At 31.1% G+C, this 144,179-nt stretch overlaps 2 protein-coding genes across 3 annotated transcripts; one reads left to right on the top strand and one right to left on the bottom strand.

Moving 5' to 3' along the window:
* Positions 1–10,014: 10,014 nt before the first annotated feature.
* LOC132922560 (homeobox protein DLX-2-like) lies at positions 10,015–17,607 on the bottom strand. Its single transcript, XM_060986134.1, has 4 exons — positions 17,420–17,607; positions 15,363–15,749; positions 13,475–13,798; positions 10,015–11,892 (listed from the first exon to the last, which is right to left on the bottom strand). Exons 1-4 carry the CDS (start codon positions 17,469–17,471, stop codon positions 11,417–11,419), a joined length of 1,239 nt encoding a protein of 412 aa, XP_060842117.1. The 5' UTR covers positions 17,472–17,607; the 3' UTR covers positions 10,015–11,416.
* Positions 17,608–74,994: 57,387 nt separating this feature from the next.
* LOC132921691 (homeotic protein proboscipedia-like) lies at positions 74,995–137,067 on the top strand. Of its 2 annotated transcripts, XM_060984852.1 has the most exons (4): positions 74,995–76,196; positions 114,218–114,253; positions 131,785–131,927; positions 133,568–137,067. In XM_060984852.1, exons 1-4 carry the CDS (start codon positions 75,623–75,625, stop codon positions 135,548–135,550), a joined length of 2,736 nt encoding a protein of 911 aa, XP_060840835.1. In that variant the 5' UTR covers positions 74,995–75,622; the 3' UTR covers positions 135,551–137,067. The 2 variants fall into 2 exon arrangements, with proteins under 2 accessions (XP_060840835.1, XP_060840836.1); XM_060984853.1 differs by lacking the exon at positions 114,218–114,253 and having other exon boundaries at positions 74,996–76,196.
* Positions 137,068–144,179: the final 7,112 nt, after the last annotated feature.

The raw sequence follows: 144,179 nt of genomic DNA, 5'->3' as shown, positions 1-144,179 counted from the left end.
TTATAATATTACATCTAATATTTTTGGTAAATAAAATAATATGTTCTTTATCCTGTATGTATCTATAAAAGTATTTAAATCTGCAAGCTTGTTCAAACATATAAAAAATTCCTTTACGAAATTATACGATGAATTATGTGATGGTCTAATACATTTAGAATTTATAAATACTAAATAGGTATAACATAAATGGTATAATAGAAACTGTTGATGAAAAATAATATTTCTGAAATATTCTGCTTTATTAAGAAGTTATAAGTCTCTGTATATTATTATTTAACATATAAAATGTAATAGTACATTCTTATCAAATAATGTGTATTCATACCTAAAGCTTATTTCAAATACAATTAATTTATACTATAGTTATATGTTATAATGATATATTATTATTTATTTGTAATAATTATAATTAAAAACATATTGGATATTTTGTACACTCGTTTTGTACTTAAAACACAATACAATATACATTTTTGTATATATAAAGTATTCTTTTCGCCGTATTTTACACACACAAATATACGTATTATAAACACATTATTTTGTATTATATTACACTGTAATATTATATAGGTAACCGATAAATATAAATATACAGAAAATAATAAAACCTGTTTATACGCACCAATGAATTATTCACCATGTGATATAGATACACTATGCATTGTCATTTGTCATAAACTCATAACGTAGCTTATATTATGTGTATACATTTAATAACGTAACAATGGTGCTTTTTATTTTTTATTAAGACGTTAAAGAAGTAAAGACTGTCTCGTGCACAATGGTCGCAAAATAGATTGTCTAACAAGGAGCTTATTATTATTGTTTAACCACCACCGATTGCCTTTCGAGAGGGATTTTTTATGCTCTTGTGTATATTGACTTGGTTTTATGATGTTCCTGATGTATATATTTTATACGCATAAAATTGCAGTTGCACGAATATCGCAGTCGAATAGATTTACGTGTTTTTCAAAACGATTACGCTTGCTCATATCCATGATAAAAATACACTATTAAATGAATTAATATGAATATGTGTGTGTGTGTGTGTGTGTGTGAGTGTAAATAGCGATTAGTTAATTTTTGGTTTATTTAATTTTATAATGATACATGTATTGTTTATGGTAATTTTGTTTCCGATTCATCAAAAGTACAAAGAATATTGCATATTATACTGTGTATAGTTTATGTAATAATTATCCATAATATTTTACTGTCTAGTAGGTACTATACATATATACAGGGGTGTTCCCATAGGGTATACTACATATACGCCGTATACTCTCAAGATTTTTTTTCAATATTATGGGTAACTGCGTATACCCATAAATCCATAATACATGCGTATTTGATGATATAGTATACTCTCAAAAAAATTCATGGGAACACCACTGCATATATAGTATTGGGAAAAATAATTGTATGGTTAACCAATGATTACAGTTTATAAAGATTACATTTGTAATAAAAATTGATACATTTAAATGAATACACTCATTGAATTTGCGAGTTCTAAAGAATTAAGATGGTCTATTAATGATGTTAAAATAAATAAAATTTGTGAATGAAATTAATCATGCTTAACAATATACATTTTTAATGTAATCATTGACCGCGGTTAGTTTTGTTTAGCTTAATTTTTATTTATTAAAAAAAATATTTTAAATTATTATTATAATATAACGTTGATACATATATTAAAAAATTAGATTTGCAAATTAAATTTAGTAATGTATACGTATACTATATTTATTGAAATATATATTTATATTTATATAGGTATTTTAAATTATAGATACAATCCATAAAAACTTTAATCATCAGACAATTAAACATCCAGATATTTTACCTAACGCTAATTATTGTATAATTTAATGCAGGGAATATACTTGAGGAAAATGTGGTTTTTCAAAAATACGTCTTTTATGAACAATTTGGGTCGATGATTAGAAAAAAATAACAGTTTCCGCGTGAGTATTCGGATATAATTATCGGTCGTTTGTGTGTCAATTAGTAAATATTCTCTTAAATTGCGCAGATAGTCCAATAGGTTCGAAGTACCACGTACGGATATGTATATAATAATTAATATTACCTACCTCTTAATTAATAATTATAGGTCTTAGTAAATCATTATATTATTTCTTCGTACACACGCGTAGTTACACAATATCATAATTCATAATATTCGATATAACAGGTATTGTATTTGATTTTACAAAAGCGTATGGTATTTAATATTATATTATAATATTATACTACACATTATTACATTACAATCATTGTTGTTTAGTTTTGAATATTTGTGAAGAATCTATAATCATCGTTATTTTTAATATTTGTTTAGTTTTACTAATTTCGCTATCCTATTTTTAGTAGAGATTATAACCTAGTACTATTACTAAGTACTAAGTAGTTATAGTTATGAAGTAGCTATAATAAATAAAATATAAATGTATACACAGTTAATTAACACATCGTAAGCAAATAGCGACATAAAAGACTATAATATTATAATAATAGTTATGATTTATTAGCATGTGTAAATAGTAAATTCTTGTATATATATTTATACTATATGAGACAGTATGTGCGAATTTTTAACAAATTTAGTTTTTAGTTATTTTGTAGAGATATTTTGCAGAACAATTGGAATATTTTTGATGTTGAATAGGACATTTTTAAAATTTGTTTTATTTGTTTTTAATTTGATCGTCGTATATAAATATTTAGGTAAAAATTAAATGTACGAGTAGTATAAAGAAAAAGAATAATTTTTTTGAAACGTAAAGCTATATACATTTAAAATTATGCAGCCATTATGAAAGGTTTATACATATACATGGTCACATGGACCATCAATGCTTTATTAAGTCTACCGGGCCACGGGGTAGACATTATGATGGACATCTTTCAAATGTTAAATAATAATTATTGGATCTTGTAGGTAGTGTCGTCATTGGTATCACGACTCACGAGTCTCTTAATGCAGTTGAAATTATACTACAGAATAGATTAAACTAGAATGGGAACTAATAAAGAAATACACGGTTCTTACCGCAAAGATATGGTTGACCAGATTGATTTAGTGTATGTGTATAGGCACAATAGGTATTAGTTTTATGTTATTGTAAAGTGTAAACAACTCAATGCAAATCGGATAAATTAATAGTATTTAAGACGGCGATCGCCATCGCAGGACTGCGTCTGTAATCACATTATATAATATTATATTATGTACATGCGATTGAGATAAGTACAAACACGCGCAAGAGGCTTAAGTCCTTAATGTTCTAACTACATACACACACAGAGAGAGAGAGAGAGAGAGAGAGAGGGATAATCATGCACTAATAGCTACTACGAGCGTGCCACGCAGGGCGCGTAATCCGCAAGCTCGAGGTGGGCTTTCACGTCAAACGGAACCCAATCTACGCCTCAACCTCTTCAGTATTTGGTCCTCGAGGGGGTTATATAACATTATGTGATATTATTTAATATATATATCATATATTATATATTATTGGTTAACTCTTATTATAACGATTGCACGTGTACGATATGTATGTATACGCGCTGCAGAGCTCAACCAGAAACGCAAACAGGAAATGGATGGGAGACTGCGGAACTGATCAACCGACTGGGCAGATAAGTATTGCCAACGAGAATACTAGTGACTGCTGCGTCTTGAACGATTATTATACATATATACTCTCTACATTCACCCATATATTATCTTATATAGCGTATGCAATATACTTGCAAACAACAATGAACAATCCTTAGGGGTCTTAGGAAATCGCCGGTATAATAAAAACTCGTTAGTCATATTATAATAGATGGCGATATGTGGAACATATAAAAAAACACTGAGATGAATGTTGAGGTATCTTATAATATCCTAACCTAACCCGTGATACTACAGCAAATATGATTTCATTTTATCACACAACAACCCACCTAGGAACCTTATATCCCATAATCTATCTAAGATCTACGCCTAGCCCAAAAAGGTCGGCCAAGCATTTTATCAACTGTGCATGGAATGATTACGTGACTCATGAGTCATGAGAATTTTAAAATATGATCTTTGTACATAAGTTATAAGTATACTAACAAATTTCAAAAACCAAAAGTTTAATAAATATATTATTAAAGTATAACAGTATCAAGAATGTAGTATGTATTATAATAACTAGTATCATAATATTATGATTCGTTAAGGACAATATATAATATATATATATAAGCAGAATGTATTGTATTCGTGTAATATAATGGACAATGATGATATAGCATGTACTCGTATATAGTATAATGGACAATGGTATTTTAAACATCAATAATATAATATAATATATATAGGTACAACGTTTTTGGTACCTATTAAACGTGCAGGTCGGAACCCGCGGGACTACTAAAAGAGGTCCTGCGAGGGCGGATATTCAATAATTCTATAAGTTTATACGCACCACACCTGTAAACCACCAACAAAAGCGGTGAGCGGATACTGCTACTATACGTCCATCATTTCCTTTTTGGTGAAATAGTCGTCGTGAATTTACAATACCGGATGAGTAACGCTATATCGGCGTTGTAGAATTTGAGAATAATGTATCTTTAATACGACATTATTAATAAAAAAAATACTATGTTAAATGCAGAGTATTTCGTTGGCCGCTAAAGAGGGTGACTTAATTTTTTTACCGTGAACCTGGCAGTATCTTTTCCAGAACATCTATATACCATTTTAGTTTACCTACTTATTTTATTAACTCCGTATGATTAATAATATATAAGATAGTTTTTTTTATATACCTATAAGACACTTCTTCAGGTCAAAGGGTTTAATTTTTAAAATTAATTACTTATTCGAATTAAGTATACAACAGTGGTGGATCCAGAGGGGGGCGATCGAGGCGATCGCCCCCCCCCCTCGTTCTCTCAGAAAAAAATAGTTTTAAGTCCCTGATTTTAGTTTTTGACGTAATTATATTTCAAGGGTAACAAAATCATAGTGATATATTTTTTTATTACTATTACTATAAAAAATATTTTTTTTGTTCTGTATGAGACTTTTGAAAGTAACATATGTATGTACCTATAAATAAATACTTTATCAAAATTAATGTGTGCTCTTTAAAAATTCCCCCCCCTGTTATCTTGGTCTGGATCAGCCCAAAGTTACTATACAGTACAAACAACAAGATGAAATTGTATTTACTATGCTAGTCGCTAGACTCACTAGAGAGTAATTATCAAAATAATCAACTATTATTTTTCTATCGGGTGAATAAATAAGTTAGTTTCATTCGTCTTTGGACAAAAATAAAATGTTAATAATTAAATGTAAATTAGTTCAATAATATATTAAATTTATAATGTTAATATTAAAGAAAAAATATAAAACATTTTTGACAAGAATTTTGTATTTTTATGTTACATTATGGATATATTATATTGATATATGCTATGTAGTACTTAGTATAGTGGTATTGTACTAACTATATATATACCTGTAGATATGGTTAACTACATTTAATTTTTAATAAATAAATATATATTTAATCCAAAGATTATTAAAATATAATTTTAATGTAATTAGTGTTAATGTGTAATTAAGTATCACTGATAATTGAGTATTGACCAATAGGTACATTCAATTACATTAAGCTCGTATTATATCTATAGTTATAATGCATTATGTATATTATATAGCTTAATTAATCTTAATGTTTTCGTTGGATTTATGATATTAATTTTCAAATAAATATTTTTAGGTATAAATATATAATTAAATAGGTATCAAAGATTAATTTCAAATATTATTTAAAAATGAATATATTAAAGCACTAATTTGTAGGTACATTATTATAAAAAAAACGTGTTAACTACGTTATAATATCAATAAATATTTAAATTTAAAACATTTAAACAACCCCCCCTCCCCAAAAAAAAAATTAAAAAAAAAATTAAATTGGTAGTGAACTATAACTGTAGAATCGAATAGAATGTGAATATTATCATTAACAAAATTTGGATTTTAATTTCATTTGAAAAAAAATGAATATTGCGATAGTACATAAAAAGGATAATTGGAAATATATTATTCATATATCTAGGATTATCTTTTATGAATAATACATTGTTCACAAAATCATATAGGTATTGGTTTTAAGAGATTATCTTCAAATTTAAAAATATTGTTAATTTAATAATATACAATACATAATATTTGTTATATTATTTATTGTTATGTTAAATTTATAGTACGAGTATAAGCAACTTTTTGTACACTCAATATTGCTCTTTTGTGCGTTGATATACATTATTATTATTATCGTCTCGACTCTCGGCGGTAGATTTTATCATGTTTATTATTTATTTAAGATATTCAAAATGATGTACGCAAAAGCAAGCGTTTGATGTTGATTCTGAAACAGCAGACTCTACCATAACCCATCCTAACAGCATTCAATGGTAACTATACAATGACGCCTAACAATAAACCTAACCGTCGGTATTTGGTATTGTATATTATACATTTATATATGATATATCTAATATAGGAGTTGGTTAAAATATGGGCGCATTACTTGTCCATTTTACATTTCTATATATTATACACGTACATATAAAGGATTTTTAATAGGGGTACCTATAAGGTCAATTTCAATGACCTTATCAGAATATCATACATCACATATAAAAAACTGACTAGCGTTAAATTGTTTTCATATAATATATTAAAAACTTTTTGTTTGATTTAAAGTAAGTATCTATAGTACCTATATTATATACATATAATATATATATATATTAATTAATTAATTAAATATTTGTCTATTTATGGCCTTTTTATGAGTAGATATTGTTTTTACAATAAAACAGATTTTTCAAGGAATAGCTGAACCATAGCTTATAACTGCATCACAGCCATCGAATTTAATTTTTAAGTAGTTCAATTATGCTGAGAAATATTGTAATACATTAATACATATTATGGACATAAAAGTTTGTTAAAGCTGTAAAACCAAAAATGTATTGAAAGCCTTTATATTATACATTAATAATATGTAGTTAATCCACTTATTTTCCTTCTATTTATAAGTTACTTAAATTACTATAGTTACACGTCCATATACGCCTTTCACATTGCTTGTGAGTGCAGTGACTACGACGATCAGTGAGTCGTAATGGATCATGGTGATAGGGTAATGGAACAAGCCCCCCTTTAGATCTAACACTATACACAAACATGAATCCCGATTTAAAAATAAAAATATTTTATCTATGATAAATTAATCATATAATATTGGTATTTAAATAAATTATAAAAAGGTAAGTAAAATGTATGTAATTTTTGGTGATAACGATGATACACAGAAAAATGAATCAATAGTACATAATATTTATTATTTATTGACCAATTATGCCTGATTGAGAATATATTAGTTATTGTAAAATATAATGTAACTATTAAGCAGCATGGCGTTTTGATTTTATAATTTAATAAATTACTTTGATCCCAGACACTAATAAATAAAGTAGGCAAGTATAATATATTTAATATTAGGTATATATAAAAATAAGATAAATTTAAAATTAAGGTAAACAACTTTTATCTATTAATTTATTTTTATTTTTATTATAGGTATATACATATTATATATTAAGTATTAACCAATCTCTAAATGATAATATAACAATAAGCTCAAGTGTACAAGAAGAATATTAATTGTATAATGATTACTCGTACATTCAAATTAATGACCTCACAAATCTTCGTTTAAGATTCCTCTATACCAGTGCGTGATAATTCTTAACCTTAAAAAGGTTATTAATAACTATCACAGTTTTAAGACAACTTACTACTTAGGAATGAGGGGTGCTATGTGCTATGTCAAGCTTAAGCAATGCGCTATGAATAAATACGCGTTTCAGACAAAATCCTAAATACGACACAATAAGAAGTGCAGAATCATGTTGTTTGATTCTTTTAAACGTCCTGTCTGAAAATTTGTTTTCAAAAAATACTGTTTTTTAATGATTTAAAATTATGCAAACAAATCATTTTAAAAAACGTTAATATTTTTTGAGATAATTAATGTTTAGGTACTATTAAAATAATCAGTTTGTTAATTATAAAACTATTGATGATTTATTGTGTACGGATTATTACCTTATACTGGTACATAATATCCTCGGAAAACAGGTAACGTGTTTCGTCGGACCGGAGTTGATGTTGATTCGCCCAAGACTCGTTTTGCCAGTATGTCTGTTGCACACAATTGAACAGTTAGACTACAGATTAGTGAACGGCAACGGGAAAATAATGGTTCGATCAAGAATCGGAGGGAATCGTACGGGTCGGCGGATCGTAGAGAAAACGGTAGTCGATGGTAACTATTTTCTAAAGACTGTCCGATGGAAAATAATAAAATATCTCAAGTACCCGATTAAATAATATATGAACCATGGTTTACTCGTTGAAGTTTACAACGTCCATGTGGTACGCCGCAGACAGCAACTGTGGTATAAGTGGTATAACTCTGCGGGAACTACAGTGGTAAAATATGTTCGGCCGTCCGTGTATTGAACTAACAAAAATAACTCATAATTCATATCGTGATGACAGTAAAAACGCTTAATATTTCGTATTTTGTTTACGCGTTTTGTTATTTTGATTCACATATTGAATTCATATTTTAGTTTGTTGATAACCTATCTTATTAATACATTTATACTTTTAGATTTTTATTTTAATTTAAGTTTACTCAGCTGCAGTATAGAATTGAGAAAATATTACTCATTTGTAGCCTTGTAGGTAAGTAATTCATGAATCATGACTCAACGTGCACTATGACTGTATCTTTCGTATTATACATCAATAGAAAATTTAAAGATAAACCGTGTTTACATTATATTTATAATCAAACGCGTTTGACACAATTAATATTACATAACGATCAACAACTATAACTACGACGAAAGATTATATTTTTTTTCCGAAATATTAAAAACGTCGAAGAGTCGTGGAGATATGCACTGCAGGCGTACCTACATTTATGAAATTTTCAAAAATTGGCAGGAATATTTTAATTTTATTCAGCTTAACGAAGTCCAAAAAAATAGAAGTATTTTCATTAAATATTTATCAACGCGTAATACGAACTCGTATTTATAAACTCAGTTCTTACTAGTTTGATAGGTCATGACGTCTTTAAATATATTACGCCTATCTGTAACAGGACAGTCGCTGACACACGCGATCTGTAATATATTTATCATTATATATGTCATATATATATCGTTAAAGCCATGGCGGGATGACGGACGAAGGACAATTTTTCATGCCATTGCGTTCGTATTCAAATCTAGAATATAAGTTTTAAAAAAAAACACGTCTCCGTCCACTGCCAAATAAAATAGAAAATAAAACGTTCTCTCTGATACCGAGTTTTATTTTTTTGTTTCGTTTACTAAATTCGCTTTTCCAAATACAAAACATTTAAATTTAATTTGAAAAGTATAATGTACCTATCAACAATAACTGATTATCAAAATGTATTAAACATTCATTTTTTTGGTTTAGGTTTTAATTGTATTTATCATCCTTCTCACACATGATTTAACTAAATACCAAGCGAATTAAAAATATATATTTCTTTGGATAAAACTGTAGTTTGTATTTTCATAATCATATATATATGTCAAAGTCAAGACTAAAATGTACAGTAAATAAAATATGTTTAAAACCTAAATATTTTATAACATAGTTTAAAAATACGATTTTAATATTATGAAACGGTGATAATATTTGTAATACGTACAAAATTGTACATCAGTTTAAAACAATTATTCTAGGTTATAGATCAACTTTAAATATAATACCATTCAATACAAGTATGAAATACAAAAATAATATACATATTTTACTAAATATCTAAGCCTTAGACTCTTAGGACATAATAAAACAATAACAAATAAGATAAACTACTCATGTAAACCTGTAAGCTTTTATTGTTGTTGAAATATATACATTTACAAAATTAATTATTATAGATATATTTTTATAATAATAGTCTTAAATATATGTAGGAAAGAACGAATGACACACTACGAGTATATGTTTTCTATTAATCCTTCTTAGTTCTTTATAGAAATTGCCAATCAGCATTACAAAAATATGAATAAGATAAATAAAGAATACAAAAAGTTTATTATCTAATAAATATATAAAAACATTAAAATATTTTAAACATAATTATCCCTTTTATAAACTGTTGATGAGTGTATAATATATATACACAACATTGTAATGATGATCTACACAGTAAAAAAAGTATAAAAAGTACGATTGTTGTAAATAAAAAAAAATAAAAGTTCAATATATAATATTGTTAGTATGATTAAAAAATGCCAAATTTGTATGAATAAAAAACGCATCGGAAACAATTGCTTAGACGAAACGTTTTTAACCCGTTAATTTTCGATGTAATAACTAAAATTATCAAAATTGCATAACTCGTGTGTGGTCGTTGTAACAGTAATAAATAATAATAATAATTATAATAATAAAAAAAAACAAGTTGAACGTATTCCATTGTTTTTGTTTTTTTTACAAAATAATGATAATAATATAATTAATATTATTTATAGTAATAAAACAATATATACCTATATAATAATATGATGATATTTACTTGGTGATTAAAAATATATTTAGTACAAAAATCGGCATAGTTATAGGTTAGTACAGTAAGTTAAACAGTCTGGGCTATAATAAAAATATAAATATAATATAGTTGTGTTATGATATATATATATATAATGATGTTATTGTTATTTTTTTCATTTTTCCTTTACATTTCGAAGATTATAACATGATAGTTCGCGTGCTATATAGTATAATATGTAAGCGTGCTTAGAATAATTTTGTGCTAGTGTAATGATATAATATATAATAATAATATTAGTATAATATAATAGGTAAAGATTATATTGAGTAGTTTTTAGATTTCAACGTAGAGTATATATAGGTATATCGTGTAGTTTATAATTTATGTATAAAGTATAATTGTAACGGGGAAAACAAATATAGTACCTAATAATAATAATGAAAAAATAAAAATAATCAGTTCCAACTATGACGTTTAAAAAACCCACGAGCGTGTCGTCGTCCAGACGGCCAACATCGGGAATTAAGATATTAAAATATAGGAAAACAAAATTGAAATCAAAATAATAAAATGTAAAGCGAAAAAAAAAATAAAAAACCGTTCGTAGGGTGCGACGAGCTTCCGATTCGATCCCGGACTGAGATCGCATCGGAAGCACGAGGCGGGCCCTCTCCCGGCACTCCCTTCCCACTGTCCGCGGTCGTCGCCGTCAAAAGCTTAACGAGTCACTGCAACCCGTCGGCGGTCGAGTCATGAGACGCTATGACCGAGGTCGGATACCAGTGCAGGTGCACTTGCGGCGGCAGCGGCACGGACTGGTGCTGTCCGTTGACGGTTTCCTCGTACGTGGGCGGCATCGTGCAAGAGCCTCCTCCTGCTCCGTTGTACATGTTGGCCGCATACGATGAAAAGTGGTGCAGCGTGCCCGACGGTCCCGGGCGCTGATGTTCGACGAGCTGATGGTGCTGGTGATGGTGCTGTGCGACGCCAGGCGGCGACGGCGTCGAGTACGTGCTCGACGGGCTATACTTCATCGCCATGTTGACGGTCGGCGACGAGCAGCCGTTGTCCGCGGCGTAATGACCGGCGCCGTAACCGCAACCGGCCACGGTTACCGGCACCGCCGCCGGCGGACCGCTGATCGCAGCCAAGGTCACCGGCGTCATGGCCGTCACTCCGCCGCTGGTCGATTCCACTTGGCCTGCGGGGACACGAGAGAATATAATATTATATTGTATTGTCGCAGTTGTATAGGTAACCTATTTGACATGAAGTGCACAGGTCGGGTCTATACGATGAGTACCTATAGTGTCCATTGTGACGTTTGGCGTGTTGGCGACGGAGTGGTGCAAGTTGGCGAGCACAAAAATAATGCATCGAATCGAGTGTGGTGCACGATAATACTACACTGCAGGGTTAAAATTTGTCAAAAGTAATGAATCCCACAACCCAGCACCCGTAAGACGAGATTGAATTTTGAGGGTTTTACGTGATAAAGTACATAATATTGAGTGAAAATTATAACTTAAAATAATAAAATGATAAATTTTAAAATGACGACGAATAACAGTAACGCTGATCATTTAACTATAAAACTACTTACCAAAACGCTTCAATTCCCGTTCATTATTACTATTTATTAAAGAAATTTTATTCATTTTTTTTATTAGCAACAAATTATTATCTTATTGTTTTTTTATCTTTCGTCTATTAATATAACAGGTAATGTTAAAAACAACAGTAACAATAATGTATTAATGATAGGTGAGTTTACGTGTCTGGACACTGTGGTCAAATCTACAAATTAAAATAAATTCAAACTAATTTTTAGATTTTTTTTCTTATCAAGTGGGAGAAACAGAAACGAAACATGAGAAATAATTTTAAACTCGCCAATGGTATCAACATAAATCAAGCAAACTATGATGAGGATTTTTATCTTTTTAAATTTTATATTTAAGATATTATATTTAAAAAAAAATTAATTTCCCCCCTTCCTTCTTGAAGGTTCTTTTTACACAACATTTTCATTTGACGTTGGCTGGCCCAGAAACGAAATTGGTTTAAGTTATTCTCGGAGAAGTCGGTAGGAAAACAAATATTTCGCGAACTGGTATAAAATTATCCACCTCGGTTATAAATTTATAATACGGGAAAACGGCATGTGTAAGACGATAATATTATTATTATATTTTACTATTATGTATAATGTACACCGTTGTTATAATTAGAAGTACACAGTTACCTAACGCGGGCGGATCTTCTCAGAATTCGATCATACATTTAGTTCGCGACCACTTATTTCTATATTGGTGGAAGTGTATGGAGAACACGCCAACAACCCGACCATCTGTTATTATAATTTATTAACTGCAGAAAATATTATCGAACGCGTTTGTTACAACAATAATATATTATAATATACCTAATATAGTTATAAATTTATATGATTCTATATGATAATGATTTGAGAAAATGACACTCAGTCAACCGTGCTATTTTTGGTCACGTGGGAGGAGAAGGCATGCGTTCTCAGTATTCGGTTCTCCTACAAAGTATTAATGGCCTTTTTTCGGAACTACTCGTAGGTTGAACTATTCAATAGAAATAAAATAAATTGATTGAGAAACAACTTAAACATTATCGCTTAGAATATTGTTCATTTTAAAATCGAAAACAGAAAAAAATAACTTCGCTAATGTCACCAGGTTTGTTTTGTCCACCGGAAAACCTACCCACGCGCTCATGCTGTTATATATTATATACAATAACAAAATACTTACTGGAATCCCTTTTGGACTTCTTCTCTTTCATGCGCCTATTTTGAAACCAAATCTTGATTTGCCTCTCCGTAAGCCGTAGGGTCCGAGCCAAATCGATGCGCCTGGCTCTGTTCAAGTACTGGTTGGCCGTGAACGACTCCTCCAAGTGCATCAGTTGCTCGCTCGAGTAAGCGGTCCGCTGGCGCTTCTGCTTCTCCCGTTTGCGCTGCACGTTGACCGCGCCGGTCTGCATCTCATCGCTGCCGAGTAACGCGGGACCGTGTTGCTGTGGCATGTGCTGCTGTGGGTGTAAGAGAGGCAACAGTGGAGCCGAGTTACGAATGTCTGCCGAAAGAGATGACTATTATTAATACAAAATTATTTACAATATTACAAGTATTATACTATTAAAATACCGAAAGTCGAACATTTAAACACTAAACCAGCGGTTCCCAAATTTTTTTGGTTCACGTATTCCCAAAAATAAAAATAATAATTGCGCTTCCTTTGAATACATTTTTATTTTATATTTAAATTAATATCCAAAAGATTACTGAAACAACAATTTTCCTTTAGTGCATAGTAGTATATTATTATTGTATAGTGATTACTACTTCCTAAGGTGTTTCACAGTTTGGGAACCGATATATTAAACGTAATGTGATTATATCATAATCATAATATATTATATTATTATATATTAACGTTTTAGGTACCTTATGGAGTAATAGTTGTATTTGGACGAGTCTATTGTTTTACACGAACATATTAATATATATAATAATATAATAATAATATGTTGATAATTGTCAATATTTATTTTCAATGGAAACAATCTCAATTATAAAATATTAATTGTCACTTGAAAATAATGTGTGGCATGATTATGACTGAAATTTAAAAATCAATCTTTCGAATCAATAAAACGTGGATTGTAAATTTCGAAATGTATCAAATAGCCCACTTATTAGGCAATAACTATCGACGGTCAATCAGGGAAACGAAAACAAATATAAGATGTAATATTTTTATATTGCTTATACTTTTATCATAATTTTTAATGCATTTTTCGAATTCGGGAGGGACCGGTACAGTAGCATAGCAACAATAAATATTTAAGTACAGAGAAACGCTCGTTTTTTGCACTGTTTTACGATAAAATGCAAAAATCAAATAGCATTGCCGAGTAAGTGTAAAATTATTATAGACGGAAAGGAAACGAGAACTGCGGGCCTCGTGTACGTACAATGAATTCGAGCCGCCCAACTTGTTGACAACGATATTGAACAATAATAATAATTAATAGGTGCACCGCTCGTTATTATTTTTAATATATAAATATACGAATCGATTCAATGCCGTTCGCAGGTAGGTATTTATAAACATTTTATTTCGGTCCTGTTGCATTCAATTTACGTGTAGGCAAATGCCGGTCATTGACCGTGAACCGCACATAGGTACGCGTGTAATTTTGGGTTTAAAAAATAAATAAATCACATTTATGATATTATTATAAGAGAATTCAAAAATATTATACAATATGAAATAATAGAAATACAACGATTTCTCGTAAACTGGACGGTAGAGATATTATTACACGGAAACGGAACTAAAACAAAGCCGCCGCCGGTTTGAGCAAGTGGTTGTTGCGGGGGCTCTCGGAAGTACGAAAATATCATTTATATACATTATTTTTGGTGAAATCAGCGGACGACGCGCGGCCGTTATTCAATGGTTTTAAAACGATACGCGCTAACGACGACGGTCCGGCGGCCTTTGAACGATTTATGCGAGTCATTCGTACGGGTAACGATCGAATGGAAAAATCGAATTCCCGAAAAGGCGGCGGTGTGCGCTATAAAATCAAATACTATACACTACGGCACGTGGAAACGACAAAAACACTTACCGTCGTATGGCGGCAGCGGGGCGAACGTTTGCGTGTAGCCGTTGTACGGATCGTACGTGGCGGCGGCGCTGCTGCAGTAATTGTTGTATCCCGCGATCATCATGCTGTCGTATCCGTTTACGGCCGACGATGATAATTGGGTCGCGTGCATGTTGTCCACGCCGTCGAGGCGGTCGTCGCGATCGCGTTGGTGACGGTGGACGTCTACGGCGCCGGGCTGGACGTGCTGCTGCTGTTGGCGGCGGTGCTGATGGCGGTAGTCAGTGACCGGCGGAAAGCTTGACGGCGTACTGCGGCTGCTGCTGGTGCTGCTGTTGCCGCTGTTGTTGTTGCTCGACGACACGATCACCGTGATCGACGATCCGGCGTCGGCGGCGGGCTCCAAGTCTGGATAAGCACAATACACGAAATCCCGTTTAAATTTAGCCCAATACTTATCTTGAAAATTCACGTGTTCACGTTATAATATTATTATTATTATTATTATCATCATTTATCGCCTATCATCATAATTATTATATTGTTATTATTGCCAATAGAAATGTTCGCGAAAGCATGACGACAACGATAGTGATTATTATATTATTATTACTGTTATATTACTTACTTTGATACTATTTATTAATATTTTAATCGCGACTTTGATCGTGCATACCCAGAGAGGGGGAACGGACGATGTTGTCGATTACGCAGGTAATAGGAGGTGGTACGCGAATGACTATACATTTAGGTACCTACCCTGACGGTGGCGTCCCCCCCAACACACACACGCCTTTAAAAGAGAAGTGTATTTAAGGGGGCTAGGGGCCCTTTTTAACTTCGGTTAAAATTTCATGTTTTTTGTATTTCTAATAATAATATTAATACAATCAATTATTCGTTTAATAATTTATATTATTTTATAATTTTATAAATGTACGATAAAGTCATAGGTTTAATTAAGTAAAAGTTAACGAAATTGAAATAAAAATTTAATATTCAAAAGGTTTTTTTTTATTTTTAAAAAATGTAAAACAAAATTCAATGGCACACAATGCATAAATGATAAATGTATGCATATTTCGCTAATTTTTAATGCATTAACTTCCGGCCCTAAATTAATCATTATCCGAAGTTATTTTCAAATCGTTAGAAATTGTCTTTTACTGCTACTCTTAAAGTTATGCGTATTTAGTGATTGTAATTACTTATTGAAATTTCATTAATAAGTTGATAAGTAATATTGTACAATTTCTTTGTGGAATTGGTTTTGCCTGTTTAATTCTGTATTTCTTATCAAATTAATTATGACTTTTGAGAAGAAGAGGAAGAAATAAAAAAATAACTCAGTATAGTGAGACAGTTCTGAAATGTGTATCTGGCCCTGGCCATATTCGTAATATTAACGTGGTTAACCCCTACGAATACGATGTTCGTGGACGGTTTTTATACGCGCGTCGATGTCAAAAAATAGTGATAATAGTGAAAATAGTTAATATTAGAATATTATGGAACAAAAATATAAACAGATATTTCCATTACTGCCCCTCGGTAACTCTTTTTCTATCCACGAGTCTTTATTTTTTAGAATGTTTTTTTTTATTATCTACCAAAGCATATGCATACAAAATTAATAATTATTAATGCTTATAGGGTTTTTATTATACATAAAACGTTCTAGGTTTAATCGCGAAATTAAGTTATCAATAGGTATTTATTGAATTATTATCAACAAAAAAGGTAAAAATACTAAAAATCTACAAGTACAATATTCAATAATTTAAAATAAAATTTATACAAAATCCCTGCCCTCTATGATTTGATGTTCTAAGCGGCCGCCTATTTTATCTGACGTTAAATCCGCCACTTATTAAAATAAATTATAATAAAACAACACTAAGTCTTATTGTTTAATTATCAAGCATGTAGACTATAAGATCAGTTACATTAGCTACACAATACGTCACCCGTCACCCGCGTAATAGAAGCTTAATATTTTGAAAAAAAAAAATTCCAAAATTGTTTACAAATCAATACAATATTAAAATTATATGAACGATAAATTGTGATTTGCTTACCATCGTGTTGAACTCGATCCAAGTCCAACAATGTACCGAAATTCATGTCCATGACAAAAGTGTATTGTTGTTGCTGTTGAAGTCGTTATGGTAAAATTAATCGAAGTAGATTCAGAAATCTAGCTTGGATGACGATGTCTTAGCGTCGGTGGAGTGTCCTGTAGACTGACGAGTGACGATGTCGCGGTGTCTAGTGTCCACGCGCTACTCGAGGATCGCAGCGACGCTGCACCGTGCGGCGTTGGTTGGGGGGGAGGACTATCGCCGTTGACCATTTCTATTGGTCGTACATCGATCGTCAATATTGGTAGTACTACACGTCCGTCCTGTTTCATAAACGTATACCTGTATAGTGTATGTATTCCGTGTGCATATTATTCTCATATATTCATAACTTGATCAAATCTTGTGGTAGTTGTAGTGGACCTTTATCGATACCAACAGACTATTACCATATCCTTTACAACACTTTTAATTATAATAATTACATTTCTTATATTGGATACACTTTGATGTGTAGACATACTGTACGATATTTGACGGTTTGGTTGTCAACATCAGAATTTTTTGTTTAGTAAATTTAATATTCTATAATCGTAAACGTACCTAATATCTATAATTTTAAAACTATAGGTAATCGTCAAACCAAAATTATCAAAAATCATTTATACATAAACGTTTATCTTGACATTCGATATTAAACCTTAATACTGTCTCAAATAAATATGAAATAACGAAAATCAATTTTAACTTTTAACACGTTTTATCGAATCTAAAATATACGTAATAATAAGTAATTTACATTATGTTGAAAGTGTTTAATTATTGAAGTTTAAACCAAGTTAACCGTTTTTTCATCTAAAACTGATTTGCGTCTAACCTTATATATTTAGGTAAATGAACAATTGAAACGAAAAAATAAAATACTGACTCAGGCATTCAAACATTTAAAACGCATAAAAAATATAATATGTAGATTTATTTTTAGATAGGTATCAGGTAGTACTTATATATATGTATGAACGTAGTGGTTGGTAACATAGGACATTTTTAAGGATAGTCGCTTCATTAACGAAAATTAGTGAACACGAGTACTAGGACGTAGTTTATAGTGTGTCGATTGATAGGTAGGTATATACTTACTTATGGCTTGGTAAAATATATAATATTGATTAAGTCATCGTGTAAAAATAATCGATTTTACTAAACGACATTTCAAACGCTATCGTTGCAAGACGTAACGGTCGACACGTTATTCCTGTAGCGAATCTTTCCGCGCTATAGGACGTGCACTCGTGTGGCGACTGTCGTGCACCACCGTTAAAGTTTTCCGTTTTCGTTTCGCACCCCGTCGCCATGTATAAATTTCAGTCTGGCGTCGCGACGATATATTGATATATTTTACTACTTATAATATCGTCATCATTCTGACTTCTTCTGTTGCTATCGAAAACGTCGTATGTATATAAGCGTTGACAATGATGATGACGATAAACCGGCGTTGGCGTCCTCTCTTCGAGTGTATATGTACATTCTACATTAATATGACGACGGTATGTATATGCACGTGGTTGTGTTAGGCATATCGTGTATAGTGGTGTATACCTATATAATAATATATATATTATTATTTTGACACGCGACCGCCGCCGCACAGTATCGGACAACGACGCCTGTTTTTTATTTTATTTTGTTGTTACATTATAATATTAATTTCGTATCGCGTATATTGTGTTTTGTTTTTTTCAGCTTAGCTCTCGTGTTTTCGTTGAAAACATCATTCTTCGAAAACCGTATCAGAGACCAGTCTGGATTGAGTGTGCGTGTCGGTGTGTTGGTGTGAGTGTGTGTGTGTGTGTGTAACACGGTAGTGCGTGTAATTGATAATCTAACATCATTAACCATCGACCTTGCGTAGCGCACGGACTATATAGTATTATACAGGTATATTGTATTATATTATGTAGAGAAGATGGCAGGCGGGCGATGAGTCAAGTGCGACAACGAGCTATCATAATAATTTTATAGCAGGAGTGATGGGTAGAAGGGTGGGTTGGGGGGGAGGGTAAGGAATATGTATAATGTATATGTATGTATTGGAAGGGAGATGAGAGAAAAATTGTACATATACGAAAAGTATCGAAAATACTCAACGATACGATATGGTTTATGTCACCCTGGGAATGGATATCTTTAGCCTAAGCCAAGGTCGACGATGATGGACTTGTAAACATTTTATATTATTTTTCGTTTCCTTCGCTATATTATATCACAAATAATAACAACAAAAATAATATTTGTGAATAGTTTATTATATGTATACATATATAGTATTGAATATTGATCGTACAAAACTCAAACGACTAATTACATTTTTTTTCTGTTCATTTTTAATTTGATTGCGTAAACACAATGCGACGAAAAACGATGTATGACATCGTCATATTAATTAATTAAAATATCCATCATTAAAACCAAAATATACAATTTATTTGATTGATTGCACATTAGTCGAATTGACCGAATCGACCACGAGCAATATTGAGTTGTGGATAAAGTGTACTCACGCTATGTTGCTATATATAGGTATAATATACAACTCATCGTTGTACAATGTACTAAAATGTTTAAAACGTATATTATGTATAGTTGCAGCTACTAATCTAATCGGTATATTATAATAAATCTGTGTTTTGATTTTCAATCGAAAACGTACGAAATACGTTTTTTTTCTTTAGTTTTTAAATACGAAATGATACACGGGGTAATTCGAAAATTGTTTATTATTGTTACTGCAGTGTTTTGAATTATAATAATATGTCTTATCTGACGAATGGTCTATGGATTCAGATAACACAACATTATTTCAAATAGTACATAAACAACACGAAAGCAACATGTAAAATGTTATAACAACAAATTATACACGAAGTAGTTAAAATGTTTGTTCATGATATGTTACTAAATGCTAAGAATTTCTAATAATTTTTTCGTCATAATAATATTGTAGTTCCATAACTTTGGACTTTACACTTTTATTTTTAAGAGAAACCTTCTAAATATGTTCAGAGTATAATCAACAATTACGGTTACACGCGTTTTTATTAATTGCGTGTGACATTTAAAATATCTGCAAGGTAACCATACCGATGTATAAACACATTACATTTTTTACATGATGTTTATCATATATAATTGATAAATGCTGTTCATGGTTCATAATTATTATTATGATTTAATAAAAATTAATAGCTATAGACTGATTAAATTTCGTTCAAATTAAATCCATGGTTTAATAGTATTATACTATTTTTATTTTTTTAAATTTTTTTTTATCAAAACGTTACTTATTATTTGAAGTAGCAGTAGTTGCATATCATTAAACACGACTAATAAAATACAAACGGGAATTAATAATATTATAATATAATAAATATATATATATATAAGTATAATAAAGTGATGGTATTTTACGAGAAAATCTATAGTATAATACGAAGGGGATGAAAATACTGAAGCGAATGAAAAAATGTTGAGGGACGGTGACAGCTCGCATCTCAATCTTTAATCTTTCCATACCTATTCCGATCACTGCAGTGTATATTATAAGTAATGCATTAATATATAAGCTATTGTTAGAGTACGTATAAATATGTACACATATAGAAATAGGCGCGTTATGTATCACAGATCCATATTAATATATTGTTATCTCTTCTATATTTTCATGGCGGTCATGGAGGTCCTTGTTCTACGTTTAACTTATCATGACTTTGTTAGAGGTAATTCCGTTGACCCCTTTGCACAACGTCCTAATGACGCAGTCCTCATGTGTATACGTGGTTATTATTATTATTATAATTATTATATGCGTAGGTATTATCGGTAGTCGTTATATATAATATATATGATGGGTACAAATATGCATATTATACGTCGTGTTATCCAATTATGCTTATTTTACGAAAACGATATTATAATTAGCCGGCCAAGTCGCATGATGCAGTTTAATATTATACGACGATAAACGACGGCACAAGGATATGCTATTTACGAACGAAAAGGCTATAATAAAATATTGTATATTATATTATCTTTGCCGAAATTTCGGCAAATCCGCGTGTTAATACTTATTGCTTATATATGTAGATAGATGTAAGTAGGTGTACACCATTCTGCAACAGTATTCACGTGCATATTTATATGCCAGTCCATATTTTTCATAAAATTCATACTTCACATTTTTTCATGTAGATACAATAATTTGATACAGAGATGTAATGAGGGTAAAGCCTTTCACATATTATTTTACACTACCCCATTTCATTATAATTTTTAATAAAATATCAAAAACAATTTTAGTAGAAAATATTTCTTTTTTTTTTAATCAAATTCCACATTATTATGATTGATAACTACCAATTTATTTTAATTTTATAAACTATGAAATATAAATCTGAAAAAAATAGACATTGAACAAATAGTTTATTTGTATGTATAGAATATTTTATTTAAAATTTAATTGATATATTTGATTCCTCAAAAGTAGTAATTAGTTTTCTCTAATATACTCAATATGACCGTAGGTCGATAAATTCAAAGGCGTTTTTGGAAATTTTTAATGAAAATTTTTGTTATAAATTCTTACTGGTGGTAGAAACTAAAAACTAATACTTAAAAAAAGTTAATAATTAGTTATAAACTTATAAATAATAACATTTTTGATAAATGCTGAATACTAATTTATATTACACATGATGTATAAGATTATTAAAACAGTGTTGCTATTCAAGTCCATTTGACTTCATTTGATTCTCAACAGTTTAAATTCGAAAAGTTTATAAAATTCAGTGTACAGGCGTCACATTGTATAATTTTATAAAAATCCTATATATTTTATCGGCTCGGTGGTTCGATTTGGCCGCACAGAATGGCTCTGCATATACGTATTATATTTTGTAGCCACACATTATGACTATACTGTCTATACTACATATTATTGTATACAATATAAAATGTATATAATATTTCATTCATATCCTCCTCTTACGATATCCTTTCGAAGTCTTGTGTTAATATGTATATATGTATTTTTTTCCTTATATATATTTGCCGGATAGTTGCAAATTTTCATAATTTAGACCCATACACGCGCTGTACAATGCGTTGGCGGAAAATCCCTCGGACACATCACAAAGGGAAAACTACGAGACCGAATGTGTGCGCAAAGCATAAGGATTTGGCCTATACGTAATCGCCGCCGCCGCACAATGGCCTAACCTCTATTGACGACGTGCTATGTATATATACGCCAACAATGACTGCCACTCGCGCACGCACACACACACATAACAATGACGTCGTCATGGGATATACACACACACGCTCTTGCTCAGAATACTACTGTATATATGTGTAAAAGACTGTGCCGACCGAGAGCCTTTTCTATATAACCTAACGCTAAGAGTTGTTTTCCTCGTTTCCATCGACGCCGTAACGGGGCGATTTTCAAAATCTTTACAAGTTCTCAAATTTTGCTTTCTGTTCTTCTCGACTTATTAATGTATATTATTTATTTTATATCATAGAAAATTTTTTTTCGAGGGAAGATCATTCGAGTTTTGGTAGGAGTCAGGAATAACTAATGGTCGGAGGGTAGGAGTTAGTGCTATACTCGTATATTATCTATATTATAACGTGGAACTTCTGCAACAGCAGTGAGATTTGAATCGAGAATAAACGTCTATAATATTATTATATCGACATCTATAGCGTTTTACAACAAGCACACGTACATTTGTGATTTATCGTCTTGCTAAAAAATACACAAATTTGAAAATATCTAGGTACGTAACAACGGAAATACGACCTTGATAGGCGGTGGAAAAAATATTAATCATGAGTGATTGAATATACTTACGTACTAACACAATATTTTAGTCTATGAATCATGGATGCGTATATTATCATTATATCATCGGGATATCATACAAGTACGCGCGGTTCACAGTTCTGTATTTGATAAAATGCATAAAACAACAATAAGTACCAATGTCCTATATAAGTATAGACAAATATGTGGAGTTTAGACGTTACTAGATTATGTAATAACATCCCACGCGTATTATTTATTAGGTACGTACGTGCCATAATATAAAACCATAATGTTATAATATTAATATAATATTCATCTTAGTTCAAAACGAACGCTTTTATATATTAATTAGGACATATCTAATATAATAAACATATTTTTACATTTATAATATTATAATATTATAATAAGTGTATACACTTGGTGCATGGTGGGAGTAAGTGACTACAGGCCAGGTCAGGTCGATGGGTTTTGTTTAACCCCGTAGGTCAACTACTACTACCGGTCAATATTATATTGTAGGGCGAGTCACCATAGTGTTTTCTCGTGCTTATAGCTATAGCCCTTCCTCCACCAATTTATATTACAGACCTTCCTGCAGATTTTATCACACTACTGATATCTAATAGTTATTTAAGAACCCTGTATATCTTTATAATATATAGTCGTACGTCTGTATAGCAGTTCCTAATTTTCAGGATTTTAATCTTAAGTTAATGCATTTTGAATTAATGCTTGCTTTTCTAAGTTAACTTACTATACAAAAATAATGAAAATATTTCGAAAAATTTAACTGACGATAGAGGTTTAAACCATATTAAGTGAATCAGAAACGTAAATCTAAAACGTCGGTTTATAATGTTAATTAATAATATTATGCATCATTCGAATACATGACATTTATACGGAATAACGTTTTGAAATTTTAGGAGCCTTTGCGTTAACTCTGTCTTACAAACACACAACATAGAAATTATATATTTGTACGTTCATATTTTGTGCGGTAATAGATTTATTTTCTTCGCTTAACTTGAATAATGCAAATATTATTTATTCAATATCATTGCACGTCTACAGCCTACACATAATGTTAATCGAGTATTTTAAATGCAAATACTAATAGTATTATACTCATAATAATCAAAAAATTAGTAAAAAAAAGTTATCACGTATAAAAAGTAGTAGAATGCTAATGAAATGAAAAATTCTATAAATTTTAATAATTGATGTATCTACTTTTTTTAACTATTTTATTCTAATTAAAACAACCATAAGAAATTTAAGAATATAAATTAATACTGTGATAGTTATACATATAATATTATGTTAAATATATACATAACGAACGAAATGAATAATTTTTTAACGATTTTAATGTATCTATTCAATACGTATTAATGTGTATAATATAATATATATATATATATATATGCTATTCGTATATAAAGAGTGTAGTTTCAAGTGTATTTTTAATAATAATGTATAGGTCAGTTTTGGGTGTAATCATTTTGTAGTATCTGCGAGGCATCGTGATGGTCCATCAAAATACGTCTCCTGCAGACAAATCGTCGGAAACAATAATAGTGTTTTATCTGAGACACAGATGTAAAACATTTTATATTGGAAACATCGCCAATCGCACCTGCAAAAACAGCAGCCTCTATATATATTATATACGCGGGTGATTGTGAATCCCAGTCATATGCATCGTACGTAAACTCCCACACGGGTCTGTGTAATTGTCAGCGAACTTTGAATACCAAACCGAATATAATATATATATCAGTGTGTTACACTATAATATAATAATACAATTAAAAGGAAACAGGTACGAAAAAACACTATTGATGATTTCATAAAAGGTGTATCCGGACATTACCAAACTTGAGAATAATAATCGAATCCCACACTGTACACATTTGGAGAATAATAAGATCGTCTCGTCGTGTTGTCCTTATTCGCTGCGGGGTAATGTCAAACACAGTTCTTATCACCTATTATAATACATTTACCTACATAACATATATATATATATATATAGATAAATAATTATTTAAATGCAACACATATATATGCGTGGATTTTACAAAATACTACCTGCTATTTTCGAATCCATTATAATCAATAGAGTTTACGTACTGGTATACTACATGCGTTTTTGTTCATTAGTCATACTTATGGATTTGGAAGTCCGATAGGAGTTAAGTTATAAACACTTTTAAGGAAATTTGAACACATTTATATAAGCTACATACTTTTAAATTCATACAAGACACTCACATTCTCGTTCTGCACACTTAAATGTAGGGGTTGCCTATATTTTGCATAACATATTATCTGTTTTGTTGTTGTATCCGACTGTTGAACTTACACATAAAATACAAATTTACAAGTGCATCCACATGTATATATTATATTGGAAAGACTATGAACATTTTGATGTTTTTTTCAGTTATCCACAAAAGATAAGATTTTGATAATATATTATAATGATATGCGTATACCTTAATAATTATTAATACAATATTTTTAGATACTATGTATGGGTATTAATGGTGCAACGTCGTCATATTATTATGTACACCATTGTCATGGGAAACTCGTCGACCAAAAATTGACTAAAAATTTCGGAAAACACGAAATATTTACACGAACAAATAAATTATAAACGTACACATATGCATTTATATTATACGAGTATATACATATATATTATAATACATGAACCTAACCGACAACGGTAGCGAACAATAATTACGTTGGATATCGCGTACATACGCTCGGCGCTCGTTAAGTCCTCGAAGCGATCCTAAATGTACACACTAACTCAAACATTGTATTAGATAATAATATTATAAGCGCACGTAAATACGTAATGTGTAATCATGTACAGTATTATGTATACGCGATTTCCGCGAAATCCCCACCCCGGCCGCCTACCTATCATCGTGCATGTGCGTTTATTATAATATGTATGTACAAATGCGATACGGCCGATACGCTGTAGCCATCATAGTACAACCGACGCACGCACGCGCTATACCCAAACATACTACATATATATATATATTATAATATGACTGTGTCGATTTGCCTTTCGAAAGGTCCGCGTCAACTGCAGCACGGGCACATCATGACGACGACGACGACGATTCAATTAGTGATATCCTATAACCTTTATATATATATATATAACGCACACAATACACCTATAGATGGGTACCTATAGCTGCTGATCGTGCCGTATCCAATAACACAATACTAATATCACACGGCGCTCGGTCTACTGTAGTATACATATTATTATTATAAACATAATGGTTTTCCGCGCGAACACCGTATAATATATCGTATATTATATTATACAAGGCTTATATATATAACGTCGGTAAACAAATCAAATTGTACTACAACAATGTCATACGACAGGCAGTCGTACGTACACTGTATTATAGGCGTACAATAATAACACATTATACTCGCGAATCTAAACTATACTATAAACTCCTCTCCCGGTCTACAACTCGACAAAATATCTTTCGGTGCAATAATGCTCGACAACTCAGGACGTACCTGTATTGCCTACACACCCATATTGTATTATTATTGTGTCGTCGATGTTCCCTTTCCATTCGAATGCATTATTTTCACATCTTTTTTCTCTGGACTGCGTATACCTCAATCGAAATCACTTCATTTCGACTTCTCGGTCCATCATTCCTATTTTTATTATACTCTTACTATACATGAAACTTCGTATGAAAAACCTCTATACTCTCCTCGTTCAAACCGCATAATATAATATTGTCCCTCTGTATTGTGTAATTTGTGTTATGTATTTTTGCGATTTCCCTCTTGTTATTGTTGTAATTATTTTTTTGTCCGTTGCATTTCGTTTATCAGAAAACAAATCGTATTCGTTTATATAAACATTCGCATATGATATAGCTACACGTAACAGGGGTGGGTCCAGGGAGGTTCACGTCTCAGGCTTAAGTTTTTAACGTAATTACTTCATAGTTCATTATTCGTATTTCGCACCCCTCCCCGTTATCTTGACCTAGATCCGCCCCTGACGCGTAGTTTAATGTATAGGTACTAACCCGAGCCGATCTGTAGATCGAAACATATTATTTTTAATTGTGAAATGAATAAGTTGACATCAATTTAAACATTTTATCATTTTTATGTATACTGGCAGATTAGACATGATTCATCGTATGACGTATTTTTATTAGACAAGAGTTGAATCAATAAGTAAATAAAAAATTATCATCAAGAGATTAGTCTTCCATATTATGTTATAACTATAAGAATACTATTTCAAATTTTTTCTACAAATAATAGTACATTATATTATCAATACTTAGTAAAATATTATTTGATTTTCAATCAAACTGAATAGTTTGTCAATTAAAATCATTTAAATTTTGCTCATACTATCTAAAAGAGATTAGAATCGTTTTAAACAGCGACTATTTTTTAAATGAGATTACCAAATATTAGTATCTAGATAAAAATATCAGACAGCAATCTTACTTGCTTTGCTCACTTCACGGCGTAACATAACTAGCGATGGATTACCATGTTACATTATTAAATTTTACAATTATTGTTAGTAGATAGTTATTTCTCACGTAATGGTTCTTGATAAAAAAGTTTTCTGAAAATATGTATTAGTCATTACTCATTATATAATAAACAATGCTAGATAATATTATATTGATTAAAAGGTATTGTACTACTTAAGATGAAACTGATTAGGTAACTAAAATATAATTTTTTAATATTGTAGGGGCCGTCTATAGATAAGGATTTTATATCTACAGATATAATCAATATATTATTATGTTTTGTAATTAATAGCGACCGCCTAAGAAAATATTTATACACACACTTTTAGATAAAATAATGTTTTAAATTAGTCATGCATAAATATTTTTTATTATATTGTTTTAATGATGTTGTTTCACGTACCTAGCTTACTATTATAATATATAATATTGTTTGTAGAATAATGGAAATATTTCAACGACATATTTTTAAAGGCAAACATTTAACATAGAAGTTGTTCAAAAAATTCGATCACAATACACATAATGTCCATGTAATATGATATATGCGAGGTCATATAGCGACCGAGAGTAAAATATACAGTCGTCTATGCGCCTATATAACATGCAGTGATACAAAATCGAAAGCGATTATTTAAAAATGTAATTAAAATTTTACAATAATATTTATAGACTATGACCAAAAAGTAAAAGCTGCTGTACGCTTACCATGATAATATTATTTTTGAAATAAACATAATTATTTTTGAAAATATAAATTTATTTAAAGATGCAGTTTTAATAATACTAATTCTGAATTTATACCTATTATTATTATTTATTATTAGTCTGCTAATAATCACTTTATTTTATGCTAACATTGTTGTCGCCTTGTCGGTTTGTTGAAAAGTAAAATGTTTCTATAAGTATTTAAATCGCTAAGAAATACTCATGCCAGTTTTGAAACCCATTTAAGTAACAACTAACAATTTGTAAGCAAACTATTAAATAAAAACGTTATTAGTATTTTAGAAAGGTCCACCGTTTAAGAATAATTGAAGTAATAGAATGTCAATAATTTTAATATAAAAAAGGTTTTATCTCCACTAATCACTATACCATCAATACAATATACAGGTATACAATTAGATCAGTATTTTTTATCGATTTACATCTCTAATGTTGCCATTAGTTTAATCATCTTTTATTTTGTTTGTGTTGTGTTTCTGAACATCGTATATTTGGTGTATATGCACACAATTTATCAATAATAGTGATAGATTTTTTTTATAAAATATATATGCCTCATTGACCGTATAGTTTAAATAAATATATATATTCTAAGGACCTGCATTATTATAAATATAATGCACCTGCAATTACCGGGTTTTGTCGAAAACCGCACTCAAAATATTATTTCGGTTTTACGACAAATAATTATGTTTGATAACGACGCGGCGCGCGTTTAGCTGTATCGTACATAATAATATGACATTGTGTTATGATATTATATAGGGTGAAAAATTAAAATCACTCGAGGCGATTTGTATGACGAGACGAAAATATTACACGCCGTGTAAGAAATTTAAAACAAATAGATTTCGAGTGTTTTTCAAACATTCTATTATTACGTAATTCTAACACGTTTTTGCGAAACACCGTCCAACGTATATATATTATATTTTATAATACAATATAATACACCTAGTTTATATAGATTATATATATATAGTTGTTACGAACCGTCGGTTTTGTTATTCGAAGGTGAGAAAAATAACTATTTCGACCATAATAACAACCGCAAATACCGTCCCAAAGTGCGTGTGTATAGGTATATAATATATATATATAACGTTTAAACGAAAACATCCACGACTCTTAATGTTTACCACAATACCAATAGCATAAACGATGATTATTATTTTTAGAGATTTAATAAATATGTATTGGTCAAAAATTCAGTTGGCTGCTCCCGGGTGTAATATTACATGGTTTACATGGTATGTATCATAGTCATATTTATATGTAAGTACTAAGTAGTAAGTGCATAATAAACGTAAATCGGTAGTAAAAAAAAAAATCGTACAATTTTATAAAATAAAACCTATACAAAAAATGATGTCCGTGGTCATTGATTTTACTCGATATAGTTGATTCTTATTTATTATTATTTTTATTATTGTGTTTGTTGAAACGTCTATTATGTATAATGTACCTCATCTACGGTATTGAAATATAACTATATACACGAAGAAAGTTTGTGATGGTACAGCCATCAAGTTAACACTAAAGTTATTAATCAATAATCGTATTTTACTCTTATTATAGTATACGTTGGTAATCGGTAGATCATAAATAAGTTGTACATCGTTGTTGAGTTAAGGTCGATGGTTACTTATATATTATGCATGTATAATAATATATAATATATAATTTTATGAAAAAAATATAAATTGATCTTGTCTAGTGTTTTCTCGTGTTATTTCTCACTTGTAAGTTACAATTTGTAAACACTAATTTTTTTATGAAACAGGCCTCACCAATGCAGATTATTTTAACGGAACATCGCAAACCTAAATGATATTACGCAATAAATAAATAAATAAATGACAGTATAGTCAGTAGGTACATAATAGTATCAAATAATAAAAAATATTAATAATTACATCGGAACGTTATTTTTAACGAGCTAGTTAGTTTGTGGCTAAAAAAGTTAAAATTAGCCACTATAATTGTGTTTCTATTATTATTTTCGTAAAAAAAGCATTTGTTTCCGTGTCTTTTAAAATATTGTTTTCACCAAATTTTAAAAAAGATTCGAGTTTCGTTTCTACCAATACTAATTTTTACCTGATCCTAGAAATTATTAAGTTGTATTATCTTACAAATTTTATTACCTACGTCGATTGGTTTTAAGAAATGTTGGTAGTTTGGTATTAACCCATCAGCAGCGTATAATTCGTCCATATTTTTTTATCGTTATCTCACAATATAATATCCAAGGACCAAGTATAAAACACCACGGACAACCTTTATAAAAATAAATAACATACTAATACCTGACCAATATAGTCGGAAGAAATTCATCTATACTATTTTTACTTTTTATATGTTCAAAATGTAAAATGATATATTATAGATGTTTTAATGTTTAAAATTTAATAGCCTAAAAGTTTTTTTTTTAAATCTTTAAAAATAATGCACGTATGACCCAAAAACCACAAAAATACATAAAAATACACTTAAAATTGTTTTATTTTATTTTTATGAATACAGTAGAATTTTTGGATAATAAAAAAAATTCTTTAATTTATATTGGTTTCAAAAAATACTTTAAAAATATGTTATCAATTTTATAATGTTAGAATTGTGGCAATTGATAAACAGCTTGAATAGTACACAAATCAAGAGATTTAAAAAAAGAATATTAAAATGAATTAAAATCTGAGCCTTAGATAGTTATTTAGTTAAGACTTGTCAAGATATTAGTATAATCTCTTACTCGTATATTTATAATAGTCACTAGCCATAACCTAACCCGGCAGGAGTTTGAAATGTAGGTTGGGGGTGTTTTCTAATGTTTCCTAACCTAACGCCTAACCTACTGAACTACTACCTAATTTAATTATGCAAACGGAAACACTGTTATCTAAGTAGAGACATATTTACAATATTTACTTATGTAACTAAGATATTATGATTTATGAAAATTTTTTTTGTAATTGACTACTGAGATAAAATAAAACGAATTGTCGATCAATATATTGTATCGTTAATAACACGAATAATTAAGATATACAGGATACAAAACGAACGTGTGCAATTTGTCTAAATTATAATTCTTATTCCTATTTGACATAATTGTTGACGGACTTAATAAATATTTTGATATTTATTGAAAAATATAAATAGGTATTAAATTAATATAATATTATAATTAATGATGTACGTAATTAGTAAAAATATCTTCAAACCATAGCAGTCAAATCAACTATATGGATAGTCACAACAATGTCCATTGATATTTATTTTAAGTGTAAAAATAATTCAGAATAACTCATAAACTTGTAGTCATTTTAATCCTACAAACATATTAAATGAAATAACCCGAATTCTCAAAATAACAATTTTAATGAGTTATTTCAGTACCTTCAAAAAGTCAAAATATTTTATTTAGATCAACGCTCTATTGTAGTTAATTTAACTGACAAATTCAGTTCACATCGATTATAATGCTCTAGACCATAATATAGTATGGAGTTTAAACAACTATACCATTTCTATGTATGATACTTACTTTACACATTATATTATACAGGTATAAAAGTATCGTTCAGGCGATACAATATAATTAATATATATAATATTATTTTTTATTACATTAAAATTCACTGAGTGGATTACACTTAATTATGATATCAATATAACAATAATACATTACAATATTACATTATATTATATATTATGTATTATTCTCGTGGTACCTACATTATAGCGGCATTGGTTGCGTATTACAATATATACACACATTGAACCCCTACCTACACAAAATATTATGTTCCAAGTTTTCGTTAAGGTAATTTCAATCAAACATAGAATGATTTTGTGGTACACGCTATTCATGATAATGTTAAAATATTTTTAATCGGACAATGTTTATAATAACACACATATACAAATATTTACATAATATAATATAGAGATATGGGCATATGCCAGTTGGCTGGTTGGTTACACCGTTCACTGATAGTACACGCCCATTTCCACAATTTATTACTAACACGTAAAAAACGATTTCCACTAGGTATCTAACTATATATCGGTTAAAAAGTTAAAATTAGGTATGCATTTTAATATATTATTTATTATTCTACACCAGTGCATACGCGTTCTAATCACATATAACAAAACAGTATGTGACCTAATAATAAGCGTTCAGACAATAGTCTTTTGTCTATGATTAATTTTATAACATATAGCTCAATATAAGAATATAAATGATAATATGTATACGTAGTAATTTTAAGTTTTAGAAATATATTTTTATTTTAATAATCTAAAAATCTATAAACACGTAGGTAGTTACAGAACTTTGAAATAGAACTTATAAAAATATCACTATACAAGGTAATCCGTTGAACTCGTTGAAGTGTCTACTATCATCATTTCAAAAGTTTTAGCTTCATCGTTTTTTAAGCCATATACTTTTTTGAAACTTTAAATACTAATTATTCGTTCGTAATTACATTTTTGTGTATCAGAATTCAGAGTACTCCAAATAATGTTTTTTTCCAAGTTAAAAATTAAAAATATATGCCATTCAAAATAATAGAACATTTAAAAAAATGATAACGATAAAAATTGTAAAAAATATTTTTTTTAAATTTTGTTTTGTGATGTTATCAAATTATTTAAAATAATAAGTGTAGGCGTTTAAATGGATCACTCTTAATATTATAGGAATGTATATTAGTTTGTTATTTAACGAAATCATAAACGATATTTTGTTACCGAAAGTTTAATTGTTGATGGTGGCTGAAACGTTTGAAAATAACCATTTTCTGCCAGGCAAAGTTACTATACAAATCAGATTGATACACACAAACGTATCCGCATAATACATTTTAAATCTAATATCAAATATATCAAATACTAGCTGCCTGCACTTGCCAAGTGGGGTTATTCATTTTTCTCACTTCTGCCTTGTTATATACTATACCATAACAGTATAGAGATATCCGATATGCTGAATCCCGTATACGGAGGTTCTTTCCATGTATTATCGTCACGGTATGCGACAAGCAGACGCTAAAAAATAAGACGACGTCGTTTTGGTAACACGAGTTGTTTATTATGTTTATTATAATAATATATTTTTTAATTAAACGGAACTTTTATTGTCGTCGAAACCGGCCCCGTCAACGAGTGTCGCCGTGGGTATAGACAATATATTATATTATACAATACAAGGACGGGAAATGACAGATCACCGTATTCGCCCATCTCCCTTTTGCAGCACAGCTATAGGTACACCGCACAGTCTTGTCACACCGTATCGTTTTCTCTTGTTCACCCCCCTCTGCCCGACTTACGACTACCCGCTAGACTCCTACCATTTGATTTTTTTCCAACAGTCGTCTGCGAAAACAAAATAAAAATAAATTTAAAAAAACAGTATACGTTTTTATCGGCGCTGCCCGCCACCGTCGACGGGTTCGGTGTAACAAGTTCGTCGAACGCGCGGTGACGTCTCGCCGCCCTCCGCGCGTCAGCGACCGAATTCGAGTTCGTATACTTATATAATATATATCCCCGCGAACGCCGCCGTCAACGTCGCTGTCGGATCTCCTCATTTGAATTTCTTCCACTTTCATCGTCCACCCCGCTCTGCGCCATCAAGTTTTGCGGGGGCTTTCGTTTTCCCTTTAGTATAATATGTAAATATTCGCTTCGTGTATTTTTTTTTATATTATTCCTTTTCACTTTTTCCTTTTTGTTTCTTGTGTCGACGCTGCCAGCGCGGGGAGCTTTATTCCAAGCCGGTCTTGGTCGTCCGCGCCTTCTGCCGTCGCCACCACCGCTGTAGAAAATTATAATATTTCATTTTTCATTGTCACTCACCCGTATCTCGGCGGGTTTATCTTGCCGAATGACAATTTGACGCCCGGTGACGAATGGTTGCCCGCCGGAAGATTTTTTCGCAACCGCCCCTCACATCCCCGTGGCCGACGTGGCATTTCGACGTATTCTTCCCACCCGCCGTTCGATACACACGCACACATTAGCACACTGGTTCCGTGAACTTTTTATTGTTAAATCTTTTATTTTTTCACCCACTATATTTCGCGTTACTTCAACCCCTGCCTTGCACCACCGCGTTGGCACACATCACGCACGGACATTCTGCACGTAAACAGGAAATATAATATTTGCATCGCTGTATACTATTATCAATTTAAGCTTACATACTCGGTGACGTGTTGTATTGGAGGAGATTAACACAACCGTTGTATAAGAACTGGAAAACCACTTTTACTAACTTTATAAATTATAATAATATTAAAAAAATATATTATTTTATAATACATGGCGATTTCTTCGTCTTACAAAAGTACCTTCAACATCTTAAATTTCAATTGTATCAATTTTATGTTGTTATAACTTAAATATTGGAGTGAATTGACCAATAATAAAATGCAAAGATAAAAATATTATTTTGGTCATTTTGTAGGTTTTTTTTATATTTTAATTTTGTTACAAGTTTTGAGCATTTAAAAATTGTATTATTTTACATTGTCATAGCTCTCTTTATAAGCTTAAAAATGACCTCGGTTATATTCTAACTTTTAAGGTCAATTCACTTTTACATTTTTTTTTTGAACTATCAATATCTTAAGAAATTTATATTTTTTAATAAACTATAAAAAAACTCTATAGTACTCAACTACACACCCATATTGTATTATAGTATTATACCATGTCCTAATTTTGTTGGTTTGTTTGAATTATTAATATTTATGTATTTGATTGCAATATATCTTGAAGTGAACCGCAGTGTTTAATTGTATTACCCTAAACCGTAGGAAAACATGCGGTGGTTCATCTAGAATATTTAGGTACGTTTATAGTACTTATAACTATTATAATATAAGAATGTAGCTCTAAACTTCTTATTTTAAATATATAATATTATTTAGGCTGGGGCTATACACAGCGTTTGAAACGCGGCGGAATACGCCGTGTATAGACCCGGCCTTAATTTGAAGATTTTTGTACTAAATTAGACGAATTTTAAACGGAAACTACCGGTCATATACTTGTAAAGGATGTATGTAATGGTATAGATCAAATGAGCGAAATGTTTAACGCACCACATCCGTCTATCACGCCCTATTTAGTAAAGAAATTACATATTGTAGATAAATCAGTTTATTATGTGTGGTTAATACTGTCGTCCGGCGCACGGAATTGATGACACGGAACAATATCGTTTAATAACAATGTAAACAGCATAATAATAATATATAAATAGTATATTAAATGTACAGCTGGCGATTAAAATGTATAGGCATATTATAGGTGATTGAAAAAAATAAAATAGAGTGAAAAAAAGATCAATTTAATATAATAATAACATGTACGTAGGTAAATATAATGCGAACAGAGTCGCGGCGGCACTGAACCTTTTATGGGGTTAGGTATCGGCTATTGTATTCGCAAGGAATACATCTATATAATTATAGGTAGTACACTATATATTATAAATATACTTGCAGCCAATATAACGTCGTCCGTCTAAACGATATAGAAATACGTTTAACCCACACACACACGCGTTATTAAATAGATACAATATAAACATATTCAAATATATTATATTATATTATGTCCCGGCGCTAACGACCGCCGTGTGTCGTCGGTATAGTATAAAATATAATAATAATAATAATATAATATTAGCGAACCGAAACGTTGTCGAATGTACTGAAAGCGAATTTGATAATCGATTTGTCGGCGTCGAGCATGTCGTATACTATAGTACCTACATCCGCTATTTATATATATATTATAATATCGTATTATGTATAGCATCGGGAAATAGAATATAATATATATAGGTACCCTATATGACTTATATTCTACCTATTATTTCAAAGGATTCTTAACCTACATTTAGGAACGGCGAGGGAGGTGAATTGAAGTATTTGAAGTTTTGGTAGAAGACTGAAGAAAATGTTGTCCTTATTTTTGTCACAAGAAAGAGTATATTAATTTAATATTCATAAAACTTAATTTTACAAAACAAGCAACTATATGCCGATTATATTAGGGTCTTTTTTTCATTGAACCGATTTCGAAAAATATATGTAGGTACCTATACTTACGTTATGTTATATTCGTTAAAAATAATCATAAAACAATCAACATTTAAAAAATAAGTGATGTGAGTATCGGAATATGCAATAACCCGACAACAGCTATTATAGATAAATTACATTTTATTTGTCAACGTCACAATTATAGATTATTATCCATAAGTTACAACCGTTGTAAAAGTCGAATATTTTATAATATTTTATTATATTGTATTATAATACTCAATTATGTATGATTTAAAGTGTTTATAACGTAAAAAGGTCTCGGAAGGGAGAATTATTTGAATGACTACGAGTTACGACTTCACCCACAATGTGCTGTCGCGCGGAATGACCGTGGACTGGAGCAAAAAGCGCCGCAGGGTTACCGGGGGCTTCGAACGATTCGCACGCGGGTCACACATTCAAGGAACATCACATACATAGAGGTGCGCACATGACGAATAAAAAAACAATTGATAAACTTTTAGCCCCGTAGCAGCAGAAGTCGAGTGTAACTACAGCACGGTATATACCCTCCCGCTATGGTTAGTTCCCGAAACCCTCCCCGCCGCCGCTTCCCAATCGTTTTGGACATTCCGGCCACGTATTCGCACTTGTTCCGCGAGCGGACAGGCCGGGCCGAAGCTAGCACATGTTGTCTGTATACTATATTCGTATATAATATAATAGTATTTGTATGGTATAGGTACTGCAGCACGTTATATATATAGTGTATATAGTTGCCTGCAGTCGCGCGATGGGTAAAAACTCGGGAGGCAAAAAAAAGAAGTAAAAAAGTATAGCATGCGCCGAGGGTTATACCTTGGGATTCTTTTTTTTATTATTTTATTCCCTTGGATTTCTGCGTGCGGACGTAGGTATATGTTTCTGTATATATATATATATATCCAGAGGGGTGCAGGGGCCCAAAACGAGTGCATTAACATTTTTATATCGTTTTCTGACGTTTTCCCGGACGCTAATATTATGCACGTGGTATATATATATAATATACATATATACGTGCACGTATACGGTTAGAAAAAGTTCGGTTTCCTTTTTACCCTATATTTATATGTATAGGTACCATCGTCTCCCCACCCATCCCGCATACGTTGTGTTGTCGCACTACACATATATAATATGTATATACCGTGCGGAGGAGAAAAAAAACAGGTGGCGTTTTGCGAGGACACACATTTTTTTCCCTGTACACTGCACACCACTCCTACCACCGTTCACCTATGTCACGTATATGCGCGCCGTGGCCATAGGGCACGCGAGGACAAACGTGACAGACATTAAGGGCAAACGAAATAGACGCGAGAGCGGTATTAAATTGGGAGCGAACACGTGAAGTCGAAAAAAAAATACGAGAAATGTGTATATGTGTGCGTTTGTGTGTATGTGTGTGTGTATACATTATTGGATATTTTTTATTTTTTTTTTATTGCGTGCGCGTGAAATCCGAAAGGAGAGAGACGGAGAGTGAGTATAAAATCGCTTGTGTTTCTAGCACGTTTTTGAACTCGCGTGCGCAAGTGTTTGCACGTTCAAAAGTTTTTTTATTAAACCAGTACCCTGTATTGACTTATGATCAAATCATATTCTAATTTGTGGACGTGAATGCCGAACATTATTGTATCCATTTCAGTCTGTCATGTTGTATTTGTTTATTTTATTTTTTAATTGCAATTGAAATGTTATTATTATTATAAACGCATATTTTTTTATGTAAAGACAAGTTTTCGGTTAAGAATTTATAAAAAATAATTTGAAGATTTTTATAATATAATACATTATAGAATATTGTAGGTGAAAAAAAATGATTTTATAATAATAGTTAATTTATATTTTATTGAAAATGATTTTTCGTGGAAAATGATGATAACATGTCACAAAGACGTAATAATCTAAATACAGTGAGACCTGACTTAATGGACAAATGGACGTATTTCAATGTATTTCGACCTGTCTATAACGGATTCTTTGTATTACGGACACGGACACTAATATTTTACCCCAGTGATTTCATAACGGATAAAAATCCTAGTTCAAATCCAAATGTAACATAATATGTATGTATTAATATCGAAATAGCGTCAACACGGAGTGGAATATCAGATACGCGAAAACACGAATTACGACCGATTACAATAATGTTAATTGCGAGTATCTATTGAATTCATGAAGTTGAGATAAAATTTAACAGAAATAAATTGCTATCATTTTTTAAGAAATATTAAAATTAAATCTTTAATGTGTATGAAAAATGTATAATTTGATAATATAATAATAATGATCGAGATTATAATAATTTGTACAATATTAATATTATATACGTACAACATTTTTATTTTTTATTAAACTGATATAATATGTTTGTCTCAAAACAACGTCTATGAGTATATACATATTATTATTATCTAGATTCTAGACTCATTCTAAGAATAATACTGTTATTATTATTAATATTTTAATATTTAGTAGTTTATAAAAAATATATGGAAATTACCCCGCTCGATGATGTATTCGAATGAATATTCAATAACAACAAACTCTTCACTTGTTATAAATAGAATACTGATTTTCTTTAATTTAAAAAATTGATATTAGGCATAAGTGCATAATCATAAATTATATTTTATGATTAAGTAGTACATATTAAAATTAGCCACATGACAAAATCATTTTACCGCCATACTGGTATACTTTATTTTAAATTAAAAATAATTTTAACGTATATTTCGCCATATTATACATCATAACACCGATAGTAGTTTAATGTGGAAATACTGGAAATATATGTGTTATAACTTAAAATGTATTATATTCTACCTATAATGATATACCAATACAATACATACAAATATACAATATAAAATATAATATAAATCATAAATTCATAATATATCTGTGTATTATTTTAAACGAAGATGAAATGTTATACTAATTTATAACAGTCGTAATAATAGGTAATAGTCAATAGGTAATATTAAATAAATAATTTGATTATTCCATATTAATATTGTAATAGATACATTGTTTATGTGTATGCAGTCATTTAAATATAATTTGTATAGCATGACGTTTGAATTATCGTGCAATACATCTTGCGTATTATTATAATATGAAATATCATAATAATAATTTTGATAAGAGTAGTTTAGCGGTACGTATGGATGCTTGAGATACTGAGCCACACATACACAAATCACTACACTTATTATGGTATAGTGTGGTAACTACAAATAATAATATGTATTATATTCATAATTGTTTAGTTTCTGTAATTCCAAATGTATATTACATTATTATTATATTCATTTAATAATTTGTTCATTAGAATAAATTTCTATATGTACATTCATCTAATATTAAAATATTTAAATAAAGAACTATCGAAACAAAAAAGTTTTTTTAACCATGCGGCGTGCATTTTTACTTTTAGATAAAGATTTAACTTTCTTATAATGACATTTTTAATCCACATATTGTTATGGGTATGTATATGCCATAAACAATTTGAAATAGGAATTTGAATAAGAATTTATTTTTCAAAATTGTATAATACAATATAACTATTAAAATGTTTTCTACAAATACATCTCTAACATCTTTATTTATTTACTTACATATTACACAGGAACACTAGTGATGGGATATTTTTAAAATGTAAACTGTATAAAAAAGTAAAATATAAGATATATAGGTACATTGTGTGTTTAATAAAAATAAATTTCACGAAATGTAAAGTATATCAAGATGTTAGAATTGATTATTTCGACATACTTACTATACTATACTGTTCGGAAATCGATCTTACATCAAATATGTATAGTATATTAACAGTGCTTTCTCCCACGGTTATATGGTTGCGTTCGAAATACTCGTATCTCCGTTGTATATTAAGCCTTTGCTCCACTCCTTATCTTGTCCGTTATGCTATCGGAAATTCCGTTTTATCAAATGATATTTACTACACGAGGTCGGTTGGCAAATGCTTTCCGTTTCCGCGTTAAACAGATTCCGTTCTATTCAACTTGTACTGCGTATATACAAAACCGGAACGTATGTTTTGGACAGATATGTTCGTATATATTATTATTATATATTATATATAATATACAATATAATATTATAATAATAAATTGTAAAATACACAAACTTTAATTAAAAGTCTTACATGCAATTATATATACATACATAAAATATAAATATATGACAATGTGTTTTTTTTCAATCGTTGGTTATAATAAAACTTCATTTATAATATTATTAAGTTGAGAAATATAGGTATTCAGTAAAATATCGTTTTTTAAAATAAAATAAAACTTTTTGTTTTCAAATTTGACATCGTTTTTAATTTCTTTTCAGATGTCGAAATGAATCATCAAAGTTTCTATTCATTGTGAAACGTCAAGAATTGCAACTTAAACATTTTCCATTAGTACGTCAATCCACTCGAAAAGAGATGACGTCAAGTTGTGCACATTATTGGGGAATTTTAAAAACCATTTCTAAAATATTGGTTTGGTTGATACATACAATTTAAAGAAGAACTGTTAATAATAAATTATACAGTAATATACTACTTAAATTGGTTGCAATTTGTAAATAACATAAATAATACATGGTAAACTGAGATATGTGCAAAAACATTACATACAAATTTATATTCACAGAAATAATATACTATATGGAATAAAATATTACATTTTAATATTTTATAGGTAACAAAATCGTTTATAAAAATGAAAAATTATACAAAAATAAGTAAATGGTATTAAACTACTATGTATGATTTAACTGGAAACGTTTAAAATTTAAAACAATTTACGAGTATATATTATAATACATACTCACGTGTATAATATATATATACATTATATACTCGTAATGCAAATATAGTATTGGCCGTTATTCTAATGGGCTTTCTTAATTAATATACCTTTTGACCCGACCACCGTATAGTTTATGACTCTGGTCACTAGAAAAATAACTATAAGACGATTCAGAGTATGTTATAATGTTGTCTTGTAAAGACATATTATAGTCATAGGAAACGTGATAGGTACTACGTTGGAAATAAATATTATTAAAGCCGATCGTTATTCTATATTAAGAAATAATGCATGATCAACGAATATAATATTTTATTATGTGTTTCTGTATAGAGAAAGATTTTTCTCCGAATAAAAATCGTGAAATATTCGTTGACTGTATAATGTGCATATAAATATTATATTACCACCAACGAATTTAATTCAGCATACTTATATAAATATATACATAATTTGTTTTTTTCGTATTTTCTCCTTCCCCTTACGCGTCTCACTACTCGGATGTTTGACTGTCGAGGAAGATTTTGGAACCGTGCCCATGCCTGGAGGAGCATGGCCCGTTTAAAAACACACAATTCAACGAGGACGTTAATAAGAGAGCGTGTGAGAGACTGAGAAAACAGGAGGAAAGAGTAAGTAAGAGGAGGACCCGGAGAGTGAGGACAATTTTTTTCTCGACTAGCGATCGGACGCGCGTGGCACTGCAGTGTAGCAGTGAGGGGTACGAAAATGTGTGATAAAAACGGGCTAAGAAATGCAGTTGAGATAACGTCTCCATCGTCTGCTGTCAGCTGCTCCGAATTATTCCGATTATGCTAATAATCCACTCCCCAGCGGCAGTTGATCCTTACAATTTACGTAGTTTTATATTTACACTCCTAACCGCGCCCATATTATATCATTTTCGGATTCTCTGCATTATAACCGCATACTATTATTATTAATTATTATAATATTATACTGTAGACATACATTATAGTCATATTATATATATATATATATATGATATTATTAATTGTGTTATAAATAAAATAACTTTTATAATCGAAATAGAAATTACAAATTCGTGTATAAAATTACATATTATATACTTAGTATCAGTTCAACAGTATAATATAAATACACAATGTGAATGCATAAAACGTATAATTAAGACTCAGACAATTCAATGTATGTAGAAAAAAAAATTGGTGTAAGTTCTGAGATAATCTGTAAGAAGAATACAATTAATATAATATTTGTGAAAATATAATTTTACCTTATTTGAATTAAAAAAAAAAAAATTAAATACAAGAAATTCAAAATCTTTGATTGTTCATCTTTTATTTATGAAAGGATCAATCAACATTTTTGATGAAATTAGTACTATGATATAAATATATTTTTTTTTTATAATAATATAAAAATAAATACACCTATCGTTTATTTAAAAAAGGAGCCAATTATAGATTAATTATGAAAGATTAAAAGATGGCTGCATATTATGTTAGGATGAATTATTAATAAAACGTTTTAAGTCGTGAACTTTAATTTTTGTTATTTGTTTGATGAATAAACGGCTATCCATCGTTTACAAAAATGTTTACATGGGGAAATTACGGTTTAAAGTTATTGATATAAAAGTATATGATTAAAAAACTAAAATCACAAGGCAAAAATTATAATGTTATTAAGTTGTAATAAATAATAACAGATACAGTAACTTTTGAGAACATATTATACCTATTATATTATAATCGTAACAAGACCAGATATTTTAGCACAAATACCTACATTTTGCATTAAACACATTATTATTTATTTGATTTAAATACTCGCGGAATTCAATAATTTCTTCATATTATTTTTTTGCCACACTATAATAGTTTAATCATCGTTTACTAAAACGAATTCCAATAGCTAAAAGGTATTTTATATGCTACACATTCCTGTGTTGGTCAGGCGAACATTTAACTAATGACGTCCTCGATCTAATTAGGTGAATGCCTGCCGAAGAAAATTACAACGAAGTCGTTACTATGCCGCGGATTTGACGTATTTTAGGCCTATATAATATTTTGCCATAATAGCGCATACTCGCGATGATAATGATATATTTTAGTGATAATAATATTACGATCCGAAAATTGGCGGCAATTAATCGGACAAAAAATGAAAATGATAATAATAATAATGTTCCACATTACACGTGCAAACAGCATGTGGTCTGTTGCAATTTATATATTATATATATATACATTATACATACGTCGTACACCGTCATTAGAGTCGCGCTGCCCAGCCGTCCTCTCGACTTTGTACTATATATATAGTAATATAATCCCCACAGGACGAGCACATTGCTGTAGCGCAAGAGGATATAGAGTTAGAGAGAAAGAGAGAGAGAGAGAGAGATAGAGATAGAAAGAGTGAGTGAGAACATAGAGAGCTGGAGAGCAGGAGTGTTTGCTAATGGGGCGTTATTATTGCGGTGTAAAACAAGGACCCGCCGCCGCAGGGAGGACGGACGTATCAGTCGGTTGGCAAAAACTCGGATGTAAGCAATAGGGAAGGGGAGAGAAGAAAAACACGGAAAAAATAGGAAAGTCAAAAGGAAAGAAAACGGTGAAGCGCGGTGGGCAATCGAGAAATTATCTTTTAATAAATCGTTCGCCAGTGACTGGGAAAAACGTTATGCCAAGGAACGACGAAAAAAGTTAAAGTAAAAGTAAAAAAAAAAAAAAAAAAAAAAATGAAAAACAACACATATCAACGACGAAGGATTTTTGGGACCTACGTACGTGCGGAGGGCTACTTTGAGAGAGAGAGAGAGAGAGAGAATGGAAACCACAGTGCACGTTGTCGTGTGTAGCGGACGGCATGCGCGGGAGGGTTAAGCCCGCGTAATGTTATTGGGACAAAATGTCTTGGGCGAGAGAAAAATAATAATACAAAAGTGGCCGACACGGGCCGCGGCTAATGTCCTGGAAGGAATACGTATATAGAAGCTCGTGGCGGAATAGGGTGCGGAAAAAAACCGCAAACAGCCGCTGACGGCGGCGGACTGAGAACTGAAAGAGCCAGTAAAAAGTCGCCGGGGCTTTCGTCAAGGGGAAAAAACGGGTATGACAAGATATTAATAGTTATTTCTGGTAACAAAAAAAAAAAATAAAAAATGAAAAGAAAGAACGAGAAAAAATCAAAGGGTCTTTCTGCAGATTTTTCAAGAATATATACTCGTATTATAATGACAATGTTTTTTTCATTACTATATTATTAATATTATAAAAAAAAGCAATTCTATATTATTATATTATAAACATTTTTAAAACACGATTATAGAAACACAAGACACGTTCATTATTGATTATAATACAATAATTTACAATATGTATAATATTGGTGCACGTATACGGTTTTAAATCTTTAAATTTGAGAACTTTTAAATTACAATTTTGAAGATAGGACCAAAACATTTAATATTTTATTTAAAGTTATTTTCATTTTAGTTGTTTACTGAATGAACGATGTCGTTGAATTATATTTCTTAAAAATGCAATTAGAAAATTTAACAATTTGTGTTAATAAGTTGTAACGTTAGCTATAAAATCTGAAATTAAAATATATTATACATGTACATACTTATTAATATATTATGTATTTATGTATTATGCATAGTGTATAGTGTATACATATGGAAGTTAAATATAATTTAATTAAATTTGATTGCAAACGATATAATACCACCTTACCAGTCACCAATGTCTCCTTTCGCTAGTGATGATTACATTAATTATTTTAATTTATACATGAACAATGAACCTAAATTCAATTGCTCAATGCTGTAAAAGAGTATTTAAATTATTATTAGGGTTTTGATAATTTGATCAGTTAAACTAATTTTTGCCAAACGCGGTCATACAAGGTAAACACTGCAAAATGGTACGAACAAGTTTGTAGCATAAATAGCTTAAAATGAATTTAAATATTTTGAAAATGTCATTGTATATAATGTAATAAAATAATAAAATAAATTAAAGTGAAATGTTTCAGGTTTCGACGATTAACCCTATCTAATGCATTTTAGTTTTACTACAACAAAATAACTAAGTTTGTTAATAGGAAAAATTATTATTTTATGTTTGTGTATTGAGTATTGAATTTTGTCAAGATGCATAAAAAAATGTCGATTATGTTTTTTTGTTATTTTTAAATTATTGAAACAATTTCTAAGGAAACTTTTTATTAAACTTTTAAGCCTATTTACAGTGAAACAAAAGTATATAAAAAAATTTGTATGCGCACATTTCTGGGTAAATTCTCATAACTGTAAAATGCATTGGTCATAGAATTGATTTCGCTTTCTCTACACTAGATAATTAATAAAATAAATGTGTACGAGTACGACTAGGTGTGTATACACTGTATACACATAAGTATATCATAACGGTAAAGATTTTGACGATAGCCATTATTAAATTCGACACAACAGAAATTTCAGTTACAGCAACAATATATGACCCAAAAACTTATTGACGACCAAATGATGGGTATAATCGCTTTGTGATATATTTTCAAATCTCATGTGTAGATTTTGAACGGAGCTATTTATTTAATAATATCGGATTTACATTACTGCGGCCCCCTGTCAATTTTTTTGTTTTTAATTTATACCCGCTGTTGTTGGACAGTGAATCTACACTGAATAAATAAATAGCAAGGTAATACCGACTACCAATATCAATGTTAATACATAACAAAATAAAATAGCAATACATCATAAATAAGTGTAAAGTGTCGACACTATGGGTTATTTTTTATATTATAGAGTCTTAAATCAAATCGATATGTTAATATTTGTCTCTTTTAATATTATATTACTATGATTTATGTTTGTCGTACATTTATGGTGTCTCTGTGCCTGTACCTCACGTGATTCTTGTTTATTCAAAACTTGAATAAAAGTATTTGGATTATGACGAAAAACAAAATCAATAATAATAATAATATTTAGAAATTGGAATTTTAATTGATATTTACACTTAGATTAGATTAAAAATAAAACAGCATAGTGAAAGTAGTATTATTTACACACAAAAAACGCGCGTATACATCACACACACACACACACACACACACACACACACACACACACACACACACACACACACACACACACACACACACACACACACACACACACACACACACACACACACACACACACAAACACATTTTAAAGTATAGCATAATTATTCTTAAAGTTGTGTATTACGGATTTGATAAAAAAAATTTGTTTTTAATTTGATTTATATTTTCAATACTTTGTATTTATTATGTTTCACTATTAAGAGCCTACCTACTATAAAATAAAATTAATCACGATTAAGTAATTTTTCTATCGAATTTCAATACAAATACAATGTGGGATGAATTACAATTTGTTTTTTGGATTCGATAGTTCGTTTACAAATAACGTTATTTCAATTATTAATTAAATTTTAATAAAAATGGATTATTTCTGCTTCTTCAATATTGCATACGGCTGAAATTAATTTTATCGTATTTACCTTAAAATTAAATCAATTTTTTAATTCACTTTGCTAGTGCAATTTTATGAAATATGGACCATTGTCCATTGTGTGTATGTATAAAGTCTACATATTGTATATTTCAATATTTGTATGAATATAAGTATGGTTGATAATACTGATAACCGATAAGTAATTATTATGGTCTGCTGATGTTATATAATATTAATTATGCTTGATAGTTATAATGGTAATTATAATATAGGTATATATATATATTTAAATACCTACTTAATATATTAATATAATGACACATTTCTAATCTGTAATTCTCAACTTTTAATTCTTATAATATATAAGTACAAGTACAACTGTTATTACTTTCCTCTTGTACTTAACAGTAAGACCGTAATTAAAACACTACGGAATAAATTTAAAATAGAATAAAAAAATACATACGTATAGTAATAATTCAATCAAGAATTGAATGAACCAACAAGGGGTTAACTAAATATTAGTTTTATTTTCAACAATAGATAACTTCAAAAAGTTTATCGATATGGTAATTTTTCCTTTAACACATATACGAATCACTGTCTTAGATTCATTAAACACATTTTAAATAATTTTTGATTTTTATTAAAATTGAATATTTACGTTTAGATGAACCAAAAACATTATTATATAAGAAATTATTATCAATAACTAAATAATTTAAAAAGATAATAAAACACTTTGGTTTGATACCACATACAAATATAATATATACACACTTGGGTGTGGGACTTTAAGGCGCAATGACAATTGGGTGCAAGACAATTGGGAGCGAATATCAATACTACATTACTACTTATTTAAAATTAATGTAAAATATAAACTAATAAATAATAATAGATGAAATTTATGTATAAATTCTAGATTTTATTGTAGTATCTATATCAGTGGGTTTCATAATTTTATTGAACACGGCACAATGTGTTCTTCAAAACATTTTCACAACACACTGTGACCTATCTTCATTTTTTACATCAAATTAGATTAGGTACAAAATTGTTTAAAATTAGAATTATATTATTAAATTGGAAATGGGCGTTTGATGGGCGTTATAAATTATTATTTATTATAAATACATTTGATAACTTACTAAATGTTTAAAAAAAAAAATATAAAAATAAAAATAGTGTTGTTGGTACAAATTTTTTTGAAAAGGCGATTTTTAAATTTTGATGACCGATAATAATATGGACACGTGTTCATTTAATGTAAGTATGTATTTGTGACTGTGAAGATTTTGAAAACCGCGACATAAATGATTTTTTGAAAGACATTGCTCAAAATGTATTATTATATTTCAATAAAATAAATGTATTAATTATAATGTATAAATGTTTAATTATAATTTTATGATTTTTTCTTATTTCTATTTCTTTTGTAAGACAAAACTGTGCTTACAGTTTTTAATTAATATAACAGCTTTAATGTATCTAATCAAATATTTGTATACATTAAAAAAAAAATTAAATTAAATGAGTAAAATTGTGTACATTTTGCATAATATAGTATATATTATGTATTTTATTTATTCAAAAACGATTTACATTTATATTTTATGTTTATTCGTAATAGCTGCCATTTAATATTTATAGGCTGTAAGTAAAGAATATTATGCATTCGTTTATTGTTCATAATTACTATACTCATAACATTATACCTATATGCACGTATGATTCGCAAAAGATACAGACCAGTAGATACAAGTAATGAGATCAATTGTAGTTTTAAAGTATTCTAAAGGATGATTTAAATTAAATAGTTGGTATTTAGTTCTTAATAATTACTAAATAAATAATTCTTAAGTTTGATTGACAGTTGGCGCCCTGTTTGCAAAATATGAGATATTTAATCGACCCAATTTTCTCACGCCCATTTAAATTGACAGTTGAAGGATCATTTACAAAATATGGTATATTTAATCGATACAATACGCATACATCCATTTTGATAGAACAAAACGAGTATGCCATTCAAGCGTCCAGTACGAAATACACTTTTTGGTATATTAACTACATCAAATAGACTATCATTAGTACTTTGTATTGTGACTAATCGATTAATAAATAATAATATTTTAATAAATAGTTTGGAATTCTCCGAACCAATATAATATGTATATTTAAAAATTAGATCGTCGACCATGGTTATATTGAATGCTGCATTTCCTCAATTTGTACTAATACAACAATATTTGGATTGCATATTTATTAAGGTACGTATTTTTAAAGTATCTAAAAAGTTTAGAATTCTTCAGGAATTTAGAATTAGTAAAAACCATCTAAATTTAAGTTGGATGTTACAAAACGGTTTGAAATTAATTTATAAATCGTTTAGAGTATTGTATAAATAATACAGTTATTAAAAAACTTATCAATATCGATATATCCATGTAATATAAAATTGCAATAGGAAAATATTATAATTTAGTCAATATAGGATTAATATTTTTTTAAATTTTATATTAATGTTTAGAAATAATATAAAAAAATAATGGAAAAAAATCATTACTCATTTCAATAATAATAATAATTAATAGGTAATAATTATATGCAAATAAATTGAAGATTCTAGTATTCTACGAATTTTTAACACTTATAAATTTGGTAATCATTATAGTGACTCTAAAAATAAGAAAAATAATTACTTTTAAAATTGAAGTGAAAAAGGGGGGATATTTCTTTTATTAACTGGATATACAGTAAATTAATAAAATATCAAAATAACAATTTGATAGAGTTTAATTCTACGAAAATGTGGCATCTCATTAAATATAATTCAATCTATATATAAAATATTATTTTTATGGCGTATAAAATATTAAATTTAAATTATCACTCAAAAATATTAAGATCAAAGGCAAAGGTGCTGTCTATAAAGGAATACCACTTATAAAGTTATAAGCATAATAAAAAATGATTTTATCGAAAACTTAAAAAGTAGTCATATAATAATATACACGATATTGATGCATCATAATTAAAAATATTCTATTACTTTACGAAAAAATATTAATACCTACAATACTTATATAATATAATAAATGCGATGTCCAATATTATAATAATATATAGGTAAGATTTTATTATTTCCAGAGATATGGTTATTATAGGTTAAATGTAATTAACCATATGATTTCACAGTCTTTAAAGAAGCCAAAAAAATTTTGGAAATGCATTTTACTACGTATAACTGTATAGGTTATTGTGTTATGTTGCTGAGGGTACAGCGTTTAAACGACTTTTTCACTTTTAATGTTTAAATTAAATATCATCATTAAGCAGTCCATCTATAGTAATTTTATTTTCAAAATAATAAAGGTATTTAGTGACAATTATTTTATTGTATTCATTTTATTGTTTACATTCAACAAACGCTTGAATTATTTGAGTATAATTTTAAATATTATTTAAATATTTAAATATGTTTATACATTTTATGATAAAGATACTGCACAAGTATACATGTAGGTTAGATACGCATGCCACAGCTACTATATTTCTCTTTAGTTTTGTTAGCCCATGTATATCCGATACGTACATAATTTTATAACAAGGGTTAAGGGATCTATAAACAGTGGTTATGTTCTTGAAGTTACTGGGTCATTAATCTTATATAAAAAAAAAAACGTTTTTAAACGGGATGCCAGAAAAAAAAACCAAAAGAGAGGGAAAAAAGCCATCATTCTGTGCACTAAGAAAACCACGGTTGTTATTTTATACAAGTCTGTAGGGCGGCCCCATAATATGTATGCATAATATTCCTTACAATATTTGATACAAATTGTACAGATTCTGATATTTTAATATAGATATAATAGTTACCTGTATTCGTTATGTACTCATATAAAAATAACCAATCAAGAAGTGGGCCTGCAAGTTATTTCAATAAAAAAATATTACGTGTAGCTGTACCGCAACAAATATTCCACCAAAAAACCAAGTTTTACAAATATGATTTTTGTTAATCAACGATTTCGACTGTATATAGTATTATACTACCTATATTACATAAACATGACAATTTAAACATTTTTTTAATAATTATAGAATAATATACGACATTAGTGGTGAAAAAAGATTATTCAATTTTAATAAAAAATATCAAAACAATAGGGTACATAATAATTATTTCTATTTATGAATACGTAAAAATCTTAGGTTTATAGGAAATGGAGACATTTATCACCCCCTTTACATGTGTGTGTGGTGTCTAGACAGCATATATATGTTTTTTACCCTTATTTAACCGACATCAGGGGAGGTTCTGTTTGAACAATACTATATACTCCTCATGCATATATGCTATGCGGTGACGCTTTCTATATAAAGCGTGTTTTCACTAAAAATACTAAATAGGCACCAAAGAAATTGCAAAACGCGGAACAAAACAATAACAATATTTAATTTAGTTTATGTATACTTTTTGTAGATAAAACGAAAATAAAAAGCACAATGTAGGTGATTGACCTATAACGTGTGTTGGTGGGACGCGTATTATAGTATACCTTTATATAATATAATTTTAATTTTAATGACATAATTTAAGAGTTTATGTTTGTGGGTGCACAAAATAAAAGGTGATGAGTTGATTAATACGATATGTGGTTACTGGTTTTTAGCTTCGACTATATAGTTTGTAGACGGTGGTATAAATACAAATATAACGTATACGAAAAATTGGAGAAAAAAATGACGAAGCCGAAAAGAGCTTATCATCCGTCTTGACATAGTTTATTGGGACGCTGTCGGCGTGTGTTTTATCCCTCTTTTTACATTTTTACGCCACTGCCGCCACCACCAACCCTTATTTAAACCCTTTTTCATATACATACATATATATATATATTATGTATGTATATTTTTGTGTTACTTCCCCCTCCACCTCTTATTTTAACACACAACAGTGGCTAAATTAAATATAAAGAGAAATATAGCGTAGACGAGTGACGGTAGGTTCGAGAGAGATGGAACGAGAGAGAGGAAGAAAAAAAAACATTCACCCTCCAGTAGCCGGATAAATATGACAGCCGCCCATCCATCATTCACGCGACCGAGTTACTATACTACTACTGGCTGCCGCCACGATGTGACGTCAGACGTCGTTTTGTATTCGGCACGCAGTACCCTCCACAGACCGCACCGTGACGACACCCCTTCAACACCGACCGATCGCGCGTATATACACGACTAATCAAGACTTGTCGTCATCGTCTACACGCACTCACAACACATACATTGCAGACTGCAGTATTGTGCGTGATACGACGAGTTCGGTGAACTTTATAATACCCATATATAAACATAATATTTTTACACATTTTTCACAATTTTATACATTCTTAAAATATTCTCGTTGGGTTTGTTTGGTAGGCACGACACAGTGCACTTGTCCCTTTGCACTATCCAAGTGCATCGTATCTCGTACTATGCATGCAGCATTTATGATGGTTAAGAGACCCACGTGTTAGAAATAAATATTAGGTGATTGTGTTTATAGCAATATCATATAGTTGTAAAAAATAATAGAACGAAAAATCGTGGACAGTGCATATTGAGTTTACTAAACTATCAATTATTGTCATGTTAAAAATTCACAAGTCACAACATATTTACAATTTAGTAAACACTTTAAACGTCTATTTTATTATATTTTACTTAATAATAAAAACTAATATTTAATTTGACTATAAAATTATAAAACTTAAGTTTAAAAAACTAGTATGAAAAATATATAATAATATAGTATAATACTATAATTTATCAATATATATGTGTTATTCAAATCAAATATTGAATGATACGTTTTAATAATAATGTAAGGTTGCCACTTTTATAAGTTATTTTTTCTATCTCAAAATGTTACCAAACTTATCAGGTTTTTATTATGCATAGCTATATAAGTACGTATATTTTATATAATATAAAACGGTTAAAATTGGTTGAATTGAGACTTGAAAAAAATACTTAATGATATACTATTTATGAGTATTGCACTACAATAAATAATATTTTTGAAAAAAATCTATCAGTTTTGAAAGTAAACGTGTTTACCTTAAATAACCGTTAGATATGCAACTCATTAAGCACTAGCACTGAGTTGAAGCGCTCACATGGATAAATTAAGGCGACGGAAGACGGTCGATGGCAGTTGTCACAATGTTTCAACTTTTTATAATTTCGTTTTATTTTTCATCTTTAAATCGACGAGACTCGTTTGAAGAGAAATAAATTAGCTATTAAAAGCATCGTCGTTGGAGCTTTTCAATTCAGCGGGAACTTTTAATATAGTCCGATAATCATTTTGACGGGTACGAATACGAACGCAGAGGACGGAACGAGTGAGAAAGATAGATATAGGGACTTACAAAGGGCAAGAGAGAGAGTAGAATGAGGAAGAATGAGAGAGAACTACTCCAATCCAGAGTCCGGGTCGTTTTTGATGAAGACGAAAACTTTTGGACCCCGAAAACTCTCCGACAGCGTTTTGGACAACGCGCCAGTCGGCGGCAGCGAATCGTCTTAATTAAATTTCTCGCGCCTTATGTTCCCCAAGTTTGGCCCACTCAAATAACTATATACACACACTACTAAGGTTTCCCTTCTTCCGTTACTTTTTCGACTTACCTCCTACCCCTTATAATCCCCCAACCTCTCAACTGTGGCCATTTACACGCCGTCAAGTCTTTCGCATTTATTACTTATATATACCGTCGTCTCGAATCCAATCACCCCTTCTTCTTCACCCATTCGTTGTCATCGCTCCTTCTGAAAATGCGCACAGTGTTGTCGTCCCTCTTCTACTGTACAAGACATTACGTAATGATTTGAAAGTTTCACAAATGATGTGTAGACGTTGAAAATACGTATATAATATAATAGAACACTTATTGGTATATTTTAAATGATGGTTATTCTTTTCTTCGAAAAGTAGTAAATAGGAATGAATAATTTTAATAAAGCAGTTATGCCTTATTTTATGAAAATCTTGGACATTAAATTGTATGATATGAACAATATTAGAATCTTATAGCAATATTTGTTACAAAAAATTATAACACTTTAAAACGACTTATCTAAAAAAGATATTTGTGCTTATATTATAAACATTATAATGTTCTATAAAAATTAAATTAAATTAATATATTATTAAAATTACAATATTCCAATATTACAGTTTATTTATTATATTACTATGATATTTTTTCATTTTTGAAATTTAACCATGCAAAATTATACAGTTTTTTATAAATGTAAATAAATGTATTGTTTGTCGTTTTCAAGTATACCTACTTTGAAATAATATTTTTAACGATATAAAATAAACATATAGTTAGAAACAAATTATAATTTCTGTGTAGAATTATTTAAATTATAGGTTAATATACACAATACATTATTTACATAGGTACCTATATTAAAAATTTGTGAATATTAAAATTATTGTTAAATTTTCGGTGTACAATAATTCTATTTTGTATAGTTAAAAATATAATTAAAGCCTTACAACATTATCTTTTTGATTAATTTGACATGTTTGAATGTTTATAACTTTATAAGTTATAACAATAAAAAAAATGTGTATTATATATGTTCATAGAGTATTATTTTATGCACATTTATTTTTAATTTGAATTTTTAAATAATTACAAGAAAATAATAGGAGTCACGATAAATAAAATTCTTGAGGTAGCGGTCTACAAAAGTTGATAATTACTTAATGAATACTTTTGTAGATATTGTTTAAGTATTTACAATTGCATGTAATTACAATTTCACTGATCAATCTTGGTAACTAATGAGATGTTTGACTTGATAAGTACCTGTATCTCAACTTAATTGTATGATAAATGTATAAGTATTTACCAGTAGTTAGGTACTATTATCATAAAAACTCTTGAGCCATCAATGCAAGATTAAAACATTATTTGTGAATGCTACTTATATACTTCTCTCCAAAACAAAATAGCAAATAATATATTATTATTGTATATTCGTGTTTATAATAATATTACATTATAATATACACTTTCAAGAAAAGAAAAGAAACTTAAATTCGTTTTCTGATATCACTATATAAGTTTTTCATATCTCTGCGGGGCTTCTATTTTTGTTTTACTTCCGATATAGAAGAAGCATGAAAAAAAGGGGAAAAAAATCTCTGGCATCGTTTCTCAGGGGACCGTTCCATCTTTCCGGACCTGACAGACGGTATCCCCAAAATCCCTGGCCGCTGCTTAAACGGACGATTTGTGCCGACTTCCGACCCTCGCGCACAACTGTTAAATAATGATGTCTACAGTCCGTGTAGTAAGTAAAGTTATACTCCTAAAAATATGCGATTCATAAGCGCACATTCAGCTGATGATTGACACTGTCGTCTATTAATTATGGTACGGTCCCCACAGTATTAGATATATTACACTTATCATTATAAGTACGTATACAAGACACTACTGGTGCATTCGACAGAACTTACGGTGCAACATATTAATAATATATAAATGTACTATTTGGATTTAGATTTAGGCGATAAATATAGATGGTTATTCGTTCGTTAAAAGTCTAATGTTATTAGTGTCTCGTGTGCAACGGTTTGTAAAAACGAACAGCGTAAAATACACGAATAAAATCCGTACATAATCTATTGAACAACTTTAATGCTAAAGAGACAGAAAATAATAACGCCAGTAAGGTATAGTGAATTAAATAATATATATACATAATATATATATTATTATATATTTATATCATACGTACGACACATTTTATATTGTGCCGTTTTTATAACGCTCGTTTAGTTTTAACATTTATATTATAAAATATCTCCTAATGTTCATTGGTCCTATAAATTTTAGATGAATAATTTTTATTTCCCTTCAAAATGTGTTTTTAATTATACTAGAGATTGGATCTTTGTAAAAATACCTTAATCCTCATTTATATAAATATATATAGGTACATGTCCTTTTTTACACAGGTCAGTTAGTTCATTTGCATTTTTGGAACAACAATTTTGTACGTTTTACCTCTTTTGTGTTAGCCATATGTCCGTATCTATAAATATTTTACTTAAATATAACTTATGCTTAATACATCAATGTAAATTAATTCAAAGGTTATATAATAATATTATATTATAGAGATTATAGGTATAATATATAATATTATATGCATTTATTATTTCATAAATTTAAAAAAAATAAAAACGTATGCATACATAATATAATGTGCATTTTTAAAATATACTTAAATTAATACAGAAAATATTATTTAAATTTCTATTAGTCGACGGAGTGCAGGTAGTTGTTTTTTTGATTCATATGACGAACGTTATATTGCAGTATATACAAATCGAAATGTTCACCCAGACGGTTTGGTCACATTAACTCCCGTATATATTTCATAAAATAGGTAGGCAAGGCATGCTACATGCCCATATATTGTATTATATTATAATACTATCATATGCATTTATCTACCGACATGAGAAAAGGAATAGTACTTAATACGTATAAAAGATAAACTTAGAATGTTAGTGCCTGAGTATGGTTTATAATCTACGTGAATATCTTTAAAATATTTAAAATCATTTATAATCATAACTATGGATATTAATCCTTATATTTTTCGTACGTATTTAAGTGAATCAATTAATGTTAATAAGGGGAAATTTTTGATTTAGATTGTCATAAACTTTATCAACGGTGCTCTATAATTAATTGTACTCCCCTATATGGGTAATGTACGTAGATATTACTATATATAAGTATAAAAACGCCGATCAAACTGCTAATATTCCACGCACACTTCGAGTTTGTGGACGACCTAATCAACGGAGTTAATTTCAAGAATAAGAACTATAAACGCAAGAAATCACATAGACCATTAGTCCTACGCTCTGCCAGGACAAAGATAACGCAGCCGTTTGGCTGCTTTTTTTCTACCAATTTATTCTTTCTTTTTGCAATACACTGTAAATCTATATATATAATATACACACACACTACACGCCACCCGTGAACGTCATTCACATTAATACACACACGCACATATGACATAAATACCTACCTACCTACTATTCTTAACTGCCGCTGTACAGTGAAACAAAAGTTGAAAAAGTCGTCATCGTCGTGTGCGAACATAATATTCCCCATTTTTTCCCCTCACACGTATGGATACATTTATATAGGTAACTAGTGCCGTTTGATCAGCCAAATACGATACAGTCGTCGTTAACCCCTTTTCGCGACATTACATTGTTAATGTCGATTGGAGTTTTTGCGTGACAACGGTGGGGAAAGAAAAAAAACCAAACTAAAATTCGAAAAAATCGCTTTCCTGAATACAAAACCATTAATGCCATATTAAGTTTTAATTTTTGATAATGACTAGACAGTTTATCGAATAATTATAGAAGACATTTTATTATTTTGTGCGCTTAAACATTTTTCAGAAAGAACAAACGAATGGATAGTGCACATAATGTATAATATATTTATAATATATTATATCGTTCTCACGTCATACGAGTACCAATAATATACATGATTAGATAAAGAAATAATATTACGGTTTGTCAGCCGATCGTGAGGCAAAAGAGCGAGAAGGTATGTAGACGATCAATCAACCGACGACGGGCCGGACAAATGCACGTCTCTACAGCGCACGGTGGCAGCTCACGAGTGACCCACGCGCGACTCGCTGACACGTCGACCAATGTTTTCGTGTATGGTAGGTAACACGACAATGAAAATAATACGCATAGGTACCTATTATTGTTATTACTTTTATTTGCATTTCGCACGCGCATTGTCCGGGTACGACGATGACATGTGATGTATTACATCAACTAAATATATATATATATATATATATATATATATATATATATGTACATTATACAATAGATGTATAATAAAGGCATGTATATTTTATTATTATATTATATAATATGTAACCGACAGTTAAAAAGAATTTGACGACGTTATTGCCCAATTGTCCCAATGGCGTGCTCAGCTTTTTTGAAAAGGAAGGCAGAAATATGAATGTTTGGCTTTTGACTATATTATTCATATAATTTTATTTAAAAAAAAAATACATATTCTTGAATTTGACAGCAGGTGGTGCTATATAGTTAATTATAATAATATATTATAATTAATCATGTAAAAAGGAAATTTGCATATCATGTATATTATTAGTTATTATAGTAACGTTTAGACGTAAACACGGTGGATGATGGCAGTAAATATGCTTTCATTTTATCATATATTTTATTGTTAGAAATCGAATTTACTTTTAAAAAAAATGTAAGATCATGCAGAAAATAATATTGAAAACTTGGATTTTTATTTCAACTTTAAATTATGACAAATTTATGTACAAAATAAAAGCCAAAGATAAGGGGGAACACCCCCAACTGCCATGCACCACTGACTTACCTGAGGGTTGTAGTCTGCTTGAATTGTCTACACTTTATGTATGAATCACATAGGTACAGTCCAAATACATATATTTAAATATTAAATTATAAATAATACAATTTGGCATTTCGATAAAATTATGGTTTTCCTCTTAAGCACTTCACGTCAGGGTATAGAAATAACTTACAAATATTTGCGATAAAATAATATTGTAACTGTATAGGTAACGTAAAACATTTTTCCTTCTTTTAAATACAGTATTATTAGCATCTAACATTCTGATGAAACAGTTTTTTTGTGGGGTTTTAAGGCAATTTCAGGTGAAAACGGCATAGCGAATTATCATATTATATATAAGTATTATTTACGGTCAACCAATTTTTTAGTCAGCCGCCCGGCTGATGTTCGTCGAACTGGCGGTTGACGCGCGCGATAGATGTTATCGCAGTTTCTTCCACTTGCCGAACAAACATAATGATCTAAAACACGCGTCACGTCGTTAGATTTTTAGCGCAACAATGGAAGTCGACATTAAGTTAGAATGATCCCCATTCATCATCGTACATTTTTATTACGGCGCGCTCGCCTATATTATTTACATTGTAAATAAAAAGCTCTTTGTAACTTTATAGGAAACATAGAGTATATGTGTGACCTACGCAGATTTAAATTTTAGCACTATTTTGGATAAACTTATGACGTCCGATATCTAAAAATGAGAATATTAAAATAAATTTTAATAAAAATTTACAATTTGTCGCTATTTGTAAACGCTAATTATTGTTAAGATAAATAAAACTGCAACTTTGAATCGGCGATGGAGCCTATACATTTATTTATTATTACATTTTTGTTGCATATTCCAAAATTAAACATTATATAATACAACTTAATTTTAGGCGTTTCCTTAACAGATTAATGTGACTTATCAATTTTTTCTTTTTAGAATCATGTTTTTTAAATTTTGGAGTTTCTAAATTCATACCTAATGTATAAGGCACCAAAAGTAAAACTATAGAATTTTGTTTCTTAAGTCACTTTTAAATCGTGAGAAAATTTATAAGAGCAAAAAAAAAAATATATATTTACCACAAAAACGAGTGTTTTACGTTAAAATCATTCACATGTGTCTCTTATCACATACAAGTACATATATTATTATCGTATATACACAGACAATTTATACGAGAGTTTTTTATGGCCCCGTGGGCACATGTACCGACATTGTGTTTGTCTAGGGGTCCGCGACGCTTTTATGCGATGTAACGACGTGCAGTGCGTATATTACGAGTATATGTCGCAAGCGAGCGACAAGAGCGTCATAAACTGAAGCCGCCGCCAATATTATTGTCGCGTATATATATATATATATATATATATATATGAGTTGATGTAGGTACTGTCGGCAGCATGGCCATCCGGTAACCACCACCACCGATGCAAGTATACACAGTTTTATTTATTTTTTTTTATTACCCGTTAATAATATGTTATCATTATCATTTCGCGTTTTATATCGGATTTGTTCGTTTTAATATTATTATTGGTTTGGTTTTACTGCGCGCACCCTCTGCGGAATTATCTTCCTAATAATATATTATTATATTATTATATTTATACGCAAGTATAAAATAAGGAAAAAACAAAATATGTTCACCGTAAAAAGGGGAAACAAAATCATTTATCGTATACTATGCAGTATTGTATTGCAAATTTTGGTACCAACTACTGTGAATATATTGATAACTAAGGTAAGTTAAGTTGATGCGTTGTTCGATATAAATGCAAGATAATATACGATGTCGGCATCTTCTAAGGGATTCGGTATAAGCAATTTCAATAAGAATTCATGGAAACTTAAAAACTAAAATACTAATTTAACGTAACTTAAATGTGGTTTCACGTTAGTATCAATATTGGTTGACGGTTGTTGAGTATAATTGATACAAAATTATAGAGAAAAACGATTATGGGTGTGAAAGCGGTGATGCAAGAAGGCTATACAGTAATAAATAAGAAACACAGTTTTACCATGAAAAAGTAAAACATTGTCAGTTCAATATATTTTTATATTATCGATATTATTTGTACGACAAAAGTTTTTCAAGTCTGAAAAACATAGAAAATAATAGTGGATTTTAAAACTATACAATACCTAACTTTTTTCGTATTATTAGTGATTTCAAAAAAAAATTAAATCAAGTTTTTTTTTATAATGGTGAGAATTTGTTAGAATTATAGCCCTAGTATTAAATTCAGTCACAATGTAGTATAATATTCATATGTAATGATGTAATAGATAATAATAAATTATGTAAAATATCTGAAGTTAGCTCGGTGTTGGTGTTGTAATGTATATTATATACTGGATACCAATTAAGCTATACCTTGTACCACCACTGAACATAATATATCCCAAATTTACATAAATGAAATATATTGTCCAAATCAGGGAAACGAAAAAATCCCGTGTATATAACATAACTGCAATGATTTAGGCATTTTTAAAATACGCACATACAACGCACTCAGTGTAACCTGTCTAATATTATACGTTATACGATAACACTCGACGACCTCGGAACAGTACATTATCTATTTTGTTTTATTATATTACACAATCTCATTAGTTATATTTAATGCCTTCAGTGTTATTTTTTTTACGAGAATACGAGTAACGCCGTTTCACTCAAATGTCTTTCGGAGATGACGACTATAATGTAAACATATTGTTATTATTACTATTACTATTATTTAGTAACTAGGCGGTGGACAAAATAAATACATAAAAAGTGATTTTTTACGTGTTTTTCAATAATATTGATGTTTTTATAGATACTATATATATTTTACGATACGTCTAAACGACTATCTAATTGTCAATTTACAATGTATTGAACAGCGTATCGTATATAAGTATACGACATCCTTAATACCGATCGTATTGAATCATTTGGAATTTGGAACATTATACTTTCTGATGTGGTTAATACTTTCTGATAATAATATGAATAACGAGTAATAGTAAAAATTAAATAATATACCATATACATTATACAATCAATGAGTACTACTTACTATAGGTAATACATATTCAGCTATTCATATTCTATTTATCTACAAATTTATTAAAAGCATATCTCTACATATTCTAATAGTAATATTTAAAAAGAAAAATACTAGAAGTTAAGATATTTAAACGATTTGTTTTGATTAAATTACAATACACAAAAAAACTAAAAATCATTAAGTCAATAGAGGTAACCGCGACATGAAAGAAAAAAAACTGCTTGCGTTTTCTTTTTCAATACGTCAGTGTCGCTTTATAAATAGTTGCACCTTGGAAACAATTTATGTTATGTTGCACAACCTGTAATGTAATGTAATAAAATAATATTAATTATTTAATGGGACAGTAGGTAGGTACCTACTTGTATGACTATTTATAATGAGCTTGACACTTGACGTACAACTATTAACTATAGTCTAAAGTTATATTAATTAATAAATTAATTACTCCAGTCTCCGTTTGCTATAAAAGATTGTGTAGTTACCTACGTACGTTAAACCGCTGAAGAAATCAAAATGTTACAAATATTATATTATGTTTACAGTTACAATATTGGGCTATTGAGCTCTATCCTCTTATTGTTTTCATTGCATAAGCTTAGAAGTCTCCAAAAACTGAATCCAGAAATTAGAAAGTTTTCAAAATGATGAAAACTATTTGGTGATATTGGTAAGTAAACATTCTAAATTAATTAAAATCCTGATAGTATAACAAAACGATGTCAATGTGACGAATGTCTGATGATGACAAGCACAGTAGTGTACGTAGGTATTACCTCAAGTCGACGAGCAATTTAATTGCGTTTAAGTATACGTGAGAAATTTGGAGAAATTGAAACATATTTTATTCCCATTTTTCTTACCATACACGCGCATAAACATAATTGTACGCTTAGTACATAACATAGATGATGTATAAATAAATATCATAACATTTCATTTTTGTGAGCGCACTATACTACTACGCTACTATATGAGGTACCTACCAGAGCAGCATTTTGGCGGCGACCCCTCTGCAGCTGCAGCAAACACCACTACATACATACTGTAAGTATAATGACTATATATATGTATATGTTTTGTACACATTTTTATACCGAGTATATATATATATATATATACATAAAAGAGGTAACTACTTAAACACACACATATATAGAAATATACAATATACAGGATACCGCGGTCACGGTAAAAGGATTAAAAATATCGAACAAAACAACATGTGTTGCCCGGCATAAATAATATCCGAAAAGCGCGAAATGTCGCGGACGGGAAAAGTTTGCGCGCGCCAGCTTAATGGGGGGCTTGACCACAGCGTTTCGGCGGAATTCGCACACTGCACCAGTCCCGGACCCAATTCTCGAGATATATGCGTTGCACCCTGTATAATATACATGTATATTGTATATACGTTTATATACGTGTGGGGTGTGCTATATATTATAATATAAATATATGTATATATTATACTCGCTCCTTATTGTCCCAAAGTCAAGTCGGTCAGTGCGAGCGCGGTCACGGACGCATGTGTGTGTGTGTGTATGTGCGTTATATTATATGTACATCCTGTGCACTTTGTATACGTATTTGCAGCGGGCCGCCGCCGCGTAATTGTCCGAAGACCGCGGGGTCCGCGACCAAATTTATCGGGTCCGCCGCCTGCACTTAATACTTAACCCCTTTGCCAGTATAAGTCTGCCGCGTGCTATCGATTTCTCTCGGCGTGCCGAGAGAGAGTCATTACATATTGCGTATATAAATATATAAAATATTATGTGTATATATGTATATATTTAATATTATAACGAATCATTGAGCGCGCTAATCATAGCTGTGGCTTGTTATTAAAATACGAAATATGATTATAATATATGTATAGATATAGTTTTCAAAAATAAATAATATTAACATTTTTTTTTTAACTCGGTCCCTTTGTGTTGTATAGTAACTATATATTATACTGCGTACGACGCCGCTAAATGCGGTTATACAAATGAAACACACACATAGCTATCTACACTCCACAGCACAAATGATTGTGGTACTATATTATTGAGACTATAGGTAAATAGAGTATAAATATAAAATAGTATAGAATATAAATTATAACCACTTTTCGAGTAAAAAGATATAGTTAATTTTATTAACAGTTTAAAGTTCAAATAGGTTTTCAAACTTACACGTGTCAGAAATGTGTAGATATTAATACTTTTAAAATTGTATCTATGTCCAAATAATTATAACTTTTATTAAATTATTCTGTTTGCTAAACGACAATAATAATTCAATAGTTTTATTTTTATGAGCATAATATGGTATCAAGCGAGTTAGCATATATTTTAACGTAAAACATTCATAAAGTTTTAGAGTATATACAACAACTTTTTACTAGTTGTACAAAAAAAAATAATTTTAGAGAGTATAAAACCAAAATATTTTAAATTATTATTAGGAAGAGGAAGGATATATAGGTATTTAAAGTTATCGTCCGACCGTGGGGTATATTATATGTGGAAACAGGAAGTTGAGCTTCCTAGGTTTGAATATATGCGAACCATCTCTTTGCATAGGCGTGGCTCCCTTTTTTTTACAGACACAGTATAGGGGAAAAGTATAAAGAAGGCAAAAAAAAACCGGAAGTGACGTTTATTATGACCTCAGCCGACGATGATGTGCAATTAAATTTATGTGCCGAGACCACCCACTGAAAGGGGACCATCAAACGGCTCCTACACCGGCTTATAGACAATACCTCAGACTTTTGCATAAGTAAAAAGTAATAGTAATAATAATAAAACAAAACAGAGTGCGTAAATCCCCCTAACTTATACAATTGACACGTGGATGAGGAAATATGTTTAACCTTATATAAAACATTAAAAGATTAATTTCTCAGAAAAAATTAAAATACCTAAGCTAAAAACTAATTAAATTCTACATTTTATTTAAAATATTATTATGTACACATACTTTTTTTTCTTTAATCTCTTACATTTATTTTTAAGAATTTTAAAAATTAGAATAATAATCTAAATCATTTTAAAAAACCACATACCTTGATGTTGATGATAATAATTTGCTACAAAAATTTGTTTTCTATAAGTTCTAAAAAAAATATATATTTTTGTTCATACCTACATTAATAAGTGACGCAGTATATTTTGAGATATAAATACGATAGTGGTCTATTAAAAATGACTATTGCTGCCGCTTCATCGAATGAGAATATTAATCGAAAGGGGGTCCGATTAATATGGAGTGATTTAGTCATTAGGTATGTCTACATGAGATACACGTCACCCTTGTTACAAAATTAATTTCACATTTGTCATAGTAAATATGATATCATATATGCAACCCTAATAGCACTTTAGGTTACAAGATTTATATTATATATACCTACATAGTCTCATACTCACATAGGTTCGTATATAATTATAATAATATGTCACTAAAATAATATTATATCGATATGTTTAGCTTATGATTCGTATGATAAATAAATTTATAGTAGCTACGGTATATATAATAGGTAAAAGGTAGATTTGAATAGTGCTATATATTTAAGTCAACCGTGTATTGCAATTATAATAATTAGGTACAATAAATATATACATAACATGTTCACAAAATATTCCGTTTTACCTATTTTTTCTTAATTTTTTTTGTTTTAAATAAATATATGAACACATTTTATCCAAATACAGGTCTATTCACATTTCACACATCTCCAAACTTAAGATACTTTTACAGGCTTTATACTCACGCGTAAATATCCGATAATTTAATATTGTATTGCAATTTCTACATTTCGTAAATCAAAAAGAATGAATGCCTATAATTGCCTATAAGTATAGTTTATTATGCAAAACTATTTTGCTTTAAAAGTCTTAATTTTTTAGTTAAAATCATAAACATTTGATACAATATGTTGTTGATATTTAAGCATTGCAAGTTTCCTCGTCACCTGAGGTCACATTAAATGACAATCAATTATCAATTACTCTATTTATGTTACATGAGGAATTGCACTTGGCATATTTTTTTCATTGTGGTATGCTTTAGTGGCGAATAGTCAGTAGGTTCATAGTCCACGTATGGAGAGATTAGACGAACTGATGGCAAGTTATTCTGTGAACATAGACCCTAGTAAAATAAAGGAACGTGTCAAACTAAAATAATAATGGTTAAAATAAAAACCTCAATTTAATCATGTAAGTATCATTTAGCTGTCGGAATTCATCTATCCTCTATATAACAGCTAGTGCTGGATTCAAGACTTGTTTGTTATTAACTATTATTTGTTATAATAATTGGGGTCCAAATAAACGAAATATGCAGTGTTTGACCTAAATACAAAAAGTAAATTTAAAACAAAATTAATTTATAATTTATAGCATACAAATAAAATGTATTTTAATATATTTGATGTATAAGAATATATTTTTGCATACTAGATTCAATACTTATATAGTTATGTATAATGTATATACTTATAAAAATTGAATAATACTATTATGATTTTAACTGATATATTACGCAATTATAGAAAATACAACTTATTTAGGTTTTCTTAAATTACTTTATACTTATACCAAACTTAGTCTTCCGCCCGCCACTTCCTCATAAATAATTTATTGCAATTTTGTTTACTTATATAGTTATATGTTAAGTTATTAATTTAACAATGACAGGTAGGCTGATAGCGTTTAATTCAGATAAGAAAAAATACGAATATGATAGTGATTTATGTTTAATAATAACATTTGCGGTCAATCGTCGTTCGGTAAAATTTTTGCGATTGATTATTATAGTATTAAATTATTTACGATAAAATGACGTATATCCAAATAAAAGTATGTTATCACCGCGAATAGGCACCTTTTTTTTAATCATAATTTGAAAAATATCAGCACTCAGTGTACTAATAGTTTTCTCTCTCTGACCTACGCGTATAACATAACAAATTTATTAGTTATAATTTTAAAATTAAAATCTCAATAAATGCTTATAAGATTTGCTACTATTCTGACCTTTAAGTTTTATATTAAGTCAATTTACTTTAATATGAAAACAAAAATAGATATTTAATTTGCAAACATCTATAGCGGCAAGAACCTGAGAGACAAAACAAATAGGTAGTGCGCTGACATCCTTATTCTTCCTCGTACAATAGTGATTAATTCATCATGGCATCGTTGACTACTTCACTATTGTGTTTAACTTGCTTGAGTACAAAACTTGATGTTCATAATTATAAGCTAAAACGTAATGAATACAAATATATACTGTTAGGTTCGGGTGTGTTTAAAGTTTAAACTTGTTTTAAATATTTACATTGAAGTACCTAATGATAAATATTAAATAATATACATATAATCAGATCAGTTAATGTTTTTATAACTTTCTTGCTAATATAATATTTTAATGTGATCATTTATTTTAAATGTTACATTAAATGCAATTGTTATTATTGTTTTTATAGAATTAGTTTGTTATTTTATTTCAAAAGATAATTTGACTGTATACTTAAACTGTTTAAGTTAAATACTATACATCTTCTATTTTTGTGTATACAAAAATTAATCGGCATGACTATTATTACCACTAACGTTTTTACCGACTACCCCACAAACTGTCATCCGTTTTAAGTCTACGTGGACTTATTAGGTAAGCATATTATTATGTATACATAATACGTATACTTATAATGTACTCTGTGACGGCGATCAACAAGTTATTTATACGTATATACGGGAGGCCTAACGGCGTGGTTGTGTAGATTCGCATTGCAATATTTTTGATGTGTATAATATATGTGTTGCAGTTATAATAGGTATATTATATATCAGCCAAACCATGTATGTATACAGGGTGATAGTGCGTGTACGTGATACAGGGGTTGTACAGACGTACGCAGTAGATTTATGGGCTTGTAATAGCCGACAGCCTCGACAGAGGGTCCGATTTTTTTTCACATCCCTCTCCACGAACATTATATTTTATACCACGTGTATAAGTTTTGTCCCGATTCCGAATTGAAATATGGCCCATTTATATGTATGCGTGCGACAAAAGACGAAATAACAGTATATATATTGTGTTTATATACATGCAATATACATAAATACAATATCATGCGCTGTTACTTTTTGAGTACATTATGTATACAATATTAAAATAACACGTATGTATATAGTCGCGCGAGTATATAGAAAATCTTTGAGTTTGTTATTTGCATCTCGAAGTCGATTAACAGACAATTTGAGCACAAAAAAGGGTTAAAACGGCCGATTATAAATCATCGTATTAAAGTGGCTAATGGTTATTTGACTTTCTCAACAACCCCAATCCACAGCGTTTATATCTTTCGTTGCAGCAGTGCACGTTTTCACTCCATATTTTTGTATGTGTATATCTGCATATTTATGCATATGAAATTTAAATTAATATCTGCATGTTTAATTTTTTTCCGTCTTGAATTCAGTTACACGCTATATAATATATAATAATCTACTGAGATTTGAGTACGAGTCAATTTTATACATATTCCTCACTAGGATTTTATCTAAATGTAATTTTTTTAAATTAATGCAAATAATTAAAAATATAAAAATTTACAACTGTTTACTAAATTTAGTGGAGAATAATAAAATGAGACAGGATATTTTGTTAGGAAAGGGTATTGTAGGAAAATGTTAATTAATGACACATCAATTTATAGGATTTTGGATTTTAGAATGTACAATTTATTTTTAGTGCGAGCCGCGTAGTGGGGACCGCTAGTATATACGTACGCTCAGTATATAATGTTTGAAATTGTTAAATAAATGCATAATATATGTACATAATCGTTTTTGAATAAAAAAAAAAAATTACTATGTGGAACTAGAAAACCTAAAAATAATCTTTATAAATGGACAGTTATATCTATTGCATATTAATATTCATGCCTATATACATAAGAGTATTTTTATTATTAAATTCATATATATATATATATATATACTATATGCCTACCTATAAAATAAAATCGCTGTAATAGTTTTTATTTATTATTTTATATAATATTATAAGATAATGGTAAAATATATATGTGCAATATTATACTAATGTAACTCCTTATATTACCGCTACAACTGCTACAAGCAAAGCTTTTAGGCAATAGTTATTAATATAATGTAAATGAATAATAATAAATTTAAAAAAAATGTAGCTAAATGGATATACCTCTGTTTTACATTAGGGTCACTATTAAGACTTATGAGTGTGTTAGATTTGAATTCAATGATATTGTATACGAAAAACAACTGAGCATTTGTCAGCCTGTATAATATGTTACTATAAATATAGGTATAAATATAATTCGTGGTGTTTTTTTTTTATATAGTATAAAGTCATTTATTTTACTTTTAGTATTATCTACAATAGGTCGATACATTTTTTTCGTAAAATATTGCATTTATTATATTATTAGTATTTAATTATTATAATAATATTATATAATATTTATACCATATTATATCAACTTATAATATAACTCAACATTTAATAACATCTTTCTGTAAACATGTTAAAACGGTAAAAATAGATTTATAGTATAAAACACTATATAAACAGATAATAATGATATATCAAAGAAATTTAAAATGTCAATATGAATATAATAGTGCAAATTCACAATTATACAATATTTACGTAAAAGTTTCCACAATTAATCGTGTTCTAACAAAATAATAAATATCGTTATGTATTTTTAAATAAGTAATTTCGTTTTAATTTGAACTGAAATTTCTAAAAAAAATAAATATTTTTATATTTTTATTAAATTGTATAGTTTCAGAATGAATTACTTATGAGGAGTTGAGGAATCCCTATAATACATAAAACGCGGGTATAAAATGAAAAGTTTTTATGAATTTCTTACTACAAAATAATTGACAATTTTTTGCAATTTTGAAAAATTTCTTTAAAATGTTAACTTCAAATACATTTGAAATATATGCCAATTTTTAATTTTTTTTATACAGATATATGTGTACCTACATATTCTTTTAGTAATTTTTTTTTTAAATAGGTTGAAAAATTTATATACAAATTTTGTATTAAATTTTCAAATCTTTGTTATTAAAAGAAAAATGTTTATGATTTTCTATAATACCTACATAATAATTAGCTAATTTTCAAGATTTCTATGAATTTTATAAAATTTTTTATTTTAATCGCTCACAAAAGTTTTTTGTGACAATAAATTTTTAATATTTTTTTATTGAGAAGTTAAAAACTTATGAGGAATTTTATATTACATTTTCAAGCAATTTTACTTAGTAAATAATTTTTAATTTATATTTCTAAAAATAAAATAAAAAAGTATTTGACAATTTCTCATACTTTTATAATATAGCTAGAAAAAGTCGAAAATTTGATTGTTAACTATATGTACGTAATTTATATTTATTAAACATGATTTATACAATATTATATTACCCATATAAATAAAAATATAATTTGAAAACCACAAGATGTATAAAGCAATAAAATCACCTATTTTTAGATTACCATTATTATAATTTTTGGGAAATTTGCTCAAAATTATTTTTCAAATTGTCTGATTATTGTTACATTACAATAATACGAAGAAATAACAATTATCTGTAGATAATAACATAGTTACTTATAATTTATATAATATATATGCTATACGAATATATGACGCACCGACACTGTTATTTATTTCTACTGCACCTGTCCATTAAAACTTATGTCTCAAAATATTGTAAAATATTAAATAATTTTCTAGTTCAGACTCTAGAGAGTAGGAGTTAGTTAGTTACAGTAATAAATATAATATGTTTGTCAAATTAAAAATCACTTATGTTATATACACCTATACCTATTCCGGCATTATTTTATTATTATATTTATATATAGATATTATATTTTAATTATGTGACTAGATAATACTGACTGTATATAATTTACTATTGCGGGTACTTATAATAATTAGTAATAATTAAATACCTATAAATATATATACCTATATACTTGATATTATAAAAACCTATATTTTTTTATAATATTATACTGTTCTTCCGTCTTTGTTTTATTTTGCTACATACCTATATATATATTTTAAGTTTTTGAGTTTTTGGCTATACCATCATGTTCTTAAAACATATATTATTGTATAACTTACTAATATAGTTATAATTTAAATACTGTAGATTATATAATATGTATACACTATATAGGTATAGGACAGTTTTTCAAAATATAAATATTTTAACCGAAAAATTGAAAAAAAATTGAACGGATATCCCATTGTAATGATATATATATATATAAGCTATATATTTTTAAATTATACATCTTTCGTAAACATACCATACTTATAAATACCTACCTAGTACCTGTAATATCATAATATATTAGTTGCAATTGATCTATGAAATCTAAAAAGGTATTATATATATACAAGACATATATTTATATATATATAATATACTACATATTACTCGATAGAATTCATTAAATGCTTGAAGGGTGCATTATATTATAATACGCACCCTATATGGCTATATACATAATAATTATTTCCACTGATACACATGTTATGTGTACCTATAATGGAGTTTTTCGTTAATAAAAATATATTATTATTAAACATTTCGTATAGATTTTTCGTCAAGTAATTAATTTAACCTGCAATTTAATACACCAAAACTTGTACGGCTAAACAACAATAAACCTTTACACGTTTATTCAAAATAGGTGTGATACAATAACTAATAATATTAGACATTAGTAATATATATCTTATTGCGTTATCATAATATCACATAATAATCTCGTATTATATCGTTTTTATGCATGTTGTTCTATATATTTAAAAACAACTATACTATATTATAATATTATAGTGGCTATAAAGTATAAGGTATATAATACAATTTATATTAGGCATATATAGCATAATGTCAATGCACTTTGATAGAGTTTCGTACATTTGTCATGAATACGTTCTCCGTTTTGTTTACGTGCTTCTCGGTCGGAGTCAAGGTACGCGGAAACCGTCGGCGGTTGACTACCGAATAACACGACTATAATAATAACAGTGCGGCGTTGTTACCGGCAGGTTACGAGCGCGCAGTCGAAACCGAAACGGACGAACGACGCGGCGGAGGAGTGGTTTGCAGTCGGACCGCGTGTCGCCGATTGGCCGGTTGGCCCGACCCCGCGCAGCCCTCGCCACGGCCCACGCACTAACACAAAAACATTTACACGTACACATACACGGCACGTCACCTGTATGTGGCGGTGTTCATTGTCTCCGACGGTGACGGTTGTCGGTGGATAGGAGGGGGGTATTTTTTAAGGAGCTACGGTCAGGAGAGAGTGAAAAAATACACTAACAAAACATTGACGACCTACCGACTGATCGTGCGTCCGTGAATCATCGGAATCATCAGTCGTCGTTGCGATCTAGCTGGTAATATATTTTATTATCATATTCCGCTGGTTACAAACTTCCGATATTATATTATAATATAATGTATAATAATAAGCCACTATACGATAATACACTATAAATGTATCTATTTATACATACATCCGTGATTCATTGCAGGTATTTGCTGCTATTAGAAATTTGTCAAATTTTCAAAAAAATCACACCATGTTATTATACATGCACAATAAATCAACCAATATATTTTGCCACTCATTGACGATTATATTAATTTTTCATTAATTTTTATTTTTATTAATATACGTACCATCCGTGTGGCTATACTATAGGTATACAGATATTTCATTAGTCATATTATGAATAAATTATATTGAATATAATATGATATATATACATATATATATATCATATTATATATATATATATTAACGTCGATGAGATGACAAATCAAATATTTACAATTTGTTCTTACATATAATATTTAACACAAACCTGCAACAAGGTGGTATAAATATGTAGGTAAAAGTTTATTTATACATCATAATATAACAAAAATATGTATATAATATTATATATATATGTCTTATCTCTTAGTTATATATTCACAGCCTCACAGGTTTAAATTATGAATAGAATTTAAAAACATCTGGCAACATACGAATTGATGTTATTTAAAAATTAAATTATTTTATAGAATCTTAATTTTAATGTAATATTATATTATCATTTTAAATTACGTATATATTAATTTATTGTTATCTTTTACCTATACAGCATATTTGGTCTTAATAGTGACCAAAACTAAAGATGAAGACTTCTAACGTTTACGCAGTAGATATCTGTACTCTGTAGGTACATTCCCTCTACTATGTACTACGAACTTAAATGTCGCGATGATGTAATCAATGTGCATATACATAGTATATACTATACAGTATACATACCTACTAATAATACTAGCTATCGGTATAATAAAATATACATTTTTATATTTTATACATAATATATAATATATAATATTATATATATAATATATATATAATATACATTTTTATATTTTATACGTACATCTATCACCGATTTAACCATTACAGCAGTTGTTATGCGTACAGTTTCAAAGAGCTTTTTCAAAACTATAGATGAAAATATTATCAAAGATGTAGAATTGTTTTAGTAAGTTTTTTTTTTTTTTTTACATATTATTGTATTTTGTAATACGAGTTAAGTTGTAAGAAAAATATATACATTTGTACTCAGTATATATTGTTCTTATACATATTATGTATATCAAACTTAATTGAGTACCTAATTTTATTTCTATGTAATACAATTCGTATAAAAAAACCAAATAATATATAGACCATGATACGATATGACCTGTCCCAACAAGTTATGCAATTAGGTATATAGGTGTTGATATAGGTACCTATAATAAATTAACAATATGGTACTATGAGCAATGAATATTATTTATTGGTATTTATTCATTAGAAAAATAATCAATAACTTAAGTTTTAGGTGTAGTTAATGTGTAGTTAATAGCGAGGTTTTAAAAAGTTGAATTTAATTATTATATGTTTATATTAATAGTTTATTATACTTAAATACTAAAATACTTATTTAAAAATTACAATATATATTTGCATATGAGTATAACAAAGATTCCCATTTTACAATTTATTATATTATTATATATTGCAGTATTATATAGGCCCCTATATTATCCAAGTATACCGCTAAGTTAACATATTGCCATCTATATCTTTATATCTTCTACTATAAGTTCTTCCAATGGGCTATATTTGGTTCCACTATTTTTGCATCTTTTTTTAACGTAATCTTCCCATATTAACCGTAGTCTCTCAAGAGGTCTCTTTTCTACTGGATTTTCCTCAATTACTTTTTTTATCAGCGAATCATGCTTCCCCCGGGCATGACCTGCCCAAACTAGTCTTCTTTTTTAAATTTCTTTTAGTATATTAACAAGCTGAAAACAAGGTGGCAGTTCATCGTTATGTAAACTATATAGTTTCCTCATCTATTAATTTATCTGAGCATTTAAGTATCTATGCTCTATACGTTTTTAGTATTTTTCTGAGTAATTTTTTTTCTAACACTTCCATAATTTGATCTTTGGTTTTTATCAAAGGTCATATGTTTTTCCTCCATAGAGGGAAATCGATTTTAACAAAGTTAAGTGTGTATATCCTAGTTACGTATACCTACATAATAAATATATTTACAACGCGTGAATTCGTCTTCCAGTGTATACCTATGTGAACAATGCATATATGCATTCTAGTTATTTTAGTTAAGTTGTAACTTATACAAGTTACAATATAATATAATTTAATAACTATGATTGAATTCAACTATCAGGATACATAATATATTATTCGTATAACCTTTTCATTTTTCACCCGAAAGTAGATTAAATAAAATGTGTAAATTTAATAGGCATATATTGTTATAATCTTCGAGTAGTGGTGATAGGAGCACATTTTGGATGGATGATTAGTATATTATAATGAGCGGGTAAGGTGTCAAATATATACACATTTTGCATATATATTATTAAGGGTATACGGTATTATATAATATAAAAAATATCATATGCTTGTTAATAACATATTATACAGTAAGTTATAGGTAACACGCGGGTGTGTAAAATAAAACGTTTGCGCGCGCACGCGTGTGTGTAATGATTGACAGGTGGTGCGCGGGAAAAATCATCGGCTGCGGCTGCTGTGTGGCAGCGGCGACGGCGGCTGCGGTGGTGGTGGTGACTGACAGTGGCGGCGGCGGCGGCGGAGAAAAGGCGGCCCCGTCGTACCGATCGCGGCGCAGGCGCACGATGTATGGTTCATGTGCTGCGCGCGGCGTGCGGTAGTGTCGGGAATGGGAATAATAATAATAATAAAACTATCGGTCCGTCGCGCGCCATCGTCGGCGTATCGCCTCATCCGCCACGACTGGCACTGTACACTCTGCTGTGACTGCGGCGACTGCGACGACATCGACATACGCGTCCGATGGCCGACAGTCGGCGGACTACGTTCGACCACGACGTCTGCTAAACGTCAAGCAACCAGTGCTATACCTATGATATATTTTACTATTATTGTACGTACGGGCGTGAATTGATGGTGCGATGAATGTGCGCGAGTTTTATTTCGTATTAAATTGCCGTCGTAAAAATCGTTTCTAAAATATTTTTTCGGTACTGACATTATAAAATATACGACTTTTATGATATAAACTACCACCGATATAAAACTATACCACTGTTACACATACTAAATATACTACCACTACTATTACTACTATATACTACTACTAGTTACTTTATTAGGCCCCTAGGCCCCTACTATTATAATAATATGGTATAAATTGCTATTATATATATATATTATTATAATACGCCGCCGATATATCAATATCAGCGATATTCGTTCCGATTCGTATCTAATAGTATCGTGCGCGGGTGATATCGAAAATAATAAGACAACGGTTTTCGCGTGAAAAATACCGTCGCCGCGCGTCCGGAATGATGTTAAAAAACACCGAGGCCGACCTGCGACCCGGCAAACAGCAGCAGCTGATGTTGGGCGCGTTCGGCGGCCCGCAGATGTTGGCAGACACCTTGCACGCCGCCACGGCCGCCGACGACGAAGACGACGACGACGATTGCGGCGGCGGAGATTGCAAGGGAGACATGTACGCGGCGACCGCTATGGCCATGAAGGACTCGCCAGTAGCCGCCGGTCTGCAGGACGGCAACGGGTTTTGGATGGCGGCCGTGTCCGCGGCCGGGCCGCAGATGGACCACCACGCGGCCGACTATCAGCCGGCGGCCGTGCCTGACTACATGATGCACCACGTGATGGGAGGCGGTGGCGGCGGTAACGAGAACGTGTCGCCGGTGGACCCGCAACACCAGCAGCAGCAGCACCACCAGGTCGCTGCCGCCGCCGCAGCAGCCGCCGCCATGTACCAGATGCAGGCGGACCAGCAGGTCGGTGGCGGTGGTGGCGGTGGGATCGGTGCCGGTGGAGGCGGTGGACAGCAAGAGTATCCTTGGATGAAGGAGAAAAAGACCACCAGGAAAAACAACCATCAAGGTAAGTTTCGTGAACAGATTATATTGTTCGTAAGCAAACAGCTACATTTATCGTAAACTTTGACGTAATTCATACTTTATGTGAACTCTACAATATCAGAAGTTATTAGAGATACTAGGATGGAGTTTTTGTTTTTACCGTATAACCTCCCAAAATCCGATAACACGTCATACAAATTATTTATGTATATATAATATTTTGAAGCACTATTACATTATTATATCTATATTGTACATATAGAAATGTATATAATACTAACACAGCATGTCTAAGAAAGTTTGAAATTGCATTCCGTACACATATTGTTTTAGGCCGTAAACTTTGTTTTGACGAGGGACACTGGTGCAGCAGTGGTATAGTTTCATATTGTGTCGTCAGCTCAAGTGTACTATATTTGTTGTCTAAAATGGATTTTAGTGAACAGTTATAAAAATAAAAATGCTAAAACTATTTGCTTATACTTTAAAACCTAAAAAAATAGTAGTCTCAAAATATGTATAGGTACTATAACATATAGGTACATAACATTCTGTATATAATAATTATTTTTTCAATCTTACATTATTTTGCTCTGTAAATAAAGATGATATTAAATAATTGATAGATTCTTATATTAAGTTGATAGAAATATCCAATAATTATAATTTGTATACTATATATTATTAAGCTATGAAGATATTTTCGTTGATCCTTTTATAATATTGTAAGTAAATGTTATTATTTACTAACAAACGATAATATTTAATATTATTTTTTTACCTATTTTATTTTATATTTATAAACAATAATATTTCAACTGCTACACTTGGCACATATACTTACCTACTTACTAAGAAGTAAGAACACATAAAAAGTTTTCAACTACTCATACATGTGTTACTTCATTTATCACTTCATGAATTTAAATTCACCCCGTTTATTGTGTGTTTGAATCACATAAGGGGAGAGAAGACCACCGTTTTTTTTTTAATAAAATCTTTCATACTCTATATGGTAACTTTTCACATAAACTCAGTAAGTACCCTCGAAGAATGGCTGTTGTCAAATTATTATTTTTATAGTATTTTTATAATATCACAACTTAACATGTGAAGATGTTTTATACAAAAATATGATGGAAAATTATATTACTAAATAAACTAAAAGGGATTATAACAACCGCGCAATAATTATGTACTGAACGAAATATTTAATTATAAATGTATGTACATAAGACATAACTACTATTATGACAATATTTAAGAGAATAGTAACACTGAGAATCGTAATTAACTTGCCAACGCCACAGTTTATCACTTGTACCTATAACTAATACCTACCTATGTAATTTTTATTTATTGAAACAAATTATAAACCATCGCTAGCTAATATAATTAACTCTCGCGGACTTAAAATTTGTTAAACGTTTTCTAAAACGTCAGACAGACTTCGGGAAGCAATTTTAATTGTTCCATATGAAATGTACTTCCCGTACGTATAAATTATTAGCGTGGTATTGTTTTTCCCAGACGAATAACCCATCAATTTGTGTTTGACATTCGGTTGAGGGTTTGACCGTGTCGATTTATCATTATCGTGTTTTTATGGTGTACACACCGCCAGATAAATCGGTGTTTCTCACCGACCGTATATACTATAATAGACGTCGCCGACGCCGCTTCTGCCCGACCGCCGTAGGTACCTACCTATAAAACAGAAGACTGGTCCAAATTAACAAAAAAGGTTGTTAATAAAAAAGGATAATTGAAACGATTAGATAGCTAAAAACAAAACGTGATTCGATTTGCCGACTTTTGTGGGATTTCCGTATAAGTGGCGTGAATAAACACTGTTATGACTACCGAATATCCTGTAAGTTACCCTCACCCTCAAATATCATGATTACAACCCCTAAAATCCATTGAATCGTAAATTCGTAAATCATTTCGATGTTAAATGTGAATCAATGATGGACTCGCTATTTTAATTGCCTATAATATGTTATGAAGAATGTTGAATGACAGTTTTACGGTTTTTTTAATTTAGAATTTGTGTTATTGACATGACTGCATGAGCACTGTAAGTTGTACTAAAAATTACCTAATGTTAATAAAACTCTAAAGTTACATTATTATTACATTATACATTTATAAATCAATTTAAAATTATTACATACATATCTAATAATTATTTTTATAAATTTAACTAAAATTCTCATGTAATTACTTATACTTAAAACCTATAGCTACAGTATGTATTTAATAAAAAAAATGTGTATGTTATATTTTGAAAGTCTGAAAAATAATTTAGAATATGTATCTTTATTTTTTTAAATTAATATACTTAAAGCTAATATAGCATTTTAAAATAATAATATTTAAAATGTATTTTATTGATTTCTCTCGACATCTGTTATATTATTTACTAACAAAAGTATGTTTTTAAAAGAAAAAAATTGAGCCCTAAATCTCCTTCTTTTTAGGAAAAAATGTTTACTACTTCATAATATATAATATATAAATATTATATGGATCGTTTTGAATAAATTGAACTTATTGTGTGTATAGTTTGTGAAACGTGGACTACTGTCAGACTGAATATGATCGATAGGCCTGTTGATGTGAGAAAATTTGTTGTGTTAAAGTAGGGTCATTCTTTTCACGTAAGAAAACATTAATGAATAAAGTATTGTATACATAAGACCGTGTTGCTTCTATACGAATTATTGAAAGATAAAAAATAAACAGTATCGTGTTTTCAAAGGTTGTTCTCAATGTTTTTGGAAGTCATTGGATAATTCATTATCGAAAATAACATTACTTTGAACAAGTTTATATAGGAGTATAGGATGACATTTTAATATACCTGCTATATAACGGCGCTGGGGTTAGATCCCCAAAGGTGGAACAGGTCAAATATGGAAGCTCATCCACACTGCCGCCGCCGCCGATGGAGTTCAAACATTAATTACTGTCCGCATACTATTATTTTAATCTGTCTATCATGAAGGTTAAATTATGCTGTACGACGACGTATACGATAAAAATTATTATGGTTTACCGAAACTATATACCGCCAAAAAGTTTTTTTTTTTATAATGTATAATAATACAATATTATGTGTATACAACCTCAATTATAATCTATACCTACTCATATATAGGCACAAAACGCTTTATTTTACTTATTTCGTGTCTCAGTAGGTTAAACCCATATATTAATATAACGGCAGATTTGAATACCACAATACACTATGACTTTATATTGTCTGCGTATAAAATATACACTGCTTATAGAATTATTCTTGATGTTGAATAACGTATCAACAAAATATAGTAATTTAAGGATCATCCGGTTATTAAATGGGACGGTAAAATATTGTGTGATATATTTTCGTTGTACTTTACAAGCTGTCAATTAACACAATATTGTATTATAATAATATTATGTATGTATAATATTTACACAGAGGACTAGTTAACTCAATACACTTGCAGAATATCTTGAATGGGTGTATAATGCGCACTTATTTACCTGTACATGTTGTTTCGGGATTCAAGACATCGTGCAGCGATGATGAGTATTCATTAGTTTTTTAGTTTATAAACAGGTTTTCAATATGATAACCGGTGATCAAACAATTATCGGTGTAGGACAAGTTGCCGCGTTCTTTTGTGATTAATCATGCACATCATGTGCATGCTGCAGTATTTGCAAGAAAGAAAGTGCCTATAATTTTAACTATTAAAACTCGAATAATATATGCATATATTTATATGTATAATATACACGTAACTCTATATAGTATTTAAATAAGCACATGGTGTTTTCAGTTTTTTAAACCATATAATATGAATTGTTTTGTTGAAATATGCTTTATAATAAATGTATAGTAATTTATTGTGTAAAAATACAATATAATTATATATTATGTATTATTTATATTTACTTTATAAGTATATACTTTCTCCACAAAAAACTGTAATTAAATGTTAAAAATATCAACAAATAATATGACGACCTATTCTTTAAATTGTGTTGCCTACATATATTTTGTGGTACTTGTCAAGTATACGAAAACGTTCGTCTACAGTATTTTAAATTATCATTGTCAACCTCTGTCTGTTCATATTTTTAATAATAAACAGAATAATATTAGTTATATTATTTTAATATTCTAAACTTTAAAGAATTGAATGGTCAACTCTTTTATAATTCATTTTCGTGAATAATAAAATATCTAAATTTAAATTGTTGAGCAATGAAAATCACTATTTATTATTTATTTAAAATTGATAGTTTAGAATGAATAAACTAAAGTATTATTTTTATATCCATATGTATTAAAATGCTAAGAAATCCTTATTGAAGATATCTAATAATCCTGGAAGATATCTTATTACTTATTAGTATCTATTATTATTAATCATTATATAATATGATAATAAACAATGAGTAATATAATATTGATTAAGATAACTTACTAATAATTGTATTAAGGAGACTTGAACGAGTGAGTATGAAATTGCATAGGATTATACCATAAAAATTAATATTTATAGAAAATTAAAAGGTTTAGATTAGTTTTATTTAATATAAAAATAACATGATACATTTTATTTTAGTACCTTTATTGATTTTTGAATAATATACGTCTGTTTAATTTATTAGGGTTAAAATAAACTGAATATTTTAAATTATGTATTCATGTGATGCTAAAAATATTAACTCAATACCAAGTTTATACTAACAATCCGTATTAATAAATAAATATATATATTTAATAAGTAATGCATATATAACCAGTATTTATACTTTAATGCTTACTTCCAATTAAATTTATGAAGATAATATATGAAGGAAAAAGGAGGTAGAATATGCTTGCTTTGTGTTATAATAATATGCTATTTCTATGATAAATTCATAAATATTTTGAAAGATACAACTAAATTTAAATTACGATATAATATTTAAAACTTCAAGGAGAACATCAATGATGATTCAATAGCTCTAAAATCATTCAAGAAATTTTTAAACAGTAATACCTAATATAAACATATAGATACATTACAAATTGTTGTTATATAAGTTATTGTTTAGTGGCATTTGCTGGAAAATTTAATATTTCTTTTAAAAACAAAAACACCGACAGGTTTACCTATAGTAATAACCTATATTTATATATATATTTAAATAAAACATAGTTTTTTTTTTTTTTTATATATTTAATAGTAATAATTAATTAATAAGAAAATATAGATACTCTTTTTAAATAATGCAAAATGTTTCATTTTTGTTATTTACTGACTTAAAATAGGAATTTAACGAAATTTTTTAGGTGGATAGTAAAGTGACATAAAAATTAAATTCTTTGACGACATATTTGCTTATGCATTTAGTATAATGCCTGATTTTACTATATCTCTGTGACATATATTTAGAAAAACAAAATCATTATAATATAGGAACCTTTACAATAGTATGATATACATGATTACATCATATTTTTCGCATTTTCGGATACTGCAGAATTATATTTTTAGAATCATTAAACATATTATACATTATCGATTACAGAATAGTTAATATTCAGAATAATTAAATTGAAATTCACGGATAAAGTATCAATGTATTCAACATATTATAATGTTTATTGCAGATTATTTATATTAAAGTATTTAATTTTCATTAAATTCATAAAATATATCATAATTTTTAAGTACCCACAAGAGAGTAACAGAATAAAAAAGTAAAGAATGTTTTTTTTTTACGAAAACGACTTTCATCAGATTCAACTACACTTATATAATATCATATATGAATCTAGTAAAACTGCTCTACTTTTATTACATAAATATAGACATTCTAATTTCTAATAAAATGTAATATATTTACGTATTCTAGTATATTACTTACTATATGCTATCAGCTAAAATATACATTTATTTTATAGTCTTAAGTACTCAGAAAATTATACTTGAATAAAGTGATTAAATATAGATAATAGATATGTAATAACATTAACAATCGTGTAATTTACAATTAATTGTAAGTATATACAGTTTTCGCTAAATTAACATAAAATATCAGCACATTTTTAGAATATATATTTTTTTCGTGTTTCTCTATTATACACAACTATCTAATATTCGAAGCATATGAATTAACATCGAATAAATATTAAGAAAACCTTACTGAATGTACACGTGTAACTAGTATCTTTCGCTTTACAAACTTAAAAGTAAAACAACACTATAATATGTGCTTGTACCTAGTTTTTTTTTTTATCATAGATTTCATTTTTTAATTGATTCATAAGAGTAGATAAAATATTTAAATTGCTCGTAACTCGCTTAAAAATAAAAATATTGTAAAAAACTATGTTTAAATACAGATAATATTTTAATTTATAAGTTAAGTCACTGGCTGTTTAAACTAACTACAAACAATTGTTTCAACTAAACACAAATGTGATACATTGTTTATATACGTTTGCAAGATGGATATCATATTAATATATTATAGACTACAATACTAAATAATAATACGTAGCCATGACGTTTCCTTAAAACTGCATAATATGAAATAAGAAGTTTATGAAAAAGTATAAACTTTAATTTCTGCAAGTACAGTGAACATCGAAATATTATTATAATAATAATAAATAGTAATAAAATAGATTCTTTCTCAGTACTTGACTTAGCAATATTAAAGTCGGGGGACTCTGTTTACTTAAAAAAAGAGTGTCCCCATCACTTGTTAAACGGTATTGGGCTGTGGGGGCTATATCCTACACCCACTAATACACCTTTTCAAATCATATTTAAATGTTTTTAAATAATCAATCAAAAAATATAAGTTAATATAAGACATAGGTAATAACTGTATCTATTTCATATGTTATAGTTATAAATAATAACAAAATCAAAAGGATAATAAAAGTAAATAAATAAAAAACATCCTTTCTAAACTATTTATTTAAATATTTCGATAAATTATTAATAGTATTTTGTGGTTTTTATCTTTCAAATTTATTCTTTTTGGGTAACAATTTTCTTCATAATTTCTTTTACTACATATTATCAAAAAAATTATATAGCTGGTACATTGTATTAATAATAATGATGACAATGAAATTCAAAAATAATAATCTTTAAATCTATGATAATTGATAACAAATATTAGTGAATAATGATAACAGTGGTAACTGACAATACTATATTACAAAGGTAAGTATTATAGTTTTAATAATCCATAATCCATTCCATCCCCCTACGTCCTCATCAAGTCGAGCACTGTACTTGCTATTAAATTTACATTTTTACTGTTGTGTATATTTTATCATAAAGTTATAAGTTTATAACCAACTTGCAATTCTGAAAAGAATTGAGAATAATAAATAATAAAGATATACTGCACTCATTTTTATTTTTACGTTCAACAATTTTTTTCAAGGTTTCTGAAATGTACAGGAAGGTAGGTACTAGTATATTACTTATGTATTATATATACGTACCTAAGCTCTGTTTAAAATGTAATGTTATATAGACAGCAGAGGTGGCAAAGACGTGGCGGCGTTTATTGAGACGAAAAGCGCGAGGGGAGGAAAGTATGCAGCATACTATATATTATTATTATATTTAGTATAAAATATATTATATATGAATGATGGCAATGGTGGAGGATGGAGTGGAGAGAAATGACCGGAGGGCAAGTCTGTGACCAAGGACGACTTGTTGAGAACCGTCGGCGGCGTCAAGGGGGAGCGTATAACACAATAATAATAATTAATCTCGGTGATACCGCGGTCCGCGGAGACTATTAATAACCTCTGCTCTTGAATTTATATATATATATATGCGAGCATATGTTATGTCGTCGTATCTACCTACCTTTTTTGTTTTTGTTTTTCACCCGAAGCCGCTTCCTGCAGTAACCCGATTGATTGACGTACCAATTTCCGTTGATTCGGATTTTGGGTGCGATAGAAAAAAAAAACACAAAATATTAATAATAAACTTTTATATATACGTACCTACCGTCATCGCGTTGTCGGACGTGTCATTAACGGACATACCTTTTTATTATTACTGTATGTATATATATTATATTATATAATATATATTATAATGCTATATTACAGTACGCTGCAGTCACTACTGCGGTGTATGCACTGTATAGAAAATACAAATGTATAATATTATATTACTATATAGGTATGTAAAAATAGATAGTGTGCTACGATGTATGTATACCGATGAAAATAAATAAGATGGAAACGGGAACGGGGTGGCAGTAAGGTCATACGTCAGAAATGCACAATAAAGATGATAAAAAAAACGACTTTGTATATACGGAAAAAAGTCACTGTGCCGCGCTGCCGGTCACAGCGGATTCAATTTCCACGTCATTTTGCAAGTTAAAAATGAAGCCGAGGGGCTTTTGTGTGTGTATGTGTGTGTGCGCACGTAGAGTGGCGGGAACGAGAAGAAAAGCGGTGTGGGTTTTTTCTGCAGAGTAAGGCGATAGTAGTATTATATATACAGAGCAGTATAGCCTGCGTATAAGAGCGAGTGAAGAAAAATGGTCGTAAAACGAAAAAATGACGGGGAAATGTCACCGTTGTAATATTATGAAGATACGATTCACTGTTTGAGCGGTGCCGCCACAGCACAAGGTTGACGGGCGGTTGACCCCCTGGGGGGAGAAGGGGTCGAACATGTTTTTTGATAAATTGGCCGCGGCCTCAGACACAAAAAGCTCTAAACGTACACCGCACGCCCTTCCGACTCTCTCGACCCCTTCTCACCCGCACTCGATCATATTCTTTTTCTCCACTTCCGGGAGCACACTCGCGTCACTTGTATACATATACATACGCCACGCATACACACGTCGTATATATATTTTTCATATCACAAATCTGAATTTCTAATTTTTCTCTTTTTCGCCCACTCTTGTTGTCGTCGTCGTCCCCTCACGTCACCCCCATACAAACCATATTATAGTGTTTTTTTTATGTCAAATTTTTCTTTTCTCAAAACCGCTTCGCCTCTGATAGTCGGGAAATTCACTCGATTATTTCTCATACTGCAGGCGACGGATCGGGAACAATAATAAAATATGTATAAAAGATTGTTTGGCGACGGCGACGATAAGTATCATACATACACTGCTGTAAAAATTTTTGCTTCAGATAATGAAATACGTCTGTACAAATAAGCACACGCCACGATGCGTGCGAATCGTACGCGCGTTGTCAACAAAATTTCGGAACAGCGTAGCCGTTGTCATGTTTATATATTATTTCATATTTTGTAGACTACGGAGTACGCGTCAAGATGGTAATATTGATGACGAAAAGTATAAAGAAAGTCATAACAATAGTTACAAATTACATTTTAAACAACAATAACAAATAGCAAGAGTATAATGTATAATATAAAGAGAAATAAAATGCTGGTCGTGTAGTATATTATGGTCAATATTTAAATCTTTAAAATAAGGAATACTGAGAATCGATAAAATATATAGTTTAGGTTTTACCAATATGGCTAGTATACAGGTATATAATTATACTCCTATATTATACTGCCAACTCAAGAAAGTCTTTTGAAAAGCGTACAGATAAATCTATAGGTATGTTTTTTTATAACGCAAGTACAACCGTTTTGTGCGTGGGACAGAGAGTCAGCAGAGAGTGAAAAATAGAGTATAATAATATAGTTTTATATAGTGCAAATGTTCGAGTGGCAGGTATGTCGCGTCACGCCACCATTTCCCGAGAGGCTTTTTCACTCGTTTCATTAGCAAAAAAGTGTAATTCGATTTCAAAAGCAGCAACGAGTATAAATCAATCGTTTTTTTTTTATATGTAATTTGTAATATGCATGTTATGTTGTGTACCTCCTATTAGTCCTATTGGAATAAATGTGTAATATAATATATTTTAAATCGCGGGTTTATATGTGCGTATATATAAACTTACACTATAATTTGCTGTTATGCGTTCAATACATTTTATGTTGTTTAAAGTATAAATAGTTTTTTTTCCTAACAATACGCTTAAGATTACTAAATAATTATTGTTTTGAGTTTTTGACAACAGACTATTCGTTTAACGCGTACAACGCGCGTGTTTAAACGTCTGTAATTTAAATCAATTAATCCATTCGATTATGCGTGCTACAGTTTGGGACACGCGAAATGGCACTTAGGAGGTAGTTGGTAATAATTTAGAATTTTAGTTTATTTTGATTGTACGCTGCAAGAAAAGTCCTGTCACACTTTATGTTCAATCGTTATTTTTACACGGGTACCAATATAAATGGCAATTTATAAAAAAAAAGCTGTGATTTTTCAACAGACAAACATATATACGTCGTTCGTCGAAGGTTTATCGTGGTTTGGTGAACAGAAAAAATGATTAAAATCACTTAATATTTAACTTGCATAAGAATGCATTCGGAAAACGGCGTGTGGCGTTTGATCTAAAGTAATTTGAACAATAATATCATGTATACCTAGATACCTATAGTGTATGCTTTGTGCAGCAGAATAAATACGTACAAAATGTAAATGTATATTGCGCCTAAATTATATTATGTAGTTCCTGTTAAATATAATGTAGGCACTTATGCTTAATATAAGTAAACCTAACCTAACCTTATCTCACCCAGCCATGGTATAAGGTACTTTTCTCGAGGTTAACTCAGTACAAAAAGCAATGTATCTATATTGGTAGCCGTTTAAATAATAAAAAAAAATACTCTGAACATGACGTAGAACCGCTCTATGTATGTAACAATATATACGAGAGACGTATAATTTCACATCGTAGCATACACACACCACACACACACACACACACACACACACACACACACACACATCATATACATATAGTCATACAGACTTTAGCTTGTACATATATATATATATATATATATATTATATAGTCGTATGCGCGTAGTCAGATATATAGGCCGGGCTGGGCACCCTTCAGTCGCCGCCGCGCCACTAATGACATAATAATAACACACGGGCGAGTACCTCCGTAATCATATGCGATTTGTCAGAGTCAACCCGCCGCCGCAGCCCGGTGTACGTATATATACCTATTATATGCGCGTGTGGTGCACACCAGAAACAAACCCCCTCGGTTTACCCCTCCATCCATAATATATCCCTCTCCACCAAGCGTTTGACGAACCCCCTCGTGAATTTATATACCTATATATATTTCGTCTACCACCTTTCCCATCCCTCCACTCTACCACCCCAACATATATATATATATTTATGTATATACTATCGTCCTTATATATATTATTTGCGCTAAGCCCCCGTGTAATCCGATCGCTGATGGTGCGCTGTCGACGCCGGCGGTGGCCGTTTTAAATCCTGTAATTTTGTCGTCGAGTACACGCACATACGCGTTATACATAATACACAACATATTATAATTTACACGCACACATAAGCACGTTTCAATTTTCGCGTGGTACAAACATAATGTATTATTATTATTATTATTATTATTAGTGATTACATGGCGTAAAAAAATATTGAAACATTTTTCAAATACCGATTCAAATCCTATAGATACTGCAGGATTCACTGTTTACACATAAACATGTTTGCATTGAGTACATGACGTAGTGAATGCCGTAAATCGTATAGTATACATGTTTAAAATTACGAAGATATATTTTTGTTGTGTACGAAGTATCTACAATCTCTATAAAAGGTAATAGTACAACCGTTAACTATTTACAATAAAACGCCTGTGTGATACAGAACATATATAACATGGAATCCTGTTTTCTATGTAAGATTTTTCGGTCCCTACTAATTTAATATATTTTTAAATACATCGTTCCCTGAATATAATAGGGTCTGTTTAACGTGAAAATGGAAACGATAATATATTATTATATTATAATATATCATGTAAAATAATAATTGGACAACGGCTACAACTGGTATGATATAATATAATATGCGTTTATTTTAGAAGTTATTTCAGTTCTCGAACGATTCGTACCCTAAAAATGATAATATTAAGGAATGTGCTAATAATTATATAATATATTATGTATGGTACAAACATTTAAGTATCTGAATATTGATTATATTATACATTTGGTAGTAACTTTACTATACGCTTGCAGAGGAGTTTGATCATCGAAACGTACAGGAAATCGATTTTTTATTGAATACTACTTGATAGGTACTACTTATCTATGTATATAATAAACCAATTTTTATTTTTCGACATATTTGTTATAATAAAATATAAGAAGACTTAATGACATAAATTATACATCAGATAACCACGTCTTAAGTGCGACAAAATGAACGATGGAATTCGTTTTTGTTGCCACTCTGTTGTCATAATCCAGTATACGCCGCGCGTCGGGTTCGTCCATCGTCGCCGTTGGCGCCGCCGAAGCCGATGCCGTTGCGGGTTCAATCAATTTAACGGAATTGCACGATGACGGTGGTAGGGTCGAGTTAATTTGTAAGGGATAAATAGGTTGGATCGTCTACACCCTGCGGAGGGGTGAGCACGTTTTATACGCGTGGGGAAGAGAGAAATGAAACGAGATCGGTGAGAAACTGCATGGGGAGAGGGAGAAACATTGATAGGGTGAAGGAGATTCGAAGCTGAGAGGAGAAGGCGGCGGTGGTGGTTAGCATGAATGAATTTGACGACTAGCGAAGTTTCTTAGTTAACGGCGGCGGCGGCACCCGGCGGCCCGGAACGCGCGTTCCGGCAGTGATTGATTATGTATCGGGGATGGCTAAAACCTATCGTGGGGGTGGGGGAGAAGGCCCTTATATATATTTAGGTAATACCTATGTATATATATTTCCGGTACCTCGGAAACCCTTCCGCCACACCCGCCCCTCCACGCCGGTTTTAAAGCCTCTAAACGCACTGATGCGTCCTTCGACCACCAGTCACTTTCACATACACCATCGAATCTATATGTATCATGTATGTGTGAACGAAGAGTTAAAAATTTAACGTGGTTTATAATAAATCGTATACGAGTATTTCGGTCTATATAATAATATATTGACACAGCGCAATATTATAAACTATCACCTTTACTCATAGCGCTGAATTGCTGCAGTGTCAGTTAAATAATTTGTTGAGAAGCTCTGAGAATGAACAAATTATTATTACTAAATGCAGATTAGACTGATCTATAGTGTATATATGTACATTATATTATATATATCAGGGGTGGCTACCATAAATATATCCGTGAGTCATATGGATAGATAAAATTATAATATCTAGAGCTAAAATATTTATAATGAGATTTTATATAATTTAATACATTTTTATAAATTTATACAAAAAAATTTAAACTTCATAATAATAATGAGTAAATTTTGTTTTTATAAATAAGACGCGAGCCGCAAATTGACACTCTGATATGTATAATTTTATTCTGTACAAATTTATGGCTGTAAATGTTTAATTGGTAATAATTTTATCGTAGTTAAATTTTAGATAATAACTATTTTGAGTTTATGACTATTTAAAATAATATACGCATATTGTATATTGTATAGATAAATTAATTTATTTGTTTTGTTTGTATTGATGTTAAATTTGAGAAATTTCTAAAATAAATTTTCCTAAAATTAATAATTTAAAATAAAAACTACAATATTATACTGATAAAAATTGTTTTATTTGAAAAATACATTTTTTATTTTGGCAAATTATTTACTAACATTACTGACTGGGTTTTATTGGGGGCATTTGGGAGGGGGCCATTTAGTAGAATTATGTTCCTTGAGTTTATAGTTTTTATATGTTATTATAATATGTAAGACTTGTATTTTCGCAAGATATATAATTATAATATAACATTTGTTTATAAAATATAAATAATAAATAATATACCAGTCATAAAGCATATAGTTTATAGGTATATAGTGATGCATTTCGAATAATTGCAACAAAGTCGCGATTTTGTACTCGTAATATAAATAGTCGTAGATTATGATAATTAATTCGACTGCTGATGAGCTCGTGTTATTCGTATGCCCGTACGAGTTCTCTAAAAATGTTTTGTAATACTATCATTAATATTATTTCGCCCAACGCCCTTCGGTCGCTGTTAATTTGCTTATCGAAAATATTCTTTAGTTTTTCGGTTCGTCGCATAATGGAAGTCGGAAAATAACATAAACCCATAAAAACACTACATAGCCTTTGGTGTATTATTATTAAAATATACATATAGTTGTGTTTACACAACACTCAGACAAACACCCCGCAGTAAAACACTATCCACGAAAGCGAAAATATTATACCTGTATAAACTATAAATAGGTGGAATACGCTGTGTACACATATATTTATATAATGTGTACCTATACATAACATGTAATACGGCTGCCACACGCGAATCATTCATTAGTCGACGGGTACATAAACACACAAACGAAAAAAATTTCGATTTTCTTTTCTCTCTACAATGCGAACCCTTCCCCCGACACCTGCAAAGTTCCCCACCGGAGACTATAATATAGTATAGTTCGCTGCCGTCTCCATTCTGGGCATTTTGTGGTTTACAATTCGCTGTATATTTTGTGTGCGTTGGTGTATACACCTCCTATAATAACAGTGTATAATAATAATGTATAATATTAAAAATGTTATTTTATCTATATATATATATACATATGTATATTTGTATAGGTACTATGTATATTATTTAAACGCATGCATATATACGATTTGGCATCTATTCAACCGTATCATTATTATCCATTTTTTTCTCTTGCGTCTGGTAAAATAATGCACTCACCAGTCGCCACCCACACGAAGTTATAAAACAAACATTTTTTTTTTTAATAATTTTACATTGGTACCTATATTATTATTACATAGTATAATATTATACAAAATACCTACAATACGCACGTTTCACAGCAACGTGCATTATATATAAAAGTTAAAACACGACGACAGATGGTCTACGCACGATGTCAATGTTCCAGTAATTTCATGTGCCTATATGAATATCAAGTAAAACATTTTAAATATGCTACGGTAGTACGGTATTTTAAAATTTAAACAAGTCAATTTTAACACAATGCGTCAGATAAATATCATACCGAATACAATATACTAATTTCATGTTATAATAGACATATTATTCAATATACATGATTCACGAATGTCAAACTAGCATTGTATAGAATATATTTTATTATTTTAACTATACATAATATATATATATATAAATATCCTTAAAAATGTCAAATATGTTATCCTATTTTGTGATTGTAACTATAATATTTGATTAGATCCTTATTAGAAATAAACTCTAGTCTACGTCTAAGCTATTTATGAAAATTAAAAATATGGTAATCATCAGGGATTTTGAAAAGAACTGATCTTTAAAAATATAAATGCGTTAATAATATTTAATTTTACAACGCACTACCCAAATGCTTAGTTTATTATTTTAAATCGGTTCGTTACAAATCCACTTAATATACCATTACGTGACAATTATCGAAATTGCATATTAAGTTACATTATATGTCTAAATAGTAAATATAATTTAGTTACATAGTAATTATAATGTACTTAATTAATAAAAATCAACCTACACGTTGTACGTCTGTTTATATTGTGCATTCAAAAGTCCACGGTATGACAATATTAAACTGTTAATTTTTTATTCCCGCCGTTTATCTTCTTCTCGGAATCGTAAAAACAAACATTATTTTAACCCCACGCAATTTTCCCTGTGAGTAGGACAGATGCTCAACAGGTTTCCGACAGTAGCGGAGGCGGCTATCACGGATGATGCGAAAAAAAACAGCCGAACCGTCGCCGCCCACAACGCGCAGTACATTTATATACAGCGGCGAGTATAAACACTATAATATACAGCAACGGTAGTGTATACATAGACAGGGTATGGACTTAGCGCGTGAACTCTTCCTACGGGTGATGAAGTAAAAGTTTAGGAAGGTATATATGCGCACGTGTGTTCGAGAGAGTGTGTATGTGCGTGTGTGTCAGTGTTTATTGTTTGTCGGTAACAAGACCTTAACCACGATGGGCGAAGACAAATGGTCAAAGAGAAAAAACTGTTCATCTTTCACGGGTTTTGCCTTCCCCTCTACGCATTTCCAGTTCTCACTTATTTTTTTCTCGTGTTCTTCCCTATCGCCACATCCACCCCATCATCTCTCCACCACCTCCATTGCCGCTCCGGCGCAAGTATTTTTTCGGACCCTCACACGAGCATATCCTCTACACCACAGCTATATATACACATAGCCGTTGGTTGATGATGTCAATTTTTCATTTGTCCGTGTGCGCAAACTTTTGTTTTTCTCAGCAGTTTACCCTAGACTCACCGCTCGATCGGACGTGTGAAAATGAAATCATTATTATTGTTTTGCGAGGGGCATGTCGTCTGATGTATGTCTACGTATAATATAGTTATATATATATATATACATATATTATTTCACCTGCTAAAACGATAGGTACATGGTTTAGGGAAAATATAATTAGATAATAATAAAATAGAAAAATAATGATTGAGTTTTATCTAAAAACAAAGCGCTGTGTGTTTAAGAATTTTTTTTTTAAAACAACCGACGAATTTTGATATACATTATATTTCAATACAATAAATAGAACCTAAATAAAAATTATATTATAAGTACAAGTATTTTAATAAATAATAATATATGAATCAAAAAGTATTCGTTTTATTATATTTACTTATTTTGTTTTTATTTACTATTTGTCTTTGTGAAAATACCTTGGAAAAATGTTGCGTAAAAAATGTCTGTTATTTAAATATTATTGTATATCATTGATGTTGTATAGGGGATTATTACATTTAGAATAATTTAATAATATTGCATTTTTGAATCTTCCAATCAATATTATGTATTAATTTTAAATTTTGAAAATGGTCAATGTGAGTATAAATCTTAATAAAAATGTATTTGTTTAAAAAAGTCATTAAATCAATTTTTGGTTTATCTGTGTTCAAACTTCAAACTATTATTATATTTAAAAGTATCCCGAGGGTCTTTTAATTTCATTATTTTAGCGTGAAATGAATTTTAACCAAAGGGTGCAATATGGAGTAGGGCGGAATCTAAATTATCGGATAAGGGAGGTCATTTATTATGCTCAGTACAAGTTACGCATGGAGTTATGGCTATTGATTTTTGAAAAATTATTTTTGTTTTTCATTGTGGGATGCAATCAAAAAAATATTTATTTGATGGTAGGTATATTGCTTATTTATTGTTAAATTAAAAAAAAAAAATAACAATGTGTTACTTTATTGATTCTTTATGATTAATATAACATTTTTTAGAAGTAAGTTTTAAAAACCTATTTTGTTTACAGTAAAGGTAAAAATTAGGTTTAGTGCTTTTCTCTTTACCGTTTTTTTTCTACAGATAGTAATTCAACATTGTGCGTTTTCGGCGTGAACTATTTAGAGAGGTTATTAGCCAGGGAATTTCTGCAACCGAGGCAAAATCGAGTCCATTAAACCGTTGATAGGATAGTTTTACAGACATTTCCACTACACGATCAAAGTAGTCTACCAACATATAATACGAGAGTATACTGAGAGTAGTGCAGTGGGTACAGATGCGTTTCACTGCGTATGAGAACGTTAAAAAAAACGGATCACTTTGTACGGTTTTCTTCATATACAAACGTATACGTATTATAAGAACGCGGTTTGCCGCAGACGACGACCAGTCATTAACACCGAAAACGGTCTTTGTGCTATAGGTATATCTAATAATAATAATATATCGGTTGGTTTGCAGAAAATTAATTGTTTTATTTTTTTTTAAGTAAAGTATATTTTGATTAAACACATTTATACCTAGGAAGGGCTGTAATATTACTTTACATTGCGATCATTCAATACGCTCCGCTTACGAATATTGTAACTATGTACTATAATACTATATTCTATATGGCTATATGTATAATGATATAATTGGACGTTGGCTCGAGTATCGATTTTGTATAAATTGCTGCCACGCGTATAGTAACCAGGGCCGGAGATAAAACGATGACGACCGGACTGCGATGTCCGACGTTGACGGATGTGCAACAGAGTGACACAGCCAAAAGGACTAGGGGAGTCGGGTTCAGCAGCGATTGAGACGAAAACCCGACCAGTCATCGGCTAAGACCGGAAGTATAGAGCGTGGTGCACCGGGATGCGCAAGAAATCCAGAAACACTCAGATCGAAACGACGTTATCATTTAAACGCCATCGTCACTGATATATTATTATACGACAGTATACAGTACAATGCGATCATACACGCATCACGTGCGATTAGGTCGTTTTCTACTCTTCCGTCACGTTTGTATAAATAGTATATACACCTAATAATAATGGGTAATACCTCACTGCAGATTCACCCCATGATTCGGAGGGAGGGGTGACGTTTGCCCGATTCTACACCAACAAGTGTACATTATACCTGTAATTATTATTATCGCATATCATTATTCACATTTATATTATTATTTAGACTTATGACAGTACAATTTTATGGATGTATGTGTCGCTAATGAGTGAATAATTAGGTACATGATGTAAAAATTATTAACAACAATGTATGTTTAATATAAAAAAAATATGATATAAAATATATTATTTCTTGGTGAGTGCAGGGGACATCGTTAGAAAAATGTTCGAAAAAAAATAATGCAAAATATAATAATTTTTTAACTCAATGACGAAGATAGTTTTCCCAAGAATGTAATATTCGTGGCACATTGACGAGTAACATTTTGTTTATTTGAATTTCGGCAATAGTTTACATACACACTTATCGACCGAACGGAAGGTTGCAAAATAAACCAAGTAGGTACCTAGTAATCATAAAAACATGAATTGCATTTTGCGAAAATAATAACGAGACCGTAAAGATTGTGTCAAGGACAGAATTTAGTATAAGTATATGCCCGTATTCCGGTCGATAAGAAAACACGGTCGCATTTTACGAACCGTCGAATAAAAGTAATCTTTAAAACCTTTATGTAAAACATTTACTGCGAGGACAAGGCTTTTTTTTATGATTTTTACGCTTTACATGGTGCAAATAAATGATATCGACTTAAGACAATTCTGACGTTTTCATAGTTGAAAACGTATGTTTGGTCGGTGAATTTTAGTTATAATATTAATATTTTATTATACGTCTATTACTATTCTACGCAACTGTTTATCAAGGCGCACCATACTACATCGTAATATTAGATTTTATATATATAGTTCAAAGTGGGTTATTGAATCTTAATTGTTTCGGACACGAGGCGTACGCCCGGCAATAGAGAAATTAATTTTAAAAAATAAATACAAGATCTCGACCACTGTCACCGTTTTTTTTTTACATATTTATGTAAACCGACCCGTGATGTCTCGAAGTAGTTTTCCGGACGAGTTTTCATACGAATCGTTTACGGTGGCCCGGGAGGATACATAGAATTAGTTATAAAAATCCCTTATACCGTCACGGTCCTCTGGGACTCGTTGTTGACAATATTATTATAAACAACTTATACATATTTTATAATGTAGGTGAAATTTCCTCACTTGTAATATTATAATATATATACCGTCGTCATGCGACATATCTTAAATGCGACGCATATATTGTATATATATTATACCTATATATGCATACGAGTTCATAGGCCTATAAAATATTATAACACACTGTATATATTATACACCTCTAGCAGTGTATGCGCGCCAGCTCGTATATATTATATACATATGAAAGCGGCGTAAAAGGTTTTTAAATGGAAAAGAAAAGGGCTTCCCGGTCGGCGGCTGCAGTACACGTACATTATATACGTACATAACAAGTTGCCTCGTGTTAAGTCGCATTCATAGGGATCTACGTGTGAGCGTGTACACGTGTGTGTGTGTGTGTGTGTGCGTGCACGTTGCGGCGGCGGCCCCCAAAACGGCAGCCGCCGCCGCCGCCGCAAACAGCCATCATTAATCAACGAATTTGCTGAGTCAACTCGTCTCCTCTTTGTATAAATACATACACACACACACATTCTTTCTCTGTCGTACACACTGAACTCGCACTCGTTCTCTTTCACTCTGTCACGCAGCTTCATCGCCGCCGTATTATATCCCCTGACCGTTCTCTTCGACCTCATATTAAATATATATATATATTTATTATAAATAATATAAAACCAAACGAAGCTCGCTCGCCGACTGCGGTGGTTTTCCACATCACTCCTACCGACGCTCGTCGTCGTTCGTTCATTTATACCGCGTACGCGCGCGTACTTTTTCTTCTTAATTTTTTTGCCGACTTTCTATACTCTACGTTCACGGACGTGATCACTATATTACACACGTATTTATGTACGTGTCTGTCGACCGAGTATGCGAATTAGCATAGGCGACGACTTTATAAAACGATCGGATTAAATACACTGACAAACCGTCGACCAAACACGCGTATTACTTGATTCGGTGTATAGTCGCACATTATTATTATTGTTATAAAGGAGTGATAAACAGAGAGTAATCTATACTCGGTAAGGGAGGTTTGGTTTTTATTTAATAATATATTTTAATCTTCGCCTTGATGAACTCTGCCTGGAATCATTTTCAAGTTTTTATTAAACATTTTAGCTTTGTTTATATTTCTATAGATTCAGATTGTTTATTTCACAATTTTCTTTTCAACAACTGTTGTAAAACTAATTTTGTGGAATACGATAACATTTGTTTACATTTTTAATCTAGAGTAGATACTCTTGAATAGTTTTGATCGATAATTTAGTAAAAACAAATCATCGTAACATTAAAATGTTTCCAATATGTATAGCTATGTGATAATTACCTAAAGTTACCGAATAATATTTGAAAAAAAATTAATACTGCAGGTCCAATTTAGAACTAAGTTAAATGTTATTAAAACGTTTGTGTACAATGTATTTAATAATATTAAGTACCTAATATAAATATTGCATGTAATAATGAAGAGGGCTTATAATATTTAACTAGATAGCCGTTTTAAATAAAAAATTAAAAAATCATATTTGTAATAATATAGAAAATTATGTATATTATACGCTCTTGAAACTACAATCAATCCAACGATTTACGATTGATGTTTAGTATCACTTGTCTAGGGTATATATCATTTTCAAATTCTGATTTTTTAGCATAAAGAAGTCGTCAGCATGTATGTACACGGGTGCAGTGAGTTTGACCTTCATTCGCTGTCGACTTCTTTAGGCGTGAACATAATAATACGCGCGCGCGCACACACACACACATACATTCATATACTTGTATATATATACCTATATATTATAATATAAGATACAACGGACGTATTGCCACCGATTTATACTGTTCCTAGGCCGACACATGTACCTACGACCAATGCTTCAGTATTATTTTCTGTATAGTATCTACGCGTCGGTTATTTCATGTTACTATAGAGTATACATAGTATACACATAGATATATGTATACATTTTTTGTATTTATCTTTAGATGTCCGAGAGGAGGGAGGCCTTGATGTTTACCGATGGCCACTGTAAACGGTTATTTTTATTCATTATTATTATTTTTATTTTTTTTTTACTTGAAAGGCGGCGCAATGACATAGCAAATGCGAGTGAGCAGAGGGAAAAAAACGACGCATACACGATACACACCTACGAAAAGTATTGTCTATTGTATTTAGAACGGTGTGCGCTAAGAGAGATCGCGTTCACACATTTTAGCGGCTACCGGTGTTCCAATAGGATAGACTAGCAGAATAGAAAATATACTCTTCGGCAATATAATAATAACAAAATAAAGAAAATTCGCTTTGTTGTTCGTAGGTACGTCTATACCATCTACTTGTATATACTACGATAATATACGAGTTCACGTGTACACCACATTAATGAATCGGTGTGTTATTATAGAGGTAAAAAAACTACCGCCACCACATCGTTCTTGAAAACTTTTAAGTTTTAATATAATATGTTATATTATTAAATTTGTGTGCGTACATTACATCGTATTTTCATTAATAAAACACTCGCCGAGTGACGCGTCGGGCCTATCGAACTAATCGCGTTCAAAAACCTTCCCTCTGCCCCCGCGACCATGGTTAGTGTGTTTATATTGTAGACGGTCGTCGCCGCCATCGGAGAAGATTAATTTGTTTTCGTAATCGATTGCGTCTGTATATATACAACCAATACTACCATCAGCAACCCTTGTAAAGACCACACGTCTTCGTTGTTTATTCGTCTGTCTTAGTTGGTTTTGGTTAAGGTAATTTTTTTTAAAAAATTTTCTACAAACCTATTTCAACGAGAAACCAAGGATTTTTTTTTCAAGTTAAATATCATTGTGTAGGTAAAATAAAGATGATATTAAAACACTAATACAAATCGAAATCTGCTCTGCAAAGCTTTCTACTGGTATTTATAGAATAATCGACACTTTGGTACTAATGAAATTACATATTCTTGGATTTTAAAACATTTTACAATGAATCTATTATTACCTATATTATGTATAGTTATTTTAAATACGATTTTTAATTTTAGTCCTCTATATAGTAATTAGTAATGCTGCATATAAAACACTAAACAGTCACTAAGTCAATTAACAACACTGATTAATATAATAATTTAATATTATGTTATAAATAATCAGTTTAGTTATTTATCAATTATCATATTATATATAGGTACACAGACAAGGTTGTATGTTTTTTTTAGTTTGAGGGGGTAAGGGTTCATAAAATTGTATTAATGTTATTATTTTAATCCATATTCCATAAATATTATATTTATAGATGTTAAACAATGTAGGCTTATCTTATTAACATTATTCAAATATTGTATTCGATTATAAGTAGGTATATATAATATAATATTATGATGCTCAAAAATCAGCATTTTATCTAATTCTGCTTTGATATTTGATATAAATGTAATATATTCTTTTCATCGAATACAATACTTTAAATGAATTAACAATTAATGAAAATTTATATTATATGAATAATGTTTTATTTATTAAAAATAAATATAAAATCATCTATCTAATAAAACAATGATTTTTACATTCTAACTTACACAGTTGTATTTTTTAAATGCAAATAGGTTAGGTAAGGTAGTAAATGTAATTAACTTAATTTAGGATATGCAATCACAATGGCATATTTTTACAAGTTTTTCCAAAATTATATTAATAATGAATAATAAATTATCATTGTAATCACACTAATAACTAAAAATATAAATAATGTATTAATACATTTACTCGTAAAATGCCCGATAAATTTTTTTAAAAATTGATTTTAATTTTAATATTTTACAAATTAATAGGTGTATTCATCAGTTACGGTTATTTTTTAAATGCCCCACCCACCCCCCCTTAAAAAAATGCTAAATCCAATTGTCCCCTAAGCTTTTCCCCTTAAATGTACTCCCACAGGCAGTATTTATAGGTGTAAGATACTAACATGTATATATTTAAAACGATAAACAGTACTATATTATAATATATAAAGTATACAAATATATGATTGTATATACTGCTCGTATTCGTTTTGCGTTTTCTTATATATACCCATATTATATCACGTCACGAGCGTTTATATGAATATCTATAATAATATGTTAAGGTATCTATGTACATATATACAATACATATACATATATATATAATATACGACGAGCGCGTAAACAGACACGCGGCGGCTGATTGAATTGCCGCCAACATGTTTCGTTGTGGTGGGAGGAGGCGTACCGTCGTCATCAGTTTAATGTATTCAGATTTATTCCGCGCGCAGTAAAGAATACGAAAACGCAACGGGGAAAGAAAAAGAAACGATATTATATACACTAACTTAAGCTTAAAAACTATCTCTCGCGGTGGTTGGAAAAAAAAGCTATCTGTTGAATTTTCCCGAAGCGCCCCCGTTTCGTATGCAGATTAAGATTAGAAAAAGATTTCGTTTCCGCTCGAGTTGGTCGAGACCAGGCGGTCGCGTTTGCGGCAGTATGGGTTCTCTGTTTCGTTTCTCTGTGGTTTTTTTTTTGCTTTCGTTTCGTTTGTTTTTTTCCTCCCGGGCACTAATTTCTTGATAATTCCGCGAATCTGTCGTGGTGGCGGCGATGGGAGAAAAGTGTGCGCGTTGTAGAATGTGCACCGCCGTGTGTATATTATAAAACTCGGTTGTGGCGATCGGGAGGCGACGGGGATAGGGACGACGAGTGCCGGAGAGGAAATGAAAAACAATAAAGTAGTCGCGCGCGGTGAGGAAAAACTTTATATCTCAGCCGCAAACTCGAAACGTTTACTTTTTCCCTATCCGCCGCCGACGCCGACCGTTTTCTTCGAGGCGAAAGAAAAAATGACCCCTTACCCCTCGTAGTAGATTAACGACGATACCGCGTTTGTTTTATTCGTACGTCGTGGTGTTATCTATGTGTATATCGCGGAAGTGCTCTGCCTACCTAAAATGTATACCTATACATAGTGCACGATTATCCTCATAATACGGTAGCCGCGAGCAATTAGCAGTACCTTACTGCAGCACTCAAGCGCGTCGGTTTACACGGTGCATGTATATTATTATTGTTACGGTTATTTGAATGAATCGCACGTACCACTGCGTTAAATACGGAAAACGTTCAGAATTTCACTTATACCTAAACCATTAAATGGTAACCAGATATCTTATACCAAAAACTGACAACACGATACGAATATTAAAGTTTAAAGGGTTTTAAACATTTTTAATGATGTGGGGTCTTTTATCTAATTGAGGAATTCAGAAACTTGAAATTTCAAATACTTTTCATATAAACAGAAAAAAACGAAAGAAAATATCATAAATATAGGTAAAGTTAACATTTTTTTTTAAATGTTTCAAATCGCGCAAAATTGCAAATTGTTTTGTTGTACAAGCTTTAATAACATTTTCAAATAAATTATAGGTACCTAAGATATGATAATTTTAATGCTCAACCAAATAAAGGCTATTATGCTAAGAAGCTTCTTAAAGTAGCTAACCTATTATCACAGTATTATTATTATTATTTTACTAATACTTATTATTACTATACAAATTTGAAGAATGTAAATATTCAATAAACTCTTGAAAATATTATAATAAGATGTATACATTATAGGTATTTTAATATTATTTTTTTAAATCATCTTTTCAACTTCTTTTTTTCTGTTTAATCATTTTTAATAAATTTACAAGGTTACCGAGTAAAATATATTTTTAGATGGGAATATTTCCATACCGATAGTAAGCTATTTTTGACGTGTAAACGCCGATGGAGGGGGTTTTAAACACCAAAAACACACTTGCTCTTGCCTTGCCCGCAAAAATTCATCACACGCGTTATGTATCACTACACAGGTAATAATAATATTATTATGTACACGTTACATTTTCAACCCGTTTCGAGCTCTCTTTAAAATATTATGTTATCCCGTCGTCGAAGCGACTGTGTATGCGCTACACGTGTTGAATGTCAAACGCGGGCCAAAGCGGCGCAGCCAGTCGCGCGGAAGTTCAAAAATGTCATCCGGGCAATAAAAAGAACGGCTCATCAAGTTTTTAAGCGACGTACGCACATACAACAACAACATAAACGGAGCCCCCGCTGAACGATTATAAAAATATTTTATTATGTGTAATATATAATATAGGCACCTATATCATGTCGACCGCGGTTGGAAGCCTTGTACTGGTATTCGATGACGTTAGGCAGGAGTGTGGGGAGCGACGATGGCGGGGTGGGCGCTTTAAGGTTAAGATCGGTCTCCGAGGAGAAATATATATTAATATACACGCATATTATTTATGTCCGACGAGCGCGAATATTTTAATTTAATTTTTTTCCACCGTTTTCGTTAAGGTTGCCTTAAGTTTGTTTTTTTCGGAGCGCGAGTTACCCCCTACCTCCCCCCTTATAAGCTCGATCGCGCGAGTATGACATTGTTATGCGAGTATATACATATCATTATTATGTGTATAAGTAAGAATCGCGGGCGCGCGTTTGATTTACGAGCACCACCGCAACAACGTATATGCAATATATATATATATATATCATCCACGCGGGCGTCGCGGCAGTTGAAATATCAAGTCACGGATTTTTACCGTATACTTTACTTTTATTTTACAAGCCATATTTTATGCATTTTACACGCACGTCTTATGTATGAGGTACGTAGGGGTTGTTTTTTCTCCTCTCCCGAAACGTCGCTTTTGAGGGCGTGCGATAAAAGCACGCTGTGGTCTCGATCACGATTTATGTACCTATACCCGACGCACATATTGCGATACGCGCACGCCGAGGCAACAGTTGGTATAACCGCCGCCGTTATATAGACGACGGAATTTCACTGTACTTCTCCTCTTCCCCTCTTCAAAAATTCCAAATCATGTGTCCGACCATATATAAATATATGTATAATGTATATAGATTATCGAGTTCGACTTTTTTGGCTCACAATAACTATTATTTATAACATGTGTCATTATTACAGTAGTCTATGTTATACTATAACCACAAACCCCATGGTGATGAATGATGATAATATTACTACATACTAATAATAATATTATAAAATGTCGAAAGAAAACATTTTTTGGACATAATATAAAATAAATTGCGTCAGATACTTCGGTATCGAGAGTAATTATTTTTTTCTTAATTTTATTTTAAAGGAAATGCTATGTCCGTTCGTATATAATTTATAGATTATAGATATTGTACGTGTAAGTACGCATTTGAATTAATTAATCACACAAACATTTCAATAATATTATGATTAAAAAAATAATAGATAGCTTTATCACAATCGTGTATCTGTAATACAAATTTTTAAATAAACAAATACATTTATACGCTTTTGACGTATTTTAATTGATGTTACATCAATGATGTAATGATGTATTTTGCTAGTATACACTATTACACCCTGAAACGAAAAAATAAATTCAACGCCAATTTACTTCAACAAATAAAAGTATATTATTATTTACGTGTGCGATGATATTGAGTGTAGACGGTGTGCACTGCATTTGTATTTTGTATAAGTAATTAGACATTATTTCTTATAATAAACTTGGATAGACAGTATATACCCTCTGATTATACCTATGGGTACCTACATGGTTAATATGAGATCATAGTAGATAAACAGTCGAGCTAACAAAATTATTTTCTTTTATCATCTGTAGTATCATTAACCTGCAGTGCAGTATAATAAGTATAAAAATAAATATGTATTATATTTTAATCATAACTCGGATTCTTAAAATTATAATAATATATTCCGGTGAACAAAACGCTGCAACATTGACCATAGTATACAATATAGGTATATAGTTTATTTATATACACAAAATGTATATGATGATATTATTCTGTATTCGGTACAGCGGTATTTATAATATATTATAAACTATTTAATATGGGTCTGGAAAGCAAATAAGCGCTTATCCCGCTGTCCGCAAAAGCCGTGTTTACGACCTCGGTAATGGGGCCGTGCTCGGGAGCCCACGAGTTATTTTTCACTTAAACCGAGGAGTGCACCTAAGGAAATAATTGGCCGTTTAATCTGTGCGCGAGCTTAATATAATATAATAACGCGCGCCGTCGTCGTAAAAGAAACGAGCGGGAAAAAAACAGAAGACTTGCGAAAAAAAAAGGACGCGAAAACAATCCTCTCGTATAATACGAACATAAGGCAGTTATATAGTACTATATAAGTTCATTAACGGGCTCGCTCGCGTTATATATATACGCGTACGGGAGATAGCGTGGTCGCTTATTTTATATACGCGTGCTGTTAGTGTGTGTGTGTATATATATATAATATTTTTTTAAAAGGGGACCGTGAGAGAGGGGAAAAGGATCATAAATTTCAAAAGGCCAAACCAGTGGCAACGGCGCGAGGGGTTTTTTCGGGGGTGGGTTTACCGGGGGCGACGACTACGACGACGACCGACTACTATATATACTACTACGACGACGACGACGACGGCGGCGACAACGACGACGATAAAACCAACAAATATTAGAATTAAAAATAATTCCACCCCCGCGGCGTGAGTACACACAAAATGCAAAACGGGCACTTCCTCAGGAAAAAGGGGAAAGATTTGCAAACCCGGTGAATTATTATCGCATCGGTTTGTGTTGCGCGAGTATATTATATACGTAGTTTTGAAAAACCCGTAGCCATATCGTGTATCCCGCCTTATGTCGTGGCTTCTTCTTCTTTTTTTTTTTTTTTTTGGTTATTATTATTATTTTTTTTTTTACTTCGACCCCAGTGGAGGTGGAGGAGAAATTAACCGACCGTGGTCGTGTATACGTGCTGCAGTAGTAGTGGCGGCGAATGGCGGGCCAGGGTTAAAACGAAATAATAATAATAAAAAAAAATTTAAACTCGGAAAACACTATGACGTATATAAATACGACTTTTTTGTTCCATTTCTCGTATTTTATATTCGTATATTATAATAGTATGCCCGCGATTTCGCATATTATATTTATGTATGTATATCGTGTTGTTTTTACTTTTTATTATTCGCCTGGTGTAAAATTAATAGACTCCTGCCGCCGTCGTCTTGGCGTCCCCGAGGAGGGCTTTACAGTATACAGAATATATACAATGTATATATATATATATTTAGGTATACGTGAGTGAAACATTTCCCCGTGCCCCACCGCTACTCCGACTATAGGTACACAATACACTATACGTATATATATATATATATATATATATTAACAAAAACACTGCGTATATAGAAACGACGAAAACAAAATAATAATAATTGGAACACGAAACTCGCCCGGGCCGAACGCGCGCGCACCAATAATAGACTCGGCTGCGGTGGCGACACAAACCCGTAATTATGGGGAAAGGAAACACAGTCGGCGACCTGTGGCGGGCACAGACCAGTGCGCGGTGTACTCGGGTAGTCTGTGTAATGCTACACACACACGCACATAAATACATACGTATAAATGTGTGTGTGTGTGTGTGTGTATTATAGTGTAATATGTATAATGGCTCCGCCGGCCTTACCCCGTTAAAAAAAAATATATATATATATATAAATATGGTTTATATATTGTATTTTTTGATTCGACTGTAAGCGGAGCCAACGCTGGCGGCGACGTCCGTTCGTTCTGACGGGAAAACGTCCATTTTTTTCCACCGCGTACAAGCATTATGTAATTCACCTAAAAACTATAACAATACATAATAATATATAGTCATACTGCAGCATTATGTAGTAGAAAACAGATTTTCATCACTAAAAACTACTGCAGACATACGCTTATTATGCGCTAAAAATTTCAGAGTATGCAAAAGACTATGTATGCTTTCAATAAAATAAATTATATAAGAATATTTTTTTTTAAACAAGCTTAAAATTTTAAAATTACGAGTCTAATGTATATTATATTGTATAATATATGATTGTATACAAAAAGAGATGCATTTTACAAATAAAAAGTGATTTTTCAAAGAATTTACTGTAAACAATAACGTTTTTTACTAAATTATCTTATTCAAAATGTTATGTATTTATGTATTGGTGTAAAACCATGATTTTTCCTCAAATATACATTACATATGTATGTATGTGGCTTATGCACTAACGTTAAACGTTTATAACTTTAAAATATACAAATATTGAAATATATATATATACAATCATACAAACTAAAACCTTGTATTTAGAATGTCAATGAATAGAATACATTTGTAACTCACTTATTATGAACCTATTCAGAATGAAACTCATCAATGTGTACAATCATTGAATTCATAACCCTAGGTCCCTGAATTTATAACTAATAATAATGGACCGGAGTGTGGGTAAAAAATGCTCTATATACATGTTGACCATGTATGTATATAGGTTACCATGTACATATTTATTATAGGTAGATATGTTATGGAAAATTACAGTAATAGTGTGGTGATATTATACATTTATAATTATATTATACTTCTATTGCAGCGGCGTAATTATACGAGAATGAGACGAAAACTTTACAAAAACAAACCATAAGGTAAACTCTGAGATAGACGACAATGAATGAGAGGGAATGGTTAGGTGTGGAAACGTAGACTATAGGATTTCAATTTTAGTAGGGGCATTATAAAACATAGTTTCATAAGATTTTAAAACATAACAACTTTATCCGTTATATTAATAAATATAAAAAATATTATTCATTCATCGCTCGGTCAAATAAAAAAAAAAAAATTACTAACGCCCCCGGAACTGATAGATTTGTAAAAACCGGGATCGCTTCGTCGACGTCATTTCATTGTAATATATCTTAATAATAATAATATCATGGTCGTATTATTATATTTCGAGACTGCTGCCGCGTCAACGTCATAATCTCAATACAAGATGACATCATGTCGTCTTCGCGTGGGAATATTTTCAGAAACGTTGTTTTATTTACGAACGACGACGTGAAAACTCTTGTAACCCGTTATACTCGGGATTTTTTTAAATGTGAAAAATACTTTTATAATGACTCGCCTACTGACTGTACAATAATATAATAATTATAAGTTATAATTACGATGATAATAGGTTATAAATACAATCGATATAACAATTATAAGTATATATATAATATTATATACTGACTGATTGACTCATCGTTGCAGTTCATCGCCTTTTATCGTTTATGCTTTAATAATACATTTTTTTAAATTCTGATAATTGTGTACCATTTAAAAAGTGGTGTAACAAACTAGGTATCTAAATCGGAAATTTAATATGTAGCTTTTAGGTTATTTAACGATCTATATTCTATATGTATACTAAGAATAATGTAAGCTCATGATAATAGGTTTGGAAAATATAATAATAAATTACGGAAGCTATAAAATATTGATAATTATACTAATTACATTACCTAATTAACATTAATGTATTAAAATGTTATAATTTAAAAAGTATTTTTTATATTAAGTTATTATTACGGACTATTATCCTTAGACCTTAGTATAGGTACAATAACTAGGTACATACATTATAACAACTTAGAAATTATTTATTTGAAGTTTAATTAAAATTCATCAAAATGTTTAAATAAACCAGTGCTTAACAATTTACAATAAAAAGGTTTGATTCTCATAAAAAAATCTGTATCTCCAACACAGGATATTCCTTAAATGGTATAAACATTATAATAATTTTTAAATATGATCCATATAAGTAGGTTATATAAAGTATATTTAAAAATTCCAAATATCACAAATATATTATCAAAGGAAAATTGTGGACATACTTGGCGCATTACTTTACTCTCCTTACAGACTATAGTGTACATATCAATATATGTATCCACGTTGATATAATGAGAGGGGTTATCATAGATCCAGTATTATAAGTAAATTTGTTTTTATTTATTTATTCAAAATATTATTATAAATACATGGTGTGTGTGTGTGTGTGGGTGGGTGTAAGCGGTATGCAAATCGATTTATGTGCCTACTATAATAATATATTATTATAATAGACATATCCCACTCGGGAGCAGCGGTAAATATTTAATATTTCACGTGACGGAATTTCAGAAAATCGATTATTATTATTTCCACGTAAATGAATCGCGTGCGTAATAACAATACCTATGCGTCGCGATGTTGCTGTCGGTGGTAAAACAAATCGTTTGTGTATAGTACCAAGCTCACATCGATTAAACTCACGTTTTAAAGATGATTAAATTTGTTAAATTTCAATGATATATAACATAAATGTAGTTGTTCGGAAAATGTATAAAGATATTATATTATATTATATAATGTTTATTTGGGATTAAGCGATTAACTTAAAACGAATACACTTTAATTTGTATCTACATATTTCGATTAAACTATATTTTATCAATTGTATATAAATAACGATGAGCTAGTCAATTTAATATTGAATTATTATGAGTATATTAAAGTAATAAAATGCAAAACAGCCTTTTTACTGTGATCAATTCATAACAAGACAATATTTTCGTGTGAAAACTGTAGATTGAAATTTATTTCCCGCGGTGTACCTAATAAATAAAAAAAATACTGCAGTTTTAAAACTATTACAAAATAATGTTCGCAGAAATATATCGCATTTGCTATCTTTCAAGTACTTGTACCTAACTGATTAAATTAAATATTAACTGTTAGATATACTGTCGTATATTTATCTAAGTCTATCCATTTCAGGGCTTAAATGTTCGTATATATTTTCAAACTAGTCTTTGAATATGATATGAAGAATTAGAAAATAAGCAAAATTACCTTGGCAATAAAATTTGTAAACGTGACACAATGTATATGTAATACACTAATCGATAATAAATATATAATATACATTAACATATATTATGTATAAATAATGTAGGAAGTACCTATGATAGATTTTAATATTAATTTCTAACGTTTAAAAATGTAACTCCATATATAACCAGAAAGTGTATTTCATGTAATGTTTTATAACTAAATGTAATTTTATTTTGTACTTTTTCACGTTGCTATTTTTCGTAATCTTTAAACTAAATCTATTTTAACGTATTTTTAATTTTGCACATTTTTTTTGAGCGTCTCGCACAACTTTTAAGCGCACCAAAATCCTAACCTCATGTATAATAACATATTATAATACGCGTACAAACGAGGTCGTTCGTTTATTAGAATTACGATACCGTGATAGGACTACGTGCGTGCAGACGACGCGTCGAGTGCCGGAGGATAAGGATAACGGAAGGGCGAGACCAGGAGCGGGCAGCGTGTCGTGGGCGAAAAGTTGTCATATAGTCTGTCCGTATACAATAATATTATATATAATAAAGTACACCATTATAGCGAAGGCAGTAACAGCACACAGTCGCGGTCGAGTGTAATTTATACTCGTGTATATATTATTATAATATACGCCCAGTATTATAAGCATCGTACATAAACAGTTGTTCGAAGAGAGGTATTCCGTATGCGTAATGCGTATATAATATACGTACGACGGTGGTGCAGATGTCCAGCGACCCGTACATATACTGTGTGGACGAGACGGCGTTGTAATTTTTTGTTTTTCCTTTTTAACCATACACACACACACACACACACACACACACACACACACACACACACACACACACACACAAACACACAAACACAATATAATACGCCTATGTATAAACATTAAACGTGTATTATACAACATATACGTCCGCGGGTATTCGGGACCCGTCGTTGACCTGCAGGAAATAATAATAATAATAATGAAAAGAAGTCGAAAAAAAGAACGGTAACCACCGCAGTATACTCGTATGGTATTTATACATGTATATACGATAATTTAGGAGGACCCGGCGCGAATAATTTATTAAGCGTGACGTCGAGTGGACATTATGTACAGCGTTTCTCTTTCTTGTCGCCGCGTCCCTGCGTATATTATGTACACGCTTACATACATATATAAATATATATATATATTATGCGTGTGTGCCGCACTCGACCCCACGGTATATAATATTTATATATGTATATATACTATACGTGTATATAATTGTATAAATGCATATATACGTGGCGGGCCGGACACACATTGTGTGTGCTGCGAGCGCGCAAGAAACGCGGTCGTCGTCCGCTAATAAGGTCCGGCTCGGTCCGGTAGTTCCCTCCACATCATCATGTCCCCGCCCGAAAGCCACCCCGAAAGTGTGCGTATATTTACATATAAGGACACGCGCACATACCTCCCGATTTAAATAACATTCCCGTATTTACACGGGACGCCCGCGCAAATGTGTGTGTGTATGAGAGCGTCTGCGTCTGCGTACGGCGTCCGAATATACGTATAATTCACGTTTGCACTATATTATTCGGAGGATCTGTCGCTGCCGACGAAAAGGACGAATCCCTCACCCACAACCACCCCCGGAAAGGGTATATTAAAACGAGAATGACCACTACCAAGAAACGTCTAACCCTTCCTTTCCGAGGCCACAGTTATGCGTGTATGTATGAGTGTCTGTGCTCGCGGACGCGTACCTACATAAATTATTCGCAATTTCCACGTTTTCTCAGCCACCGCCGCGGCCGACTTATACGCGTATAAATCAACCACAGGCGAGACTGTTTTATAATTAAAAAAAAAAGATACTCGTCGACGAAGTCGTCGGTAGAAGATGTGACACACAAATGTAACGTAACATTTTTTTTTGTGACGAGTGATTGTGACGTACGTTATATTCCTAGACCGATTTGGACGCATTTCATTGTAATCAATTTTGAATAAAATCACGCCCGCGAGAATGAAAAATACTTCGCGATAAATCTAGCTATACTCAGCAGAAACTCGATTAGGTATAGGTACCCAGATATAGAATATTTTTACAACATATTATAATATTATATTAAAATATTATGTTAATATTGGAAAACCTATATAAATCATAAAACATATTGTTTTATAAATAAATAAACATTGGAGAATAATGTAATAAATACATATTGTGTGCAGTATTTTATACATTGATACTCCTAATATAAATTTATTTTTTGAGCGAATAAGTCAGGTAATGTATATTATGTACATTAAATATACGAATGTATTTTGGTCTGTAATAAGATGTAATAAGAGTTTATCTTATTCTTGTAATATTATGTAATATACGTAGTAATATACCAGCGCAAGTATATCCGTTTTACACGCGTAAAACTAATATAATTAAGTTTGTATTTATATTATACAAAAGGAAAATAATTCCGTCAATTAAAATTAATATTATATATGCAATGTATTTGATAAATGTCCGCAGTAAGAATAATTTTTAATTAATTAATTGTAAGTAAACATTATATTTTAATGTGATACATTATATATCTTAAATATACAAATAGTTTCTATTCATTAATTGTGTTTAATAATATGTCAGTATGATGTGAAAATTATTATTTCAAATGAAATGCAATTATATATTATGTATAATATATATGCGAGTATGTTATAGCTACCACCACACAAATGTATGAGTCTCATTATCTTCTCGGAGAAATAAAATATAAATATAATATAATAGGTACATAATAATATTTATATGCACCTTGATTTATACAGCCAAAAATTCTTGAAATCTAACAATAATAACTACGAACTTAGCGAAGGAGAACGCATCCACCTATATATATTAAAATAATTATTTTTTTAATATATAATATATGTATAGTATGTCTGTATATACATATGTAGTTTTAGCTATATAAGTACACGAAAAAATGTGTACAGTTTTATAACTGTATATACTTCATGATAATTTTATATTTAATTGACGAGAAATCTTTAAGATCACAAGGATTATATTATAATAATATGTACTTACAAATTACAAGGACAAAACTCATATTAAACTTTTTAAATTTTTTAAATTATAATATATCATCGAATACCTATATAACTTATAACAATATTAATATTGACTTCTACCACGATAAAAACATTTTTTATACATAAATAAGTCAAACAAAATACGTTTTATAGTGCATGTGTTTGTTAGGTGCAGATTATTATTCCGATGAATATTTTACGGAGATATATTTTAATTTCAAACTGCTTGAAAAAAAGCATTCTTTCAAAACTGTTGTGTTTCTCGGTTTAAACCTACCACCTTAGAGGGGAATAAGCTCCTTTGAATTACGAACGTAGGTTTTGTGCCACTTATTTTTATTTATTTTTTTTTAACCGGCTACACCCTTTAATAATTTGGCACGGATTTTATGATCTCTCGAAAAGAACTTACCCCCATCCGACCCCTATAAACCTTTTACAGCAAAAACGTCTCACCCATAAGTTGTCTTTTTCTCGGCATGCTATTCAAACGACTCTTAGAATTTTTTGATTGTACGGACGGAAAAAAAAATATTTAAAAAAACTGATCGATTTTCTATTATAATATCTATACTATTCTATAGAACCACTTACCAGTCACCACGCGACCAATAACGTGCATAGGTAAAATAATACACTAACACACATAATATATATTTTATCAAAAGACAAAAATTGTAAATATTCATAGTAAGTATCTATGTTAAATCAGCCCAAGAATTGAATTTTCCGATTCTTATAATAACGATATAGTCGAAATTTACTCAGTATTTTGTGAATTTTCTATTTGATGTTCAAAAACGGAAATTTTTTTTTTTAATTGTTGTAATTAAATTTTATACACGTTTTGAATAAATAATTGTATAATGTTGAATATTTTTATCATATTCGGACTGTGTACTTTTTTAATGTTTTGACTGTAAAAAACAATTTTTTTATTTCTACGATGCCATCAACGTTTCGGAATCATTTCCAATCGTCGCACCACGGCTGTCTACGTACCTGCCACCAGGTATATAATGATTAATAATTATTATTACCGTAGGTATATATATATATATATATATAAAGATGCGGTTGGCCACGTAATACACGTGAAGATGAAGAGCGGAAGACAGATACAGGGACACAGAGAGGGAAATAGATAGAGGTAGAAAGAGAGAGAGAGAGAGAGAGAGAATTTAATTATAACGAATTACGTTTTGTTCGTATGATTTTGTATCCACCGAAGTCCTGAAAAATTATTTAATAGTACAGCTCGAGGACGGGCGGGTTGAACTAAAAATCAAACGATACGCCCACGAAATTTGTCTAAGTCACCTGACTGGATAGTCAAATGGAACGCCTACGGCAATTTGTCCCGATTGACGTGTTTCTTTCTTTCCCATTTTTTTTTTTATTATTCTTGTTTTTAGTTTTTTTTTTCTTTCCGAGTTACTTTAGTTTTTTTCTTTACGCGCGCAATCGACGGCGGGCGCCTACGTTTAGATATACGCGTGATGACTTCTCCGCCACCGACACCGGGTCGCCACGGTTAATAACAATAACTATATAATATATTATATAAAACGCGTTGCAGGTACGACGGGCGATGGTATAATATTTATAGTAATGAATTACAGTTACCCGCCAATTATTATTATATGCATTTTTTTCTTAAATAGTAATCTTGTGGCAAACATTTTTCGTTCTCCCGCGTTTATATGTATAACGAACGCACGACGTTTTATAATTACGCCGGAAATGTACGCGTACGCAACATAAAATATTACAAGAATTTTTGTTTTTCGCATATATATATATATATATATATATGTGTATACAATCCTCTACCCGGATATCCTGTGTAGAAAATCAATTATGTTACGTTTAAGTTTGTCGCTTTATTTCATAATTCTATATTATAATGTACGTGCGTATGTATAGTATAAAATAATATATTATATAGTATCGTCACATATTCAATGTATTATTTATATATATATATATATATATATAAATATAAATGGAAATTAAGTTTGGAAAACTATTAGCAACGTCCACGCGTGTATAAATATATGTTTATTATTGCATTAACGCACTTATTATTATTATTATTATATTTTAGTACATAGGATGCAATAAAAATGTCAAAATGAATAATTATTAAACTTTTTATGCGATATCATCCTGCACGTTGAAATACAATATTATAAGTCGGGTAAGAACAGTGAAGTGTATATTTATGCCAATGTCGTTCAAATCGAATAATTTTACACGCGTTTACTATATTATATTATTATAGTTTAAGATTAAATGTATACAAAAGTGTTAGCGTATATTGTAGAATATATAATTATAATATCTGAATCCAATTAATGTGCAGTTTTAATTAACAAATAACGTATCACATATTAAAACTCTTATAATGTTGATGTATAGTTAAATATTGTGCGAAAAATATCATATAAATATAATTTTATTGTGTACAAATGGTGAACAATAAAATTATGGTGTTATTCTCTTAAAACGTTTGAAATAAAAAGGATATTATATTGTTTTTTCCAGGAGTGCGTAAAACTACGTGTTTATTCGATGAAAAACGTAAGTCAAAACAGTAAAAATATCATATTTATATACGTAATATAAATAATTTATTAATGTTTTAGATATAGATATATAGTTAACCGTTTCAGCATCGTAGAGAGACATATAAAATTCGTTATATTTTATACGTGTGCGTACATCTGCTATATGATAATATTATTACGACACCGACGTCCGAAGCTCTATGTATAGTTATAGTCGTTATAGATCTATAGCTACATAATATATTATACTGTACGATATAAATCACTGACGATTATCATAATTGCCGTTTTCGTTTAAGCCATTATTTTTAATCGAGCAAATCGTCCACGAGTACTAGTATTCATAGTAATATATATATATATATATATATATAGAATATGTATAGTGTATGATGAATAATATATCGTACGACGAGCCTCTTACGTGATCATGATGAATCGAGTAAAAATGAAAAAAAAAAGCATATTTTGAATATATTCATACGTGACTAATATTTATCACGATGTTTATATTTATATATATTTAAACTGTATAGGTTAATTTTGCCAGGAGGTTTGCAGCGGTAGGTACATATAGTTGGTATAGGTATATATAATGTATAGGACCTACAGGCTACAGTGGAATCTCACGATCTGCAGTCGGCGGTGGGAGCGTGTATAGAGGTTAAAAAAATAACCTATAAATACAAACATACATATAACACACACACACACACACACACATATACATCGGTCGTAAAAAACGGTGGCGAGATAAACAATATTTTTACAGAAAAAACCTCTATATATACACACACCGCACACGATAATAATATATAATAATATTATAACAACGACGACGGCGGCGGCGGCGACAACGACGACGACGACGATACGCGCGGTACACTTCCCTTATTTTTTTTTTCTTGTGGTATATATGTATACGACCCTTGTAACACCCAGTCCACACCACCACGCCACCCGTTGAGCTCAGTGGGGTCCTTCGGCGGCGACAGACACACCGCGAAAAAGAACGTTGCGGTTTATACACTGTACGCCTTTGAGTATACATATATAAATACCAAGATAAGAGTCGGAGGCTGCAGTGGAGGAGTGAGTTTCCTTCCGATACATTTCATTCCGTTTTTGCGCCGGGCCCCGGTCGAGATAAACGCGCGTAGCAAAAAACCGTTCCCGACCGCAGCCGCGTCTTTTCCGCTAATAAACCAATGGCGCAATCAACGCTTTTCTACCCCTACTCCCACCGCACTTACAAATAGTGGTAGGGGTGGTCGACTCGAATTCGATCGATCTATATGTGTGTGCATTGGTGTTTGCTCGAGGATGTATATAATATGTACTACATCATTGTCGCATATTGGTGTATTCTAATACGACATTGTTATTTTGAAAATCTATTTTTCTATGTGAGTACATGCGTGTGAAAACATTATATTCATATTATGTGTTTGAACTATTCACATATAATAAGCTAACAATATTTTATATTACTGTTTAAGCTGAAAATAAGATTTGTTACTGTGGTAGTTGTGGCGACGGTAGATTAAATGAGGATGACTACAAACAGGATAAATTACGGCATCTGTCACTGTTCACTTTTCACAACCTTGCCTATAATATCATTGCAATTAATTTATAATTACATAATATAAATATTAATACCAAAATAATATTGCATAATATTTTTTCAAGATTTATTTAGTTTTAAATGATACAAACAACCGTAAGAAACGGTAATTATATATTTGTTGAAGTAAGAAGGGTTGATATTCGAGTGTGAAGGGGGTCTATTAAGGGTCTGGTGTTTCAGGGTTCGATGGATGTGTGCTTGAGAGCATCAATGACGCGTGATTTTTGGTGTCAGTCGAAAAAAAGGAAATAATCAATTTGTGCATTATATTGTAATTCGATAAATGTCATGTGTATATTAATTCTATATCATATTTAAATATTAAAATAAAAATCAAAATGAATTTTCATTTTGAATTTGAATTTGAATTTTTTTTTTTTATTACGTCTATAGTACGGTGTCATATAGTATATCCTAATATACTATTATAATATTCAATCATTATCATAAAAAAGAAATCTTTGTTTATTTGAGACATATTATCAATCTAAATAGACTATACAATATACACTATACACTATAGATTTAGTCAAAGGTGTAGATATGTATCTATTCTTTGTTAATAGGGGTAGTGTTTAAAAAAAAATAATTACAATACATATCGCATCATCCTATGCAAACTGTAATGATGTCGACAACCGTCGTACTTATACGTATAATTTATATAGTAAAACAAAATTAAAGATAACGTTTTCAATTAAATACAACGTTATAAATGTTATCGTTGTATTATATTAATAAACTAGAACTTTATGTATGAATATTATATTATTATCTTACGTTTTCTAAGAAATTTTACTTCGCAACACTATAATATTTAATTCAGATGATTCAGAAAACCAATTAAAATAGTACCTATGTGACTTTTTAATTTTGTTATTAGTTTTTGAATCATTTCAATTTATTTTTTACGTTTAAAGAAAATGCTATATAAGTACTTTATAGTAGATACAATACGTACAATATGTATTAGGTATAATTTATAATACAATCTCTAGGAAGTGGTTTTTGTTCGAAAAATGGGTGATTATTATACACGAAGTTAATGAAGAATCATTATGTTGATGATAACTTTATAATAATAATAAATATAAATAAATAATTCGCTTAAAATTAAATATCATATTAAAGTTTTTTGAACATTTTAATCGTACGAAGTCGTAACCTATTTTAGGTCGGTTTACAATTAATGTATAAAAATATACTTTATTGCTTGTTATTTGCCATTTTTTAATAAAGATAATTATGTATTTAGATCACTTTAGCGTTGACTATGATTTACATTCTTTATCGTCGATTTATATAGTGACTATTTTATGTAAAGATAAAATTATAAAACGCCGTATACATAGATAGGACTGATAGGAGGAGTACCTATAGGACCAGAAACCCGTTGGCTGCAAAATATAGGTAGGTACAATGGGCAGTGCATGCCAATATTAAATTGCATGATATGATGATTAAAAACTATATAATATTATGAAACCGATTTCGTTAGGTTTGTTGGAATTTATATATTATTTAATTTTAAGCATATATTTTACCATCGTTATATACATTTTTTTTCGATATTTTTTCGCAGTTGCACGGCTCGAGAGGAACGGATTATTATTATTATACGACACAGCCTCCGTCGGTCGACGAGTTTGAACACAATAAGGGGGTAGTAGGAGGGGAGTTTTCCGTTGCGGCGGGTGAGGGTGCGGGGTGGCGGCTCGTTTTGCATAAGCTCTGAGGGGGACGTACGCGGTGGCGGCGTCGCGCGCGACAGCCGCTGCAGCGAACAAATTGAAAACCGCTTAGTGTTTTAATTTAAATAGCGAGCGCGACACGTTGCCGCCGCCACCGCCGCACACACTCAAAATGCCCACAAATACCGCTGCTCCATCACGTGTGCAGCGTGTATACGTATATATTATAATAGCCTCGCGAGCCTGGCGGAGAGGACGTCGAATAACCATATCGTACAAATAATATTATATTATATATAAAGCGTGTGCCCGCGTACATATTATAGTGTCCGGTCATCCGGCCGGAAACACCGCGGTGATGGGTGCGTGTGGACAAACATACACAATCGGCGTGATTGCCCACACCCACCCACCACCCACGTGGTATGCATATATACGCATCAATTTACGTCTGCAGAGGGATGGGGAGTAGTTTTTTTTTCACCCGTTCCTGATTTTTTGTCATTTTTTCCATTAATTTTTTTCCGCGGTATTCGTTATTGCACGACATAATACGTATATTTTAATATAATGTTATTATTGTTATTATTATTTTTTTATTATTATTACTAGGCAAGTATCACCGCAACACTAAGCGGTGGTTATTTATTAAAAAAAAAAAATAATAATATTATTATTATTATCGTAAATCACCTAACGATATAGATACATTATGGTATAACAATATCCAAAGTATAAACACCGTGTTATTGTAATGTGATTTTATGATTTCGTGTTTTAATCACATATTATATTATAATATTTTGTAATTATTATATTGGATGATGCATTGTACTCGACATTTGATCCTTTGTTCCACGTGTTTTTTAACTACTTTTTTTGCAGATGATCCTGCGTTGCTGATAATATTCAAATACCGTAAACAAACATTTAATTTTTTATTGCCGTTCTGCTCAAACACGTAACCTTTTGGCTTTATTTCTCGTACACGTGAATATCATACATGCATATAAGTACAACAATGGGTGTATTATGCTAAAAAAACGTACCGGATTAGAATTGAATCAGAGTCACGTCAATCAAATTTTGTCTATGACCAGAGAACAATTGTATATACACAATACATATATCATTATTAGATTATTAATTACTATTTTTTATATGCGCACGGGCGTCGATATACATATAATTTTCAATCCGCCGTTTCACTTCCGACGCACCCGTACGCCTCCCCAACGGTAACTCTCCTAAATCGTTTACACCGTCATAACAGGAAGCTTTACTACCGTATTTTATTAAGTTCAAGAATACAAAATTATATTATAATATTATATTAAACTCATCCAAACAAGCATTATGGGGTTTTAGCACGTGTGTTAAAAAATTTAAATCTCACGTTTGTTTGCAAATTTGTATTTGATTGAAATCGTGTGTTTTTTGGGTATTCAACTATTATTAATATTTTTATATTATTATTTTGAATTGCAGTTAAACAATTGGATATATAAAACAAATATATGGTATTCATATTATTTATATTATAGTAGGTTTTCCCTGTGGAATGATAATAATGAAATCTAGCTGCAACTAAAATAATTTATATATCGCATTAATACTTAGTTTAATCAAATAATATATTGCCTTTTCAGCTCTAATGATGTCTTATTATACAATAAATAAATTAATTAAATAACTTATTATTATATTATACTACCGGGTTTTTATACATAGGTACCTACAACAATAATATTACCAATATCAGTTTAGGATTTATATATATATATATTATTTCTTTAAAACCTTCAACTCGAACCAAGAGAAACTCGACATATATATTATATGTTTCATATAATTTTTTATTTTCAATATATTTTTATAAAATAATATTTACGTAATGTTTTGAAAAATATTATCCCTAGCACCAATTAACATTTTACAAGCTATTTCTATATTTTAAAATAACACATCTATGTCAGATGAATAAAATATAATATTATTACTTATTGTAATATAATATTTGTAACATAATTGAACAGAAATATAAATTTAAATATTTTACTTTGTTTATATTGAGAGTAAGAAGTATTTATACCTATACTATAATAACGTAAACCACTATAAAAGATTTCAATTTCCTAAAATAACTGAATATACGTATGTATAGAAATTTAAGTATTTAACTATTATGTTATATAACATATAAGACAATACATTTGGTATTTTTAAGTTTATTGAGCTACCATTTAATGTTTATATAATGACTTCATATTATATTCACAGTATTATTTTTTTTTTTTGAATTATAGAATGAATTCAAAATATGAGAAAACTAAAAAATTTTTTGTTGAGTGCTACCCTAGTACATACTATATATAATATATCGTGAAGGTCTAAAACTACCTTTTTGCGGGTAGGTAGGTGGTTGGATTTTTTTTACGAAACACGTTTTACACATCTGTCGGCATTATTGAATAGATTTATGTTTATATATATACAAATACGCGCTCCGTATATAATAACAATAATACCTACACCGAATTTCGCGTAGACATATATATTATATATATATAATATAATATTGTTCTATGTATAATATATTTCGTTATACGCCGCGTCGCTTTTCTGGCAAACTCTTTGTGTGCGTCTGTACAATAATAATAATAATAATAATAATACGACGCCCACGAAACAAAAAGAAAGAGTGCAGCGTAGAAATCAGTGCATCTTGCTCGGGCGCGTCTTGCTATACATAGGTAATCTTATATTATACTCTATCAGATCTATTACAATAGGAGAGGTGGGTTTTAGAAAATATTATGTGACTTACTGCCTACTGGCTACTGAACAATGTAAATAACTAGAATATACAAATTGTTACGGCGACATTAAAAAAAAAAATGCATTGACACGATAAATTATTAATTACCAATTGGCAACCACTAACATAATTTTTTAACAAATTGTTGTAACCATAAAATTATATACAAATTATCATTTAATTATTATCGTTTCTACATTATGATATGTGAATATTCATGTCTAATGACAACCGTATAGATATAAATATATAATAGTCAATATACTTAAAATAATAATGATCATATTATAACGACATGTAAATTTTATAAGCGTAATGTGTTTTAATATAGATGAGTGAGGAAGTTTGGTATTTATTTTCAGAAAAATATATTTTTTGGCGATGTTCAATTAAGACAGGTATAAATAAGTATAGTAAATGAAAATGGATTTTTATTTTACTAAGATTGAACCAATAGATTTGTATTAAAGTATTAAACTTAAATGATGACTAATATACCTACACACTCGAGGTACTGCAGCTTATTCATTTAAATCGATTTTTTTTAATGTCGCTGATACACCGTATAACTCGTGCTCAAATACTAATTATAGGTACTCATTTATTTCTTTTAACGTAAACGTATAATATAATACGATATAGCAAGTGTGTGCAATGTGTGTAAATATATAATATAAACGCAGTATTTATATAACATAATACGACGGTTGACGCACGAACCTTTTAGAGTTTGCCGAAAGCTCGTCTCCTGCGGGACTACAAACCTTTGCGGCGGATTCAAAAGAGCTCAGGAGGAAAATAAACCGCAACAGCCCTACGGCGCATCGAAGTGACGGAGGGAGGGACATAAACACGCACAGAGGTGTCTGTTGAGAATGTTCCAATATAGTGTGCTGCAGTGTCGTTATTTTGGCACACGACGATAGGGTCCTTATATAACAGCACTATATATACCTATATTTATATATATATATATACACCACGGAGCCTCGTGGAAAATATTCGGAATTTCGCGAGATATCTTTACCCGTCTGTATAAATACTCTCACAGTCGTATTTATATCATCGGGGAAACAGGCTGTCAATCCCCTATCATTACCATAATATTATACATGGTCAATCAACTCGAGGTAAAATTTTTCCTTTACCGTTTTTTTTTTTTTTTAAGTGCAAACGATATTTTATAATATATAATATTATGTACTAAATCATACGTCGTATTATACGTCAGTTACGATTCATTTTATTCAAGGTACATATTTTATTATAAATGGTACTTGTTTGTTATCACCTCACCATCAGGTGATCGTCCGTTATAATATGAAATTTTCTATACAGCGTTAAGAAATTTTCAAATAATGGTAAAAAATAGTTATGATAAACTATTTACAATAAATAATAGCATAGTTGAAAACTAATATTTTAAAGTAACATTACGTAAAAAAATAAGACAGTTTTTTTAAGATACTTAAACAGCACATATTTTATTGTTCTTACAATAATTTTTGTTGTAAAATTGAATCCCACTAATGCCAGTATTAAATATTACAAGGAATAACTAATTAAAATTAATTTTTACATACTGTTTTGAAATAAGCTATTACGAGTACATTATGTAAGATAGGTATATACATTTTAAAATAGAATTAAATACAATATAGTGAGAAACCGAAAACATACTAACACGATTACATAATAAAATGCAAATTCAAATATTATACTAGCTAGGTATAATATACCCTTTATCCTTAAATATATGTTATACTAGAGTAGAATACATATAAGATCATAGATATGCAGATATATCGATTATGAATATCAACATTTTAGATTTTAGATTAAAGCCTGCTGATTTAAGATCTCGGCGGGGCGATAAATTTTATACTGGTTGGTGGCGGGGCGGTAACAAACGAGTAACCTTATAAATTATAATAATATTGTATGAATACCTAAATAGTTGTCATTGTATGAACTTTAAAAAAAGTTCTTTAGTATACTAAAGTGCTATATAGTAGTATACTACTGTAGTATAATATAGTGTACAGTTCTATATGATTTTGAAATCAACAATTGCTATGTTTGATTTTTGTTTTATTTTATCAAATTTTATGAATTTTAAATTTTATAAGCCATATTGATTATCAAAACGTTAGTAATAAGGGCTGGTTTTTAGTGTCAAATATAGACACTTGTAACGAATACCGCTGACTATGTTATAAATTTACGCTTACTGAACCGTCCATATATTATCTACCGTAAAAGCATCATATTATATTATAATATTATGGTGTATACGGTTTTTCGTTTATTATAATATTGTTTACTCGATTTTTACCTCTATATTATAACTTGGAATATACGTGACGCATAATATAACACGGTACTTATTCAAATGTATTCTTGTTAGAAAATGACAGCTTTAAAAACGTTTTACAACTTAATAATTTGCAGATCACAATGATATATATAAAAACTAACAAGTAATTGTATTTTATACCTAAATTTTATTGTTATTTTTCAAAAACGTAGCAAAAACTCGTTGTAATATAACGCACAAACCGACAATATTCGTATAACGCACACAAACAGCTATCAATTGCACTATTTTTCATCTGGTCGTATATAATCTAATACCTTTACTTATATATATATATAATTTATATTGTCAATGCTATCTCAACGCGTTCATTTCTTAAGCGTTTTCAACCCCTACAAAAACTATACACAGACACGCGAGCTCTCTCTCTCTCTCTCTCTCTTTTATTTTATATAATATATTATTTCGTATCATCCGTCCGTTATTGTAATGATATAATACATATACAGAGCATAAGATAATGAAACGGAACCTATACGAATAAAGAAGGGAGCGGACGAAATGTGGTTTGGTTTGGCGTGTATATATTACATAATATAATATATGCATATATCCGATTTTACACACAAGGATTATTTGTTGCTACTTTTTTTTAATCGGATTAAAACAGTACAGTTTCAACCACCTCGGCGACGAAAGGACGTCATATAGGCGGAAATTTGATTTTCGCGGAGATGTGCTGATTGCACATTTCCACCCGTTTATTATATTGAAGTACCTACCTATATATACCTACGCCTACAAATAGGCACACACGAGACGCATGCATACATACTCACACACACACATAGCAATTTACATCGTACATATATGGTGTCATCGGCTGTCGATTTCCTAGTGGGGAGGTAAACTTTGACAACCCCCTTCCCGATCAAACGCACTACTGTCTGCCGAAACGTATATAAATTACGCACGCACGCGACAACCCTCGTCCAAAAGTCGTGACTCTACACTGCACACGCGTTGCACCCCGCACGAATATATATATATATTGCACACGCACACATATTATACGCGTATATCCACGCTGCGCGTCTTTATCGCTCCCCGTGACGATATGTATATATATATATACTCGTGCGCGGGTACTTGAGCGAAGTATGACGTCATATTAGCATATTTTAATAATAAGTTAGACGCACCGTTTCGGCGGTGGAATGACGCGCGAGAGGGAGCAGAGGGACGCGAGCGAACTGTGTGTTCGTGTTATATAATATAATCTATGCACACGCGTATATTATAATATATTATATATAGATCACCGCTACGCGCGGTCTAAGTTTCATCCGTAACACATTGCATATTATACCTGTTTAGTGTGTAGTGTATATATTATATAGGTACACATAAAACAGAGCGACATCGCGGGAACAACGAGATCGGTGACGCTTAAACTATGTATATATAATGGTATCTCTGTTCGCACGAACCACACGGAGAGACGCGTGTTTGGCCGCGATAATTACGCGGCGGTCTAACGACAATGCGAAAGAATTCGATTTACGGTGACGACGACGTACGGTCGACGCACGAGATTTTCTCCAGAAGAATATAATCGACGAGTTTCGGTGGAAACGGTAAATCGATCGCAGACGATTTGAACCGCTGTGTTACGACAGCAAGTCATCGCATCCTTGAATCGTGATAAGTGATAAAGAGATAATATTCACGATGGTGCGTTAAATAGTACGCGACGGCGTTTTGGAGGGGACTTTTTCGTTTCAGATTCGTTTTATATTATATAATATATACGACGACATATAGTACCTAAATACCTACGCGTTATAGGAGTGTCATTTTCAGAGTGGCCGGACCTGTGAATTTAAATTAACTCAAAAGTAGTAAATTAACTCTTGGATATTTTTTTTAGAACGACTCGTGATTTCATAAGGAAAGATTAAAAAAATATATTCTTGGCCAGATCTGCGAATTAATTTTAGACACACACCTGAGATACATTTACGACAAGTATGAGTAAGGGGAGAGTGTGTATAAATATAGACCATAATAAACTCGTATAATTTTGTACCAGTGTGTTCTTTATGTGATTATGTTTAATATAATATTATCTTTAGCAAATTAAATCAATACACTAGTGACATTTATGTAAAACCAAGAAACGGTTTATCAAATGAAATATAAATGGTTTTAGTTAACATACGTAATAATATTCAAGTCGAAGTAGTCGAGAACGTACATAATATTATATAGTATTATTATATATTATAGCCTCAAAAATCTTCTGCAGAGCGCTACACTATACAGTGTTAGGTACGCAATATTTACGACGACCAGTATAGTATAAGACGAAAAAATATAGATAAATTAACTACACTCGTACACATGCACACACCGTCGACGTACGGATTTCAGAAGCGTAATATATGTATTTTGTTTAGTGGATGTGTTGCGACAGGCAACTCACGCTGCAGTGTTTTTGTCCCGCCGCCACCGCTACCGACTATACGTCGCCCGGGCCGAGGGTCGGTGCGTGCATGTATAATATTATTATATACGGGGCCCGTGGGTTTGATTGACAGCTCCACCGCTACTCCGGGGCAGGAAACGAACCAATGACAAGACGCGAATACTGATGAACGTGAGCGCCAAACGGTTGCCATGTTTTTCGGTCACGTCGACCATAATAATACATATATTATATCGTGACATAATATTACTATAAATAATATAATGTACTACTATTATAATATACAGAGTGTTGCGCGCGAGACGGTGTTTCGTTTCATCGTTTGTACACGGGCAGACATAATAATAATAGTAATAATAATAATATGCTCGCCGCATCATAATATTATTATTTTGAAACGTCCATTCGGCCATCCGATCTTCCGGTTCCGTGCTGCATCATCATGCTGCAGCAAGTGTATAATATTGTTATGAATCTTGTATACATGATCTCTAACATGGCAATATTAATGATACAGACGATATAGTCATATACCTGAGTAGGTTACAACGAGGATGAATATTTTCAAATATTAACTCGTGGCAATAATTAAACGAATCACAGATATAAATTGTGTCAGTCGAATTTCCACACTGTAATCCAAATGGTGTATTAAAAATAATGATTAGGTACATTATAAATCTGGTGCAACTATTGTTTTTGTTAAAATTGATAGAGCCGGGTCGATACAATATTTCTGGATTCACTGGTTAAAAATCTGTACTGTGTACACAGTTATCCCGTAATTATTCTGCAATAAATCTGGTGTAAAGGTGTGAAGCCTCAGTGACTATATGGTATATTATCTATAAAGATGGTGTGTTTCGGACTCCCTTAATTGACCCTTACACATTTATAATATACCGAATCCCCATTACCTCCTTTCCGGAACCGAATATACCAAATGTTAATTGTGATAAGGTAACTTGTCTGTATGTGGGAATACGTACTTCCACAGATTAGTTTTAATTAGTTGTTTTTGCTTTATATTTTTGTGCATGCCAATTTTAATTTTTATTGATGCAAAAATTAGGCACCCGACAATAATATTCTTAAAATTGAACAAGTTCCAACATTTATCATAGTCGATCCATACCAATTATTTAAAATCCAGTACTCAAGTCCTGTATAACTCTTAAGATAAATCCTCGGATTTTTTAAATATAAATGTATATTATAGTGATTGGAACCACGGTTAATTCTTATTACAAATCTAAGTCTGAAATCGTAAGTTTTTTCTATAACATTTACTTAGTATAGTTCCTATCCTTTTAATATTTGTTAATTTTATGGATTCGTAATAATTAAAGCAAGGACTTCCATGCATTTGCATATTTTTTCTGGTTAACTTTATTGTACGCTTAGTTAGTACACAATATATTTCACAATGGTTTTGATCAAATACTTAAAGTTTTTAGTGCACATTTTTGCATATTTTGACATTTTCAAGTTTAAACGACATTTTTTGATTATAAGAGCATATTTTAAGTTTTTTTGCACATTTTGATAGTTTATTGAGAATTAAATACTTTTACTTCGGTTAATATTTTTCTTGATTTAAGTTTAACAATTATGTTAAACTGTGAAATTGTCATAAAGATGATAGAGACTAATTTTTATCTTAATGGTCAGTTGGTACATTAAATTAGATGTGTATTGTTCTTATATTTTTACATATAAGTACATAGAAAATTTAATAAAATAAATTAAAATAAAAAAAAATATTTAAAGAAAAAATGTAATATTTTAGTGTAATATGGGAGTACATTTTTTAGGACATATCTAACTGTATATTTTTACTTTTTTAATGTATTAGTTCATAGTTTTAAATGTATATTTGATGTTTTTTAGCACTTAAAAGTCTTTGTCCTAGTCATAATGTATTATTTTTATAATAATTGTTTTATTATTTTATTATTACGAGTATTAGGTGGGCATTTAATTAAAAAAAAATATATGCAACATTTTAATTATTAAAATCGAAATTCACTACACTGTCTTGTTATATTATATTAAATGTTCAGCATATAATATATGTTTATTTACCTAATTGAATGTGTTTTGTATATTATAAAGAGTTGAAATAATAAATGTTTTTACAAATATACAAAACGACATCGAACACACACACCACACGACAAACGTGTATGTATATATTTGCCACGGTTAATGACGTCATATAAAATGTATACACATAATATACAAGTGATGTATACATATATTATACATAGTATCATATTATGTGTAAAATTACCTATATAACCGATGACAAGGTGCATCCAAGCCGCGGGCGGTGTGTGTGTTACGCGGCATAACAAACTCGCGGTGATTTCGGTTGAATGAGAGAGATTATATTATTAACACTAGTGTCGTGGAGCCTTTTGTCAACGTCATCATAGCCGCGCGCCCTCCTTTGCCCGTTCGTCGTACGATATTTTATACTTACTTTGCATCCGTCCCCCATCGTTGTATACAAATACAACTGCTTTATACGGAGCGCCGCCGCCGCCAGGTTAACCGTCTGCAGTTCTCGCCTTCGCGCGTGCACATGTAGGTATACTAGCTGCGATACATCGCGTATAAATATAACATATATACCCTTTTCCGATCCATAAACGCGGCCTGACAAGTTGCTCAAGGGCTTAAGGATTTCCGAAGAAAAACCTGAGAATATCGTAATTAGATTATTATATACCCAGTGCAAAGGGTCTCGTATGATTATTACGGCCTATATACATGTAGTACGCCGTACGCGGGTGTAGTAGTCGCAAGCCCGCCCCTGTTACATCGACTGAGGCTGAGGCTTCCGACAAGCATAAACGGTCTCTCATTGAAAACGTCAAAAGTTTACCGAAGTCTGTACAGGCTATATGTACGTATGTGGATATTTTGATGAATCACTCATCGTAAATATCATTATATGCGTGTGTATAATATAACACACGTCTCACAACGTCTATATATAGGACTACGCGTATAATGTATAGATCTGACACAGTTTAATGTAATTTCAATGTACAATTTCAGATTTATCGGATACACCCTGTATACGTATATATATATATATATATATATATATATATATATATGTATATATATTATGTCATGTATTAAGTATTGACTTACCCTATCCATTATCACTATATGCATCGTATAATAGTATATCTGAACTGAGTGTCGTTTCGATACAGATTTAGCAGGTTTCTGTGTCACGTTTTGATTATTTAATCGACGGATATGGATAAATTTCGTTTTCCTGCACTCCTTTCCTACCCACCCCATACAAACAGAAACATCGGTAAACAATAATTTAATACGATTAGTTTAAACACCGGTATGCATTATATTATAATGAACGATTAAAAAACGGAGAGTAAAAAAAAAAAGTCATTTGTTTGTTCAGGTTATACGTTTATATAATATATATATATTATATATAAGTATATGGGGTGAGAAATAGGTATGTATACTGCAGTCATGTCAAACGCATAAATTCTTAAGGTTATGATGCGCGCGCGCCCATAGGGAAAACTGAGAGAAATATGCAAAACAAAAACTTAAAAAAAAAAAATAATAATAATAAGTAAGTAAAAACCTTGCGCATGAGGGGGAATGAGCACGACGAAAAAATCAATGTAATATCATTAATCAAAAATTCTTTTACCGGTCTGTAAAAAAAAAACAACGCGTAAAAAGGGTCGGCGGGGTAAAGGGGGAGCGTTTCGTATAGAAAAAACAAAAAAAAGAATACGGTAACTTTTCTTAACTTTATGTGGTGTCGGGGGGGGTCGACAGTTGAAAGGGAGGGGGTACACGAGCGCGGAAAGGGGTGCGGGATGACTTTCGGATGTTTTATATTGGAAAAGCGAAAAGAAGAGAAAAAAAATGTTTGTTCGCGAGACAGAAACAAAAATGCTCAACCGACCCCCACCCTCGCTCGCCACCACAATAACCGGGCCGTCGTAACCTCGTCGGCGGTACCTATATAGATATTACACATATATATATACCGGACGATATATGCGGCAGGAGACTGACGGACGAAACCCGAAACGGAACCCCAACAAATGATGTCAGCAATAACCCCTCTCGCGCTCGAGTAAAAGATATTCGTGCATCCGTATACATATACATAATAATAATAATAACAACAACGACGACGACGACGACGACGGTAATGTCATACACACACACATTTATACATGTACGCAGTTTAAGTCGGAGCAGCGACGCCGGTCCTCGCCCGCTTATTGTCATCCAGTCAAACTCTCGCGTTTGCCGCTCGGGCGATATTAAATTTTACCTGGCGACACATGGCCGCGTATATAATAATATATATCATATCATATCATATCATATCGTATATATGAGATTTGACGATGACTGATGAACGACGGCCGCCCACCGCCCTCCAGTCGATTTCTCGTCGCAGCCGACCGTTATATTATATATAAACGAATACGAGCACAGCAGCACACGCACTCCGCAACTCCTCTCGTCTCGACGACCCTCATATCGTCTCGTCCGGAGATGTGAGTCCTATATAATATAATATAATATAATATTTCGTTTGCAGCCCGCGCCTTTGATTCCGCCACCGCCGCGGCCGTCTCTATATATTATCTTATTCCGTCATACCATCACGGTCGTCGTCTCGCAATACTCACTGCAGTATACCGATGATATTATACGGTGGTCGACGGGGAGAGAGACGACGGCGGAGATGAGAGAAGTGACTTCCGAAAATCAAATTCCGCCCCAACGAACCGTATTTGTATATACCTATTACCTATGAAATATATATATATTAATATATGACATTTAGAGGAAACACACATACACACACGTCATGCATGTATATACCTCTATTTCGGTGAAGAGTGTATGCGCCATTCGAGTTCTCATTATTAAAATATCCCACGAGTTCGATCGGTTTCTCGTCACTCGAAAACGGTCGGGACCCCGCCGCAAGTATTTTCGCTATTCGTTGAATGTTTGAATGTTGATGACGTCTCTCGCGCGTTACAAATCACTCGAAAAGATGCCGCCTTTTCGGGTTTTGCCTGATTCAGTAAAAAAAAAAGTTAAACATTTCCTCGAATACAACGTTTTTACACTTCCAATGAGTGTTTTCCTTCAAACAAAATAATAAAAGTACCCGTATTATTATACTGCGCACTAATAAATCGTACTTCACAAAACATATATGAAAACGAATGCAAAATATGAAGTCATAGTATTTTACATACCAGTAATTATTTACAAATAACCTGATGTAAAAAAAAATATCTTAAATAATAATTGATCCTAATGGCAATTTATCGCGCAAACATTTTAATGATCGCAATCTATATGGCAAACGAAACGTTTTTTATAAACAGTTTTTATATTGTCGCTTTTTCCTTACATTTATTTAAATATTTACAACTCAACAAAATTTAAATTTTATGAACGATTGTTATAACTGATTTTATGACGGAACATAGCATCGCCTATTCTCACTCAGTTGTATACTATATACGGAGTGTGCTATTCAAATGTTATTCTTAGAGTTTATATTATATTATTACTGCCCGATAAAAAAAGAAAGTACTTATCGTTACATGTTTGGAATATTTTAAAATCACTTGAACCAAATTTCACCTAATTTATATCCAGAGTGTTACGATAGATTACGAAAGAAAAGTTAAAAATAGGTAATAGTTTTTATATTTGTATAGTTATTTATATATAATATAGTTATTCAACCTTAATTTGCATTATAACTGACGTAAAACCAAGAATAATGATTTTCATTATTTTATTTTATGTTACTAAATGTATTTTTTTAAATATATATATATACCTATAGGTATTCTATTAAATGTAGAAATATTACCTATTTATAAAAAACAGTGCATGCAAATCATTTTAAATTGCCTATGATCATTTGTATGTCATAACTCACAAACCTAGAACGCTCGCTCGTCGGTTTATTCGTCTAAGACTCGTGTAGTGAATTTAATTTCAAATTTCGAAATAATCAATAAAAATATTGTTAAAAATATTTCTGACAGTTGACACCACTTATTGTTTTTCTTAACACAATTTCATCACGAAATCGCTAAGACCGCTGTGATGTGCACATCGTGAAACGGAAATGCGCATTTCGACAACGTACACGCCAGTTGTCGGCGAGATACGCTTTTTTTAAAAAGAAAAACAAACACGTTTTGCCGCGCAGAACGTGCGCGTTGTTTGTTTGACGGAAACAAATGCGGTCGGCCTTCCCTCGTGTCCGCTTCGGATGCCTCGTCATTGGGATAAAATTTATCTCTTACGCCGCCGACGGTCATTAGGGACGTTCAGGCCAATATGTTTCTTTTTTTCCCGTCTGTGTTTTCATATTTTTATAATATTAATAATGTCATTTGTCAGATGCGAAGGCGAAAAATAAGACGCCGCCAATAGGTTTTCGTATAATTAATAACTTCGAGGTTGACACGGATTTTTATTATTCTATAACCCGCATCTCATATTCCGGCAATCGTTTATATTTTTCGTTTCGTTTATTTGTTTCAGAAAACGGTTTGCCTAGGAGACTACGGACCGCGTACACCAACACTCAACTCCTGGAGCTCGAGAAGGAATTCCATTTCAGCAAGTATCTGTGTCGGCCCAGGAGAATAGAAATCGCCGCATCTCTAGATCTCACCGAGAGACAGGTAATATATTTATATTATTATATTGTTTATAAGTCACCACATTAATATTACTTGTCATAGTTATAAATATGTCAAGTCGTTGGAGACTCAAAATATTCCAAAAAATAATTGATAATAAAAATAACAGTATAATAATATGTAAATGAAATAATATAAGTGTGCAATAATAATAACTACGTTAAAAAAATGACTAGAAATATAATATTATTACCTGGTTAATAATTTTTCGGAGTTTTTATTCTATAAGCGTAATAAAAAAAAAAACATAGTTTCGGATTGTGTTCATCAGAAAAAATTAAATGACATTAAATTACAGGTCTTGGCCGGTGCTGTAGTGTGTTCGCATTGTAAAATCGTACCGGAACATAAATAGCCACTGTTGTTATTATGTTATGCTCTTCGGAGTTATAAAAATCGGTTTCCCAGCGATTACCGCGTTTAATGTATAATGCAGCTGTATTTCAATGAACTCGGACCTTGAACAAGATGATAATAATAATATTTTCCAAAAAAAAAATGACATGGTTTCGTACAGTACATTATAAGTAGGCAGTTCTCAAGGGAAAATAATTCCTGATATGACTTCAGGCGGTTTTGAAATATTTATGCCATTAAGACAATATTACATTCATTGTCAGCGTTATTAAAACATTATATTATAGAAATCAAATACACTTTATTTTTTGAATGTTTTTAACATTTTTATACTGTGTGTGGCGGGTGGGTGGCAATCAAAATATTCTAGTTTCTATATTATATTGTCATGGTCTCAAAAAAGAACGATTATAAAAATAGTATCGAAAAACAATTTATTATTTGTTTTGGAATAGTCAGAATTATTGTATTAATCTATTATTATAATGCATAATATAATTATATGCACAATATCCACGTTTGGTCGCGACTAAAACCGCTGTGTGTGCGCATTCAATACGCGATCGATGCGGTTTGTCCGACATCGAAAAACGCAGTCGTGTTTTTTATTTAACAACAGTACAGTTAGACGCATATACCAGCCATAAAGGTACAGTTTAAATTTGGGTAGATAAAGCGGGCGGTGCAGAGAGATTGTACTCGATTGTTGTCGGACTTTTGCCACAGATTCGAAATTTTGAATGTTTCACGTTTTAAGTCATCTGACCGTGTCGCGTGAACGACAACGAAACACGGTGTTGTAAACGGCTCGTGTATGTCGTGCAAACGCAACGGAAACGGCCGTACATAGTATTCGGGTGAAACGCCGCGGCCTCATAGCAAGAATATAACATTATATTTTATGCTATGTATCCGTATATATATACGATATATATGTATGTGGTTTGTGGTCCTATTAAATTGTAATTTGGACGGACACGAAACGGAAAAAATAAAAATAAAACGTGTCATGCTCCCATGGGCTGCACGGTGAGTTGGTCGTACGTGTGTTCATTGTATGTATATATTTATATTGTACCTATACATATTATAATGCCGCGTGTGTTGATAACAACAATAGGAACAATAATAATAATAATAATAACGACAATAATATAATATGAACGTGTGTCTCTTCTATTCCGATTTTCTTTTTATTACATTTTGTCTGGAGGGGAAAATATTGAAAACGTGCGATTGAATTTGGTCAAATATACATGTTTCAGGTCAAAGTATGGTTCCAAAACAGACGGATGAAGCACAAACGGCAGACCATCAACAAGCAGGGCGAAGACGGCGACGACAAGGACTCACAAAGTTCTGGTACGACTACTGGCAAACACGGAAAGTCATCAGGAGGTGGCGGCGGTGGCGACAAACAGATGGACGACAAGAAAAGTTGTCAGAACTGCGACTTGCCACCCGGCATAATGATGGATCACGTGACCCGAAACAGCAGTGGAGCCGGAAGTAGCGCCGGCAGCGTCAGTTCGTTCGACACGAAAATGGAAGACGACTCGCGGTCCAACGAGGGCATAATGCACATGGCCGTCAAGCGGGAACCATCAGGCAAACCAGAACAAGCGCAGGCGAACAAGAAATCGACGGCGGCGATGTGCCCGAAAGACCCTATGAGGCTAATGCCGGATATATCGCCGGAAGTAGGCAAGTCGCTAAAGGGAGGCGGAACGTCCGTGGGAAGTTTGACACCATCTACGCCGGATACACCGTCTACCGCTTTGTCGAGTCCTCTGGGCACCGCGGCCGCCATGTACCAACAACAGCAGCAACAACAGCAGCAACACCAGCAACAGCAACAACAGCAACTCGATCACTCGGTGTCTACACCGCCGACGCCGTCCAACGGGGGACCGGCGGCCAAGTCACCGTACTCGAGGGTCGCCGACGCTTACAGACAGCAGCAACAGCAATACAACAAGCAAAACAATTTCGGCGGCACCGGCAAGGACTGCTATATGTCACAGTATCCGCCGACCACGCAAAGTCGCTGGTACATGTCGCCGGAAACTTCGTCTCCGCCGTCGTCGTCTTCGTCTTACAAGTCCAAGTCCGGAGCGGCCGCAGCCGTCCAGAGCCCTGGCAGGGTACAGCAACAGTCCGGTCCGGGCCATTGCCGTCAACAGTACTTGCAGGGCGCAGGTTATGGCCCACAACAGCAATACTGTAACGGTTACAGCAACAACGGTTATCAGTCGGGCGGCGGCGGCGGCGAATCGTACCAGCAGACCGCCACTGTACCGTCAGCTGTGGGTTACCACCACCGTCAGGCATACCAACAGCAGCAGACCGGCGTCAGTGGTTACGGCGGCAGCACCGCCGGTGTCGGAGGCGCTGGTAACGGCGGTGACGATTATCACCACCACCACTTGAGTTACGCCGGCACGTACCAAGCCACTAGCCAAGGATACGCGTCCAGCAACCATCACATGGGAAGCGGCGGAGGCGTCGGAGTTCATCACCAACCGCAGCAACATCACCAACAGGACCATCACTCGGGCTCGCAACTGTACAACATGGACTACCACCACCAACCACATCATCAACAGCAGCAACTCCAACAGCAGCAGCAACATCACCAGCCACAACACCACCAACAGCAGCAGCAGCAGCTCAGGTACAACAAGTCGGCCGCGGCTGCCGCCGTGCAGGTGTCAGCCGGCCAGTACTACGTGGACCCCGTGGCAGGTGGTGGCGGCGGTACCGGAACCGCCGTGGCCGCCGTACCGGAACTGGAGGCCTCGTTCGCCGACCAGTTCCACGCGCACGGCTCGTCTGTGACCATGACGCCGCCGAACAGCGTCCGGGCGGCCGCGGCCGCCGATTCGTCCGGTGACCACTTTAACAGTTTCCATCACTTCTACAACGGCTCCACGTCGGCTGGCCCGGTGGTCGGCGAACCGCACTGTCAGCACCAGCAACCGTCGCTGCACCAGCAGCACCATCACCAGCCGGCAAACGCGGCCGTCGCCGCGGCCGTCGTCGCCCCGGTCACCGGTAGCGCCGCAGCCGCGGCAGCAGCGGCCGCCACCGCCGCCGCAATGGCGCATCACCCGCCTCCGCCGCCGCTGCCGCACCACCACCATCACCACCACGGCGGCGTGCACGACAACAGCAACAGTTCGTCCGATTTCAACTTCCTCAGCAACCTGGCCAACGAGTTCGCACCCGAATACTATCAGCTCAGCTGAGATTCGCTCTACTATTAGCTCACATCGTCGCCGCCGTACGTATGACTCGCACGTCCGTGAGGACTGTGTACTACTGCTATCGTCTGCCTATACGCCGTATACTCATCGCGGTTTCGGCGGTTTTCGTTTACGGTATAATATATTATTTTGTCTTTACGGAATCGTATTCATGGCGGACGCGATTCGTCGATATTTGTCATCACTACATGACGTGTATTTTTTTTTTTCGGTTTACATCTAATTTGGATTGGGTCTTGTCGTCCGAGTCGTGGCCGTCGACCGTCGGACGATTTACCTGTTTAAATATTTAGCGTTTGATCAAAAGTTATAAAAATTAGCACCGAGATAGACTGTCTTCAAGTCGTCACGCGTAAAGTGTGCGAGTAAGCACGTCGAAACCTTCGTAGAACGTTTTACCGAAACTCACATCTCACATTATAATAATATTATTATGATATTAGTGGCGTTTAAAATGTATGAATATTAACTGCGATTGAATTTGTGTTTTGTACGTTTCGCGTGTTTTTTTTTATCCAAAAAACCTTCAGTGGTTCGCCGAAATCCGGTAGATTCTATCATACAGGCTCTAAACGGATGTCCACTCGGAAAACAACAACTGTCTGCCACATAATATTTATTTTCGTTTTTGTACACAAAATTCGATCATGTCCAAGCTCATTAAAATATTATTGTTTTTATGTTAAGTATATTTTTTTATTCAACCGTTACGTTTCATCATTATTTTGTATACCATATTATTTTAAACGAAAAACAAATAATAATATTATCTTCGACGATTTATTATTTATTATTTTTGTTGTTTTGTATATTATTATTTTACCGTTAATTTTCTAGATTAGGAAAAGTTCGTTGTAAAATAACAGCGATGTAGATGTTGCACTTGAAACCGTGTGACGCATTGCATTGCAACCTTGTACATTAATTATACACATTATAGATGAAATACTGTAACTAAATAATATAATAACTGTTTCCTTTTGGTCGTGTTAAATATTTCTTGTACAAAAATAATTATTATTATATTATTATATTATACATTATTAGAAATTGTTGTCTTATATAAAATTATTATTATTGTCGCGTTTTATTTTATGATATTATTACTATTATTATTATGATTATTATTATTATTATTATTATTATTTAGTTTCAATTGAATCGCTAAAAAATACGTTGAAAAGGGAAATAAATTAATGCCTAATGTTTAATGTTTATATTATGTAGTAGAAAACATTCGTCTTATTGTAACGCTGCAAGGGACAAAAAAAAAAAAAAAAATTTTAAGAAAAGTTGTATAAATGGTTCAAAGTAACGGACACGATTGCAATACGTTTTTCTTTTTTTTTTTTTTTATTTCTATTAATTATGTATTTAAATATATTGCTGCTATTATTATTACTACCTAACGATTGTAATAAATTGTAGTTAAAACTTATGATTAAATTATACAAAAAAATAAAAAATAATAATAATGAATACCCGAAAAATCAAAATAATATTATGTCGTCTTATTGATCATTATACATTTATGTAAAATACTCATTTACAAGTTGTAGACTACAAAAAATTTACCAAAAACACGTGTTTCTCATACCTCAATGTAGAAACGGTAAAAGTCGTTATTTTTCCACTTGACATCAGTACTTGCATCAGCCGACGCCGAAGTGTTTGATATAAAATACAATGTTATAATACGATTGTAGCCCATATTGGCCATATTATAACGTACAATTTGGAAGCCAAAGAAAATAACAAAATACTGTTAATACGCGACGGCAGCCGCCGCGCTGAAACGGTCGTGATATATTATTTTTATAATAATATCATGACAATCTGATTTTGTGTGGTATGAACCGTACAATAGGTAATGTAACGGAAACGAAATCGAGGAAACGGAGAAATCGCGTGTACATCGTAATGATAATATTACGCATGATGTGCATACTACCTATTATACGGCAGTGCATGCGCATTTACCCGATTCGGGTAATACATTAGTATAACTGATCCTGCACGGCGTTGCCCGTGACGAATTTGATGGATTTTGTGGATTTACATACTTTCTTAAACTCCGTTTAATGTAAACCGCACAGATTTTTAACACTATTATATTTGGATTGTTTTGACCAAAATACGAACGTCTAAAACGATATCCAATCACAATAACTGTTTGTTTTAAAGACGTCAAAAGTATATTATTATAACTACTATACTATACACTAGTATAAGTCAACTGTAAATATTTAACATCGACGTGTTAAACGTTAAAAATCACCTAAATAATAAGAATAAGACGTGGTACTACTGCTGAATCTATTGACGATCACATAATGAAAATCTATCAAAAGCCTATGGTTTATACAACAGATGTATTTATTAATTATAGTTGATCCTGCATGGTGAAATCATACCAATGGATTAACGATCTGTCGTATAAGCTACACGTGTTTCTCATAAATTCATTAGGGCGGTTTTGACCGTATACTAAATACGAGTTTAAAATTGTATCCAATTATGAGAACAACCGTTTTATTTTCTATGACCAATGGGGCTACTTTATAAATAAAATATTCGTTTTACGCGACCCCCTAAAATGACAAAATTTAAAAATTCGGTTTCGAGGTGCACGTCATCGGGTATTACTACGCACTAGATTTTGGAAAAAAAACGAGTACGATAGACTTTGCTGCGGTGGATCGCTTACGCGCACAAACAAACATTTACCTTCATTAATATAGATTTTATATTGTTATTTGTCCACAGTGTGTCGATTTGACGAAACGTCTCCGTCTAACCGTTCGAACAGACATAAATTATTATATTGTTATGCCTATCGATTGACAGAGATCGGAGATTAGGTCAATGGGTTTTGGCACGCACACACACACACACACACATGTGAATTGTGGATATATAGACGTGGCAGGAGGCTGTGCGTGTGTGAACGTGTGTATCGCGTAAATAGTATATATACTGCACGCGTATATAGTAGTGGTGTAACACACAGCAATATGTCACGGGATTTTGATTAATGGCCGTCGGCCGGCCCCGTTTCACCCTTGACTTTTTTTCCTCTCTCTCTCTCTCTCTCCCTCTCTCTCTCTCATTCTCTTTCTATTCCAACCCCTCTGTAGTCTTCTGTACGCACCGCCGCCAGCCGGAGGGTCTTTTTTCCGGATCACACCGAGCGCCGCATCGTTCCGCCGTCAATTTCGGTCCGACACTTCGGTGCGAGTGCGTGCGTACGCGCACTTTCGTCGTAAGTATCCGATATAGCTGTGACTCTTCTGATGTTTGAAGACGACTCGACAGTCGACACTACGAAGGCAGTTGAAAAACACACACACACACACACACATTCACATTTACTTTTTCAAACGTCTACCTATAATATCTACGAGAGAGTATTGACTGTGTGTGTGTGTATTATTTTATATTTCTATACGCAATGTTTATTATAATAATGTACATATAGGACGTGATAAGTGAAAGGATAGGCATTAACTGCAAAAATTACCGATCGAATACTTTTCCGTGAGGTCCATATTCAATCACAGAATGCGTTTATACCTATATAATATGTAAATAAAATAAAATAAATTCATTAGCCTTAAATCTGACTGGCGTTGATCCATTTATCGCAAGAAAATTATACACATATATACGAACGTATTACCACAGAATATTATAAAATATATTATATATTATATGTATATTATTATATATATTTTTATTTATTATTTTAATATTATATTTTATTCTGTGGTATTACGCACGCATAGTACCTATAATAATAAGTATAAGATGAATAATGATTGTTAATATATTGTTTTTAAAATAAATTTACTTTATGTTTTATCTTTACAAAATCCATATTTTTTCCGTACTGTAATATTAAATACCCATAGTAGTTTTTTCTATCTAGAAAATATATAAAATGATCAAACATCTATCTATAGAAATCTCAACATTTATCACTGCTTGATCAAAATAGAAATCAGTGTTTCCTAAAACTATAGGTTAGGTTTTCATTTTTTGAACAAAAAAAAAAAAAAAATTCCGTTTCAGTAATTTCATCCCTCGTCAGAAACTTATCAATATATATATATGTAGAAACAAGTGGTTACACTATTAGAAATATAGATGGTTCACGTCAAGAACATTTATTTTAACATTTTTCGATTTCATTATAGCCATTTTTTGTTTCTTGTTTACAACAATTTTGTTACACACTAAAAAAAATTTTATATTTCAAAAACATCCACTTTGTATTCAGATCACGATTAGCTCAGTCAAGTTCATTAAACATAAGTTATGTTACATAACTATATAGAAAAATACACTTACAGATCATCATATTATATTTTTAATAATTTTATTCGTCTATGATATGCACAGTAATAATATGGACGTTTTCCAAATTATTTATAAAATTTAATTCTCTGCCAGTTTTTCGGAAACTATTAACCCCGAAAAGAGCAATTCACAGTAATAGCATTATACTGTACAAACTAGTATTTATGTATTACTATGTAATATGTATACAGACTATGAGTAAGCGATTCTTCTATTGTTTCCACATTAGACATAAATAATCAGTATACCGAAACATCAGAGATTCTGTTTAGATTAGGAAATAATATTATATGTTCGGTACTTTTCGCATCGTATTTGTATTTAATTTAATTTATATTTTCTTATAAGTTATAAGAAATTATAGCATCGTAATGGCGATAGGGTTACACCGAATCAAATCGCTTAAACTAAAAAGTTATCGATTTGAATTCAGTAAATTATTAAAAAGAAAGATAATAATAAATTTGAAATAAACTTGAAACATTTATGAATATTACAAATTATTTAATAATGATCAGAATTAGTAAATGATTCAAAGTTAATCTTTGAAGATATTAAAATAATATGTAAAATTTATTTTTTAAATATTCGAAACACGAATAAGGTACATAATTACAGTCATATATTACATATGTGACATATATATATTACAGTATAATAAATTAAATTGTTTAGGTTTTTACCTTCATTTATAGTATATTATACAGTTTGTAGCATACGCGTATATATTTAAAATATTTAACCAATAACGATATACTTATTATATTATTATTAATTATATATTGATAAATTACAAATATATATTACACAATAAGGTATTTTTCTACTTCAATATTTTAATAATATTTATAAATATTTAATAAATATGATTTCTATAAGAATTATACGAGCTATACTTAAACTACATGATTTTTGTTTAGTTAGAACAAAATTTAAAATAGATTCTTTTAATAAATTATGAAAATTAATTGGAATTTCATCATAAATTAATTTAAAATTAAATAAATAAAATACATTGAGTAATTTGATTTTTTTTTTAATTTAAGAACTTTGTATGGTACGTTTTTGGGAAAATAGTAATTGGGTATATTTTTAATTGAAAAATGAGCAATGTATGTTGTCGGAGAAGTGATAACTAGAGCTTGTTTAATAATGTACTGATAAAAATAGCTGATAGCTTCTTTCAGTCTGTAATTATTATTTTTCAACGTAGAATGAATTTAAATGAATAGCTATAATTAATTATAACTTTATGAGTTATTAAAGTTCATATAAGTGTAGTGGAGTAGCACTGAGATACCACGGAAAATGAACCACTACCAGTAGTATTACTACGCTCATCAAAACTTAAAAGACTTAACAAATTAACTACTTATTCAAATATAGTTTAATTTTTTGAATTTTACTGTAATTGTTAGAAAAGTATTATGCTTTAGAGTACAAAATTAAACTAGATATACTGCCAGTAAGAAAAAAACAAGAAAAAAACATAAAAAATTATAATGATAAAAATTTTTTTTTTATTTAAAATACACTTTTTTAATACTTGTTATTGTGAGTAATGACTTAAATTTGAAAATGAATTAAATTAATATGTGTTTGATTTAAAAAAATTCATTGTATTACTTATATACAATATACATATATCAATAAGATGTATACAGCTAGTAACTACATGTGTTGTAGCTATTTTTTTGATATTTGATTTATCTGTATATTATGTTATGTAATAAATAATTTATGTTATCTAAATCGAATTTGTACATCGTGTAATCTTAAGCCACGACAATAATAACGTGTACAATACGGATCAGTTAAAAACGAATAAACTGCAAACCGTTGAAGTATGAAAAAAAAGAAAAGTTTCCGACTCCCTTGGCGTCCGTTCAAAACGGACAAAAAGTAATTTTATCCCGTTTCACAGCGTTTCGTCGTCGTCGTCGCTCCACCGCCACACATTACTTCTGCCACTTAAATATAACTTTTAAGGGTTTTTTTAAACGATGTTTATTTCGTTATTTTTCCGATCACTTGTTCTTTGCATAGGTATATGGCCATAATATAAATATTCATATTATTCACCGTACTGTAGAAATACGATAACGCATTGGTATCTATGTATATATTCATTATTTACATTACACAACCGTTCCAATTGGCTGTCTAAGAGTCTCTAAAGTTACGCATAAAAATACAACTGTACGATAGATACACTTAATAATGAATTGCTTTTTTATGATTATTTCAGTGACGGCAGTCGGAAATGGGATGAACATGTGTACGATAAGTCCATAAAGTAAATGTTTTATTTTTGGAACTTTTTTTCGATGCGACAGGCCGTTTGCTCTATTTTTAACGACTTCTAGCTAGGTACCTTTCACTATATTTTAATGATTGCTAGCTGGATACCTATACCAACTATAAATACAAATAGTAAGAAATAACTAAGACTATAGACTATAGTAAAAATTATGTAAGCAATATTATACAATTTATCGAATCTGTGATGAAAATATTTTTAGGAACCGCATGTACAAATCTAGAGTGTAATATTATGTATTACTTATACGGGCATACGGCTTGTATAGCAATATAGCATAGTACTTATAGGAGTTCTATGGTTAACGCGGTAAACGTGGTATATACACAATGTATATATATATATATATTATAACGTGTACACATGGCATACGTATATACAATGCACTATATATTATACTGTGTACGTATATACGTTATAATATGTAAACGGTATCTCGGTTGTCAATCAAGTCTGAGGGGAAATCTGTAAGAGTGGAAAACAATGTCTTCCAGCTCTCTTCTTCGCTTCCTGCTCGTCACCGCGACTTTCTGCCCTGCAGTCGGGACGGACGAGGAGAACAACGTGGATGCGTCGTCGAGTAGATTCGATATGGTGGGCGGTGGCGTCATGGTGAGAGTGGGGAGGGGTTGAAATCGGAAAAAAAGGAAATGAAAAAAAAAAAGAAAAAAACGGTCACCCGCGTGCGTCGCAATCTACGTAGTCGTCCCTATCCACTGACTGTACACACACATATATATATATAATAGCGTTCGATCGACGGTTCTTTCCAAACGGAAGACTTTTAGAAACGCACTGCTGTGTATATATACATACCTACGGATATATATCATATACCTTTACACTACCACTATATCCGCTACAATGTATATACTATATATATAGTCGCAGCAGGATTACAGTTCTAATTTCTTTTTCCGTTTCCCTCGCTTTATATAATCGCCACGCGCGTAGAGAGGAGTGTACTAGCTATACTTGTATATATATATATATCTTCAGTCGAAACTAAAGTGTACGTTTTTTTTTTTTTTTTATTCTTCTTCTCCCGACAACCCTTCTCCCTCCGTCATCGACACATCGCCATCGCCACTCCGTCTCGCACATCGAGATACCGAGACATATCTCCTCTCCTCTCTCCAATAGTGCACGTCAAGTCTACAAACACACGCACGTCGCACACTCGTGCTAGCTCACTGTCCATCGCCACCCGACCCCCTCTTGTCAAGGCGATGTCTTCGGAAACGCGGAGAATCGTTTTACCCAAACAACCACAGCCCAAAAGCGCATATTGACCGCGTATAACTGAAGTATATTATAAACATAATATAGAGGTATAGTAGGTAAACACACAGCTCAGTATCATAATCTAAGTAAATATCTTCATACCCAGGTCTATGCGTGAGTAAAATAATGATGCCGATAGTATAATATAATGTATAAGTACCAATAGGTATGATAGATTAAATATTATAGGTATATAGGTATTTAATAGTTTTTAGAAATTTTCTTTAAACTAAATTATACCGATTTCGCAATACTTACTTGTGGTAAATATACATAAGTACGTATTATAATAATATTATGTAAATGAGGTGGCTAACATGAAGCCTTGATACAATGATACATAGTTGATGTTATCTGACTACTAAGACAGTTTTGTAATCTATAGACTATAAATAAGCTATAGTATATTTTTAAGCAGCTTGTAAATAGGATTTATGTGGTGTTTTATAAAGATAGTATGAATAAATGAGTGGTGTTAGCTGATTTTGCTTTTCGTGTGTTTAGCACCTTAACTATTTGTATATTGTACGGTAGTAAATTTAAGGTACATATTATTATATAAACAGTATGCATAGAAAATTGTAGTCAATTCAACAACAAATATTGTCCGAGTCCTTTGAAGAATGTCCTCGTATACATTTGCACATC

Source organism: Rhopalosiphum padi, chromosome 2 (assembly GCF_020882245.1).
Source record: "Rhopalosiphum padi isolate XX-2018 chromosome 2, ASM2088224v1, whole genome shotgun sequence".
Taxonomy (NCBI): domain Eukaryota; kingdom Metazoa; phylum Arthropoda; class Insecta; order Hemiptera; family Aphididae; genus Rhopalosiphum; species Rhopalosiphum padi.
The sequence above is the reverse complement of the archived record's forward strand: the minus strand, read 5'-3'. Positions and strand labels throughout refer to the sequence as shown.

Excerpts from the sequence above, each read along its gene's own strand:
- LOC132922560 (XM_060986134.1), bottom strand. The coding sequence starts at position 17,471 with ATGGACATGAATTTCGGTACATTGTTGGACTTGGATCGAGTTCAACAC. Across the intron at positions 15,750-17,419 it reads GGATCGAGTTCAACACGATG|ACTTGGAGCCCGCCGCCGAC; the intron begins GTAAGCAAATCA and ends GTGCTTATCCAG. Across the intron at positions 13,799-15,362 it reads CCCGCTGCCGCCATACGACG|ACATTCGTAACTCGGCTCCA; the intron begins GTAAGTGTTTTT and ends CTCTTTCGGCAG.
- LOC132921691 (XM_060984852.1), top strand. The coding sequence starts at position 75,623 with ATGATGTTAAAAAACACCGAGGCCGACCTGCGACCCGGCAAACAGCAG. Across the intron at positions 76,197-114,217 it reads CAGGAAAAACAACCATCAAG|GAGTGCGTAAAACTACGTGT; the intron begins GTAAGTTTCGTG and ends TGTTTTTTCCAG. Across the intron at positions 131,928-133,567 it reads TAGATCTCACCGAGAGACAG|GTCAAAGTATGGTTCCAAAA; the intron begins GTAATATATTTA and ends TACATGTTTCAG.